The sequence below is a fragment of the Falco rusticolus genome, chromosome 6, assembly GCF_015220075.1.
Source record: "Falco rusticolus isolate bFalRus1 chromosome 6, bFalRus1.pri, whole genome shotgun sequence".
Classification (NCBI taxonomy): Eukaryota; Metazoa; Chordata; class Aves; order Falconiformes; family Falconidae; genus Falco; species Falco rusticolus.
In genome coordinates this window covers 84,209,957-84,354,135 of record NC_051192.1, presented here as the reverse complement: position 1 = coordinate 84,354,135, position 144,179 = coordinate 84,209,957, and the positions used below count along the sequence as shown (strand labels likewise).

General features: G+C 41.1%; 2 protein-coding genes across 15 annotated transcripts; one reads left to right on the top strand and one right to left on the bottom strand.

Moving 5' to 3' along the window:
- Positions 1 to 64,897: 64,897 nt before the first annotated feature.
- Positions 64,898 to 116,693, top strand: CEP162 (centrosomal protein 162). 10 transcript variants are annotated; one of them, XM_037391007.1, is made up of 30 exons: positions 64,898 to 65,440; positions 65,878 to 65,963; positions 66,800 to 66,903; positions 71,873 to 72,011; positions 75,562 to 75,672; positions 77,610 to 77,759; positions 80,456 to 80,608; positions 80,875 to 81,061; positions 81,959 to 82,011; positions 84,153 to 84,268; positions 85,185 to 85,215; positions 85,601 to 85,723; positions 86,452 to 86,643; positions 86,800 to 86,881; positions 87,744 to 88,002; positions 89,180 to 89,447; positions 91,153 to 91,292; positions 92,087 to 92,314; positions 92,977 to 93,114; positions 94,047 to 94,159; positions 94,917 to 95,022; positions 96,597 to 96,723; positions 97,574 to 97,737; positions 99,208 to 99,312; positions 100,350 to 100,574; positions 101,731 to 102,401; positions 103,034 to 103,175; positions 105,929 to 106,027; positions 108,979 to 109,113; positions 111,293 to 116,693. In XM_037391007.1, the coding sequence occupies exons 3-30, from the start codon at positions 66,844 to 66,846 to the stop codon at positions 111,509 to 111,511; spliced, it is 4,536 nt and encodes a 1,511-aa protein (XP_037246904.1). In that variant the 5' UTR covers positions 64,898 to 65,440; positions 65,878 to 65,963; positions 66,800 to 66,843; the 3' UTR covers positions 111,512 to 116,693. The 10 variants fall into 10 exon arrangements, with proteins under 10 accessions (XP_037246904.1, XP_037246902.1, XP_037246905.1 ...); XM_037391005.1 differs by having other exon boundaries at positions 91,150 to 91,292; XM_037391008.1 differs by lacking the exon at positions 77,610 to 77,759 and having other exon boundaries at positions 91,150 to 91,292.
- MRAP2 (melanocortin 2 receptor accessory protein 2) lies at positions 115,023 to 139,196 on the bottom strand. 5 transcript variants are annotated; one of them, XM_037391017.1, is made up of 6 exons: positions 133,299 to 133,412; positions 130,102 to 130,224; positions 129,067 to 129,170; positions 127,777 to 127,926; positions 123,038 to 123,137; positions 115,023 to 117,865 (listed from the first exon to the last, which is right to left on the bottom strand). In XM_037391017.1, exons 4-6 carry the CDS (start codon positions 127,901 to 127,903, stop codon positions 117,472 to 117,474), a joined length of 621 nt encoding a protein of 206 aa, XP_037246914.1. In that variant the 5' UTR covers positions 127,904 to 127,926; positions 129,067 to 129,170; positions 130,102 to 130,224; positions 133,299 to 133,412; the 3' UTR covers positions 115,023 to 117,471. The 5 variants fall into 5 exon arrangements, with proteins under 5 accessions (XP_037246914.1, XP_037246916.1, XP_037246913.1 ...); XM_037391019.1 differs by lacking the exons at positions 130,102 to 130,224; positions 133,299 to 133,412 and adding an exon at positions 138,993 to 139,196; XM_037391016.1 differs by lacking the exon at positions 133,299 to 133,412 and having other exon boundaries at positions 130,102 to 131,845.
- Positions 139,197 to 144,179: the final 4,983 nt, after the last annotated feature.

Genomic DNA, 144,179 nt, shown 5'->3' with positions numbered 1-144,179 from the left:
GAACATCCGCCTCCCCCCATCTCTCCACATGCGCATGCACGCATGCCCTTACCAGTGTAAAATGGATGCACTGGCCTCATAATTTACACCAGCACCTTCTTTGGCTCCTTCCAGATGCACATCGGCATTATGGAAATGTTGAAACTGAATGTGCCTAAGCTGTCATCTCAAACAGCCTTTGAAGGATGAGACAAGTATTTTGCTTTTTCTTTCCAACGAGTGCCTGATTACCATGGCTGCTGCTCTTAGCACACAGAAATAAGAGATATGAAGATGAGAGATCCGTTGGGACACCCCAGCTGTACAGAGCATCTCCAGCAAATTACTTTGCTCGCTGTCGTCTCTCATTCGAGTACTCTCCAGGCAGGAGCTCCTCCATTTTTTTTAAGACTACCTCTGTACGCTTCATAGTTGGGAAACTGCCCTTATTTTCCACCTCAAGGTTTCCCAGTCAAATTTGGGCTTCTTGTCCCACCTGCAGCCCTGTGGTGTACCCCCAGTTCTGTCATCATATTGTCACATCTTCCAAACCACCTCATCCAATCCCTTAATTCAGGTGTAAGCATGGGTGACCTACCCTCATGTCTCAATCTTACCTCAATCACTTCTGCTGCTCTCCTCTGATGCCTTTCAGTCTGCAGCACATCTGTTCGATGGGAGACCTAGAAATGCACACAACAGATCAGAGTGCAGTTCCAAGGAGAGTATGAGATCTCTCTGTATATAAAATATGACACTGGCTTTCACATGACCTGACTTTGCTACCTAACTGTGCGGGAAGTACCGCTTTAATTAGATCTTTCTCAAGTTTTTGTCAGCCAGCATGTGTCTGTCTTAGAAGCTAAGGCAGCCTTCACCACCACCTTTTCGGTTTCTCCTTTAGGACGACCTAGCACAGCACCCATGGTAGGGGTCTTGGAACTGGCTGTGTCCCTGGCAGCCCCCTTACCCGCACCATGGCTGCATCCAGCCCTCTGTAGTATTAACACTTTCCAGGTTTCTCCCTTTCCAGATGATGCTGTTTTAAAGCAACGCACTGTAAATATTTTTGAATTCTTTCATGAATATTTTGAAAGCTGTCTTTCCGATCTCAGGCAATTCTGAACTGATTTTGAGGCAAGGTTTTATAAAACCCTACATCAAATGCCTGAGTATTTATTATTTGTTATTTATTTTGCCAAATGTCTCAAATGCATCTATAGGCGACAGGCCAGTGCTCTGATGTATAAGCCAAATACCATAAAGCTGTCTCCATGCAATTTAGAGAACTCTTTGATTATGCATGCTTTGGCTATATTTTTTACTAAATAATGATAATTGCTCTAAAAGGTTCAGTATTTGTTGGTTTTAAGTACTTCAAGAGTCAATCCAGTAATTTTTCATGCTTACTTCTCCAGCCTGTGTGATCTGTAAGTGATGGCTACTGATTTCCTTCTCTTTCTCCTGTCCTCTGTCCCCCTCAAAGACTCTTTGTTGCCTTGATTTTGATAAAAACACACTTGTATAAATCCAAATGGAAGAGCTGGGAGCGCTAACAATTTTTTATATACTTGAAAGAATAGACTTCATGCCTTTCTACATCTGTATTTGTGCATATGTTGTATGTGTATACATACCTTTATGTATACTTCTGAACAGTAGTGCTCTAGTCCTGATTGAGGCCTCTGGGTCTCGTAACAAAACCGGTAAACCAATAATTTATAATAACTTATCAATAGTATGCCATGGACATCATCTATAATTCTGACAAATAATGCCTGATTTCAGTTTCTTTCACATTTTGACTGTCTTCTGTTGATTTTTTTCTAGCCCTTTTATGTGAGTTTAGAGTTTACAAAGGAATATGGGAGAATTTTTTTTAAATTAACTAAAAGCCTACATTTACTGTATATTAATTAAAGCACATTAATCACTGCATGGAAAACATTAATATAAATCTAAATTTTTTAGTTGGATTGACTTTCTTATGCACAGGGTCACCTTATTTCCCATAATATCTTATCAGCATGGGATGTGTTGTCATGTTACACGAAGTGTAAGCAGCAGCAGGACTGTCCCCACCTCAACGGCAGCTTCTCTACCAGCTGCAATAGCAGCTGGAGGATGAGGACAACATTGTTTAGCAACTTGTGAGCAACTTGTCCCTGTGACTAGCTCTGTTCAGTGTAGCACAGTTCTTGGTGAGTGTGATAAAATTTGAGGGAGGACTACAGTAAGGCAGTCCAGCAGGAGATGCAGATGTATCACACCCAAGGAGTCAGGCTGGGCCAGCTGCTGGTGCTGCACCAGGCAGACTTGACACCCCCTGCAAAAACACCTTTTGCCCAGGCAAGGTAACTGTCTCAGTCAAAACTGGCACCATATGGGTAGCTCTGAATAACTCTTTCCAACATTACTAGGGTATAATGGGTTATTTGGCCCCTATCACTCCTGATAAAGGAGCGTTACCTGTACTCATATGTGTTGTTGCTTGGGATTTTAGAGTTGTGGTTCCAATGTCTTCTTTACAGTCTATGTACTATTCCATGGAAATGTCAAAAATGCTACATAAGGATTTCAGGGTATATATTATGAAACTAATGTTTCATATATCTCTAAATCTTGCTGCATCTTACACAGATTTTTAAAAAAGGTAACTGCACTCTCATGTCTGGAAAATTATTTTTATATTGTAGTACTTGCATTTCTCAGATTTTGTTAAACATACTGTAATCATCTTGGAGCAAATTCTAGTCAAAAATGTGTAGGCAGCCACCAAAACCCCCTTCACTGCATGTGAACTTGGAACAACGCAAATACTTGACCCAATAGCAATGAACAGCTGAGATGAGGTTTTGACCAGGCTGGACTTGCTGTCCCGGTGCATGTTGCAGAGTCATTCTTTGCTGGACAGGATTTTTAGAAAGTTTTGAGAGTGGGTGACTAGCAAGGAGTTTAACGTTGGCAGGTGGATAGCAGATCCACACAAAGAGACACAGAAAGTACTTGAGTTTACAAATGCAAACAAAGCCCAGGAGGAGAAGCAGTAATGTTATTTGCCAGTATTGCTGGCCATGAAGGGTCAAGGTCTGGAAGGGCTTAAGTCTCTCTCTTGAAGAAAGCCCTAAGTTGCCTCCACCACCTTGTTAGAACTTTCATCAAGTCTTTTCTGTGGCGTGACATCCATTTTGTCACTCAGGCAGACAGGCAAAGCCTTCTGTGAAGCGGCTCTGTAAAATGCATTGTTCCATAGGCTCGCAAGCAAACTGCTCTTCTGACTGCATTACACCTTGGTGTAGTCTCATGATTACACAAGCTTTTTCTACATAACTCCTCCCAGAGGAGTTTACTGAGAAAATGAGATCTACCCCCGGGAATGCCAGGATAGAGCATGCTCTGCAGCATTTTGTTTTATGGCATTTTATGGCATATTGCCTGTGAAAAATACTCCATAGCATGTGAAGGAACTACACTTCCAGCCAGGGAGTTGACCTAGCTATGACATGAACACCATGGGATGGTGCCTCCTTGTCACATTAGTCCACTAAAGGTGCCCTCAGGTTTATTATCAGATACTACTGTGAAAGCAAGTCATGTAAAAAGGGGTGCACAGCTGCAGTTTTGGGTGAAAAAAAAATAAAGGAGGTGGCGGCTCAAAGGGGGAAGTCTGGGGACGGTTTCAGCCATGCTGAGGTAAGGCAATCTGGTCAATCTCATCTTCTTTCCAAAACCAGCGAGATCTCCCTTTTGAGCCTCTTTCTGCCCAGGACATGCTCATAAATGGCAGTGGAGGGGATGAACTCAGTAAAGCTCCTACTTCACATCCGTACAAAACTGCTACAACCCACAGAACAGACTGAATGCCAGCTGCTTCCTTGGGTATTTAATATTACTTACTAATAAAAGGATTAAGTTTAATAGATTAGGGGATAATTTAATGGTGGGATAATTACTGGCCTCTCCCAAGAACTGCCAGTCTAGCAGCCTCACGGGCTGTGCTGCTGCACTGGAAGTAGACCCTGGCTTGCAGGAAAGAGTTTTAATGTCTGTGCCCACAGTGACCTCCCATGAGACCTATAGCCATGGTCTGGGAGACCAGCTGAAGACCACCCATACCATCTTGGCTTTCCTGCTCATCTGGAGCAATATTTGTGCAACTGACTGAGAGTGCTTAAGGCAACACAAAGGCATTTGGATGCCACCCTCCTCCTGGGAACACATATGCAGCGTTGTCCCAGTGTGTCAGCGTGTGTCCCACCGGATAGCATCTATCCATATCTCCCCTCACTGTGACGTCAGTGCCTGTGTGCCCAGAGAGCTGCCCGATCTCACCCCACAGCCCAGCACACTGCTGGGGCACAGACCTCCTGCCAGGCAGCCAAACACCAGACTCTCACAGAAGAAATAATACGCAGCCACAGCCACAAAATATTTGAATGTAAGAATGTTATTACCTGCAGAAACTTCTTTGGCTTGTCTGATGCCATGTCATTTCATGGAACATATTCCCTCTTCTCTATTGACTTATGTAGGTAAACAAAAGTACCCATCTGCAGTGAAACAGACTTACCATCTTTTTAACATTTATTCTAAATTTTTTCAGAAGGCTAACATAACATTTTCTTGACCAGATCCATGTTCACTAGTTGGCCATCTGCATAGTTTTCTTTCCATCTCCAATGAGTTTGCAGTCTATGTGAGAGAACAAATATCATTAATTTTGATGGTTTTCGTTTTCTGTTCTAAGCAGTACTTTCTGAGCTGGGCACTTTTTTTTTTTTTTTTTTTTTTTTTTTTTAAATGTTATCCGCCACTCCTACTTAAATGTGGAACTGTGGGAAGTTCCTTGCACTCTTCAAGATAGCTGTTTGATTTTCCTGGCAAAGCCAAGAAACTATAATTGCTTTTTTTCCCCTGGGCTATTCATTCATGAGAATATGCCCCTTATTCTGCAGTTTTCAGCCAGAATTCTTTCATTTTCTTATAAATTTCCAATAAGCCTCTCTTTATTCCTTTTTTATTTTTGCCCATCTGTTATAGATGCCATTGCTACCCCCATGAGCTTTCACGGTCCTTTTGAATCAATGTTAAATGGTCTTCAATACATTTCCCTTCTGTACTTTCTACAGCACCTTCTCTTTTTTTCCTGCTACATTTCTTTATCATTCCACTTTTTTTTGCCCCTGTCCTCCTTGTTTCTGAGTCTCCTGCCATTTGCCTCCTTTGGCTTTCCTAGCGGTTTTGGTGGCATTTCAAAGCCTCCCAGTGTTACTTAAAAATGGAAAACATTTCTTTTTTTGTGTGCATATGGGGCCCTGGTAAAGTTCTTCCTGGGACAGGAGTGTCACACATGGCTTGTACCCCATTGACATGAGAAGTCGTTTTTTCCAGCAGGATAGCTCCTCACTTACTGGAAGTGTTTGGCCATGGGGATGTCTTAACAAGATCACAGCCTATTATTATTTCCTACTCCCTGCTCCCTGGGACCTGACCCATCCTCTTTGCTGACTGCACTGCAGCCCTAACAGACAGGGATGGACACGACCCAGGTTTCTAGAATGCAATCATTTATATGAACTTAATACTGACATTTGGAGAAGTGCCACAGCTGTTCTAAGGTAATCTTTGACTGTCTGAGACCTGACTGATCAGCGCCATGCAATTTCTGCAGTCCACTGGTTCTCCTGAGTCCCCTATGGTCTCTGATTTGGTCTATCATTTTTAAATTTCTCTGTTGCATGTAGTAAAGTTAAAAGACTTAATAAATCTTCTGACAGCTCCTAAAAACACCAAGTTAGGCTCTGAACATTGAGGTATTTCATTTAGTCGTAAGTTTTCTGGCTCCTTTTCCATGCTTTCTTCTACACCCTTGTTAAACCAAGTTCTTTTAAAATGCCTCAGCTAGAGAAATTCTTGCCTCTCCAGGCTCGTACACAGTTTTACATTGGTTGGGATAATTGGCAAGAGTTTTAACACATTCCTTATTTATAACTGCTAACAGTTTGTTAGGACAAATACCTAAAGCCTTTTAAAAAATCATTGATCTTTTAAATGCTTCTTTATAACGAATAATATCCCATGAACAGGACAGCATATTTCAGGCATATGAAATACTGCTGTGAGTATCATCTCCTCTTAGTAATTTTTTTGCTATACTGTGGTGGTTTTTTGAAGAACAGTATATACCATAACCAATAAAGGACTGCAAATATTTCTGCTGGTGGGGCTTCTCCATCTGCCTGTCCATCACTCCTCCAGTGGCTTTTGCATATGTGGGCCAGTTTGCAAATGGATAAGAGAAAAGACATGACTGCTTGGCTCCTCTCACCACTCTGGGCAAGGCAGGGACCCTGTGGCCCCATAGCCTAGCTCACGGTACAGCTTGAGGGTAAGGCAGAGAGGGTGCCCTGTGGGTGCTGGGGACACAAGGAGGAGCTCGGTCAGGGACATGGGGAAGAACTGGAAGCACTGCCAGGGGTAGGACCACGGGCACGTAGGGAAGATTCAACAGAGTTACGGGGGACACCTCGGGGTTATAGGGGACAGCTGAAAATATAGCAGTGGACACCAGCAAGCAAAATAGGAAGATGAGGGTAGCTGTTAAAACTACAGAAAGAGTATGTGGGCACATTAGTTACAACATATAGGAAAGCAGGCTTGGTTATTTCTGCTCTCACAGAACAATTTTTTAATCTAAACCAGAAAGTAACGCAATAATGGGGTTAGCAAAAGCGAAATCAATAAAAACATGGGTGACTACGGCCTTGGAATCACCAGCTACATCAGAGCATCATGACTTTCTCCAGAGTTTTTCCTTTATTTTTTTAAAGCTTTGCAAACCAGTCATGTCTTTTGAAAGCCTAATCAGTTCAATCTTGGTGCTGCCTGGGGGGCAAAGCTCACATCTGAATACAAGGCTCATACTTTTCTCAAATTAGTGGGTATTTGGATTCAGTCAAGACTGAGACTGAGCTCATCTCTAGAAAATACATCAAACAGCCTGTGGAAAAGACAGTTCACACACCTCATATATTTTAAATGCTCTATCATCTGAGACTGTTAGGTTTTTCCCCCGTTACACTCTTACACCGTGACACTAAGTAGCAGATGGACAGTGGGTGTTGGTCTCTTCTCCCAGATAACAAGTGATAGGACAAGAGGAAATGGCCTCAAGTTGCACCAGGGGGGGATTAGATTGTATATCGGGAAAAATTTCTTCCCCGAAAGGTTTGTCAAGCATTGGAGCTGGCTGCCCAGGGACATGGTGGAGTCGCCATCCCTGGAGGTATTTAAAAGACGTGTAGATGTAGCACTTAGGGACGTGGTTTAGTGGTGGACTCAGCAGTGCTAGGTTAACGGTTGGACTCGATGATCTTAAAGGTCTTTTCCAACCTAAATGATTCTACAATTCTCTATTAATGTTAACTAAAGCATGAACATAGCATTTCAGTTAGTTTTACATATTTATTAGAGTCTGGGAATCTTATTCATTAGGATTACGTCAAACCAGGAAGCAATTTGGTTTTAGTAGGTGAGATTTATCCTATCTAACATCAAAGGAGACTAATAACTCAGTCTAAAGCTGCTTGTGTAATCGGTATGGGAAGAAACAGACAGGTCTAGGGACAAAACAATCTTAGACCCCTGAGACCAAACACTTCTTGGAGCTCCCTCCTCTCTCAGCAGATAACAAAGGGAGCCTAAGTGAATACATCAAACATGATCTTTAAATATCTGAAGCTTGAAGAGATGAAGCTCATTTGTTTTAAGAAAATTTAGGAAACTATGAAATGAGATGACAGCTCATGATAAAGTTGATAAAGTTGCAAGTGAAGGAAACAATCGGGGAGAGTTAATGTATTTTTTAAAACAAGACACAAATTCATGGACCTCAAAGCACACAGACCCCTGGCTAGTACATGCAGCCATTTTGTCATGCCTATATATATATATATCTATATATATATATAAAATATGAAAAATTCATCAGAAGTTGAAAGGAAAAAGCAGTAAAGCTGTATGCATTTTCTAGGAATTATTGCATTCCTCTTTCTTCTTTCTCTTGTCCCTTCCCCTTTTTCTCCTTTTCTTTTTCTTCCGTTATTTTTTATTTTCTCTTTTACTTTTTCCCTTTTTCCTTGGCTCCTTTTTTCTTTTTCCCTTTTCCTTTTCTTCCTTTTGCCTTTTTTTTCTTTCTCATCTTTTCTTTTTTCTTTTTTCCTATTCTTTTTCCTTTTTCTTTTTTCCTTTTTCCTTTTCCCTTTTCTCTTTCTTTTTCCTTTTTTCTTTTTCTCCTTCCCTTTTCCCTTTTTCTTTTTTCTTTTAACAGAGCTGAAAGGAGCACCAAATGCACATTCCTCTTAGCATTTCAATGAATTCTGTGGGGGATGAATAGCAAGCATGTACATAACCACACACATATGTATGTATAAATTTACAAGCTACAATATCCAGACATCATGAAGCTCTGCTAATAATTTTCTCAACCTTGCCCAGACTGTAGCTACATTTATGATCTGGAGATTTATTGATTTTAGTTATTTTATCCCTCCCATAATAGGAAACTACCCTCTGGACCATTGACCTATTCTTGTTATAAATATACTTTAGCTTGCTCTCATCATAACACTATCCCAGGCATCTAAGGTGTTGTTATGAGGTGGTAGTGTTATAAGGAAGGTAAGCATAACAGAGTTTCAAAGTAAATCATTTAACTCTTTCAAATGAGTTTTCTTCTGCACCCATTAGCTATTGGCACAGATTTTGTTCTGCTGAGTGCATCAGGGCCCTGATCCATCACGAGGTTCGAGGCGGTTTGGTAGCACAAATAATGCATAACAATAACGGAAGCTGAAATTTATAGCAACAATACAAGCAGGACTAGCCTGAACTATGTGCACATGTGTGGTGCCAATCAGCAGCCTGTGTCTGAGAGGCTTTGCTAAGGCCGCATGCCCCTCGGACCTCCAGTTTCCAATGGCTTCCACAAACAAGGAATCCGGACCCCATCCTTCCCTCTGGCCAAATCGCTCCAGGGTCAGAGCCCCTGCAGGTGGGCAGTGCTCTCCCTCTTGGTTTGGTTAATAGCATAGCCATGAAGAGCACGTATCAGTTCTTTCCATCTCCGAACAGCAACACCTAAAATACTTGCTGTTTAGTATATGATAGTATACAACACCACAGGTTATTCTGTGACCTGTATGGCACTGAGTCGAATGACGAAGCTTAAACACCATCCTGCTCACAGACTTGACAGTGATGTCTCGGTGTCTGTCAGGAGCATGACAACTGTGGGTGGTCAAGAACAGAGAGAGTCCTGCAGTCTCTTAGACAGTTGTCCACATACAACGCTGAAGTTCAGTTTTGGAGCAACAGACAATTACAAATACCAAGTGATGCTCTGGCTAGCCTGTGTAAGGGGTGACTTTGGAAGTCTGTTATCTGCTGGCTGTGCTGAGAAGCTGACTGAAGCCGCATGTGATCAAAGTGGGAAAGTCAGCCTTTAGGCCAATTGCATTTGAGTAACTGGAGCTAAAGACCATGGCTAGGAGGGTCAGTGTGGCCAGGCCAACACCAGACATGCCTTGGAGTCCAGCACGGAGCGTCTGACACAGTTACAGCTGCTCGAGCATCAGCACCAGGGAGCTGCAGGCTACCCAAGAGAAAGTAATGAGCTAGGCACACATATTCTCGTTCTACACTGATGTTATGGCCACTGTTCGAAGTATTTTCCTCTTCCCATAACCTGCATGCCAGTTTTACACAAGTTTTGAGCAACAGCTTTTCAGCCCCGTTATGAGAGCAGTCACGGTTACACATTCACCATGCTAATGCTTTGTTGCTTCATCTTTCTAGATCTTTTATTTCCCGTAGCGAGTAACCCAGCCCCACTTACACTGTTGTGTTTACCCAGCCCCACTTACACTGTTGTGTTTGTAGTTTCACGGTAGTGCAACTACTTCTTCAGTGCAACAGCACTGCATGTCAGCAATGCATTATAACAGCCAACAAAGCCAACAATCCGCACCAAACAAGAATTTTGATTAAATTAGCAAACTTCTCTCCTTGGGAGAGTAGCAAAGGAGTTTCATTTCCATCTAACACTGTCTTTTCTGAAGGTGCACATCCCACAGCCATAAAGAATTCTTCATTCCTCCTCCTTCCCAACATGACCTGGCTTGATCAGGCTACATCAGTGTAACTGATTAACATTTTGTTGGCTGAGCCTGAGCAGGAATTTATCACCCATCACAAATTCACTGTGCCCCTGTCCTGTGGGTTAACGCACCTGAATTAACATCTGAAGATTAAAATTCTGTGCCGTCAGAGTCCAGACAAGAACAACATCCAGACAAAAGGTAAATTAGCCCTGGGAAACAGGAGGATGGGGCATTCCTGATTTTTCTTCTTTCCCCACCCCCACCCCCCCTTCAATGAAACAAGAATAAACAAGGTATTCCTAGCAGTCACAGTATGAACATGTAAATAGAGAAGAATATAAGGACTGTAAAGAAAACACCTGCCTGGTTTGGGGACAGAGTTTTAGAAGTATATTGACCCAGATTCCAGTCTTGGTTCTGAATGCAATATTGTAGTTGAAGGGTCAATTTGATCTCTGCCATTTGTAGCAGTGTGACAGTTAGAAGTGGAAAGAATCAAATCCTTTGAATTTACTGCGATTTCTGCTATGCCTTTGTTCTGTTCAGTGGCTTTTATATATTTTCAGAAGTAAATTTAAATCTACCCACGTCCTGCTGAGCACAAAGCATGGAAAGTCCGCTCATCCACCACCTACCAGACTCAAGCCCGGCCAAGTCACTGCACCACTGCTTCCAAGATGCTTATGAAAAAGCTGTGTAATCATCTAATTTATTTTAGGAGGTGTTAGAATAGCAAAGGTAAAACAAATATTATGCTTGGCAGCTACACAGAATAGGGCATTATCATCACCCATGGATAGTAATAATCTTCTATTGATTCAATATATTTGTGGTTTAAAAGTCTAATGAATAGGTCTAGGCTATATTACCTAGTGTAGTGATATTTGTAGGAAAGGGGGGGGAAAAAAGCTGTTTCAACAGAAGAGACCATCAATGAACTCAGAGAAGCATTAAAGCAGATTTTGTCATGTTCTTAACTGTAAAAAACTGGGGTTTAGATAAAAATCATGTTTTAGAATGTGTATGTGGAACTAGTGACTGCACTTCCTCCTTTTAAGGTTAGCTATAATAATATTTTGGAATTATTTTAGCTTGAAAATTTGAAGGTTTAGTGCAAAACGGAAGTTAAGAGAACAAATTACTTCATTAGTTCTTGCCTTAAAAATTTGTTTATACTTGGTGGTATTATTGTTACTTCCAAATTGAGACTTTTGGAATTTCTGTAATGTTATTAGAACACATCTGAATCTTGAAAGATTGACATTTCAGAATTATTTCATCATCCTTTGGGTCTTGTTTGTATTACTTAGGGAAATAACTTTTGATTGAGCCAATTACAGTATGCTGAATGGTTAAATATATTAAGAGCAGTAACTGAAATCTGACATTCCATTGTTTGCACTCTTCCAAAAATACATGAGCCATTTTTACTTGAAAAGTGCAAAAAGGGTTTGAGAACATGCTTTAAAAGAATACTGTCCGTTTACATCTGGCCTAAAACAAGCTTATACCAGACATAGTCTGAAAATAAATGTTTCTGTGGGGCTTAAAAGTTCCCTCCCTTCTTTCTAAGATATGAAAAAAAGGAAAAAAAGAAATCTGAAAATAGTTTAAAATAACATATGAGTCCCTTGAATAAAACTTGCCACTGAGTATGTGAAAAAATCTCCATAATGCACTAAGTAGGAGAGAAAAAATATACACTAAAAATTTAAACATGGATAGGGAATGGCTGGCATCTCCCGGTGGGTACATTGAGGAATGAAGATGCAGAGCTGTGGCAATTAGGTCTGCATTAAGCACAACGCAAGAGCATTAAGGGGTGTGCCTTGATATGGTGGCACCAGGGTGGGAGGGGGCTGAGGTCTTGGTAGTCATAGCATGGGGAACTTGGTGTGTTGCATGGTCTCTGCCAAGTGCTGCCTGCTCAGCTTCCCCCACCACACTTCCCAGCTGTGTGCGGGTCTACATTAAATGGAGGATGAGCCTTCCTATCCCTTCCCCAACCCTCATTTTAACAATCTTTTGGAAATCCTGCCCAAATTTAACCTTTTGGATGCCATACTGAAATACCTTGTTGCCTTGACAAAGGCAAAATCAACAGTGCCCAAGTTTCTGAAGATCCTCCGCAACATGTAGAAGCAATGGAGGAAAAACTATAAGGGCTTTTTTTTTTTTTTTCACCCCCTTTTATTCACCTTTCCACACCAGGCATTCTGGACCCAGCAGAATTGTACTTACTGGGTACAGAAATGCCAGCAGCCACCATGCTACCGTGAGCCTCCTAAGGGTGTCTGTGGAGCCCTTCATTATTCAAATATCAACTAGCTTTCTAAAAAAGCAAAGGTTCTAGCTCTTGTGGCTGCAAGGGAAAGCCTGAAAATAAGAATCCTTATTTTGGATGCGTGTGCAAAAGCTTCTTAGCTATTATCCCTTTCCAGCCCCATAATTTTTCTTAATCAAATGGTTTCGGGTATTTGATTGGAGGTTGGGTTTTTTTTCAAAACATTAGAGTTGGTAACATTATTTTCTATTTAAGTATACATTTATTGCCTCCCTATAGATGATACAAAGCACGTTATTCAGCCTAGAGTCTGCTGAATTTAGCAATTCATTTGAAATTCAGTGCCAAATCAGGGAAGCACTGAAAGATCATGCAATTACCTTGCAGAAGGTACCAACGTACCAGCTTTTCATGCAAGATTTCTGCCCTCCTGAGCCCATCTGATTGCATCTGAAAGCAGTTACTGTTTAGCTGAAGAGCCCCAAGGAAAACCAGAGGAAGCTGTACAGCTAGGATTCGGTTTGGCACACATCTCTGCTTTCACAGAGCATCTATTAACATTTGACTCTCATTGTAATAATGGACCACGAGTGGCTTTGGATTCAGATCTGAACAGCAGCTCGACGATACATGGCACCTATGTTATTTAATAAAAACCACTGCAAGGTAAAAGACAGAAAATAAATCATTAGCGCGTTTCTACTCCATTTTGTGCACTTTTCAAGCCAGGCTGTAGTTTTCACATCTGCTTTTGTTAGCCATGCAGTTTTCCTGCAGTTTTCCCTGCACTGGACCATCTTTTGCCATGATGCAATGCAGCTAAAACTCGAGTAGGTGAATAAACAAGTTGCAATTCCAAACTAGGTCACTAGGTGGTACATAACCGGAGAGGCAGTGACGTTAGGATAGGCAAGCGGTGATTAGCGCAATGTAATCATCTGCGCAAGGGCTCCGTTTCATTAAAGATGTGTTAGAGCACACATCCATGGCCATCTGTTTCTGTTTTGCCAGCCCACTTGATTGGCCATCACAAGCATTCCCATGTGTGCTGAAGCATTGTTGAGCACAACATCTGGCAACAACCAACACCGCCGTTAAAAAAACATGATAACAACAGAGGCATTAAAGCAAATATATGTACAATAATTTCATTGTTGAAACCTTTACCAAGGCAGGCCTGTCGTCCAACAAAGTGAACACTGAAAATGCTCCTTTCCTAAAGTTTTGCTTTACTGGGCAAACACTTCAGTAGGAAGACACTTCAGTGGAATAGCTTTTTTTTTTTTTTTTCTTGGTCCTGGCTTTTGACATTGCTCAGAAGGCAATCAAAAAAAAATTAAAGCATTTACAAGGGAATGAAAAGCATTAAAGCAAGACTGAACTTTTGACTAATTTTCCTGTATTAAATAGAACATATTTATGCCATATGTTGTCAGAACATAGAACAACTGCATTTTAGAAATGAAACTGAAAAATCAAAACATCTGAATCTTTATCTTGGCAAAATAAAGAATAAGTGTTGAAGGAACCTAATGATCTTTTGGGAGTGAGAAAAGTTGCTGTCACTGAAAATGGATGGAATGCCTCCAGATTTACGCTGATGTAGCTTCAAGAAAAATTTGACCAAAGTTTAGTCAGCAAGTAAATAAATGACTCTATTTACAGCTGCTTTTTGCCATAGATTTAAGTGTAGTGAATAAGCCACTGTTTTTCCCATTTACATTTCTGAGGATAACTTTTAATGAATTATGAAGCACCTCATGCTGAAAAAAACACACAGCTTAGAAAAAGCAGGATATCCTCAGGCCTCCTATCTTTCTTGATCCCTGAGTCTGTCTATTTTCTTTTCCTTCACATAATTTAAGCCCTTCCAGACTAGCCAGGCATCTACAAGAAGACAGACGAAAAGATGGACAAGAGATATATCTGTCCTTAGAAACTGAGCTATGCTTAACATCCTTAAGCAAACACAGCTGACACACTTGCAGTTTGTTTATGCGTTTAAGCATTCACTGCAGAAACCAAGCTAATATCATTGATCTCACTTCTTACATCGTAGTGTGTAACAAAAAGCTAAAAAGCAAGATGTGTGTGCGCAGGCCTGACATCTCCAAGCCCACAGAACAGGAGCAAAGTAAATAATGCCAAAAAAAGTCTTTCTCAGTGAGGCCACCAACAGTATCTTTCAACGAGTTACTTTTAAGTGGAAATGCTGAGGCTGCAGGGTGAAGGACCTGCCTCTGTATGCTGACCAGCTCCATTGGACTGTGATGTTTTACCAACAATTCCTGTTACATGGAACACAAGAAGAAAGAAATTTTCTGCTTCTGCATATTGCTGAAAAGAAGATAATGCAAGGTTTCTACCGTCTTTCTTCTGGACAATACAAGAATAGCTTGAGTACTGCCTTTTCCTGTCCTCAGCGCCTGAGGATGGTCCATTTAATTTGCTAACAGCAACGTAGTTTAGGCTGGCAGCCAGCTGTGAGGAGGGCTTAGGGGAAGGAGAAGGGAAAAGTACCAAGATGCTTCTGCTTATTAACTCTCAGTGCTGGAAGACAGGGAACAGAGTTGTCTTGTACTTGCTGCTGGGGACTGTTACATTAATCATATATGTGCACTGTTGCTGTTTCTCTCCTCCCCTAGCAAAATCCTTTCACAGAAATACAGAATGGTCAGGGTAGGAAGGGACCTCCAGAGATCATCTCGTCCAGCCCCCTGCTAAAGCAGCTTCACCTGGAGCAGGTTGCACAGAGTCACCTCCAGGCAGGTTTTGAATGTCTGCAGAGAAGGAGACCCCACAGCCTCTCTGGGCAGCCTGTCCCAGTGCTCTATCACCATCAAGGTAAAGAAGTTCTTCCTCATATTCAGGTGGAACCTCTTGTGTTGCAGTTTGTGCCCGTTGCCCCTTGTCCTGTCCTGGGCACCACTGCAAGGAGCCTGGCCCCGTCCTCTGGACACTCGCCCTTAAGGTATCTGTAGACATTGACCAGATCCCCTCCCAGTCTTCTCCTCTCCAGGCTACACAGCCCCGGCTCTCTCAGCCTTCCCTCAGCAGGGAGATGCTCCAGTCCCCTCACCATCTTCATAGCCCCCCGCTGGGCCCTCTCCAGCAGTTCCCTGTCTCTCTTGAACTGGGGAGCCCAGGACTGGACACAGCACCCCAGGTGTGGCCTCACCAGGGCAGAGCAGAGGGGGACGATAACCTCCCTCAAAACCTCCCTCGACCTGCTGGCCACGCTGCTCCTAATCCCCCCCAGGATGATCCCATTGCCCTTCTTGGCCACCAGGACACACAGCTGGCTCGTGGGCAGCTTGCTGTCCCCCAGAACCCCCAGGCAGTCTCCGCAGAGCTGCCTTCCAGCAGGTCAGCCCCCAGCCTGTTCATCCTACACCAGATCAGTAGCGAGGTCAGACTTTGCACAGGTGCCAGGCTAAGTTACTCTCTGTTCTCAGATAAGCGGGTTGACATGGTTGGCTGGTTTTCAGAGGATATGTCCAAGCTGGTTTAGGGATCCTTGCCAGATCTCCACTGGTATAGACTGGGTCACGTGCCTGCTGCCACTCTGGGGGGAGAGGACCTTGGCATGAGCCATCTTCTCGTCTGTGTTTTGGCTGCTTCTTGGAGGAGATGGTTTAGTTTGTTCCCATAGTTGAGCCTCAGAGCAAGCTACCAGTTATACAGAGGCCCTGAAGTTAAAACAGGGTAGGAATAAAGCTGGTGGAGCCATCACACCCACTTCAGACTACCCCAGCTGCTTGGACCCAGCCCCTGTTACTACTTTACAACCTCTGGCTGAAGGATTAGGCAGAGATGGTTTTACTGGCAAGAACAATATATGGTTGTAAAGGAACATTACTGATGCACAAGGAAGAATGGACGGCTGCACTAAAAATACAGTGGTCACAACGCAACTGTTAATAACCTCGGTGAATGTGACCACATTTGCCCTACAACTACCTCCGCTGCCTGAGCACCCAAATCGCTCATCCCTTCCCCTGGTGCTGGAGGCGCAAGTTGCTGGTATCAGCATCCCGCCTTTGCTGAGAACTGCGGTGCCCATGTCTGCCCAGCTGATTACAGGTTGGATCCACCCCTTGAGCAGACAGGAATATTTGCTTCAGAAACATTAATTTGCTGCTGGAATAAATGGTTTGCCAAGGTATTTATTCCCAGATCGGTTAGAAATGTTGGACTCTGACCTGTTGCCCTGACTGCAGTGTCCTTCAAGCTCCTCCAGAGGTAAACAGATGCCCTCCTTCTCCCCCTTTGGCTCCTCTGCGCGGCTGAGGTTCCCACATCATTTCTAGTATTGAGTTCCCACATCTTTTTTAGTGCTGAGTTTTGGATCAAGGCCCCTAGTCTTCCTGCAGCTGTAACAACAGCAGCAATTTAGTGGTAAATTCTGTCAGAAGGATTATGAAATTCATTGACAAATGTTCCTTTATAGTGTGTCAGATTTGAAGCATAACTGAATGGGAAAAATAGTCTTCCTCCAAAAAGAGTTTTTTAAAAAATATGCAGTATATTGCACAACTTTTTGCTCTTTTTTTTTGCCCAAGGAACCACTTTTGGTTATATTCACATTTCTTTTGTCACTGGCTTGTTGGGCTGGGTCTGGTGGTGGCTGATGGATCTGTTTTTATGACATTGCCAAGGGAGAACAGAGGTGTGAGGTAGGAGTTCTGGCACTGTGGTCTAATAAAAATGAGGGAAAATGCATTTAAAAAATGAATGTAGAAGGCCTAATATGAGTTTGAGAGATGCAATGGGGCTACTTTCTTTTTCTCTTCCCCCTAAGAAACTCCTGTTTATCATGGCCCTTGGGATGGCAAACAGCCCTAGCCACATGATTGTACCCTTTCTCTTTCGTAATTAAGATTTTGGTGTTTTGCTATATTTGTGATCGGCAATGGTTGATTAAAAAAAAAAAACAACAACAAACCAAAACACCACAAAACAACAAAAGAATTCACTCTTTAGTATGTGGAATCTGGCTGTGCCTGCCCCTGAAGTGGGAAGAAGCGATAGAGAGCGTTTCTCTGTATGAAGGCAGAAGAGTAGCTTTCCCAATATGCTGCCAGGGTAGAAGGACCTACAGACACTCTCAAGTTCCACAGCACATTCAAGAAACTGTTTATTTTTGCCTATCTGTTTTTAGGATTTTTTTTTAAGTGCTCAGATTTGGCTTAACTCTGATCCCACTGACTTCAAAAAGAACAGAAATAATCCACTGCTGAGTTCTTCTGCAAACCTCACTCTTAATTGTCATGCAAGAAGGAAAAATGCAGCCTAGGAGAGCAATGGGCCACATAAAGAAGTTGAAATGGAGGATCTCTAGAATCCTAGTTTTTCATTTAGAAAGTACTTAGATCCAACAGTGAGTCAAAGGCATTATAGCAGCAGAGCCTGGTATCATGTACACATTATCGATGCCAACTAATTTTCAGCCAGGGTAAACTGGGAATAGCTAAGATTTCTTATTTGGGAAAGAGAGATCAAGGACTCAGGAGCAGGTCATATTTCACAGAATGGAAATATGCACTTCTGGGAGCAGGCTGCTTTTTCTTTACTGCAGGCAGCTGAATAAAAAAGCTGAAAAAGAAACAGGAGTGGCCAACCTATGACTCTTGCAGCACGTGTAGCTCACAAGCAGTGCAGGGGTTTTTTCCTAAGCTGAGACTGGTGTGCTTGAGCAGCAGCAGCAATGTTTTGGTGGGTAACTATGCTCAGGGATAGGAAGAAGGGCTCCACCAGGCTACAGTAGCTGGTGGTCACCGAGTCTGCTGGGACCCTGTTTGCTTCCTTCCCAGCAGAATGGTTGGACACCTGCAAAGCATCTGCCATCTTGCAGTGTCCTTTCTCCCCTTGGCTTTTTGACTTACATGGTACATACCTATACAAAATTGGGCTTTCCAACTAGCTGAAGAGCTTGATATTCTTACTGGGTCATCAAGGAATGTAGGCAATTCCCATCTGATATAAATCCAACCACCTTGTGGGAACAGCAGGCATAGTAACACCCAGCTGGTCCCCCACTCACCCTACTGAAGACAGTAGCTCCTGCCCTACTTACTGCCCCCTAATACAGATGTCTCCTTGGTGGCGATGTTCATGGCAATACAGGATTCCTGCGCAGGGAGTATATCATGACAGACTAGCAGACTTAACCCCCGCAGGTATATATTCTCCAATGCTTAGAAGAGAGGTCTCCTACATTAGGATACCTCAGACAGAGAAACGTGTGAAAGTGCTTGGAAGAAGAGAAGTACAGGTCTTTCCCTATTCCATCATGCACATTAGACAAATTGACCATAACATACCGCCTCTCACCTCTGTTTGCTTTCTTCTCAGACAAGCATGATCCAGATGAATAAAGTTTGGAATGGGTATTTGGACCAATATGGAATGGCAGAGTCAAGCACACTGTCTCACTCCTTGATACATCACCATGTATTTTACATCTATAATGATCCTGAGATGTTTTTACCAAACCATGTAGTTGCTGTCAGTAAACTTATCAGGTGAAAATTGTGGGAATTTAGAAATAAAAGAATCAAAATCTCCTTCAGAAAGGTCTTCTTAGGGCTGTGTTAAATTACTTTGCCCTTGTGAACTGTCATTGAAATCAACGCGGTTTTGGGTGGGATGAAAAGGCATACACTACAAATTGTGCAAGCTGATCCAATACATCAGAAACAGAATTTGATTTGGTCCTCAGCATGCCAGCTGTATCTGGGGGCATTAGTCAGGATGTCCCCTGGCTCAGCTGCTTCCAAGTATTCCCTGCAGGTCTGGGAAGTCTTGCTGTTTGATCCCATTATTGTTCCCTTGTAGAAGGTGCATCAGAAGTGGTCTGAGATTCCATTACAAGTCACTTATCCATGAGTCCTTTGGATTGAACTCTATTACTATACTCTTCCTGTTTCACTTGTGAAGGCCCTGAAAGAGAAATCAGAAGCACTCTGTCACCTCCTCCAGCAGGCATATTCCCACCCCATTCCAGCAAGTTGCTCCTGGCTTCCACACCTACCCCCACGTACAATGGGTGCTTTTCATGAATGTTGTCCAAGTTGTCTTTTGATAGGTACAGCACTGCTTTGTGTACTGCGAATGCTTAAGTAAATATATTAACTTCAGATCTGTAACTTCACAAAGCCTCATTATAGTTTGTATACTTCACTGAAACCTTACCCTGTAGTACTTAACATCTGTGATTCAGGGTGTCAAAGTGTTAATTGGCTGGCATGATCAAGATTAAACGAGTAGATTATTTTTATATTCTTCAGTAATATATTAAAAGTGAAACATGATCCATTGGCCCTTGAGGTTCAAGTCTCAGCACATGCAATTATACAAGGAGTTCCCTGTGAAAGTGGTCTGGAGAGATGAAAAAAGTGAGCCCTTCCCAGATGTGGTCTTAGCAGTGGTCCATAATACATGACATCAATGAGTTAAACTAAGGAAACTAGTGAAGGCCAACATCTCGGTTTTACGTTTCAGATGAGGTTTTTGCTTATGCCCACCTCAGGAAATGAATATTGCATTCATAAATTGTTTTTCTTATCCAGGAGATGAACCTTAACATTTTCATTCAGCCCCAGAGTATTAGATTTCTTTAACACTTTGCCACATTAGAATATGTTTTCCATCTGAATCTGATGATGCAATATCTGAAGAAAAAGTTGGCTGAGTGGCATTCCATAACAAGCAATAAAAGTTTATGATGCACAGAGTATGATAATTGGCACAATATGAATTGAATGCTTCCTTACGGATAATATTTGATAAGATATAGCATGTGTAGCTATCATAACATTTCAATCAACCCACGATTGCTACTTTAAACTGTATTTATTTTATTGTCTCCATAATGGATTTTACAGTGCCAAAAATTGGTCTGACTTCACTAGAAAGATGAAAAGTCAGTGTGTTGTTTTCCCTGGTGCATTTATTTCCCACTGAAATCCTTTTCTCTTATTTTCTTCTCATTTTTTTCAACCCACCTCCTTGCCATGAGCTGTTGACATATGATTTGTTGAAAGTCGAAGCTAGTGGACACCAGTGTTTTATTCCCCCCACTCCCCACCCCCCATTGTGGCATTATTTTTGCATAGGGGCTTTTACAAGGTTAATTAAACCATAATGGGGAAATCATTCACGGACAATGTCCTTTCCCAGTTTCCAGATTTTATAAACCTCACACCTGTTTTACTTAGGTTTTTGTGCTACATCAGCCTATAAATCCTCCTGTATTTCCCAGCGTAGTTTCTTATGAAATAAAACTTTTTTCCCTCCATTTGCTCAACTGTTTTCAATACTTGCAGTCATGCCTGAAGTTGTCAATCAAGGAACAGCTTATCAGTCTGAGCTTTTCCTTTTCAAGCTTATGCTCAGTGACTTTTGAGACCTGTCAACACCCAGTTGATTTTAGCCTTAACAATAAAGTCACACTCTATCTCCCACCTAGTAGCTTTAGATTAAATTCTGATGTCATATACGTCATATTTACATAGTTAAAACTCATAACAAAGCAACCCACAGGCAATAGGATGTAATAACCATGCAACAGAGCCATTTCCTGTCCCCTTTTTTCTCTCACACTATGTTTCGTGTAGTTTATTGGATGTGAATGTTTTGAAAATGAAAATCGTCTGGGAGAAAACTGCTAGCCAGGCGTGAGGTTTAGAAGAATTCAACTAAAAGAATATATAGAGTTGTAAATGCTTGGCCACCTCTGGTATTGTAAAATAGAAACTCTTTCAATATTTCTTTCATTTCCACAAGAAGAATAGATGGGAGGCCACAATTATGTGCTCCAGCAGTCGATTTTTAATATCTTTAATTCTGCTCATATTAAAGGAAAACAATTAACTTGGAGTCAGAAAGCCTTAAACACCAAAAGTTTTACAGTTTTCATTTTAAAGCACAAAGGACCTACTTCAAATACAATGCAACGGGAACTTTAACCACGGGCTATGTTTAAAAGACAAATCCACCATGGTACTTTAAACAATCAATTAAGGCAAGTTTAACAATTTTTTTTCTGCCTCACAAAACAGCCCCATTAAAAATAAGAAAATAAAAACCGCTGTTGCTTCTCTCTCTCTCACACACACATGCACACACGGAGTAATCTTTAACCACAGTCATATCAAGAGATTGTGTTTTACCTAAAAATACAGAAAAGAGTGAGCCTTAACCAGTGAACTCGATGTAGAACTGTGCAGTACCTTCTGCAAACCATTTTTTCAAACTGAGGACAACTGAAATGCTCCCATTGATTTGGCTACTGCTAGCACTCTGAGTGAAAAATAAAATATCACTTCAAGCTATTTAATGGGGGTGGGGGGTGGGGGGGTGTTCTTTCACTAGTATTGATTTATTTTATAATTTGAACATAATGCCCAAACAAGAGAATACAAAGAGTGAAGAAAAAAGGCATCAGTTTCTGCTGGAAAGCCAAAGAGGACCCTTCTGGCATAAAGACTCTGTAATTCTTCCCTTCTACCCTAGGCATGCCCTTCTCTGTGATGTTCCAGCATGGATATAAATGGTCCTTTAGTGCTGAAGCGGGGGGCGCTCCAGGGGATGCTCCAACTGCTGAAAACTTACAGGTAGGCTGGGCTTAAACGCACATGTCTGTCTGCATAGAGCAGGGCTTGCGTCATGGGTTGTGTGCAGTGGGCTTGCCCAGATGTATGGCCGCCATCCAGTTCTTCCAAACCTCGCTGCTTCTGTTTGCCTTGCTGCTATGGCTGCTACTATTGTTCCAACAGTTTTCTTTGCTACAAAAGCCTGGCCAGCAGAGGTTAAATCAGACTGGACTTGGGGCCAGACAGCTCTTTAGACTTGGGAGAACAGTTTGTTTGTGCTGAGTTCTCCAGTTCTTGCTCAGTAAATAATGGTCCGTTTCAAAATGAACCAACCATGTGTCAAAGCACTGGCTTTCCAGTTTGTCCTGAGAGTCCTTTATTCGTCAGCAACTGGCAGCCTAACTCCCTCAGGAGGGACAGCTTGTTACACAGCAGGCCCCATGGAAACAGGACCCTAATGGTGACCCTGGCTTAGACATCAAATGTGAGCTATTGGTGCTGGGGACTGCAGCAAAAGTGGATGCTGGGGCTATAAACAGGAGCGACATTTGTGAGACATCCTTTGGCTCGCTTGGAGGACTGAGTCCTGAGTCTGGCCTTGGATGCGGCAGTTCAAAATGATGTGAAGGGAGAGACTCAGAGAAAGACAGTAAGAACAAGCAGAGACCAAGGAAACAAGGAGAGAGAAGGAAATTTTCCTGCTTCGCCTAGAAAAAAAAAAGAAAACTGAGATAAGATACGTAATAGGCTTTGAATGCTTTGAATGATAGCTGCCAAAGGGGAAGGACCTACTCTTCTCTTTTCATCTCCTTTTAGATGTGACAAGCAGTAACATGCTTAAATTGGAGCAGGGAAGAATGAGGTCAGGCATTAGGAAAATCTTCTAGCCATAACGATCCTTAAGCACTGGAAGGTGCTTCTGAGGGATGTTGTGCAATTTCTAGTGCTGGCAGTCATCAGATATGGTTTCAGCACAGAGAATCCTGTCTTGAATCAAGGAGATGGGGTAATGACCTCCCACAGCATCTCACACCCTTGTTATCTCTAAGTCTATGCTTGGCCTTTGTCTCTTTTCCTGACTAATTTCATATCAACACCTGTCCCTCCTCCTAAGCCATCCTGCTCAACCCCGCAGCCCCTCCTAAGCAAAGTTAACCATCAGCAGGCAGTAGCACTCACTGGAAATAGCGACCTCTATTCCCCCAGCTCCTGCTGGTGTTTCCTGACAGAAGCTTACCACTGCAGGGAGTGGATGACCAACAGCAGTAGCAGAACAGGAAAGTCACCCAAGGTCAAGCTACTGGTCAGCAGCTCAGCAGTCATCTTGGGCTTCCTGCACCCATAGACTTGTGTATCCAGTGGATCATGTTATGTCTGTCAGTCAACTGGCCTTCAGTACCAGGGTTTGGCTATCTCTACAGAAGGAAAAAATATATGGGTATAGTTAACATGTGTAACTCTAATGCATAACACATGTAGCCATGTATGTAGCCAGAAGGTGTTCATTGTGCTTGCTGGAGTGATGATTGCCTCAGCTTGCACCACATTTTTTGTGCCACTGCTGCATTTCCCCCATCAATTGCCTGTTTGGCCACAGAGCATGAGTGCTTTTTTCTTCTCACATACTGAAACAGCCGGTCACATGCCAGCATCAAACCCACTGTGGACCTCCCTGTACCGCAGGAGACTTCAGGATGTTGTGCAGCCAGTTTGACATTCAGTGTTCCTGAGCTCTTGCTGAGATTTTGCACCATGCACTGAAGTCAACAAGAACAACAGATGTTCAGCAACTTTGGAAATCAAGCCAAAAGCCTTTGCTGGGGTTGATCTGATGGCAAAAGGACCCAATTCTGTGTATGTGATATAAAGCCCAAACTGTAGACTACCTGCTCCTCAAATGGACATGCCATATACAGTGAAATTGCACTCTAAGTCTTCTGACTGCTTCGTTGCATAGCAAGGAGGTTCCTATGAAGCCTTCAGAGAAAATATGAAGCCTACATAATGGAAGACTTGATTAAGTGGACATAGACTGCTCAGGCCCATAGCTGGAAAATTTTTAAGGACATGAGGCAGTCTGCTTTCCTTTCCTAGAGATTATGTGTGCCCACAGAAACACATGAGATGCTGCTCATTAGCTACTGAGCAGCATCTGTATCCACTCCTCGCGGGCTGAGATTAGTGAAAGCAGGATGCAGGAGCTGGTGCCCTTCACAGACACCCCTTTTTATGATACTGTGCTTCCCATCTTCAGGCCTTGCACCAGCCCTGCTGCGTGTCAGCCACAACATTCTGAGTGCCAGCTTTGGCACTGGGGTGGAGGGTGTTGACCACCTGGCGTAAGTTACCTAGAGGTTACCACCCAGTTGCTTTAAGGACTCAGTGGGAGAGCTTTTCAGCTGACCTGAAGTAGCATACATGTATATGTGAGAAACAGCTACTGTCTTTCTCTGTTTTTGATCATTGTATAGGGCAATGAATCTGACAAAAGAGCTGAGTGAGACTCCATGTTAGTGTCTGTGTATTTCAGTCCGTAAAGGCAATCAGTCCCTTTCAGCTTTGTACACAGAATGATGATGCTGAGGGATGCGGTCTCTGCTGCCCTCACAGCTAACAGTGACCTCTCCAGCAGCTGAGGCACTGGCCATGGCTCTGCAGCCCTGACTTTCAGCTCTCAAAAGGCCCTTTTGCACTGCCTTCTCTTCTTACTAGCAAAGCTTTGTCATAATTTTTCAGAGAAAGTATATGTTTCTTATTCACTTTCCTTACCTTTTTGTTTATTTAATCAGAACATTTCGCCTTCTCATTTACCGAGATTTTCATTTGTCTAGGATAGAAGCACTTTCTTTCAACCTGTCACTCCTTTGTACAGTGGCTGACACAATATTGCTCTGAACCACTACTATTCTTTAAATAATAATAATAGTTGTGATGATAAGAATAATAAAACCTTAAAGGCTTTGTATCTCGGAAACATGAATTGGGAGCCCCATGCTTGCAGGAGATGTTGGGAAAAGGAAGCTAGACGTGACTTGTTTAGTAAATGTATCCACATATTTTCTTCTGCGAGTGTTGCATCATACATTAGGCTTTCTGATTCCTTGGTGAATGAAGTGTAATGTGTATAATATGGAAAGAAGACAATGCTCATGAGAAGTATATGATTACAAAGGTAGAAACCAGGGTGCAGTGTGAGTTTCCTTCAACTAGATTTCTACCAGACAATTTAACAGGGAGGAAATACAGGGCTAATAAAGCAAGTAAGAGAGAGGAGTAACTAAATTAGTTGGAGGAACAAAGCAGACTGACATTCAGCTTGCCCAGCTTGTCACTATTAGATGTGCAAGTGATAAATTAATCAGATGAACAGAATTGCCCTAGATACTGCAAACTGTTACACAAGTCAACTCTGTGTGTCACATTAATGAGTATTTATGAAAATTAATATGAAACAATGGAAAAGTTCAGTTGTTAAAATATGACCTGCCAACTGCTTCTACCATTGTTTTCACTGTACCCCATGAAACAAAGAACGTTTGGAGTCCAGGCCTCTGCTTCATTTTCAGCTTGTCCCTAGCTTGTGATTTGTTGTTGCAATTTTGTCAAGATGCAAGAAAACAGTGGCTGTTTCCACCACCAGCATCTTCCAGCGGGCTCTACAAGGCCTTTGCTATGCAGCAACTGCCACACTGAAGTGAACTGTCTCTTCTCAGAAGAGCACTGCATTCTCTTTTGTGGAGCTAAGGGCATTCTCCTGCCCTCAGTTATGCAGGACAAATCCTTGGGGTTTTCCACTGGGAGCTGGGCCCACAGGGCTGGAGCAGACACCCATGTTATGAAATGGCAGAGCAAACGGTTGCAAACCAAAATGAGAGCTCAAGTGCTGCCTCCCTACTGAAGCAAACCAAACCTAAGGACCTCACTCAGTTTCATCAGCACATCATCACAGATCTAGAATTCACACACGAGGATATCTGAGATTAATATGTTTCTTCTTTACACTTTGGCTAAAAGATATCTGTGGTCACAGTGAGGTAATGACTGGCAGACGCTGATTTTCCAGTGACCTGTAAGGATGCTTGCTCTTGATCTCAGTTCAGCACTCCTGCTGGTATGTTTTCTTACCCTTTTTTAACTTAGAGTCTTGGACTGGCTCCCACACATCCAGGCAGGCTTAGTTCTCTCAGGCTACATGTAGCAAATGCTGTCTTCTTTCTGCAAGAGCCTTTTTTCTAAATTACTTTCTGGTCTTCAACATGTTTTACTCTCTTTTTTGTTCACTTCCTTTCTCCCCTGCATAAATTGGCTTTCCCTGCTGAACTGACAGGTTTCAACTTTCCATTCAGCCTTCACTTCTACCTTGGGTTTTCTGCACTCGTTATGCTCTGCCACCCCTTGTCTTTGGCTGGAGAGATCCTCTTGCCTTTGCTGTGCCCTATTCAGGTCATGGAAGGCAACCTCTGAGCTGTGCCGATTCCTCCATACCAGCCCTTTTGCTGTTTTGGACCCCAACCCTCCTCCTTTCCAGAGCAAAGGATGGAAAAATAAAGTAATGAATCATTTTTGTGACTTGGGGGTTTACACATGGGTCCGTATTTGGTCCTGGCATCATCTTATCCATAGTTCCTCCTTATGCCATTTCGGAAGTGAAATAAAATATACAACATATAATGCTTCTTTCCCTTGCTTCCTGTTCTCATCGGCTTCCTTGCTTTTGGAACCCGAAGTGCCAGTGCTCTCTTTTAATCTCTGGATCTCATTTTTCTTGATGCCTCTCTTGGATTTAAAATTTTTGGATGTGCTGTCTCCTCTTTGCCTATTTGATGTAACTTGCAGACACCGCTTGCCCCTCTGAAGATAAACTCCTAGTACAAATACAGAACAAACAACTGAGACGAATACCTGGGCAACTGTGACCAAGTGAGAAAACTGATCATTTGAGAAAAATAATACCCAACACTTTTAAGAACATTTGGCAAAAAAAAATGCTTTGCTTTTTACATAGCTCTTCCTTGCAAAGACAGCTGCGAAGGACAGCTGCAAAGAGAGTGGGGTTATTTTTGTTTGTTTCCCTGGCTCAAATGGTAGATTCATGTGGTCACATGAAAAAAGTTCATCTTGGCTTTAGGTACATTCAGTTGTCCCTTACAGTTATTTCCAGAGATAAACCAGTAACGCAAGCACAGCTCTGAACACAGGTGGGGTCTGAACATAAATCAGACTGCCCAACAATCTCAACACCAGCTCTCCCCCATCTTGAGATCCCATTGGCATCCCCATCACAGGCAATGACTGGGGCTGAAACAAAACCAAGCAGGTTGGAGCCAGCCCTGGGTATTTCAAGAACCTGTTCATATTGCCTTGTCCAAGCTCACTGTCCTTCATAATTGCCATCATATGTTTCTACGTGCAACGTGACTGAAAGATAGCTTTATATCCGTTCCACTGTTTGCTTATGCTGCATCACAGTATATACAGCGGGAGTCTCTCACAGCTGTACAAAAGTCGGGACCAAAGTGTTCATAAACAAGCACAATCAGTAGCCTGGACTAATTTTCACTAATGTGTCTTGTGATGGAAAGTAGCTAAAATCAACTCTCTACTTCTACTGATATTAACTGAAGATACTATTTCCCCTGCTGTAATTGTGTCTCTTCCTTTAACTGTAGTTTGTTTAAAGCAAAAGCAGACTGTATTACATTTTAAAGTAACTTTTCTTTATTTTTGCTCAAATGTAGCAATAATATTAACTTAATATGGCAAAAATAATACATTATTTAATTCTTTAACAGTCTAGCATGAAATTTGATCTATGTACACAATTTGTCTCAAATTGTTTCACACTTTACTGCCAATACTGCTTTGCTTTTTTTTTCAAGTGTTTGTTCATTTTTTTTTTAACACTCCCTAACCCCAAAATTGCCACGAGGAAAATTTCACAATTCTGTGTACTCAAGGAAATTTGAAAATGTTACTTCACCAAAGACATTCCTATTTGGAAGCTAAAATGAAACAATTCTGTATGGATGGCAGGACTAAGTCATAAAATGAAAGACAGTGTTGCAAACCTCACAGCCCCATTATAAGTCAGGATTTTTCAATCTCTTAAGTCACAAGATCATCATGGTTCCCTATTTCCTCCACAAATTAAGAATATCCATGAAACTACAAATCTTTCCATTGAAAGGGAGGATTGTCTCCAGGCTCAGTAAATATATATCCAATTACAGAAATGCAGTAATATCAAGAAGATCCAGTGCATAGACAGAGATTAAAAGTATCCCACATTCTTTCATCATTTTACACAGTATCACCCAGACAAAAGAAAATCATCTGAAATCAAAGGACTTGAATTTAGATGGAATCATTTGGAGAAGAATAGTGCATTCAGCTGGGGGATTGGGGACTTGGGGTGCCACCAAAACATTCATAATGCCTATGACCACAAGCATGGCTAATTGTCACTAGCATGCTCCATTAGACAGAGATTTTCATGGGTTAAACAATTATTTTGTTTAACATGTCTACCCAGATCTCCATCTGCCTCTCTTGGTCACCACTTTCTAGATTTCAGCAGAATTGTGTTTTCTTTCTGCATCAAACCATCAAAGGAGGCCAAATACAGTCCAGGAATACATTATAAACCTCAAACCTTGGTCCAACCTGCTAAATATTTATTGAATTTGGAAAAAATGTGAGACAAATTTAGATTGAACTTGGGCTGATTTATTGTGTTTGGCAAAACATGGTTGTTTCGTATGATTATGACTCTCAAACCAGACAAAGCTAAGTGGTTTCATTTGAATGAAACTAAAGCTTAAATCAAAGCTGGAGAGACATTACTGGAACAAAAGTTGTTGGGGGTTTTGTCTTTTTTTTTTTTTTTTTGTTTTGTTTTGTTTTAACAGCAACAAAAGTTATTTTGGTTTGGTTCTTTATTCATCTTAAGCCAGACTCCATAAAATATTTTATCTGGGCCTTTAGTCTGCCTGCACATATACAAATGGAAAATCATGCTGATTTTCAGTACAAATTTTTTTCCTGATCATTAACTACCTATCTTTACCAGAACAAAGGAAGTCCTCACAGTTTTCTTGAAGCTGATTTCTTCACAACAAATACATTCTTCCAGAACAGAGAACTCTTTTTGCCTAAAACATGCAGAGACTTTCAACCAAAAAGAGAGAGAGAAACTAACGTTTTTACTGGAGAGTTTAAAACAAATAACTATTCCAAATATTAAATTACAGGGAATAGGCATGTGAAAGCAACAATAAAATAGCAACAGAAAGATGCAAAAAAGATGCTAATTTTGCTATTCTGAAATTCTCATGCATTGCAAAATTTATGGTACTTTCTTATATCATCATCATCATTATTTGGAATCATCAAGTGGAGTGTTGTTTTCCAGACAGACGTTTTTGACAATGTAAGTTGCAAACAGTTTTCTCATTGTTTCATTGATATTTTTACATAGACTTAATTTTTATCTACTGAAATAATTAATTTGAAAATAAAATATGTTCTTATCTTAAAGTTAGAGCAGATACATAGCAAACTCTTCACAAAAATGGATATTAAACAACAAAATCTAAAGAACTTGGGCAGGTAGCACTACGTTTTTTCCTCATATGCTTATACAAAATAATTTCCTTTCAGGTTTGAATTATAAATTCACTAAAGCAAACAAAATTTTTGCTTTGAATTGCAGATGTTTTCCTTGACAGAAGAATGCGTTTAATTTAATTTGCAATGCAGCTGATGCTGGAGTAAACATAGCAGCAGTTGGACTGCGATTCGTCTTAAGATAGAATTAAAATATATTTAATATTTTCATCACTGAAGGCTAAAGAAGAATATTTTGCTATCACCATGGCCACATAAAGCAGAACATGATGTAATTACAAGTTCATTTGCACAGATACTCTGGCAACTGAAGGTGGAATCAAGGCCTTTTGGGTGTCATTCAAGAAAATACAAAGGTGACAATTAAACCTGAGCAAAACGCAAAAGGACGGCACAGAGGCCTTCAGCACAGAAGATGAACAAAGGTGAGAAAATAAAGTTTAAAAATAAATAGTTTTTTTACGTAGATACCAAGACTACCTACTGTTGTGGTTTAACCCTGGATGGTAATGAAGCACCATGCAGCTGCTCACTCACTCCCCATCAGCCAGAGGGATGGGGAGGAGAATTGGAACGGGATGTAAAACTCAAGGGTTGAGGTAAGAACAGTTTAATAATTGAAATAGAATAAAAATGCAAGAACAATAATAACAATGATGACAATAACAGTTGTAATGAAAAGGGGGAGGGAATGAATGACATCCAGAGGAAAAGGCAGAAGGGAACACGCCGGCTGACTGATGCCCGGCCAGTCCCCAGCAACGACCCGCCTGCCCCGGCCAACCCCCCGGGTATATATACCTGGCATGGCGACCCATGGCACGGAATATCCCTTTGGATAGTTCGGGTCAGCTGTCCTGGCTGCGTCCCCTCCCAATCCCTTGTGCCCCTCCAGCCTTTTTGCTAGTGGGGCCTGAGGAACTGACAAGTCTCACATCAAAGCCAAAACACAGCACCGCACCAGCTCCTGAGAAGGTAATTAACTCCATCCCAGCTGAAACCAGGACACCTAGAAAGGCAATGGGTAATGCTTAGGAAAGAGGTAGTGAGAAGCATGCACCTCAGAGGTTCATCCTGGGATTGTTTATCCCTCCAACACCCCATGACCAGAGCATGCCCTTTGCAGAGCTGGACCCTTGCTCTTGGACACAAGCTGGCTGTGCTGCCCCCCCTCCCTGTCCTGCCCTCCAAGACAGATGAGGAGCACCGGCAAGGCACGGTGCTGGGGCAAGGGAAACAGCAGCTGCTCGGTACCAATAAATTAAAGACAACAGTGTGGTAGTAGGGCCGTGCAAAGACCAATGTATAGAAAAATCCTGCAGAGTTTCAGTACAGGAGATGCAGCAACTGCATCTGCTCTGCGGGCAGCTGCTGGCTAACAGCTAGCCCAGCCGGGGGTCTCCCCCTCGCCTTCCCCATTGCCTTGTGTGATGCCATGCTGCTCGGCCTGAGCAACGTTTCACAGCCTGGCCTTTCACAGAGTTGCCCCGAATTAACTGTTCACAGAATAACACAGCAGAAAGGTAAAGTGTGGCAATTTTATACAGCACAAGCACATCTAAAATAATACCCACTCCCACTGTGGTGTGAGAAAAAGGCTAGCTGCAATTAAGCTGCTGAAGTATAGCGCTTTCATTCATTAAAAACAATTCGTTGATTTAGCACACAACACAAAACACCCACAGACCACAGGAAATCTCTGGGCTAATTCTCCTGCCCTTTCACCTCTCACACATTCGAGCTTTCTGCTTTCTTCCTCCTGTCCATCTGCTTTAATCATTAGCAACAGCCTTGTGCAACAGCTCTAGCAAGTAAAGTCAGCTGTCATCAGAGCATATTTAAACTCTGACTGTTAGTTTCCACTAAATCAGCTCTATGCCCACAGGCCCCATTAAGCTCAGAGAAGGGCAGTGGTGCAGGTCCCAAAAAGCTCTAGGGGGAACCAGCATTTCCCAGATGAAATTGTGGTCCTCAGACCAGGTTTATTCTTTCCTGAATTTTCCAATAGCTTTCAAGTCGAAACATGACTGGTGCAGAAAACAGTCGCTGTGTGACCAGCGCAGTAGGGTAGGTCTAAGGATGGTGAGTTTGCATTGCAGTGTGCATTTGAGTGCCAAAATATACTATTGTTAAGAGGGAAAAATAAGCGCGGCTCTTGAGAGTGGTCTGACAGGACAAGTACAGGGAGGACTGCAGTACCAGAGCTGGGGAGGATTTGATTTTGCTTAGGAAATGAGCTTTCCCTTTCGTAACATGCTGGCTTCCCCACAGAGCCATGGCTGAAGGAAGAGAATGAGGGCAATGGCAGGGGAAGCTCTTGATGTCAGCAGCACCTTAAAAGCAGCAATGTCATTCAAAATTAATCCAATAAAATGAAGATGCAGTCTTGCTTTGTAAAATACATTTATCCATTTGGATTACCTCTGCTGGAGAACAGCGTAGGAAATTCGGAGGTGCAATTGAAAGTACCAAGTTAGGCCAATAAAAAATGGGCAACAGGTACTGAGGCAAGCTGAAGGGATACCAGGGCACTTTAGTTTCCATTGTCCTTAGAAGAAGCTTTGGGGTTTTTTTTTTGCTGTGCTCCTAACTGTACATACACTATCTGCTTTGTATGTATACTGTCCATTAGAGTGTTACATCAACCATTAGGTAGACCTAGAGACCAACACATCGCAGGAATAGATTCAACTAAAAAGTTGAGGCATTAGTCCTGAATATCCATGTTAAATGTATGGTTAAGTACCTGTCTTTGGACCACACCCTCAACTGGTGTGAATCTGTGTACTAGAATCAAAGAAAATACAAAGACAGACAACCAGGACAATCGCTCATAGAATCACAGAATGGTTTGGGTTGGAAGAGACCATCTAGTCCAGGGGTCCTCAGACTTTTTAAACAGGGGGCCAGCATGTGGATGAAGTGGCAGGAGGTCATCTGCGGCTGCTTGGTTTCCCCCCCCCAGCCCCCAGCAGGGTGTGTGTGTGTGTCTGTAAATACTGGGGGCTGGACTGAGGACCCTGGGGGGCTGTATCCGGCCCACGGGCCGTAGTTTGAGGACCCCTGATCTAGTCCAACCCTTCTGCAATGAGCAGGGACATTTTCAACTAGATCAGGTTGCCCAGAGACCCATCCAACCTGACCTTGAATGTTTCCAGGGATGGGACATCTACTGCCTCTCTGGGCAACCTGTTCCAGTGTTGTAACACCCTCATCATAAAAAATTTCTTTCTTGTACCCTCTTTTAGTTTAAAACCATTCCCCCTTGTCCTATCACTACAGGCCCTACTAAAAAGTCTGTTCCCATCTTTCTTATAAGCCTCCTTTAAGTATTGAAAAGCTGCAATAAGGTCTCCCCAGAGCCCTCTCTTCTCAAGACTAGACAACCCCAACTCTTTCAGCCTGCCCTCATAGGAGAGGTGTTCTACCCTTTTGACCATTTTTATACTCCTCCTCTGGACCTTCTCCAACGGGTCCGTGTCTTTCCCGTGCTAAGGGCTCCAGAGCTGGGTGCAGTACTGCAGGTGGGGTCTCACCAGAGTGGAGTAAAGGGGCAGAGTCACTCCCTCGACCTGCTGGCCATGCTCCTTTTGATGCAGCCCAAGATACAGTTGGCTTTCTGAGCACATTGTTGGCTCACGTCCAGCTTTTTATCCATCAGTCCTTCTCTGCAGGACTCTCTCAATCCCTTCCTGCCCCAGCCTGTATTGATACTGGTGGCTGCACCAACCCCAGTGCAGGACCTTGGTCTTGGCCATGTCAAACTTCATGAGGTCCACATGAGCCCACTTCTCGAGCTTGTCCAGGTGCCTCTGAATGGCATCCCATTCCTCACGCGTGTCAACCGCACCACTCAGCTTACACAGCACCTGCCATTCAAAGAATACTTAGGTTAGGTGTCCTTGGTTCAGAAAAGTGACAGCAGGAAAGTAACGTTACAGAGCAACCAACAGAATTGTAAGTGGCATGGCAAAGATAAGTAAGAAATCATTATTCACTGTTCAGAGGTAGCTGTACTGTCTTTGGACCTACCCTTTACCCTGTGCAACCTGTGAAATTTTTGGGTCCTTAAAATGCCTGTACAGAAGTAGTTTTTAACACTGCATGCACTTAAGTGATGGAAGCCAAAAAGAATCAGATTTATGGGAGGTAGGTCTGTCTAAGGTTATTAACCATAGTGGATATCACTAAGCCACTGATATCTAGAGGCTGGGAAGATGGGTGAAGCTCTGCATGCCTTGCGTTAGTATTCTGTCACTTCATGCCTGCTTGCAGTCACTGTTAGAAACAAGATACTGGGTTTGAGTGATATTCAGGTTTTCACAGTGACATGAATATGTCTGTTCTCCAGAAAGCTTAACAACTCATAGGACATCTTGCCAGGTATTGCATTCAAACATTAAAGTTACAGACTGAAACACTACAAAGCAAACAAATGAATAAGGAGTGAAAACTCACGTTGCCATTGCAGGATTTCCAAATTATCACCTAGTATCTTGAATAGTGGTTTTAATCTCCAGCATACTTTACTTATTAGCTGGTGGAAGGGTGACAAGTCTACAGAGGAAATTACCCTGAGCTTCAGAAAATAAGGTATGCTCTGCTTTAGGGCAGCAACAGATTCAGGTTACCCCAACCATACACTCTTTAAATGACTATATTTAATGAAGTAAGTTCAAATGTTTCAACAAAGCTGAATCACTAGCATTAATAGAAGCATAATTAAAGTTATATCAGCACCTTTGTTCTGAAATTGCATCTTATCTGGTCCGTTTCAAAAGTGTATTTTGGACAGAAGTTTCATCAGGTAAAAACCAAAAATCTGTGCTGAGGTTGGTCCTAGAAAGGCAGCTCCAGAGGGTGCCGCTACACTCGGAGCTCCTGACTTGGGGCTCCAGGGTCCTGCTCTCCACCTCCCTCCCTCCAGAGGATCCTGGAGCTCTCAGAGTGGTTAGAGAGGGAGGGAGTGCCTTGGACCAGCCTCCCACTAAGGCACCCTTCCACATGTCTGCTGAAATGCATCTGGCTGTTTTCCGCCTTCTTACACCTCTCTAAACGGCCACATTTTAAAATGCACACATCCACAGCGCACACGAGAACATTTCGCATTTGGTTTTTGCAATGTAATGGTTTTGCTTGCTTTGTTATGGTTTCTTGCACCAGATGTAGGAATGCTGAGACATATGGAAAAGAAAATCAGCTACAGCAAGGGCAAGCTACCAGTCGTTGTTGCAGGTTCCTCAGAGACAGGTGAATAGGATTAAAGACAATGTCAACCAACTGGCAGAACGACTTAGAAAACCACTAGCATTTCCTCTTTCCTTATCAACTCCCTCAGCCCAGAACTGTAATGCTGAGCTGTGCTTGTTCAGTTCTTCAAAGAAAGTAATTCTGGAAAAAATCCTATGATGATAGTCATTAAAGATCCTGTTGTAAATGTTGCAAGATGATAGCAATTAAAAGAAATTTAAGCCTCTTCACAGCCTGATTCAGGTCTCTTCACCAAACACTTAGGGAGGTTCAACTGACCTTTAATGAGCAGTCCAGCCTTAGAGATGTTACACAGGACAAAAATCACCAAAGTTTTAAGATCTCGACACTGAGGGAAAACTTGGACGTAGGATGGAAAGGCGAGTGAGGATCTGCTTACACCTAGTTTACAATCTAGCCCTCCACTCCACCACAGCCTTATAAAATGTCACGAGTTCTTCACCCCTGTCTGCCTGGGAGCCTCAACAGGGACAACATAGACACACTTGAACTGGCTGTAACCTCACCAGCCTGCTGGACCTGTGGCTGGGGACTGGCACTGCCACAGTAACGGCTGCAGAGAGCTGCATGGGGTGCAGAAAACACCCACAGCTCTGACCTCTGCCCTCCTCGGCTACTGCCGTCCCTGAAGCGACAACATGTGGGGCAATGCCTCTTGCTGAGACAGCTGGCCAGAGCCTTTATGCAGCACACCCCTGGTTCTCCTCCTCCTCTTCTTCCTCCGTGTAGCAGCAGTGCTGCGTTGTACTGCTGAGGAGCTTGGAGGCGGCACGACGTGCACGAGCGGCCGTGGTGGTGCAGAGCGTGAGGTGGCTGACTGCCCGTGGGCTTAGCCAGCCTCTCAGCTCGGTTTCACAGCCCCGGCTGCTGGCCACCTTCCAGTACCTTGTTTCCCAGTACCACCTTGGTTAAAACTAGCTGAAGTCTGTCTGCACTGCACCACGCTTCCAGCTGCACTCGTCCTCCCAACAGCGCCACAGGCAATCTTGGCTCTGGACATAACCCATTGCCTGCATGTCCACGCACAGAAAACCGGTTTTCAAAAGCATTGACTCAACTGTTCAAGCAGACATTAGGATCACTTACAGAAGCATACAGAATACTTTGTTTCAGCGCTCAATGGTCTGTTTGTGTGTTTACCAACTGGAGGGGGTTGTAACATGCAATTTTGCCAAGGCAAAAAGGTGTTCCAAGAAGAGCAGCAGCAGCTGTAAGCAGGCTCTGGGAATTAAATAATGGCATCTTATAAAACTTCACAAATTGAGCCAATAAGTGTGCAATAAGTCAGTTTTGAAATTACTGTCTTATATCAAGTTTCTCTAATAAAAGTCAAATTTGTGCTTAGAAAAGCTTAAAGCCCATATGTAGGAAAACTTTATAACTCTAATGGGAGCCATGATAGAGCAGCATGTTAGTAAATACATGTGTAAGCAGCACAGTACAAAGAGAAAAGTAGCAATATGTTAATTATCTCCCTCCTGTATTATTTTTGGTTGTCACTATGGATGCAACTGCAGCGAAACACATGCACATTCCTGACAGCTGCTCTGTTCCACAAGGAATAAAACGGCAGGAAGACTGGCAATGCGAAAGAGAGAAAACAGAGGCTTTTCTTCTATAAAAATTCATTATGTGTCCATTCAGAGATAGAAATAACCTTTTCCATGTTCTTGGTGACTGATTCAGAGGCAACATTTTTGAAGGAGATATATGGGTTGGAAAAGAAAGCTGTCTGTTGCTGGAGAACTAGTCCGTAGGGACAGGCTCCTTATTAACAGCCATAGGTTCTCACTTAGCTTGAAGTGTTGCAAACAGTCGTGCCAGCACTGACAGAGGGGTAGTCTCTCACATCCCAAAGGCCTGCATGGCCTCTGGCAGGCTCACCCAGTGAGCGCGGAGCCAGCCTGGAATCCAGTTCACCACCAGACAAGAGGTGAGCAAGGCTGTTGCTGCTTTGCGGGTGTGAGACTTGGACACTGTGCAGAAGACGTATCCCACTGCTGGAGAGGTTCCAGCCATGCCGTGCAGAGCACCGCGGAGTGACGGCAACACAACCAGTGGCTAACTGCATTTGCCAAATGGGCAAACATTCTATTGCCCTAAATAAAAGTGGACAAACTCTTTTCGCTTGCATTTTTCCTCAGCCACAGTACAAAGCAGCAACACTTTGTCCCATCCAAATGAGGTAACCATTGCTCTCTATAGATTGAGGTATAATAATAAAGGTTCAGCTGAAATGAACCGGGCAAAGGCTTCAAGAACAGATACTGGTCCTCTCACTTGAGCTTTTAGAGAAAAAAATCATCGAAGAGAGCGCCAAGATGAAGGACACTGTAGGCCTTTTTCACTGAAAGAGCATACCCTTAAACAGGAAGGGCAGAAAGACAAAGGATTGAGTAGTTTGACAAGGTGGTTGAGTTAATCCAGGAGATTCTGGGATAAAAAGAGTACATTAGACATGCAGTCACCCCAGCATCCTCCAAACCTCACTAATCTATCACCCACAGAATCAGCTTCTCACCTAGAAGACATTAACCATAATGGGGCAAATAAATAGAAACATTACCAGAGTTATCAAACACTATTTTGGCCAATCCACAAAGGTGTGGATAAGTAAACTGAAGATGTTGCGTGAAAAGGGTGACAGTGTACCTAACTCCAAAAGGACATTCAAGGCTACAAGTCTCAAGGAGTCCAGAGTTAATAATCTAATTCCACAGTAGGATGGGTCTTTAAGATACACCTTTCTCTTCATTTCTTTGTTTACATGACTGCAGTTCAACCTATTGGGTTTTGTAGTTTCCATTCTTAGGCACTTGGCCCATGCACTGCACAGCTTAAGCACCAATCCTAACATCTTTATTAGATAATGCCTAAAACTTTGGCATTACAATGCATTCTCCTTTTTATGGAGTTACACTTGGGCTTAATGTAACAGACCTGTTTACATTTACGTTTTTAATAATTTTGAGTTATTAGGCAATGCCACTTCAAAGATTTCCTTTGCCTTTTAGAACAAAAATGTAGCTTCTATAACCTTTCCTTATCACCAGGTCTCCTTGAGACCTACTGTTCTTCAGATTACTGCATGCTGTGCTTTTAGAAATAGACAAATTATATCCTCTTCCTGTGATATGGTGACTAAAACTGTATAAACAAGCATTTCAGATAGCAATGTGTAAACAACGCACCAGGTCATCCCAGTCTGCAAATATAACAGGAACACAAAATTTCCTGGGCAACAGTGAGGGTATGAGCAAAGTCACTCCCCAAATATGCAGGGGCTCTGGCCTCGGAAGCCAGAAAAATCGCTTTACCTGTTGTATTCCACATGACTTTGGTCATCACAAGAGTATGCAAGTATGGAAGCCTCTTTCCTTAGTATGGTATCTGTTATATACTGCTGGTTGTCTGGACAAGAGTTGTCTATATGGCAGTGGTTTGTTTTGCTTGGGCTTTTCCTTTTGTGTTTTGCTTTTTGGGTATACAGGGAGGTTGGGTGTTTTGGGGAGTAGGGGTCACGGATGCACACCCTGCTCATCAGTCAGGTGGTCCTCTTTTCTCATGATAGGTTATCCCATGGACATGGATGGTCCCTGTCTCTGCCATACTCTTCAAGGTGAAGGCAGGCAGCCATCCACAGTTTTCCCTCCCAGACTTCTTAGCCAGTCCTCTGGAAAACCTGAGCTCAGGTCCTGCCTCGTTTTGAAAAGCAGCATCAACACCTTGAACTTGATTCATAATTCAGGGAAAAAACAGTTTTCTTTTACATCCTTGAGAGAGAAGACCTGCTTAGGGCTCCTTGGTCCAGATTTTGGGCAGCCTAATTCCACACAAATCCCTGTGCTTAGGATTTCCTGTGGCTGGCTCTAGGCCTTCATGCATCCAAGGCAATATAAAAACACTAAAAAAGGGGTTTCAGAAGGAAAGTGAGGCTGGCTGAACCTAGGCCTACAGGTTTCCACTCTTGAAGGTAAAGTTTTTTTCCCATGTTTTATTCTACAGTATGACCAAGATGGGCAGAAAGTGTCTGGCTGAGAGCAAATTACACAACAACCTGCTGCAAACAGCCTGAGCTAAAACACTTCACGTTCAATAGGGCTTTCAACTCTAGCGCTCTGGATCCAGCTGCTGGTCTTCAATTTTGGCTGCAACACAGGGGCAGGAAGCTGCAGCCTCCGTTGAGTGCAACAACAGGAGCACCCAGAGATATGTTTGTCAGATGTTGTAAGAAGGGCTAAGGGAAATTAACAGAGTCCCAAAATCCAGTACTTGAAATAGCAACTCTCACCTGCACCTTCCCGGCATTTTATCTGGGATCTTGCAGATTTTTCACTCATCTTTTTGATTTTTTATGTGTTTGCCTGTATACAATGAAATGGATGAAAGTGCTGGAACAACTAGTAGTTTAGTTTCATATAATGATTCATGAAAATCCATAAAGCTGTAGTAGGATTTAACTTGCATTCTATTACATATAGATACAATATACACATATATAATAAATATATGTATATATTATATATATAAAAATAGACAGTGCCTTCAAAACTTGTATTTTCCCATGAAAAGAATACAGTCTAACCCTAGCTTTTGAAGCTCTTTTGCCTTTGAGATAAGAATGCACAAATGTGTAGCCATTTTTCCTAGAATGTCACAACATGCTCTGCTCCTAAATTGGAAAATATCACTGTCTCCATATTTCACTATATCTGGGGAATACAAAGTGAGCTCTTCTGTGGACTAGGGGACAGAGGGGCATTGGAACAGCATGTGCAGGAAGACACAGTGCAACCACTGGGGATACAGTGAGATGCAAAAACCTCACATTTCTACTTACAGTGATATCTGGGAAGCAATTTCACAATAATATAAGAAGATATATGGATAGCCTGACCTATTTTTTTGTAGAGACTCACTGCAGCTGAGTATTTCCTGTACTGACCTGGATCCAATATCATAGAACCTAATAAATCAGTTAATATTTCAGGTAACTAAAATATTAAAAGATGCCTTAAAGATTTAAAATTTTTCCACACATCATACTCCAGCTTAACAAAAAAGGTAATGTGAAACATGTAAAAATTCCCCTCCTTTATTAATTTTTCTTTTTTTCTTTTTTTTAACTTGAAAGCTTTCCAACTAAGCAAGGGGAAGCCATGACCTTAGAAAGCGCTTTTCTCTTTACCAGAGTGTTCAGAGACAATGTGTGTGGCACATTTAAGTGATACACAATCCCCAGTTCTTCCCCTCAGTCTCTAGGGAATAAAGACAGAATATCTTGTTGCAGTAAGAACTATTCCCCAGAATACAGATGTCATCTATTTGGTGCATCTAATGATGTTCAGTTATTAAACATCCTGTTTAGTTCTGATCTGTCCCCAAATATGGGATTTTCTTAGAATCACAGAATCATAGAATCATTTATGTTGGAAAGGACCTTTAAGATGATCAGGTCCAACCGTTAACCCAGGACTGCCAAATCTACCACTAAGCCATGTCCCTAAGCACCGCATCTATGCATCTTTTAAACAAGAACCCAAATTTTCATCTGTGACACATGGGCTCCATGGTGACCCCTCCTACGTATGGAGACTCCTTATAACCACACCAGAAATAAATATACTTGGAATAGACCCAACTCCTTTCACTTTGTTGGACTCTGCTGACCATGATGTAACTGCACAGGCATCATGCTGCTTAGCCCAGGAGAATCTGTCTATTAAAAATGAAAATGAAAAAAAAAAAAAAAAAAAAAAAAAAAAGGATTGTTTTTCTAAAACAAAAGGATCCCAGTTTCCTAAAGCCAAGGCTTTTGTATTAATCAGAGAACCTGTTGATCTTCGCCAGCCACTGCATTTCCTGGAAGTTCAAGGAGCTGAAACAGTTAATTCAACACAATCTCTTAGGAAGAGCCTAGTAGCAGAAAAGGGTTGGCTGAAAGCATTTTCCTGTACTCAGGGTTTTAGTTAATTTTATACACAACAACTAGCATGACACACTATTTTGGAAAAGGTCATAATTCATTCCAGTCCACTTGCAAACCAGGAATTCTAGGCTTTGTATAAGTCTTTTGTAAAATGGCCAATTTTATGTAGATCATGCAAACACTCAGAAGTGCAACTGTCAGGAGACAAAATTCACCAACAGCCGAATGGAATTAAACTCAAAAACATCTTGGTTATTGTCTTCTGTACTAAATAAGCACAAGTCAAAATCTAAAAAAAATATGGTTGACACCAAAATAATATTTTGTCACTGATCCATAGGTATGAAGTCAATCCAAAATCTACAAAACTCAAGGCTTCACATTTTTCATGAACCTCTGATGCAGGCTTCTATGCTTTTCAAGTTACTCTGTCTCTCCCAGCTCTGCAGAGAAACATGCAAACTAAAAGCCTTTGGTGTAGCCATAGCTAACAGCCTAGTTACTGGTTTTAGTTGATTTTTCTATTTGCAAATATTCTATGAACAGGTTTTAATTTGCTTATTTCTTTAATGTAAAGTAATTTCATTTTCAGGTTACAGACTGGGCACACAGTATCCGCTGCATATTTGAAGCAAAAACCATCTAAGATTTGAGCTAAGATATCTGGTAGGTCATCACTGATGAAGCAGTAGACAAAGATGTAACTTTGTGTTTCCATGCTGAAACCTAACTACATCATGTCATTATGTTTACACATATACCTAATGCTAGAAGTTAGATAGTTAATCTCTTAGCTGGATTAAGGGACTTGTCACAGGAGGAACGTCAAAATGCTCTTTGGCATTGCCTTTACTTTAGAATAAAATATAAAAGGGGGGGTTATTTCATTTAGTTAGTTGATTATTATTTTTGTTAATAAACATGGACCTGAAATGTCAGGTTTATGAATGCATAGTTTATGAGCACATTTTACTTCTAACAAATGTCTTATATAGTGGGAAATGTTAAAAAAAAAACCAACCCAAATGCTAACTGTTCATAGTGACATTTTCTAACAAATAATTTTATGTTTCCTAATTAAAATAGGAGATTTAATTTCAAAATATCCTTTCATTTTGTGTTTAAAAAACCCTTTTAAATAAAAGTCCTCAGACCTATAGGTGTCCCTAATGTTTTAGGATTTTAACTGTGTCATCCACCAAAAATCTCCGAATGTTCTAGGTTCGGGTTAACTTGATTTCCCCTCCCCGCTGATGTGCAAACAAATCAGCCATCCTGGAGGAGCTCAACAGAAAGACAAAACAGCCACAAACTTCAGTTTGAAATTGGCCCAAGTTTCAACCCCCCTCAGTGCCGTAAGCAGGGCAGGAGCTGCCCGCAGGCTGGTGGTGGTACCTTCGACTGGCCGCAGCACATGGCTGGGGGCAGGTACCCCTTCAGCCACCCAGTATTAGTCCATTGCCACATGTGAGTCAGAACCTGAAGACTCCCCAGGGCAGAACTGTCATTTCATAGCAACCTTTCTCAGTACGCTCTACATTTGGCCAAGTCAAGCAGCTGCAATCCTACCTTAGTCATTTAGCAGGCAGGTTGGTCCTGAAATTTGTCGAGCACACATAGCAGTCCTTTAATGTAGCCCATTAAACAAACCCTGATGCATGTCAGCAGTTCTCAAATTCAGTGGGAATGCTTCAGCAACTGAGACATTTTGGGTTTGAGGGTCCCATCCTGGCCAGTACGTGGGAATTTTGCCATTGAATTCCACTGGTGTGGGGGGATACTCCAGGACCAGGCCAACTCTAACAATACAGAGGAAAAAATGCTTTTAGGCATCATGTGTGGTTTTACCCAGCATTGTTCTGCTACAGAAAAGTTTTCTGCATGCAAAATCTGCATTTTCACTTTGTAATGTTACAATTAGAGTCTTTGCAAGTGTCTCCTTGGATCCACTATGAAAGTGGGAGTAAAACTGAAACTACTCAAATTAAAGCTGTTGTATGTTTGCAAAGGCTTAAAATGCCTTTTTTTTCCTAACTCCACACAACACACATCCTCCTGGCTAATCCCTTGAATCCAGGGAACAAAAAGCTGCTTCACACAGTCTGGCTCATCTAGATAATGAAATATCCAGAGGACTTAGGTCTGGGGAAATGCTCTGATTTGCAGTTGTTTAAAGGCAGGACAAGTTAATAGTGTCGCTGGTGAAGATAATCTAAGGAATTTCAACAATAAACAGGAGCTGAAATGTCCCTGGTTTAATGCACAGTTGATGTCACGACTTGGTTGCTTTAAAAAAAAAGAAAAAAAAAAGTCTGCACTTATACTGTCAACAGCAATGGATAAAGCGGACTTGAGCCTCTTCATATCCACCAGACAATCTTATTCTTACCTGACTATCATATATTCTTTGCCTTGCAGTTACTTTTCAATGTATGCTGCTACACATCAGTGCTGATGTACCTGAACTCCGGTGCATGTGGCTCTCGCTGTTCCCAGAGCACTGATAGCTGGCTGGAGGCTCCACTGCGGAGCAGAAGAAAAGGTCACTACTGAAACAGATTTCCAACTACAGGTCCTGTCTGCAGGGGCAGATGCATCTTCTCACACACACCCGGTATCTCCCTGCAGTCAAGGGGCTCCAGGAGGAGCGGACAGGTCTACCTGTATGGAGAAACAGCAAAAAAAAGCACAGATACACACCTGATAGGAGAAATGGGTCAAAAGAAGGGGAAATAAAAGCGCACTGGAATAAAGCCTTGCTCATTACAAGGGTCTGGAAACCAGTTTGGGTGATTTTTTAACTCTGACCTGTAAATGTCTCTTTGAAAAGAAGACATATAAACTGTTTAGTAAAAGTGTATTTTAAGGAAGTAGTTAAAAGAAAAGAATTTGAAGGCAGAACCAGCCAGTCACTCCAGGCAAAGGAGAATGTATTCACCAAACTTGTTTTAATAGCAGAAGAAAACATACCTATGTTGGTCAAGTGATTTTTTCCTGCTGAAGATGGCAAATATATTAATCGAACAACTTACTTGACAAAAAACTCTGGCTATTATTTAGTCAGCTGTAGTCACAGCCTAATTTATGTCTGTTGCTGTCCTCATTGTTATGAGTATCCCTCAGGAGCTAACAGTGTGAGATAGTACAAAACGTTTTTATTTTATTTTATTTTATTGCCTACACCCAAATGCTTGGTAATTGTACCAGGTTTTCTCAATGTGACAAGAGGAGGAAATGCTGAGTGAGAATTTTAATAGCAAAAATTATTTAAGAAACAAGAAGTCTTGTTTCCCTCAACTCCCAACCTCTTGGGCACCAGTAAATAACTGAGTAGGAAAATGTTACCCAGAAAGAAGTATTTGTGACCCAGCTGGTGCATTAGCTGGCTGTAAGGAGATGACAAAGTACCTTGAGTCCAGCTGTCTACAGCAAATCTTCCAGATCATCAAGGTGGGAGTACTTCCAAGTCATCAAAGTAGTCCAGAATCCATACAGCAAGCTCCGAGATCTCCATTGCAAAGAATCTCTACAACCTCCACTGTGCACGTACACGCAAGGCACACACATAGTTTTTAAAACACCCGGAAAAGCAATCACAGTATGAAACAAAAAAATGCAACAAAGCCAGCAGGTGTTTGAGGACACTGGCGTATTTCCTCCCTTTATTCTTTTGCTTTTTCCTTCTGCTTTTACCCTCCCTCTCCTGGCAGCAGCACTTTCTTTGCTCAGCCCTTAGCCGTGTTACCCCTCTGCTGCATCCCTCCTGTCCCCAGCATGTTCCCATACATCCCCATATGTCCTGCAGTGACCAGCAATGCCAACAAATACTCAGCGGCTGGCCATGGCCTGCCCACCCGAAAGGAGAGGGAGTGATTGAAAAATCCTGCAGGGTATCCCTTAAGCATCACCATCAGGAAACTGGCTGCTGACAAAGGCACGGTGCCGACCCCAGGAATCAAACACTGGCCTGAAGAGCAGGGGCTCTCGCTGTAGCCCAAACACAACTTAACTGTAATCCCTCGCTGCCTCCTGTGCTTATACAATACAGACCTTCTTGGGTTACAAGACACTTTGAAGATCTCACCTTCTCCCATTACTTGTCTTTTACATAAAATGTCCACAGATGTGAGTCTGCTAGCGTGTCGGAGGACTGCGGTTAATAATTTATAAACCAATACTTCCTATAGGGCGTATTGTTTAAGGCAGGGCTGTGTGGCAGAGGGAGGGGGCTGCCTTGCTGCAGGAGCACCCTCTGCTGACTCCCGTGTGGGCCGGCAGCCCTGAGGTGGGGTGACGGCCACCATGGGGACCTGCTGGGGGCCAGCCCCTGGCTGCAAGGGACACTGCGTCTCAGCTTCTCCAGGGTCATGGAGACCGTTAAACCCCTCGCTCTGCAACAAGTAGCAAGGCAAATAGCAAAGCACAAATGAAGTGGAAATCCGCTGATGCACAGTTCTTGGGAACCCCATGTGGTGCACCCCCAACTCGTGAAGCATCGCTTGCAGACAGCCCAGCACTCTTCCTGTGTGCCTGCTCCAGCAATCACACTGAAAGGGCTCCTCTTGAGCCAAAGCCACAAGGAAATGGTCCGTACAGCTACACCCGAAAATAGGCCCTTGTGTGTGATGGTGTTTGCCCTGTACTCCTAAATCAGCCCAGGTCTGAGTGGAGCACAGGAGAAGATGTGGGCAGATATATTTGCCAGGTCAAAAATGACTCTCTGCAGGTGGGACTGATGCTCTGGCCCAGCAGTTGCAGCCTGAGAAGAAGGGTCCTCCTGAGGAGTGTGCACTGGGTGGATCTTCAGCTCCTTATCCGCGGCAGCTCTGGAGCTGGAAATGGCAGTAACAGTGGTGAGAACAGTCAAATGGCATCTTCCTGCAGGGGTGTGTGGACCAGATCATCGTAAATAACCAACGTGGCATAAACAATGCCTGCTCAATAAAGAACCAGTGAGTAGCTCAAGAGCACCGCTGGCGAGTGCTTGCCCTTCTGACTTCTACCACGCCTATCTCTATCAACAGTAAGTCTATTTACTGTATCACTTTTGAAAAATATTTTTGGACGTTTCTAAACACTTTTAAAGTATTTTTTAATGAGTGAACTAATGGTTTTTCACATCATCAGGAATCCTTGAGGGATTTTAAACTGATGATTCCCAAAATGCAGTAAAGAAGTGGTTATAAATGTTTCAGAAAAGCTTTCCAGGGTACTGTGCAATTTCAGCTTGCTTGCAGTTTTGCTTATGTCTTAGGCCATTCTTTTACCAGAAAAGTGATTACAAAACCAAAACGTTCACGGCTCTCTAGGCATACCTTTACCAACCTGAGGAAGAGTTTGTCTGCTGTCTGCTGAAAGCTGGTCTGCTTTTTCAAACGAGTGTAATAAAAGATATTGCCTCCTCTTACAAATCTTGCCTTGTTGACTGATCAAAATGTTGCAAATGTTATTTCCAGCAGTGTTTTATTATTCAGTCTAGAAGGGCAGGTTTAAAAACTTATGGTAAAGGCATGTCCTCATTTAGCTAGAAACCAAACTGACATCCTCCTGCCTGAAACTTTTGGCTGCTTATCTCCGGCCTGTGGCACAGGAGCCCGTTTTTGCACCACTGGGAAACACAAATGGCTGTTGGCGGCTCTGTGCTGGACACTCTTCATGGTGGGATGGAGGCTGAGGCTTCAGTGTCATCTCACCATGCACCGAAGATCGCGCCTGGGCTATTCCACCCCTCACACCGGTGCCTGCAAGCCCCAGACTGCCCTTTTCTGCTGTCATCATGCCGGGATTGCTGTTGGTAGATGCATAGCAGGAGGCATCACCGGGCAGCCTGGACAAGTGGTGGGACACACGGAAGCTGCTGTGTTGATACTCACGCAGAGGACTGTCACAGACCCCTTCACATGCACAGCATGGGTCCTCACCTGAGATAAGGGCTATCTGTCTTCACATGCGGCTGCACCTCCAGGAACACCTGCAGGGACTGCTGCTACCAAATTTCATTACACTCTGCTTTCTCGGACAGAAATATGTAAATGCCTCTTTCTCATACGACCTGGAATTCGTCTTGGTGGTCTGCTGTTAACAGGGCAGGGATACAGGCAGAGGTGATGTGGTGGGGAAAGCTAAATTCTTTCCCATTCACTCACCCAGGGGGAACCAACACCTTCACAGAGGACAGACCTGAACTGTTGCAAGCACAGACAGTAAACCAAGAGCAACCTCTATCAGAAACACTGTGCGTGTTATACTGGCATGGAGGTGCAATGTATTGAGCTCTGTTTCTGCGTATCAAGACATTTTACATTTTTAAAGGAGGTGAAAAAAATACAGAGAGCCTCCTTCTGCAAAAATGTACCTGGGAAGCGACCCTGGGCTATATTTAATTGGAAAATTGTTCTGGTTGAACTGGCTTTTGGATTTTACTTCCAATTCTGTTAGAATTAGTGCATCAAAAGCACACATACCCTCTCTCTTTCCTCTTGGTGGCCTCCTTTTGTCTCTTTTCCTTGTCATATCTGTATTTTTCTCTTCTGTTCCATAGGGGGGAGGAGTTTCCTCCAAAGAGCCATTCATGACATGGACAGAAGCTTGGCTCTACAAAATACCAGCCTTAAGCAGGTGGCTGTAATGTCACTGGGTGGACCACGTTCCTATGAAAAGGCTCAGCATCAGACCCTCACTTCTGTCTGGCAGCAACAGATAAAAGATTGTCAGTAGCAATCTTGAGCATCTTGAATGTCACCCAGTTGCACATGTCTGCACACAGTGACTTTCAGACTGTTCTTTTACTTGGCTGCTCTTAACACAGCCTTGGGCCAAGGCAATCCTCTAGTAAAATCAGTGGGAGTTCATTTCACTGGAAACCAGGTATATCTTCCTGGGAGGTACCACATTTTTCCACTGCATATAGGGTTCAGTTTTGTCTTCTAGGTGCCTCCTACCTCACAGACTCATCTGTATTTTTACCAGGTTTTGGATCAGAAACAGTTTGTTGTTATGTGTGTGCTTGGTATTCATCCTCATTGTGGACAGTCACTTATCAGGTACAGATATAAAGCAGTTTTAACTACACGTTGTTTCAATAGTGTTTGTTACAAAGCAGCATCTAATAAACCCCTCGGTTTACTCAGCGCAGCATAAAAAGAATAAGGCATACGCTGTCTAACAGAGCAACCCCCTTGCAACAGCAATAAGAGGATTTGTTCTGAAGGTCTTTTATTTAGGAAGAGGAGCAAAATGTTAAGAAGTGCCAAGATTTTTCTTTTGTGTATAAATCCCCTCACTTTTTATTTCAGGGGTCATGCACTGCTGAGGTATGTGGTAAGGAAATAGCATCTTGAACTTGCCTTATACTGAAAAATGAAACAGATCTTCAATATTCCAAGGAGAAGAGGGTGTGCATCGTTTCTTGAGAATAAGCCCTTTGTGTCTCCATTATTTTTACAATGCACTTTAATGACCTGAAAGCATGTGTGTGCCTTCTTAAATCATCACATACAAAACTACATTTTGACTGTAAAATATATTAAGACTCTTATAGAGGAAGTTATGCCATGTGTGGGGTTTTTTTTCTGTTTTCAAAGATAGGATGAGTCTTGCCCTTATAACAAGGACAGGTCCAAGAATGAAAAAAATAAGGTGGGAAGGGGAAGGTTGTTTTTTTTTTAAAGAGTAAATCCTAGCTCTAGACATCAGTGTCAGAAAAGTCACCCTCACCAGATGGCTAATACAGACAAGGGAAAATAGCCAACTTGATTTCAAATGTGAGGGTGATTTTTAAAATGAATGATAGAAACTACTTCAGATTCATTATTTTAAGCAGGGAAACTCATGTGTTTAGCTTATGGGTCTGGTTTGAATAAAAGTTTGTCTTTCTTGAATAGAAATCATATGTGATTCCAGGCAGTGGCCTGGACCATTTGCTAATACTAATTGTTGCTGGTTGAAAGTAGGGTAGAAGATTGTTAAAGTCTTCCCTGGCAGTAACTTGATCTGTGGAAATGTACTTTACAGGAACTGTGATGAGGTTTACAGCTGGCAGAAGCTTGTGACAGGATGGCCACATGACTTTACATCTCCCTTTTAATAACAGAATAAAAGTTTGCATGACACAAGTTTGGTAGGTAAAGGATGGCAGGGGTTGTATAAACTGTAGCAGAGATATATATTTTTATAAACATGTCACATTTTGAAAGATACTTGATGAAGTGGCTATTTTGAAATAATATTATCACAATATGCTGAAGTAAAGCTGGCAAGTTAGAAAACCACCAACTGAGGACAGATGGGCTGTTGAAGCTCTCACATGAAGAATCAGTGGTGAAAAAAAAAAAAAAAGTGTCAGATTATAATCATGTCAGTTTGCCCTTGCCCAGTCTCAACAGAAACCTGGTCAGTTGGTAAATACTTCATTTGCTGATAAAGAAGAGCTCTAACCTTAGATAAATAGATAAAATGTGATTATTCTGCATAATTTACATGTTAGCATCAGTATCCTGGCAAATTTCATAGTGAAACCTTATCTTCCACTTCTGAAATGCCAGGGTTACACTATTTTCAACCTTCAGCCATAACCCATAGTACAGCATTGCTTTTCACGTTAACATCCAAGCTGGCTGCACCTTGCTGCTGCATGAAACACCCAGAGCACGATTCAGCCACCCAAAAATAGGTCTTAGTGCCCTTCAAATTGCCCTTACATGTCTGAGACACCCCCAGTGGGCTGGCAGATGTAGTGAACAACCCACTGCACGCCACGTCCCTGGCCACGTCCCTGCGTCCCTTCCCAGAGCGGCAGCCAGCTGCCTCGGGGAGACACCTTGCGCATTGCAAACAGCACCGAACCCCAAAGGCTGAAGCACTGAATCAGATCCCCTAGGCGTGTGGTGTAAACCTGCTAAACCACCTTGGGATCAGGCTGTACAGGGACTTGTAACAGAGCTGTGGCTAGGAAGCGTAAAGGAGCTGTGGGTATGATGCTCAGGTGGGATGCCACGGCTCCTTCCTGACAGGGAGCGTGCCGGAATTGTAAGAAAAGCTTGTCCCCAGCTGAAGGGATGAGTGACATTTTGTTGGTGTTCATACCGATGCCATGTCACTTGTGAGCTCATCCAGAAGAATTTCAGCCTGCAGTTCCAGTCAGAGAATCACACACTTGTTTTCATTGTACATCCAACCAGTATCAATGTGTTTTTTGAAGCTTTGTCATGCTCGGGTAGACAGAAAGTATTCTTTTCACTAATATTTGTATTGTTCCACATCTGGTTCATAATAATTCTCATGCTATTGTCAGTGGAATTGCTCTGCCATTTCCTTTCATGATGTGCTTGATGGCTGCTCTGGAAAACAGTTTATTTACAGGTTCAAGAAGATGCCGTTGGGTGTATTTTCCATTTGGCAAACTACAAAAGCAACATATACAGTTATAAACACCTGCATAGACTAACAGATATGTTATGTAATTTACTTCACAGAGAGGTGTACAGTGTAAATATCACGTAAACAGCTTTCCACAAGTCAAAATGAATGCAGAAAAACCCGAGACTCTTAGGGAAATAAAAAAATAGAGAAGTGCAATTTTTTTAAAACATTTTCACATTCCTTCCTTCCCAATCCCAGTCATAGTTACTTCACATTTTTCCAGTGACTCTCCTCTGGAAGTAGTGAATATTGTGTACTTGTTCTATATTCTATCGAAAAAATCAAAAACCTTCGCAAACATTGCTTATTTTTATTCATGATTTTACTTCTCTACCCGTTTGCAGAGTAGCAGCTGGCTGTGAAAATGCTCTGTATTGTGTCCTGTTCTGTGTGGTCCTATGAGAAGTTTCAGTAGGCTCCTGGGGCAAAGCTGAGCTCTTCGGTTGAGTCACATCCATGGCAAAGGCTGGCATTAAGTCCTTTCACCTTTTGCTGGCTCTGACCTGAGCATCCTCTGGCATTTTTAGGTAGCACAATGTTCTTGCCCTAAACGGAGCTAGTCAGTTTTCACACCCACTGCTCAGCTGCAGAGCAGATATATAAATCTTATAATTAATATTCTTGACATTAAAATGTGGACTTCAGTCATGCTGTTGTCTGGGCTAACTTCCTTGTCCTTGATGGTTTGTTTGGGGATTCTTGGCAACCTCTTGTGACGATGACGATAACCTTACAAGTATAGCTCTAAGAGCAGACTCTTCTAATGTTTTCACAGTTGTAAGGTGGAAATAAAGGATGTGGGGTAGGATGTAGAGGAAAGCCAGTATTTCCATTGTTCTGACATGTTTTGAGCAATATATTGCAGCATCGGGTGTGTCTTTCATGGACCAGCCTGCAACGCTGCCCATATAAATACTATGTTTGGGTATGTAATGGTCACTTGGGCATGAAGACTGCAGCTTCCCTGATTGTGGAGCTTCCAGAAGGTTGTAAAAAACTCACAGCTGCCCATGGCAAAAATACCTGGGAGACAATTCAGCTCTTACCCTCATAAACCTGATGCAACTGACTGAAACTCGCTTCTTATCTGCATCTCTCTCAAAAGGAATGGAGATGGCTGTAGGACAGACCTTCTCTGATTCAAAAACCAATGCAGCATCTCACTTACTTTCCTAGCCCTCATGTTCCTGAGGAAGCACACACTTTTTTCTCGATGCCCCTTCTATGTCCCTTAGTACGCTTTCAGCAGAGGACACGGGGGAATCAGGCACAAAAGGTGCAACAAAACTCATTTCGGTGCCTGTGGGTGGGTGGAGCCTCTCCTGCTGCTGCTCCTGCACACTTCAAGGAGGTGCAAAGCACCCCCAGGGGTGTGGGGAAACAGATGGAAGCACCAGCAGTTCACAGCTGTTCACTACGGGCAAGACCGCAGCACAGACCCCTGGGCAGGTTCTTGGAAAGGACTGATTTAACTTAGCTGGGCTTCCAGAACTGCCAAGATTATGCAGAGGAGCACTGAGGCCACCGAAAATGGAGAACAAGATGGACTGGAGCCACCAGAGACCCACACTTCCTAAGCCATGCCTCAGAGAGTTTCTGCACGTGTCAGCCTTTCACAAGCAGTTTGGTGCAAACACTGAGCAAATGTTGGCCTTTGCCGGGGACACGCTTCAGAGAACACCATGGGCAAAGGCTAAGAAAAAGGAAAAGCTTTCCCAAAAGGCACAGAAAACAGGAATTAATGGAATCCCTTCCCCAGCTGTAATTCACGTGTATTTTAAGTACTATTAACGCAGACAAAAACAAGTTCTCGGATAGTTCCTGTAATAGCAAAAGCAGTTGCTATTGTAACAGGTTATGAGTCAATGTTTCATTTTCTTTTATGCATTATAATCTACCTCCAGCCATCTTTTAGCTGACTCTTTCACCAAGTTCTGACTCCCTGTTAAGCCGCAATCTCTGGCACTCATAACTAAAGCAGCGAGACCAAGTCCTTAAACTTATCCACTAAATGTGTTGGCTCTGAGAGCGTTTTCCAGAATTATGTCAGCCCTCCACTTAGCACTTATCTTCCTACCTCCTGCAAGTGCCCCTATTCACAGCACTTTGTACGTAGCCTGGGACTTCCAGAGACCGTCATGCAACATATTAAAACCATTCTAATCTGCTGCTTCACACATAACCCCTCAATCACAGCTCATACTGATTCCAACCATCAGGCTCATAATCTTTGTAGCACATTATCCAAAAAAAAAAAAAAAAAAAAAAAAAGGGGAAAATCCATTTTCATTCTATCTTATCCACAACATGTGCAAATATTACCTCATCCATCCTTGAGCTGGCTCCAGAGATTAACCCAAAGCTGACATGATAGATGTCTAATTTAAAAAATAGTCTGTTTCCTGGCAGTTGATTTTATTGTCAGTTTTGTTTTAAACTTCAACTTTGGGTGTGACATTGCTACCAGAATTTCATATTTTTAAATACCATTTCACTTTCAAAGGCTGAAGCCAAGGATGATGTCATGTGCGCTAGTAGCTTAGCACATACCTGCAATGGGAGCTTGGAGATTAAAAAGAAAGTTTTCCTTGCAAAAACAAGAGCGGGACACATTGGAAAAAGATTTTTGTAGGAAAGCAATGTGACACTATTTAACCTTCTGATTAGGTAAAGCATTACATGAGCCTTTTTAATTGGGGGAATGTCACTGCAGCAGTTCCCCGGGCAGGAAGTGGCGGCTGATGCCTGTGGAAAGCAGGCTGCATGAGGTTTGAAGCAGCACCCTTTGAAGTGAATGGAAAGAGTTTTACTGAGCTCAGCGGAGGTACTCTGCATTTGTACTAATGCAATTCTGAGTACAATTTGACCCATGGGGATGAAGGGCACTGGCTAAATGAAAAAATAGCATGAATCCTTTGTTTATGTTACAGAAAAGCCCATATTGTATGCAATATTACTAAGAAATAAAATATCCTTTGCAGTGAAACAGTTTGTTCTTCCTAATCCAGTATTATTGTTACGCATGTGTTAAATCATAGGATACACATGGTTGTAAAAGCTGATTTATTAACTAACTAAAAATCAGAGGCATCCACCCAAGCGCCACCCAGCATCTGCTGGGACTAATGTCCCTCAAAAACGTCCCATATGTCAAAGGAGGGTATAGGCTCAGAAAAAACACTAATCCCAGCTGGTCAAAAGGAGCAAAAGAAAAACAGGTTTTGCTTTATAGACTACAGTATTTTGTTTGTTTTCATTAAACACTCTTACTGATTTTAAACATCTGTATTTGTTAACTTGTTTAGCTCTTTCAAACTTAAGAGTACAAACAGGGCCATATGTGCTTACTGCTGGCATTTCTGTTCCCCACGCTAACATTGGCCTCCAGAGCCAGGCTTATCTCTGACAACTCGGTAAACATGGCTCACGATGAAATCTGAACTATGCGAGGTAGTTTCTGCCTGCAGAAGGCAGAAGGGACACGTGGAAACCTCCCTCTTAAAACCGGCAGCACCCGCTGCGGCAATGCCGGCTGGGCTGAAGCAAGGCTGACATATGGGGGGCTGCATGGGGCCGGCTCCACTGTCTCTGGTCGTTAGGTTTCTCATCGTTTGCATTTGCTGGTTGGAGTCCGCGCAAGCAGGTGGAAGGGTAAACTCCAGTGACTTGCACATCCCGCTGTTACATTGTCGTAGAGGCTGGTCTGGAATAAAACGAGTAGCTTCCCGCGGCTGCATGAAGCAAGTCTGCTTGCCTCCAGTCACAGCTGGTCAAGAAGAAGATTAAGAAGTGGTTTGGCTTCAATGTATTAGTACTTTCACAGAGATGAAATAGAGTGCACTCCAGGGCTCTTTAATCTAGCAGAGGATGGTCTCACAAGTGGAAGGTTCAAGCCAAACACATTTAAGTGATGAATTAGATAGGTTTTTAACAAAAGGAGGAATCACCATTACAGACCGGAACCAGTTACTCAGGAAAGCGATGTCTTTATGGCTGCTTTCCTAGAGGGCAGGTCACAGTCGGATGAGTTACCAGCCCCAGTCCCACAATACCTCCGATGGACGGGAGATCGGACTACACAGCCTGTAGTCATCTTCACCCTGTATACTTTGGGAACCCATGGAGCTGTGGATGTGTCACTTGCACTCCCCAGAAGTGCAGGGAAATTACAGTCATGCTTCATCTTCCACTATGGGAGAAAAAAATTAATCCCTTATATTCTTCTAATTTTTGGCAATTGACAGCTATGCTTAGGAAAAAAAAAAAAAAAAAGACTCATTTAAGGCATATCCCAGAGAGTGCTCTCACTTTGAATATTCAGGTCACTTTTTGCAACTACTCATCTAATTTCAGGCCAATCCAGAATAACTTTCCCAGAATATTTTGACTTCGGCTTTTTCCTCCTATGATTGACCTGTCAAGTATAATTCCAGTTTCTAATATATGCCTTTGCAGTAGGTGTATAATCTTGGAACCTGGTCTGGAATTATCCAACCTAATTTTTGACACCCAAGTTGCCTGCTGAATTCTTAATACAAATGGGCCTCTCTTTAGCAACGATTCTTAGTTTCTTTTCCTCAGGTAGTTTGCCCCTTCACACAGACACCATAGATACTGTCATTAAACATTCATCTATATTTAGAATTACAGAAACATGTATCTCTTTTGTCCTCAAACCCTGTCCCCTTTGCCTTCAAGACCTATATTTCATGCTCGGTCCTTCTCTAAGGCTTTGCACCCAGCCCGTGCTCCATGCTATAGAGGTATGAGTCCATGCTCACTTCTCCTGGCTTATTCTCCATAAGCCAGGCATCCATTCAGTCCTTGAGACAGGGGCGCACCCACACACAAGAGCATGTGCACGCACATACGTGTGTTCACACACATACACTCATTTTTTAAATACATGCAGCAACTCTGCCTGCCCCTTTGCAGCAGATAACATGGGAAATACTGATACTATATGAAAGCTAGGGGAGCAGAAGCAGGGAGAGAAGGTGGTAGGTACATGTATGCATACATTTCTTCAAAGGAGAAGAGGAACGGTTAGTGGAATACATACATGTGTGTGTTTAAATGGGAAATGAGGGGGGAGAAGCAAAGGAATGGCAAAGCTTATTTGTCAAAGGCTACAGAAGGCAGAAGACAGACAAATTTGGTTTGTGGATACAGGAGAACTGAGGACAGTCTCTGCTGTTCATGTGCAAGTGTGTACACATGTTGGGGTGAGGGAGAATCATGCTGTGAACTGAGGAAAAGTTCTCCTGATCCTCTCTGGACACAGCCCATGTGAGCCTGACTGCAGCTGTATGAGACTACTAACAGAAGATAAGGGCAGGCAAGAGCTACGGTGGTCTTGGTTCATTGAACACTTCCAAAGGCAGGAATCCAGCATTAGGAGAGGTGCATTACAGTCCTGCAGAAGTCTCGTAAACAATCTGAGCCACTGAATGCCACCACTAGTCCTAGAGACTTTCGGAAGCCTCTCTCAACGTTTCACTAACAAAAGTGTGTAAAATTGTCTGTTCAGCCCTTGTATGCTTCCCTACAGGAGGCACCAGCAATATGAGCTGCTCAGAGAACACACAGGTTTCTGGACATGAAACTGATGATACCTTTTTACTTGTTCCTCTTTTCCCTGCAACATCCCTTTCACTCCATTCTTTAATATGTATCTTTTTTGATTATTAACATTGGCCCCCAGGACAGCTGACTCTTGTCACACCTGTAAGAATACACATGTTAATCTGACTAGACTCAAAGTCCCCTAAGAAGGCAAAAAAGCATCCGAGAGGGTTATCAAAAGCTTCTAGACAATGGAATATCTCAAGAAAACTGGCTTTACTCTCCTGGGTGTGGACTGTGGCTTGTACACATTTTTGAAATCAAGGGCAGGTGTCTGGGAATGCTACCGCAAAGAAAATACACAGGGGGGTCTAATTCATATGGCTTCACATCCCCTTCTAAATTTGCACATCTTTCCGTGTCCAACTATTGGGTGATTTTTATCTCTTACTACGTTTTGACCTCGACAACGTGAAGATCAAATAAGCAGCCCATCATCAATTAACTTTCCAAAGCAAATACTTCAATATTCACAACACATATGCATCACAGGCATAGATGCCGGGCTGTGTGCGCCTTGGTGGGTGTGTGTGCACACGCAGAAGGAGCCAGGGGAATGGGCTGCTCAGTTAACACACAAGTTTCGGAACATGTGGATTATACGCTCTCCTTGTACCTCTTCTCCCCACAACATCTCTTTCACTCCGAATGCAGGCAGATACACATACACACACATGCTCACCTTTGATATAAAATTGGGCCTGGCTCTTGCTGTGAATGTAATTTTCATCTGCTTAATGTCTCTCTTAACGCTCTTCTGTAAGTGGTCTGAGGGGGCCACCATGTCAGGAGAATTTTGGCCCACAATGTTTTAAACCTCATCACACATTAGGGCCAGAAACAGCAATAGCTTCTCATTGTAAATTGTGCCTGTTATTGTAATTTATCAGGATCAAACAGTTGCTGGCAGCCCTTTCCATAAGATCCGGTTGCAGTGTCTATATCAGCATCAAGCAAAATCAAACATGGCTTGCGAACAGAGGTTTAGCGATAAATAAATCACTCAGGGAGCTTTAGAGAAACAAGTCTTCACACACACCAATGTTATGGTACTTGTCTTTATTTCTCTTCCAGCTTTCCTTTCTTTTCTTTTCTTTTTTTTTTTTTTTTTTTTTTAATTTGATTCACAGTGTTCGGATGACATGTGTTTTGCCTTATTCAGCCATTTGGAGTACAGGTGCATGACTGTGTTTTTGATGGAGTGTTGCTATTCTGGAGTGCTCCATCCAAAACACAATCCCACACATGTAATCCAAACTGCCGAAGATGAGTCAACCATCTTCCCTTTGCCATGATAATTAGACACTTCTTTTCATTCAAAGTCTCATAGCCTTTATTATTAGTTGCAGATGCCATGCTTGAACAATATTGTTGAATCTTAAAAGGCTTTCACACCGGGCTATTTTATCCCTCAGAGTGGAGGAAATTAACAAAAAGCCCAGGCTTATCCAAACTTAAATTAAATCAAATCAAATATTATGACACTGCAAGAAAACAGTGACACCTAAATACCTTTAGCACACATGTAAAAATCATAGCTTAATATTCTAGTAAGTAAATATAGCAGCTTGCTGGCTTTGTCATAATTAGGGGATTCACGGAACAGCAGCTTCCAGCCTTACTAATCCAGGCAGGCCACACATTCAAGTGTCTTTTCCTTGAAAACGTTTCAGTTTCTTATCACATTAAGAAAATGACCACTTCCCAGAAGCCTGAAACAACAAAGAACCTCAGTAGGTTTAAAATCCTTAAGCTAGGTATTATTTTCCAGACAAATGCTTGCAAAAGGCAGTTTTCACAAGTCTTAATATATGCTGTCTGAACCTTGGGACTGCTGGTGTTTATTTCTGGTACCTTAGGAGCTAAGAGGCGATTAGTGGGGTAGATATGGAGAGAAAGAAGACATGGGAAAGCAGGTGACATAGTCCTTCAAGACTAAGCTTTAAGGACTATTTTAGTCCTCTGACAAGCCGATCTCTTGGTGGCATTTTTGGTACTAGGTGGGTGGCAGACAGACACCAAATGTTCAGCTGCTGGAAAACTAAGTAATGACAGGTTGTATCCCTACCTAAAGAACTGTTTATGGGGGGGGGAAAATATCTTCTGCCTGTCCACATTTGTGAGATTCAGAGAGGTGAGGTTTCCCTTTCCATAGTACCTGTCCAGCTGGCTTTTGTTTTCTGTACTTAAAACATCAGATTAGATTATCTTTATTTGCAGGTGTGAAAAAATAAACCAAAAAAGGAGGACACGTGCTGACACCAGAAAGCTTGCTTTACCTGATGGAGGATGAGACCTCCTTGTCAAGTGCTGCCAGCACAGGGCAACAAAGGCAGCGTGCTACAAATGTGCTGTAGGTGAGGGATCTGCACCGAGCTGAAATGGCCCAAGCAATGCTGGAGATGTGGCAGTAGAGGAGACCTCAGATTTCTCTGACTTCCCCACCCCCCGGCTCTGTACTAACAGCATCTGTACAAACAGCATGGGACCGGGCCCTGCATCTCCACGAGCAAGGATGACGAGTGAGACAGCTAAATTAAATCGACAAACACATGAACTTGCTTCACACAGAGAACAGACTTGTAGTAGTCACCCTGTTCCCCCATCGATACCAGTTAACACATCCCAGGGTTTTTGTTACTACATGTGAACCTGAATTCTGGGGGGTTTATTCCTTAACTGGCCAAAGACAAAAAAGGGTATCCATGTGCACTCATCTACTTTTTTTTTCACTTATTGGAGGAAAAGGGCTTCCTACACATTCACCTTGGCAGTCCGTGAATCAGCTGGCGGAGCAGAACTTGCACAGGCAACAATTCCTGGCAAGGATCTGATTTTGTCCCCCCAGCTTTTAAGACCTGATGCTCAGTTCCCTGTGCAGGAATGTAAGACTAAACCTCACAGCACGATTTCAAAGAAAATAAAATATGTGGAGCAGATTATCTTAGGATAAAATTATAATGAGAAAAAAAGCTTGAGGAAAAAGGTAACTGGAGTAAATTTTACACTCCAGCTCTCCTGTCCAAAGGTACACTGTCACTACCTTTAGCCTACTGAAAATGCCATAGGAATACCACTAACAAGCCGCTTGGTTCACAGCAATACTGTTTACAGCAGACATGAAGTCAGGAAAACGGTGCAATACATTATTGGTTGAAAAGTTAAATCAAACTCCTGGCAAATAAATGAATGCTCATTCCAAATTTTCTTTCTAAAAATGTAGGCTAGTAGACGGCAAAGTGAGTGATCCATTAACAAAGTAATGACCTTTCAAGCCAGAAGACGATCTTGCCCAGTAACTAACTGCTTAATGAAATTACTACCTCAGCAGCATAATTACACGTCCTTTGACAGAAGCCGCAGAAAGTCGAGTAGACCGTGCCCATCGAGCTTGAACTCCGGTGCTTACAGCTGCGCTGCTCCATTTCAGTGCAAGGAGCCACGCAAGCATGCTGAACGCCCTCAGCCCGGCACGGGGAGCTGAACCACCTGAGCAATCCAAACTGGAGTCGGAATACCATTAGTTATCACGTGTATGCACCTGCCACTACGCCCCACCTGTGTCCCAGGGCAGACAGACCTAGAGTTAGCAGAGGAATGCCAGCAGTTACACACAGGTGAAGAACAGGTTGGAGGGGCTGTTCTCATACACCTCCAGATGAAGAACAAGCACCACGCTGCCCGCCTGTAGCCATCACCGGTGGTGTGGGGCATACCTAGCGGGGGGCTTCAAACAGAGAAGGGTGCTGGCCTCTGACAGAGGCAAATCTCAGCAACATTTTGACTGATTTCCCTGAGAAGATGCACAAATCTTTCTACCTTTTCACTTCAGCAGAGACTCCAACCCAGAATAAGCATCCTGTGCTGAAAGCAGGGAAGCACGATCCTTGGCCAAGTGGGTGTTCCAGGTTCCCCCCACTCCAGTAACAGGTCATTTTTAAATCAATCCCCCCCAAAACCTGAAGACCTCCCAGTTGCACTAAGCACAACAGTTTGATAATTTTTCAGACAGTAGGATAAATGTGATATAATGACTAGCTGTATTTTAGGGAGAAATCTCCTCTGGCAATCCTAAAACTACCTTACTTTCAGAGGAAAATGCTGAAAATTGCAAATCTATCACTTAAGAGTTTACGCTGTTTCTGTACCAACAAATGTAATCGCACTTGCCATATGGTGCTTTCTCAGATACTTATCTGCAGAGAAATGATGTTCCCCTAAAGTAGCTTTTTAAGATAAACACACATCCATGTGCTGTTTATTGTACTTTAAAAATACACACACACACAAAAAAAAAAAAAAAAAAAAGGTTGAGCACAGAGAAATTTCTTCAAACTGCATTTGGAGAGTGACCCAAGATGTGGGAAAGTTGTCTATTGCTTATGTTATTTTTTCACCCACTTTTGAGTGCTTTGAGGCTACATTTCCCCTGAGTTATGACAGATATTGCCACCCACCTTAGTTCTTCCTGCCTCTGCCCTAACAGAACCTCTTTGTTGTTTTATCTAATCAGATTCAGAGGCCCTGCTAGAGTTGGCTCTTTCAGACTGTTCAAAGCGGTTATATTTCTTATTTCCCAGGCTTCAGAAGAACTAAAAATAACCAAGTGAAAATCTGAAATGCAAAGCTAATATTCTTGCCAGTGTTAGGCAGATATGTCGTCAGGACTAACGAGAGATTTTACAGATCTGAAAAATTTTAATAAATCAGGACACTTAGTTTTTGGAGTTTTCTGAGTTTAACCTTTCCAAAGCCACTAAGAATTTTTTGTAAAAATATTTACCTTTTTTTCTGAACAGAAGATATGCAGTGTGTCTTCATGCAAAGAGATAAACTTATAAAACTTCCTACATACAAAGAAGAATATTCATGGCAGATGACAGTTTACAGTTCAAATGACTTCGGGGTGAATGTAACCCAAGTTGTTTCTCAGTCCCTGTGTAGAGTAGGAGTCGTAGGTGTGTCGCCTGATGCCAAGTACTGAGAATTTTCACTGGCAAAGGAGCTGCAGCAGGCATAGGGCAGGGCAGTTAGGCTAGTTCAAAAGTGCTACAGTTGTTAAACCAGCCCTATCTTTGCCCAGTAATTTTTCCAGGATTTGTCAAAAGCGAAAGCTCCTAACAGGAGGGATCTTACTCCGCTGGCTGGATTATGTAGTAGAGGAATGCTTCCCAACAAGTTTATAGAGAATCAGCAAATGGAAGAAAAAGCAGCATTAATTGCTGGCAAATGCACTTCTTTTGAGAGAGTGAGAAGCAGCTATAATCATTGACTGCAAACATTCACCCTCTTAAAGGAACTTCTAACTGCTTACATTTCCTGGTGATAGTTTTCTCTATGATGGGGAAGGGTTTACTCCTGCAGCAGTAACTACAGCAACGTTGCGCTCCCCGTCTTCCAGAGGAACTGGAAAGTTGGCAGCACAGGGCACAACATCAAGGCAACTAAGCACTTACACAAATGAGCCAAAGGGAGGATCTGTTTTCCAAAGGTCTGAGAGCTGGTGCATGTTTGCTAACTTCCAGAAACTGGGAAATAGACAGCAATGTGACAGCCCAGCTTCCAAACCCCCAGCTCCGTCCAAGGGATGCAAGCTTCAAGCAGAAATAAAATCAGTGACTGGCCTAAGCCTCTGGAATAATTTGAAACACAACACAGAATTTTGTTCTCAGCCCATGCAGAAACTGCAAGAGGGAAAAGGTGGGTGAGATGCTAAGCTGAGCTCAGGCTAGCTACCGTAACACAGTCAACCATAAATCTGGCCCTTGAGATCTGAGGACTATGGTTAATCAGTGGCGAAACAAAATAAGACCTGCAGTGAAACAAAAGTGAAAGCATATAAAAAAAGTTTTTTTAAACTGAAATTATAGTTGAGTGAACTATTTTATAACTAATCCTAATTTAACAATGCCAGACTACTGTTTTCTCTTGCATAAAATACAGTTCCACCTCATTTTTCCATTTTCTATGCAACTTGTACTTTTATGGAAGGCTCTTCCTTTTTCTGATGCATATACTGGAAAGGGATTTTATTGCATAGTCATGTAAGGAAGCATTATCACAGTGGGCATGCCCAGAGAATGCAGTTTTAACTTCTTAATTCACCACTGTTTGTTTGCTTTTCATTCAGTATGAAACTGTTAACCTTTAAAAAAACAAAACCAAGAATATGGCTAAATATTTATTATCATAATCTCGTATTTCACATATTTGCAAGTTCAGTACTGAAATACTATCTAATGCAATGCCTCAGCCAAAGTGGATGTGGCAGACGTTTTGTTTCTTTTTTATTTGATGTCTTTCTCCCCATTGACATTTATGGATGATACGAATCTGAAATCAGATGTGCAAAAACAAAAGTATGGATATTTTATCCCTTTTAATATTACCATTAATTGTTTGAAATTATTATACTAATACGTGAAGCCTTATATTTTAGCAATTTTATCACGAAAAAAATATGTGTTAAGTGTACACGACACACATTTAAATGAGACGCCAATGACTACAGCGGCAAAATCTGGTTTCATAGAAGTCAGCAAAGGATTCCCACCCATGTCAGCAGAGACAGAATTTTACTTTATAATTTGGGGCTCTGTCCAGCAGGACCTATTTCAGAACTTGTGACCGCTCTTTTGCTTTATCAGTGCCGACACCCAAATTGCCATGTTTCTGGCTGAAATTCATGGCTAGCCCTGCTCTCCGTTTTTGAAGCTCCACTGTTAAGAGCTCTTGAGAAAACTGCTCCAACTGGTTGGCATTAAAAGGAAATGAAAATCTTTTAAGTGGCTATTGTGCATGTTATTTGAATGCACTGGATGACATTTCAACACCAGGCAATGCCTCCACCACCACAGTCATCAAGAGTGGTTTGGGTTTTTTTTCCTTCCCATATGGGCACTGAGGTTTCCAACAGCATTGATCCCTCTGCACATTTTTCTATACTTTGTACAAGCCTCTTTGAACATATTTCTGCAAACAGAAATGGGCAACAGTCTTTTAGCAGCTTGCAGGACTCAGCCCTTGATGTGATTATTTGATTATATATAAAGTAACTCTCGTGATCAATGAATGATGTCACAGCTATCACTTTGAAGTTAGCAGCAAAACTTGCATTGGCTTAAATCTGAGCGGGATCAAGGCACGCAGCATCAGACTGACACCCCTTAATTAATTTCCATATTTCTCTCTAAATGCTCATGCCTCACTCGACGCTTTTTCATGAGATGAGAGAAAAGAGCAAACGCTGGAAACTGATGTTTTCACCAGCAGCAAGCTGTCACGCTTAACAAATCGTTCTAGTGTATTAGTTTATGTGGGCATCCTGTCCTTGATCAGCTCCCACATTTCCCATAGGCAGCAGCAGAAGTTGTGCACAAGGACAAAAGAAATGACCCATGCTTTGCAAATGGAAAAATAATACTCCATCTGCAGACAAAAGGCCTGATTGAAAGAATTGCTGCAGCACCTTTAGCAAAGTAATTCCTATTGAATTGGGTGGAAAATAGAGAGCCCGTATTTCTTTGCTTCTTTGAATTTAACTGTAATTTATACTCGCATAAAAAAATCTGGGATACATAAAGGCCATATTGGAAGCATGGTCTTTATCTCTCAAGCTAACAGGAAATGAGAGCCCATAATAGGGTTTTAACTAGTTTCTCACTTGTGATGAGCATCCAACACTCGCCGAAGAAAACTTCCTTTCAAAATCTTTTCATTCCAAGTCAGCTCAACAGAGAATCAAAATGTGTGTGCGCATGTGTGTGTGTGAACAATGTTCATTTGTATTCTTAAGTGAGCTTGTTTTATTTTGCCATTTACTAAATGCTGGTGTAAAAATTCCTAAAGCAACGTGACTCTCACAACAAACACAACTGACAGACCCTAGCTGGAGAGCACATGCAAGCACAGACTGCAATTGTTCTGTGGTTATTTGAGAGACAGTGGTCAGGGAAACAGGGGTCATTAATTTCTCTGTGTATTTTAAACATTTCCAGAGATGTGCTAAAATGTATTAAAAGCACAGCAGCAGACATCTAAGGCTGAAACATTAGAAAAGCTTTAGAAGGGGATTTCTGCGCGAGAGCAGAAGGGATGGTTTGGGTTTGACCTTTGCATCAGGGAAGGCAACGCGCTTTAACCCTTCCCATCTTGCTTTTCCAGAGGATCAGCTGGGCGACTTCTGGAGGAGCGCATCCCTCAGGAACCTGAGGAAGAGCTCTTGGCTGCAGGTGGCAACAGCGCTGGCCCCACGGGCTGCGTGAACAGGGCCACAGGTGGTCCCCTGCACGGGCCCGGCGCCACCGAACGGGGACACGAGCTGCACTCGGCCAGCGCGCCCGCGCCTCGCCCGGGGCTCCCGCGCGGCGCAACAAGGCGGGCACGGGAGACCAGGGAGCCGCAAGCTCGGCACCGACGGCGGGGAGGATGCCACGGCCGCGGCCCTATCTCTGCCCCGCCGCCGCCAGCCCGGGGGCAGGCGGCCAGGGGGCCCCAAGCCCGTCCCCGTCCCTGCGGGGCCGGCACCCGCCTCCCCCCGCTCACAGCCCCCGCTCGCCGCAGGCAGGTGCGCCGGCAGGCCTCGGCCAGGGGCTGCCGCGTTATCCTGGCGTGACCCCTCACGGTGCGAGCGCCGAGCGGCGCGGCCCGGCCTGGCCGCGCTCACCCGCGCCCGTCTCCGCCGCTGCCGCCGCCCAGCAGGCGGCGCCGTTCCGCACGCCCGGCAAGCGACGCCGGGGTACGTCACCGCGCGGCGACTTCCGCCTCCAGCCGCGCGGGCCGCGCCGGGCCCAGGCGACTTCAGCCGCCGTAGCCATGGCGGCGGGCGCGCTGCTCGCCCGTCACGTGGCCTCCACGCGCGGCGGCGCGGGGCGGGGGCGGCGCCCAGCCGGCGGATGTGGCGGCTCCACGTGACGCGGCGCCCCGCGGGCAGTTTTGGCGGGCGCGGCGGCGGCTGCGGGGGTTGCCTGGGCAAGCGCGCCGCCTGCGGGGAGGGCCGCGGCCGGGGGGCGGCCCGGGTGCGCTCCCGGCGCGCTCCCGGCGCCCCGAGGCAGGGCAGCGGGCGGGCCGCCCGCCCTCAGCGCAGCGCTCGGCTCTCAGCCGCTTTCCGGAGCGCGCCCCCGGCCCGCGGAGCCCAGCCCTGCCCGCCGGCCCGGCCTGGCTGTGCCTCGTCGGGGGCGGCTCTCCTCCCGTCCGGCCGCTTGCCTCCGACCCCCGAGCTGCCGGGGGCCGTCGCGGCCTGTCGCCAGCGGTCGCTGGGCCCGGGGCGGGAGAGGAGGGGCTGGCGGTGGGGAGCACGGCCCCCCGGCCCGGGCCCTGCCTCTGCTTCAGGGGAAGCCGGAGGAGGAGGCGGCACAGGTCACGGCTGGGCCTAACGCCGGGATGATTAAAAGATTACGTGAAAGGTGTTAGGCTCTGTAAGCTTTCCTTCATCCCTGCAGTCTAGCCATACCTTCCCAAAACCTGCTTTCTGCGCTGTGTTGCAGCATCTATCCCAGCAAGTGACTGCTTTGGTTTATGTGCAGCCATTTGTGAGCCTCCAGTGCTAAAGGTATGGCTGTAAAGTATATTTGCTAAGGGTGATGTTTGTAATCTTCTGGTATGGAAATTGTCTGGCATATTTGTTGCCCTTTGGAAAAATAAAGTTTTATATTGTTTTATGAAAGCTGTAACTGGAAGCTGGAAGTACAGATAATGTCAGAAGAATAAGTTTGTTTTTTCTGGTAGAGGCTGGAATTATGTATTCTCCACTTGCTGAAGTGGTTGGCACAGCTCGTAAACCGTTAGAGCATCTAATGTTTAACATCTAGTGTTCTTTGATGTAAAAGTATAAAAGGATACTGGATTATGTGTGTCATGAGAGGTAACATTCTTAATCTTCTTACCATGTTTTTGGAGTTATTGTCCAAGAGCTTACATAAGGATATCTTACTCAACTCAGTCTGGGCAGTCTGCTATAATTTCTTTTTTTTTTTTTAACTTCCAAAGCCAAAGAGTCGGGTGGTCTATGGATGAATAAGGAGTGAAAGCAGGAAGCAGTTGTCACAACTTGCCTGTCAAAATCAATTTACTAGGTAGGTAACAGTCCTGTGTACTGAGAGGGCTTCATATTGGGAGAAGTTTTATTTAATGGTAAAAGCATTTCTGCAAATGTTTAGCCCTTTTATACATTACATACCAGTTCTCAGCCTGGAAGATGCTAGGGTAGTTTAATGCTGCTCTACATATGCAGTTTTGGAAGTAGCATATGTGTTGAGCAGTGTGATATACAAAGGCTTTGTTGCATTTTGAGTGTGGGGTATATTTTATACCTGAGAAGTTCACACACGCGTTAGGGAATGGGAGAGGGCAAGTGCCATTGGCTTTCTGTCTCAGGGCAGACCAAACCTAATGTCATCCTGTAATCTTAAAGACTTTCATGTATTTATTGTTTACTGAGTCCTAAGCACAGCAGAGGTGATGAAACAACTTGTAATGCCAGATGTCTCCCGTTTTGGGGAAGAAACACAGAAAGGAATAAAAGCTCTTAAAATGGCTGAGAAGTATTACTGCAGTGGATTCTTGTTTGATCATTGACAAAATGCTTAAGTATGGGTAACTGAGAGCTGTCTTTTGGAAAAAAAAATGAAGAGAATAATATTTTATTTATCCCTGAAAGTTTTTAAATGCTGAAACTGTTATTTTGGCAATGAGTATTTTGATGATAAGAAATCTGGGTAATGCAGGTATGTTTGCATGGATTGTCTTCATTCTGTAAGTAATTTAGATTAAAGGTGGGAGGAATGAAATCTGGCATCTCTCAAAGTTTGGATTATTTTTGCTTATAGCTCTCTATGAAAGCAGCAAATCGCTAGGTTACCTCTACTTTCAGAATGCCTTTAATTAACTTTATTTTTATTTTAAATCTTAGTCTTTAAACTCAGTTGTTTGGAAGGTAACACCCAGCTGGAGATTATGGCTCATCGATTTTCAAAAGAAGAGTTAGATGAGCAGTTTGAAGAGTTTCTGAAAGAGGTATGTTTCAGACCAAGGTCACATCCCTTTATTAAAATACAGGGGGGGAATTAAGCATGGAGGAACATGAAATGGAAGATGCAGCTGTGCTTTTATCACATTCACATAGCTGTCTTATGTGTGGGTCTTTGCAAGGTTTTAACTTCTTCGCTATACTTAATTCCTACTAATCTGCTCTATTGAAGTCAAGAGAACAATTTTGTGATCAAATATTTTGTCACTGCTAGCTTATATCTTCAGAAAGAGCACTTGCTTCTTGACTGTGTTTCAGTTTGTGTTATTTAGTAGCAAAAGCTTCAAATTGATATATAATTGAAAATGAGATTAAAATTTTTTCCTGTATGTAGACACAAGTTACATTATAAGAATTCCCTTATTTTTCTGTGTAATATCTAATTTGACTGAATTCTATTTAAAAATTCTTGTATTAATCCTAACAAAATGATGTATGTTGTAGTGATTACAAAATTTTTATTTGATTCCTTTTTATTCCTCGGGGTGCTTGATGATTTTGAGTACTGGCAAAATCATGCAAGTCTGTGGGTAACGACTTAAGCTAACAATTATTGGATGTGGTCAAAATGCCCTAACTTGGTATGTTTTTGTCACTGCATGTAGACCTGTAATTTCAAAATTTACCCTCTGGTCTGTCAGACACACAGTGTAGTAACCCTAAGATATAAATACTGCATACATAAGACCTTTAATAGGTTATATGACTGTATATAAGTGTAGCTAATGATGGCCGAGGATATTCTTGGGATCTGTTATATGTAATATATGCTTAAAGTTTTTTTTAATGTAGAGATTGTGCTACAGTTTACTTACAAAAAATGTAGGTGCTCAATTCTATAAAAATTGCCACTTGTACTATGTGGTAAAGATCTGTAGTAACCAGAGGCTTCTTTGTAAAGAAGATTTAGCTTCCCCAGGTGAGTCTGTTACACTGCCTCGACTGTGCAGCTTGTGTGTTATTTTTACAGATGGAGAATAAATGTAACTTCACAGAGCAATACTAAATTGAGAGTACAGAAAACTGAAATGCCATCTGAAAGTTAAGATTCACAGATAACTTAAAGGTAGATTTTGGCCTTTAATTTGGTGATGTACTTGAGTTAGCATTCTTGAATTACAGAAATTGTTCATGTTAGTAAAAATAGAAAATTGGGCTCTGCATTTCTGTCAAATTCTTTACTTTCTATTGTTATGAAGGGAGTTGCTCTGGGGAAGAAGAGGAAGAGGTTTATTATTTTATTTATTTTGTGAATCTTGTCAAAATTCCGCATATGGTTGCTTCTAGTATTTTGTTCCTCATTGGACATGCTGTTCTTACTCCTCAGCTATTGCCCATGTTGAGAATGTTTGAGTTAGGAGGAAAAAAAATAAGAAAATAGCTGTATTGAATTATTATAAGTGGTATTTGGCACGTTCCAGATAATGTAACTTCTAACAACTCATGTCTTTCATGTTTTTTATAATTTCAAACTGAAACTTTTGGAAAGTTTTAAGCTTTCTTAGACGCATATACTGCCAATCTAGTCATTAAAAATATGCGTTCTTTTATGTTTTGCTAGCTAGATACAGACCCAAGTAACAATGACGTTATATACTTTCTATTACTTTATATGTGTGCATCTTCTGTTATGTCCCTCCCTTTATTTTTGTTGTTCATTAAAGGTGTGTACCCTTATAATGTTTGAAAAATGAGAAACTGTTGTGCTCTGTTCTTTGAAATAACTGTGTAGGTGATGTTTGTGTTGAGAGTATAACAGTGGGGGTGGGTGGGGGAATAGCAAAAAATTCATTAGTTTGAGAAGACAATATTGCTTAAGAAAATCTTTCAAAGAAGAAATGGAACAGGATGGTTAAATAACTCAGTGAAACTGCCTTTGGGGCAGCGTATCTATGTTTGCAATTAAAACATACAAAGTTGAAAGATTGTATATACAGTTGGATGATGCAGGTCTAATATGAGGATTAAACCAAAGTATTTTGGCATATGTGCTAAACTTTAAAAGCTATCGGCAGAGGATTTTCTAGGCTTTTATCATACAGAAGGAAACACAAATGTGTAATAACAATTACTCCATGTAGGATAGGTCTTTTAATGATTCCCTCTGCCTGGTCAGGCTTATTCCCAATGCCTTGCCAGAACTGCCTGTTGTCATCCATGATTATTCTCTTCCTCCTCCATTGTCTTTGTGTCTGTGATCTTTCTGCTCCCCACCACCCGTATCTTGCTTTAGCATGCTTCCCTTATTGTCACTTTAATTTCCCTTAAGCGTCGTCTGTTATATTGGTATAGCTCCTAGGTTTTCAGAGTAGTGGCTGTAAAACTCCACTGCAGTGTGAGGAGCTCTTTCTAATACACAGTGCTTCAATTAGTTGTTTTTTTAAATGACACTTCAAGCAAAGCAAAGTTATGAAAAAGCCATTGTCTGCTTCTAGTCTTCTAGGTTGACTTTTATTCTACTTGTTCATGGACAGCTGAGAGGGAAGGCTTTCAAAAGGAAAGGCTATACCATATTTATTAGAAAATCTGTATAATGGTACCTGGAAGAATAACACTACACCTTAAACCACATTTGAAAAACTTTGTAAATTTTTATTGAAAGATAAAATGTATTAAAATACTATTTCGTACTGAAAATGTAATCTGGATTAGGCTTTACTTACTGAAAAATACTTGTTTCATGAAACAATTACAATGACTAGTCATGAAAGTCCTGAGTGTTTTAGATCCAATCCTCTATTACTTACCTACTTTAAGTTCTTTCATGTGTATAGGAGGTGGTAAGCTGATTATATGCCATGCAGTTGTCTCAGTTCTTAAAACTGACTTTTTTGACTTTTATTTAAGTTGAGATTAAATAACTGACGCTTTTTTTTTTTAATTATTATTTTGGTTTGGGGTTTTTTTGTGTCTTTTCCTGAGAGGCTGACAGGCTGTTTTGTAAAAGGAAGAAATCAGTGCTACTTCCTGGTACTAAAAAGCCATTGCAGGTCCAAAAAGTTGATAGATGTCTATTTACTTTTTTTCCAAAGGAATTAAAAACCTGTAAGTTTCACTTTTGAGACAACTGACATGTTGGGAAAAATGCACTAATATTTTTATGTCAGCATTTCTTTCCCAGCTGCTGCAACTTCACTGTCTGCAGTTGACAAGATGGCTGAACATAGAAGGTTTCCAGAACTCAAGAACAACCTGTGGGAGTTGCAGTTTCTTTAGTTACAATACTCTAAGGAGTATGAGCATCGCTGAAGTTCTGCTTGCAGAGTAGAGGATACTGTTAGTCATAAAAGAAACAGCAAGCGATAACAGAGCTTGCATCAAGCCTGTCAGTACTTCTAGCTAGCAGGAGGCAGCCCACCCTTCAGGGACAATGGCACTAGTACTTGTGTTGTAAGGAAGTTGTTATTTATAGGAAATTTATTATGAATGTGAAAGTTTTGTTCTGTGTCACTGAGCCAACTTAAAGAAATTGCGATACATCCTGTTGCCTAGCAGCTTCATAATTCATTAAAATTGTGTCTTACTGAAGTGCAAGGCACAGAGCACTTAAACATTCTTTTTGAGACTGTATGACAGGCATTTAGTTTTCTCAAGTGAAACTGTAAGCTCTAAAGTTGTTGGTCAGAGATACTTGTAAGAATATTATTTTTTTTTTTTAAATGGTCGTTTTGGATAATTGGCATTTGATTTATGGATGTTCTTGTTAGGCCTGTGTAAATTAAAGTGTTAGATATATAGTAAAGGTAAGCTTTTATGGTAGTGCTTTTTAAGCAATAGGAATCAGGTAGTAGACTGCAAAGGCTTGTTTTAATATAACATCCTCTTGTGTTTTACATATTAAATACCCACAGTCCTGTTGTCTCTAGTATTTTAATACTATCACATTTTCTTATTTGTGTCTATTATAAAAGTGAAGCTTTTGAAATTGTCCCATATGATGTGTTTTGTATGTGAATTCTTTGTTTCTTACGCTTTATGGTTTTTGCTAACTGTTCACTGTGTTCTTTGGGACACTTTGGGACAATTGGTTTCAACAGTTATGGCTAAAAGATAAAAATAAAAGTATGCCACTACCCTTAACCCAATGTTTACTGAGTTCAAGCACAAAGAATACGTAGTACATGAGGTTGCAGTGCACTAGCTTAATGAATATATTTCCTTGTTCAGTGTCTGGACAGCTAATTGTGGCTTTGAGCCTGCTGTAAGCCAGAAAGAGCTTTATTAAAGGAAAACAGCAGAGATTTGTTTGTTTTTTAAAAAAGCTGCATCACTTAAAAAAAAAAGTTGTTGTCTTATGAAGTATCTTTAGGTCTTTTCCTTCCTGTTACTCTTCAGTAACTTCAATTCATAGAATGTTCATATTCGTAGACTTTTTTTCCTCCATTGATTTAAGCCATCAGTCAAAATTGGCATGGATGACTAACACACACAGAAGCTTAATGCACAGAGTTGGGTAGGAATGGCTCTGACATTTCTACTAATTTCCATAAATGCAAAGTATAAAATTAATTTCTAAAGTCTGATTTCCTGGGAGCTAGAATGTTGCTTGTGAAGGTTTATTTTTAGAATTTTAATAATGTTGTTCATGTACAAAGCAAGGCCAAGGCTAAACTTTCTGCTGTACTTCATTATCTTCAGGGATGTAGTTGGGATTTTGGTTCTTACATTTTGTAGCTAATTGAAAAAGGATTGATTATGCTGTTCCTTTGTACATATACTCTAACAAGTAGTTAACTTTTAACATACCCAAATTCTGGCAGTGGGGTTATTATATTATGCCACATTAATATAGTTATTGTTTCTTAGTCAACTTTGACATGCATGTACAAAAAAGGCAGGCAGTGGGGAGTGAAGAGAGGCATCTGAACTCAGAAGTCTAGAACTCAGTGGCTGAAAGACAGTTGAACAATGCGAATATGTAAAAGCTGTCTTTAATGTTGTATGCAATTGACTCAGTCTCTTTCAGATGATTCACTTGGAAATTCGAAGAAAAAATCCAGCGTTCTTGAGACATTGGGACAGCCCAGGAAAAAAGAAACGAAGAAAAAGAATTCAGTGCCATGGTGGATCTCTGAGGAAGATTCAGACGATGGTGGTAAAATAATGCAGTTTTGCAATTTTTTGGCCACAGGGGGTCAGGCTAGTACTTTCTTAGACTTCATACAGGCCTGGTTTCAGGTTAAGTTGGTGCCACTCAAGTCTAGAAGATTACAGTGCGAGTTTGTAAAGCATTAAAACCCAAATGTAATTGTTGGGGTTGTTTTTTTTAAAGGATCATACTCAAGCTGTAAGCAAGCTTTCTGCTGCTTTTTCTGTAGCTTTCGAGTTATTAAAACTTGTGAAGAGTAAACACGTCATTAATAGGAAGATAATTAGAAAATCAAAACCATGAATTCTGCTGAAATATTTGTGGGTGTGTTTTGTTACCAGCATGTTCCTTACACTGACCTTTTATAGATTTCTTTTGTCAAAACTGGAGAGGAAAAAGACCCATTTGTGTAATCTTACGCAAATTAAGTATTTGTAATAGGTTAGGGAAATGCATAAAAAGTTTTCAACAGCAGCTGATTCAAAGATGTGTGTCTGTCAATATTCTCATCATTTCCCTTGGCAAGAACTCAAGGGGAAAAGGACTGTGATTACATGATTGCTAGGCCAGTATTGACTTAGTCACATAGTTCTGAAAGAAAATACATTATTGTTTGTAAGGTTTCCACCCCTAGTTTTCCATGTCTTCGTTGCTTTCTTATTGGGTAGTAAAGCCTATGAGTAGTTTCCACAGAGTGATTGCCTCTTGTGCTTATAGTAATTGGTGAAGTCTTATTTTCATGATTTGTATAATTTATAACTGAAGCTTAACAGAAGGTTCCAGAATCAGTTTTTCACTTGTCAGAGTTAAGATACTGCTGGTATTCTCCAGTTTTAAGCGTAGCTCTGTCCTGTCAATGTTGTCATAGTTAGGAGTCGAATCTTAGTCAGCATTTGTGCCATTTAGGCATAACCCTAACAGGTGTTGTCTGGACGGCTTATCTGTCTCTAACCTTTTAAGATGTTGTTGGAAAACTCAAATGGCTATGAGAGAGTTCCTATCATGTAGTTATGAGATACTACGATTTCCTTACAGCTTTTCAAAAACTGGAAAGACAGAGTGTTCTTGCTGGGCAAAGTGCGCGAATTAAGCTGTTAGCATGACCTCATTTTTCTACATAATATCAAAGTTTTCAGGTGTCTTCAGAAGTCAAGCATTCTTCCATGGTTTTTCTGAGATGCTTGAGGCAACCCATAAAGCACTTTAATGCTTCTCATGCTGCTTAAACCAGAACACACTGGAATAGGTACTTAGAAGACAGGGTGATTACAAATTTTAGAGGACAATGCTTGTGTGGGTTAAGTACAATGCAGAGCAGAATTAGAAGAAATAATGGGATTATATCAAGTTGTTCCAATTCTATCACTTTTATTTTTTCAATTAAAAATATCTTATCAGCTGTGTAATTTAACTAGAAGTAAAGCTATTAGGACTGAAACATACTTGATCTGCAGTTTATTGACGTATAAAATAAAAAGAGTTCTGGTAAACTTCTTAAGGTCTCAAAAAATGCTTCTCCTTTTAATAGGAAAACATTCCGAAGATGAGCCTACCCAGTTTTGCTGGTATGGAATACATTTACTTGGAAAAGAAGCTAACCTGTTCATATTCATATTCTAGATGAAGGGGCTGGATTTTTTGGAGGAAGTTGAAAGTAATCTGTGTGTAATGCTTTTTGAATCAAAGCAAAGGTCCAATGTGTCTTGGCAGTTGGACATAATAAAACTCAGAATACGAACGTGGGGCAGATATGCTAGATCTGTGTGCTGAATTCTTCCCCATGCACCATTTTTGCCAGTCAGATTGTTAGGATCTGTACCTCTGTTACCAGTTTCTGCATAGAATTCTGTGCTTGTGTGACATACACAGTAAGCCATATCCCACCACCCATATGCCACCTAGGAACAAGTATTGCCAAGCAGAGGGGCCTTAAAATTTTGCCAGAGGGCTTTCCAGGCTCTGTCTTGGCAAGAAGAGGACAGCTGGGTGGTGTGAAGCAGAGCTCCTGGTTGTATCATCCCATCAGGAAAGGGCTGTATTTGTCACACCGGACACTTGGAAACGGTAGCAGCTGTATTAACGTATACTGTGATAGATGAGGAGCTGCCTAGCACAGAAGCAATCTGTGTTATGATGAATGCCATTCTGCTAACTAGTTGTAGGGCAATTAACTTCCTGTCAGAAAACAGTCATTGGCAGAGGCCAGCTTGGCCACCTTCAGTATAAACTTGAGTTTTCCTCTGCGGTTGTGAAAGTACATAACTTTTATGTGGCTATAACTGAGAATGATGAATCCCACGCATAAAGGGTACACCCTACAAACTATGCTATGATTTTGATTCATGTAGATACACTTGCAATATTTTAAAATGACAGGTCAGGTGACCTTAAGGAGCTTGGTATGGATAGGCTTCTAGAACTGCTCGTTTTTTCCTCTCTGTGTGTCTGTTTGTATTTGACATAGTACTTGGAAGCATGCAAGACAATCTAATGTTTTCCAAGAGATGTATGTTGTGTAGTACGTTGTTCAGATGTATTAATAGTGGATAAAGGCACAGAAGCATTGCAATATTAGTTACTGCACAGGGTGACTAAGAAGATTATTTAGATTTGTAGCTTTGTAATGTTATTAAGTGTGCCCTAAATAGTAAAATAATTGTCCTGCAGGAAAAAAATAATATTGCTGTGATGATAATAAAGAAATCAGCTGAATTTAATTTCTGAGAAGTGTAATGCTGACATGCTTTGTAATTTTATGGAGATCCTTGTATATTCTTCTAGGCTTGAACCTTCATGTTGGTTGGAGTTAGGACTTCATTAACAGGCTGTCAGCTAATAAAATTATTATTTTTGAAGTGTTTTGTCATCATGGACCAAATTTATGTAAATGTGTAAGTCTTACCTCCACCCACAGTGAAGCACTGCGTTACAAATTTGTGTTCCGTATATATGAATTGATGTGTTTGGCACTGTATAGAGATATTGTTATATTAACAAAGTATGAAGTCTGGGTAATCAGCTTGAGTAATGCACCAAGCTGATAAATTGTTTCTGATTTGAGGTTTTCATTTTTAGTTACTTCATTATCTATCTATACCATGCTTTCTCGGAAAGGCACAAAGAGAGATGACTGGAAGACTAAATACACGCTATGCATTTTTTTGTTGTTGTTGTCTGATTGTTTTTTCCAAGGCATCTTGTTACAGAAGTGCCAGGAGAGATTTAAACCAATATCCGATTTTCACTTGGTTTTGTAGATTAATGGTAAGCAGCATAGACTATTTCTGTTTGTTGGGCTGAGAAGTATAAAGTATATTTTAAAATATCTCAGCTTGTTATTCTAGGCACGTTGGAACTCCTTGTGCTTCAGCTTTAAACTGAAATGTGCAAATATGATTCAAGATACTGTCTTCCATATTTGACAGGTTAAAGACCTACCTCTAACGTCCTTTCTATTTGCTTTTGTCATTTAAATGCTGAAAAGAAATTGGATAATAAGAATTCTTGTCTTGTCTTTCTTGCCTGTCTGTTTTTGCTGTTTGTCTTACTCTTCAAGATTTTCAAACAAGATTTGTTAAACTGGGAAAAGAGAAGACACTGATGGAAAGCCATGCTGAAATAGTGGAAAATAGTGAACAAAAGAGTCCCTATTCAGATTCACAGTCTGGTATTTGATTAAATATGTCTTGTTATATTTATTCAATATCAGCTTTGTATCACTAGTGCGTTTTCTATAGAAAATCCTTTGCAAATTGTCCATTTGACCATAGCGCTGTCACTGAAAGCAAGCTGCCACTTACTTCATTTGTCATTTCCAGAAGAAAATAACAACTGTGTGAGCTTCTGCTCAGTTGTCATTAATGTCATTAATCACTACATATCTGATGTGGGACAGACAGTATTGAATGTAAGCCGTGGGGGAGAATAACTCTGAAGATCTGAACAAGTCAGAATGTTTAGTAAACAGAAAATCTCTTACACTTTTCTATTTCATACTCAAGAAATATTAATATTCACTGTCCTACTTTTTTTTATTGATGTGATTCTTTTCCCTCTGCTGACCAGTAGGCTGTCTGGTACAGGCTGCTCCTGGAACAGAGAAAATATAGTTGGTGTAATAATGACAAACAAAGTTTAATCTACAAGATTATTTTAGTCAGTGTCACTTCAGATTCAACCTTTTATGTGAAGTCACTTTTTATGCTATCTGAAGAGATACTCTGGAGCTTAATTAAGAATTATAAACATAGATCATGAAATACTTTTGTGTACAGAACAATAGCAGTTACCTTGTATCTACTAGTTGAAATGTGGCTTTGGTGTTAAATTCAAGCAGATCAATAATATTTTGGAGAGCAATGACAAAGAAATATTTGGCACCTGGTCTTTAGGTCACGTTGGTTTCTGCTATGTAGCCTGTAGAGCATTTCTCTGTGTTAGCTTTCTAGAGCATATATGCTGCCCTGTTTTCATAAGCCTCCTTTGCATAGAAATAGCTATAAAGCATCTTGGTCTGGGAAATAAACACTAATACTGAATCTGTTTCTCGAATTAGGCTTAATATTTGAAATAGGAGCAATAGGAGGACTTCGGTAGTTATTTCAAATTACTGTTTTAAAAGGCATAACATTAGTTAGTTATTACTAGGCATTAGTTATAACAGAAGGCATGCTGTCAACAGTTTTAGTTTCCCAGTAAATGTGGAAGAATATAAATCCAGAGAAGTGATGTCTCACTAGTGGACTTGGATGTCAGTTGAGGGAATAAAGGACCCAGGTGTTGTATTGGAACGGATATCTCATCACATATCCTCATAGTCCTGTTTCTGGATAGCAGAAGTATTTGGCCCAATCCCCTAGATGACTCTTGCTCTCTCTTGTGTCAAGGTAAAGTCAGAAGACCTGTAACTAAGAGTTTTCTCTGAATTAGCCAGTTTAGAAGCACCTTCCACCCTGGACAATTTGAACAAGGAAAAGTCTTAACAAGTGCATCTGGGTAGCTTAAGGGGTGTAAAGTGTGCAGTGTGACTATCACGTAAGTACCATGAGAGAGCACAGTTTTCAGCATAGGTACTGTTATTTAAACTTAATTCTACTAATGTGAATGGAAGGTGTTTGGTTGTATTTGCTGCTAAGCGAGTCCTCACAAGGGTCTGAGCGAAGAACATGCAGTTCTTGTACCTGACAGTGATAAATTCACACTTACGTACCTATGTTTTTCTACTTTTCTTTGAACCAATCTAGATAATCTTTCAAAACTTGTAGTACAGAACTTCTCATATTGTTTAAGTAGTTTTACTAGTTTTCTTTGATTTCAGGTATTATATTGAGGCACTAGAGCCGTGTATTTGAATGCTAGGTACATGTAGAGTAAGAAGGAATTTGTCTTTTTTTAAAAAATAAGGGGGGGAAAGAGTTTTATTCTCAGAAGTTAATACTTGTAACTCTAGTTGTAGATTGAATTATCTATAATTTTCTAGCTATAAGAAACTGAACTGCATTACTTTTTTCAGAAGTGTCAGTCTGAATTCTCGCATCTTGTTTTCCTCTTTATTCCCTGTCTGTTTTGTGTAAAAACTTATAAATGTTTGTGTACACTTAAAAGTAGTTCCCCCTAAACCTTCTTCCAGTGCATCTTGCAGCAAGGCTTTATCTAAATTCAAAATGCTGGAAAAATTTCATAAGGACAAGAAAGATTCATATTTAAACAAAGAAGAAGGAAGCCTCACTTCTGACAGTCCAGGCAGTTCTGAGGGTAACAAATTTACTGTATTTTGTATGATGTTAGAAAGGTAAAATGGCTCAATTCTAACAGTCCTGGACAGATTAAGGAGAAAAGAAGTTACTTTTTTAAATAGATATTTATCGTTGTAGGTTTGAGTACTTTGTATTTATGTTTTTAAACTTTTTCCTGGAAGTGTGGTAGTTAGAAATGTTTTTCTAAGTGAAACTCAGGCTCTTACTTAAATTAATTTTGAGTGGCAGAACTTCAAAAAAGAATATTATATATCGTTAGCCTTACAAAATATTGCATATGAAGATATAGGAGTTCAAGAAGACTGCTACTTCAAGAAATTTGTATGAAAAGTAACACCACACCCCACTCCCCCATGCCCCCCAAATAAATCACTTCTGCAAGACCCACACAAATCAGTAGGACTGTTCAAACAACCAAAAAACACACTGAAAAGAGACTTTGAAGTCCATCCAAGTGGATATTTTTTCCAAGTTTGATAGGTTTCTCAGAGTTCAGATTGTGTAGGGTGAATAAAAAAGACATTCTTGCCTTCATTAGCAATGGTAGTATCCCCTGTAATTTGGGGTGTGTGGCTGGGAATTGGAGTGGCAGAATTGCAAAACTCAATGACTGAAAAACAGTATTTGACTTTCAGATTATTATGGGACATGCTTTTTAAAAAAAAGCTCTGGTCTGGTTTGACAAACTTAACAAAAACTTAGGAAATATTAGAAAGCTTGCATAAATCCCATGAAGCCTTCAAGATCAATGCAAGTCTGTTCAGAAAGTTCATTGAGCTTGAGATGATTTAAATAAAGCAACTCAGGAAAACATTTTTCTCGAAAATTTTGTTCTGTTAAATGTTCTAATTGTCTTTTTCCCATCTCCTTTGTTAAATATCTTACATAGGAGGGCAGTGACAGTTTATCTTTGATTATGATAGCATAGTGCCATTGAAAAATAGGGTGTGGGAGGTCTGGTGAGATTATGGCTAATCTAAAGCTTTGGGGGGAAAAAAAAATAAAATTGTGACCCAACTGCAAACAGAGTCCTGTTGGCTGTCTTGGTAACTAGGATAGGGTGCCATCTGGGTAAATTACTTTAAATTACTGCATTAAGTTACCAGAGAAATGGACTATTCATATTTGTTCACTCCTGTTTAGTGTTTTGAGCTTTCCATTTTATACTTTTCAATGCAGTAGCAAAATGTATTTATTCAGGTGTTAACTTTGTATACGTGTGGAGCTTGACCTTTAGTTGATGTCTCTGACATTTATTTCTCGCATATAAGGCAAGTCAGTCAGATCTCTGTATTGAGGATGGAGTTCAAGTTAGATACAGGAGCGTGGAAGTAATTTCCAAGATGTAGGGTGCTTAGCCTCCCGATAAAATGTGCAAGGGGACTTTTGCCCCACGTTACATTTGCCCCATGATGAACTTTAGGTTTGTATGTTCTACTTCTTAACAGGGAGTCTCTTATAATCAGAATGCACGTGCTAAGGGCTGCCTGTAGGGAAGGAGGAGGTGTTCAGGCCCTTACTTTCTGCACCCTGCCTCACCCTGGGTACATTTTCAGTACTGAAGGGAGAAGATTCTCCATTGTCATGATATAGGCAAGTATGGCTTTTCTTAGAAAGGGCTTGCTTGGACCTGTGTAGAGGACAGAGTAACAGCCCAGAGCTGAAGCACTTGCTCAGCACATGGAAGACTGGTTTAGTGTTCTTGGTCTGAAGGGTTGTTGATGTACGCATCTCCTGCAGTCTCCTGCCAGCAGGAAATGAGTGTTGTCGGTGCTTCACCCCTCCCGCTATGTGCGGTACAAGGGCACAGCTACAGTCTAAACATCATTTGGCCAGACAGAACAAAAAATTCTGCGTTTATTTTACCAACTGGAGATTCATGTTGGAAAAGACAGACATGGTTTCTGTTCCCTTCTGTGAGAACTGTTAAATCATTTCATATGTCATTGGATTAAATGCATTAGCAGCTTTTCTCCTAGCCCTTCTCCTAAGAGAACCTCTGAAGAATCTAAATATAAATGTGTGTGCTTTAGGGGCAAGAAGGGACTTGGCACTGCTTTTTAACTAGTAATGTCCTGCAATATTTGGGTTTTAGTTTTCCATAAGGAAGTTAATAAGGCAGCATTCTATCCAAGAGCAGAAGTCACACAGAAAGTTGGGTAAGGTGATGTTGAACCCTCACAACAATGAAATTACAGTAAGGAGAGCAGCTGCATGTTGTAGTTGCATAAACATACAGAATGAAAGAACTGGGTGTTCATCAATGGCATTTCAGTAACTTTGGTTACTGTTTTTTACCTTAAAGCATTTAATTTGCAACAAATGAAATGTAGCTGGCTAAACTGATGGCTACTATTTTCAAAAATTTGCCGTGCTTTCTCTGGGGCTGGTAGATCAAACAATACGAACAAACTTTTAACAAAGAAGTGTTCTGTATATGGTTTTGTCTGCGTGATTGTTTTCTGTGAGTAATGTGACAGTAAGTCAGTTTTTACAAGCCTATTTAACTAATTAAACAAGATCTACATACCTCATAATAGAAATGGAAGTTAAATGAATGTGATTTGTGAGACCGTATCTTTGCTGTTGCAATATGAGATTAAAATTGGTGGTTGTGGAAGATGACTGGAAGACTGAAATACCGTACAAACAGCTTTTAGATGATAGTCAAGCATATTGCAACTTTTTTCCTAGGAATGTTTGGAGCCAATGGAAGCTTTGTCAAGATACGGAACACTTCACAGCCTATGGGAGAAAGTAATGAGAATATGCATGTGGAAAAGATGCAGCTTCAGGAGAGTAATGGGGTTGCTGTATCCTTAAGTAGAGACAGCCTGGAGACAAATGGTGAGAACAGAGAGCACAACCTTTTCATTAATTTAGCTAGAGCTAAATAAATTACTATTACAAGCAGTTTACCTTAATTCATTGCAAATCGGGATTCTTCACTTCTGTCAGTTGCATCTCGTGAACTGAAAGCTCCTAGTACTAGTTTGTGATGATATGATACTATTAATACGTTATGAGTCTGTAGTTGTTGTTACTTATTATGACTATTCTACATGGACATACAGCACAGACACAGTTAGTTTAATCTTTGTTTTGAAATTTAGATTCAGTTTTAGCTTCTGGGCCTAATCACAGTATCATGGGAGTTGGATTGGATACCTTGGAAGAACAAAAAGAAAAAGAGATCTTCTTTGCCAAACTTGAACAAGAAGCTTCCTCTACTATTGATTATTCAAGATTAAATAAAGAGCTGGATTCCAGTGATTCTGTCATACTAGCACCATTTGTACGGTAATTTAGAGGGAAGAAAAGTTGTGGACTGTTAGTGGTAATGGGCACGTGATGGATGTATGATTTCAGTCAGGTTTCTGTTTGTTGTGGTTTGGGTTTTTATGAAGGCAAGGACAGAAACGAGCTTATTAAATGAAAGTAAGATGAGAACATGACTTTGTTTTAAGTGGACATAGCTACATAGTCTTGTGCATAGCTTAATAGTAACTAGGATTTAACATTCTTAATTGTAAGGTGGAACTAAATAAAGAGTTAACAACTGATATAGATCAGGAAAGGTTCCGTGTCCCCTTAGACATGGTGTTACAAATGAATCTAGAGGAGAGATACAAAATTTTCTTAGACTAGGGCAATCCATTTCTAATTAGTTATGTGAAAATAGGTTCAAACATGTATGAGAGAAATGGGTGAAGGGGGATTTCAGGCTGCTGCTGCTAAATATGCTGAGTGCAGAGGAAAATTCCAATATGAAAACAGTTGGAGGGTCAGAATTCTTGAGAGTTTTCTGTAAGGACAAAACTTTACAAGAAAAGGGGAAAGCAATTTGTTTGTGGTTTGGTTTTTTTTTTTTTGTTAACACAGAATGAGAAGGTCGGAAGACAAAGCAGACCTGATGATAAAAAGCTGTTCGAGAAACTAATGTAGATATTGGAGGGAATGCAGAAAGGGAGTGATTTAAGAGTTAGATTGAGACTTTTAACTATGAACAGTTGTAAACTTAAATCTTTAATAATTGCTAACATTTATCTGCCTTTCTTACCTATGATTTGATACGATGGATGGATTCAGGTTTTTAATTCTATTGCTAATTGTAAGAAGTATTGAAGTTTGGAGTTAGGAAAAAGTATGTTTGTTTGCTGTCCAAGAAGAGATTAAAATTTTCATTTTGTTTCTCAGAAATGAACAAACTGGAAAAGGAGCAGAGGAGCCCGCACATGAGGAGAAATCTGGTAATACCATCTTTCTAAATTGTTAATTTGAAAACTCTTACCTTTCTTGGCTTGTCGTGGTGGTTTTTTTTTTGTTTTTTAATTGCCGTATGTACACTAAGAAATGCAAGAACTTCATTAAGAAGATTAATAGAAATGGAAGTGTGGATTAGTGCTCCAGTTCAAATGCAGAGTCTTCAGAAGATGTCATAGCAGGGTGTCAAGAGGATGGCGCAGGATCTTCATGTTTGTAGTGGGATGTAATTTAAAGGTCTGGAAGTAGGAAACTGTACTACAGTCTCATAGTTTCTTCTAGACTATGTGTTGCCTTTGGAGCTAGTCAGAAGACTTGACTTTTTTTAAGTTTCAGATTCATAAGATGGTCCAGCATCCTCACTGAACCTTTTTGTTTTGAGTAATATGTAAACCAGTTGACTTCTGTTCCCTTATCACCACTGTTGTGGGTAAAGCTTTTTTTATCTGAAAAAAATATTTTATCTGTAGTTCTTACATCAAGCCTTTTAGGCTGCCTTTGCATTATGACTGTGCAGCTGTTATTCAAACAGAGGGCTTTGTTGTTTGCTTTTAGTTTTGTGCCCTTTTTTTAAAAAAGTGGATTTGTAATCTAGTGTGATATAAAAGACAAACAGGAAAAACAGAAAAACCTGAAACCCAACTATCAATCAAAAAATGAAGAAAAAATTACCCTAACAGTGAAATGTGTTAATGTTTGAGTTACTCCAGTGTCTTAACTATCATCTGTATTTTTGTACCATCTTTTCATGCCTGAGTTTAACCTCTGTAATCTGCAATATTACTCTTACTTGATTTTTTTCCCCAAAAATTTCCATGCTGCACTCCTTTCGTCTTCCTTTCACTTTGTCATTTCTCTTTATTTCACTCTTCATTGCTAGCATATGATAAAGAGTGTATTCCTGTAATTTAATCAACAGATTGTATTTTCAAATTTATATATTTAGCTGAACTTTAGAGCTGTCCTGTTGTCAGTCTGGAATTTCCCAGACATAAAGAGGCCGTTTTGTAAACCTTATCCCAGGAAATCTTTTCTCCTTTTTTCTCCTTGAAAGCTTGATTACTCTGTAGACTGCAACAGATCACAATAGTTGCAGCAGAGATGCTATAATTTTTTAGCTTTATTCCTAACTAAGGGGTTGAAAATGCCTAATTGTTATGGTCAGGTTTATGAAATTGACACTTCTAATTTTTAGTAAACCTGTTTCTGTGGAATAGCTGGAAATAACCAAGCTCTGTGTTGTGTGTGTTTTGGTTTCAAACTGCTATTTCATCAAATAGCAAATGAAATAACATCTAATACATGTTCAGGAATAGCATAAGCACTCTGTGTGTCTTAAGTCAGAATGAGAAAGCTATTTTCAGCTGATCTCACTTCTCATGGTCCAAACCCAAAGAGAATGCTGAAATAGTGACTTCTTTTCATAGAGTAGTTTTTACATATGAGTTAAACCGTGTGTCAGTTGTATTGGTGACAAAATACAGAGAGAACACTATATAAACCAGTATTTTGCAATTCTTCTACATTTAAGCGTTACAAGTGATGCAGACATTGAAGCCTCTCGCCACAGGAGCTGAGTGGGGGAGATGTGCAATAGGGCATCAGAACTTGTGGAAGGATCTAGGTAACTGAAGAAAAAACATACGGCTTGCTTGTAAAATTCATTCTTTTTGACACACTTGTGTTTTTAAATAATGCTTACTCTTGAAAGTAGCCGTTGGGCCCCCAGAGCAGGTCAGAGGAAGCAGAATTACAGGTTGTGAGCCTAAAAACTGCTGGAGCTGTCAAAGTGGATATGCAGAGTACTTTGCTTACTAGGGGGGAATTAACACCGTTTCACCCCTCAGTGACAGAAAATTATTTAATTCAAGTATGCCTGGAGGAGACAGAGGTAAAGTATAATTGATCGTAAGAAAAACTTCATTTGAATTTAGAGATAATAAGTGTGACTTTGACTGTGGTTTTATTACAACACCCAGTCTTGAAACCTTTCTGTTGCTTTTGTGAAAGGAGTAATAGTGGCAGTACCTGTTCTTAGACAATAGATTGGGGAAAAGGAAATGGCTTTCCCTTACTGCTTTGTCTTCCTTGAATATTCGTTGTATTTGATGTTTATTTTACTGTTCAGGCAGCTACAGTGAAGACTTTGAAGAAGAAACAGATGCTAATCCTGCCTTTAAAACTGAAGGAAGCCAGATGAATGAGAACATCATGTCAGGATTTGATTTAAGTCCCCAAGAACAGGTATACCTTACCAAATGTTTATATTACTTGCATGATTTGTAAAAACTCTGCAATATATAACTGCAGATATAGTAAAACTTTATATAATATGTACTATCTTAAAGAAAAGAATATAGTCATCCTGCGACTGGTTTGTTCTATTAAGGATACACGCTTTCCTATGATAAATCACTGAAAGGATTAAGTTCTTCACAGGGTTTCGTGTTTACTCCTCCTTCGAATTAAGAACTGTGGATGAGCTCAGGTTGGAGCCTCAGCTTCAGAATACCTACTGGTTAATATCTTTCATGGAGCTATTAAGGTGGTGTCTTCACCAGCAAGTGACACAGACTGAGGGAAGTAGTTCTGTGAAACAGTTTGGACAGAAGACCCAAAATCTACACTGTCTGAACTTTGAGGGTATTTACTGTCAACTAGCTTAGTCAGATTTTTTGATGTGGAGCACGTGTTCTGATTTGGTGTTTTATATGAAAGGATTCCGTAGAGCAACCCCGTGTTCATTGGTAATGGGTAACTGTGGGGTTTTTTTATTCTTTTTAAGTAAATTTATTAAAGTAATATTTCTAATAAATGTTTGAAAAAGACAAATAGAATGGAAGTGTAATGTGCTTACTGCTACATTATTTTCTTTTCTCAAATTATGATTTAAGAGAACCAGGAAGGTGCAAAAATATTATTCCATTTATGCGGAGTAGCATTTACTTCCTAGTCACTTGTGAGTGGAGAGTACAGAATGCTGAGGACTTTCTGGCATCCTAAGGAGAGTTTTAGAGAAGCGCATATTCTTGAAGCATGAAGAATTGTTAATTCTAACTTCCAAGAACTATTCTTAGGTTTTAGGCCAACTTTTAAAGTTCACCTAGATTTTTTTTCCTGTGAAATTCAAACAGTAATATTTTCTCTTTATTTTTGTTAGAAAGAAGCAAATGCTGGCATGCTGGCTAAAGGTAAAATATACTTTGATTAGTAGGAGAATATTAAATGTAACTCTGAAACTTGCTTACCTGATTTTTACTATTTTGATATTTTTGACCTGGTTTTATTATGTTCTGCTGAAAGTGTGGTGGACTGAAATGGTTAAAAGTTAATTTACATATTAGCACTTCAAAGTGATCATCAGTGTAATTCTTTATTTTACTACCTCTAGTCAGTACTCAGATTTTGATGCTTGCAATCAGAGTTTACAGTTTTTACCTTTAATGGTGTTAGAATATATAGCTTTTTTTGCATGTTTAGGACATCAAGATAAGCTTTGGTGTACTTCTAATTCTAGTGTACCCAGTATAAATAAGAGAATTGTGTTTTCTTTAATACATGTCTTCTTGGGTTTAGTTGTATTACTTGATTCACAAGATTCAACTACAGAAGTTCAAAAGGCTGTTGGAACATCAGGCGTAGCTCTAGTTGAACATCATCTGCCTGAAGAAGTCAATAGAATTGAAATGAATGAAGCAGGTAAGAGTTGGGTTTTTTAAAAAAAATAAACAAACCAAAAAGCAGCAGCAACAACAACAAAACCACAACAAAACACAACCCCCAGAATCTTTCTTTAGTAGATTTAGGTGGCTTTGATGTCTGTCTTCATTTGTTCGTAGGTTATCAGTGAATATGAAGGCCTTGGCTTTTAGTAACAGATTGTGAAAGGAGGAGGAAATATTTCAGAAAAAAGTCATGTTTCTGCTAAAAAGACACCTTTTTACGCTTGTTTTTTGTAAAGGTGCTTTTGATGTTGCAGTTTGATTTTTAAATACTATCTCCTTTTGTTACTCGTTGTAGCCAAAATTCTTCTGTGACAGCATTGAACACAGTTAAAACATACATTCTTTTATCAAACTTAGTACAACAGTGTATGCTACTTATATCTAGAGTATGGCTCTGATGGCATCTGTTAAAATAGTTATATATGCTGTTAGTGTTAGTACTGATAAAATAGTAAGGTGGGCAAGGGGGGTGGAGAGGCATGCAAACTGTAGATGAGACTGTTTAGTATGTACTAATGAACTTGGCAACTATTTATTTTTATTGTAAAATTGAGATTAAGTTGGTTTTTTTTTTTTCATAACTGAAATCACTGTTCTCAGCACATGACAGACCAAGCTAGTAACTGAAACACGGGCTCCATTGGGATGTTGCCCAAAATAGATAATCCTGTAGTGTCTCTTACGAGCTTGCATTTTTCACAGGCACTTCCTATGGACAAACCACCAGTGACATCGAAGCATTACACCAAGCATACCAACATATTGATCAGTCTTTGGGTGACACTGATGAGCAAAAACTGCACGATTCTGCAATGGCAATCTCAGAATGCTTAGTGCAAGGTGTTTCACAAAATAGTGACATCTGTTCAAAAAACATGTCAACTATTGAATCAGGTAAATACTAAAGGCAGGCATGTATTGTACAAGCATGTAAAATGAGTGAAGTAGTAATATGTTTAATACTTCATTTATGAAACATTTTAAAATGTTGTCCTTTTTAAAAATACTTTTTTTCTAAGGTTCTGTTTTGTTTTATTTTGCACTAATTAGATTTACCTACTGTCGAAGAATTGATGAAACCAATTAAAGGACATTCATGTAATGTCAGAGGGTTTGATGTGGAGCCTGAAAGGTACTTATTTCAGAATGCATTGTAAAAATTGCTCTAACTTAAGTCCAATAATTATTTGTGAGAAACAACTTACTAAATAACTCATCACTCTTTTTCCTTAATTAAATACTGAAATTTCTTTGTCTTGCACCAGCATTATGGCATTTGCAGCGAGTTTGTACAATGCAGGCATTTGTAAAATGAAGATACAGAGCTAATTGGTTTAGACCAAGGATTCCCAAACTTGGAGTGAGAAGCGTTGATGTTGATGTTTGTCAATCATTTGGAGCAGCGTTCCTCGCTCACAGCTACCGCAGGATCTCTTCTTTCCCAGTCTTCTGCTGTTTCCCTTCCCCCGTACATGGATTTCAGCCTACGTCTTATCCTAACTCTCCAGCCTCTGTAATCTAAGATCAAATCCTCTTATTCTGCTTACTCTTGTGATTTTTACTAACCTGCGCTCCATACCTCTTTCTGAGTTGCTCCAGCTGTCGTGTCTAGAGCAGAAAACATAGGCCCTGGAACTGTCAGAAATAGGTTATGATTAGCAAATGAGTTTTGGGAGCTTATCGTGTACCTACACTCAGCGGAAATTACCATTCGTTGTTTTATTAGCATTAATTGCATGCTGCAGATGTTCATCTTGTAGCTGAGTTCGGTACCTCCACAAAAACAGTCACTACTGGGAAATAGCTTTTTGTTCCGCAGTGTGGGCGTGAATCTGTTTACATCTGCAGGGTTGCTCTTAAAAGGGGCCTAGTGGCGCTTTCAAATTCAAGCAGTCTTTACAGCTGATACCTAAAGGAGTATCACTTTTCCAGAGCGACAGAAAAGCAAAGGGCAAAAGTCTTGTTATGTGTGATTTTATTCCTTTCTCTTGTAGTCCTGTGAAACTGTTAAGCAGCGCAGCAAATGACCTTGTCAGCCACATGCCCTTTGAAGAGCACCAGGATAATACAGTTTGGGAGACAAACTTACTTGAAAACAGAGAAGAGGGCATCTTTCTGCAGACAGGTGTGAATGGTGATAACTTTCAGAGGGTGGCTGAGAAAGAAATTCAGACCAGTGAAGTACGGCCTGATGTACTAAGAGAAAAAATAGTACGAGACTTTTTGCTTTCAGAAGGCAGCAAAACTAAACAAGTAAGTAATATCAATCAGATTTTTATTATATGGAAATATATTTAAAATGTGTATGTTTTTACACTGTCTTTCATTTGATTATGCTGTGACGTTTAGAAATTGAGGCTGTTTTTGTTTTTCTTGAAACTCTCACGTTACCATTGCTGCTGTTAAAGGTCAGGCAAATCCACTGGACTTTGGGACCAGTGGGATTCTTCCTATCCCAGCCCGGTATGTGCAAGACAGCTGCGGTTCCGTGTCCCCAGCTCGAGCTAGTAGTGGGTCTAGGCACATGTTCCTATTGAGGGAACACACATAGGCTCAGAACAGAGAGCATATCTACAGAGGACAGTCAGAAATACAGTTCAATAAGAATATAGGAGACACTGCAATGATCGGTGTTGGGCTTTGTCAGACAAATGTACTGACCAGCAACCCGGTCATGTCACCACCTTCTTTAATCTTATTTTCCCTCTTTATTTCCCAGACTTGTTCATACTTGATCCACCTTAATTTCTCCCTTTATCTAGTTTTTATCCTTTCAATAAACATCCTGTATGTTTTGCACATTCTCACAATCCTCTCAAACACTGCATAACACGATTTGCGCAATTCCAGATCTTCTCCCTGCATCCCCATATTCTCTTCTCCCCTGCATCCCTTAAATTAGCCCCACACTTCTTTAGGCAACCACCTCTTCTATCTGCAAGGCGTTGCAAGGAGAGAGAGTTGTTTGTCTGATTTCTCCTGGTGGATTTCCTACCAGGGCCAGAGCTCAGCTTTCTTGTTTGCTGGTCTGAGGAGTTGGGTGCTCTGTTTTTGATGATCGAGTTTGGCAGGGTTCCTCTGCCTGCCACTGTTCCTTTCTTCATCGCTGGGCTTCTGTGTGCACTGTGACTAGCCTTTAGTCACAAGCTGTGCTTTTGGTACGCTAAAGATCCTGTAATGTAGTAATAACTTCCCAGAACAATTAAACAGAACCAGTACAAAATACCTGCGTTTCATATATTTCTGAAGTAGTAAAATTCTGCAAAATTACATACTATTAATTCAGTTTAAAATAATGCTTCCCACTGCCCCAAGTCTTACAGCTGTGTAATTCTTGTAACTGCTTCTGTGTTCTTTTCAGTAATGGAAGCTACCTTCAGATTACACTAGAGCCTAACACTTGTTCTAAACGCGTGCGCTCTTGTCACAGGCTCTTCAGTCTGGTTCCTTGAAGAATGAAAGATCAGAGTCAATGACTACTAAACCAATGTTACACAAGAATATCAGAAGTCCAGCACCTTTACATAAAAAGAAATCTTCATATGGTCCACATGGAGTGGTTAGAAGTTCTGGGTATGGGAGACTCACTTCAGTCTCAAAACAGTCTTCTCCAGTTAATGAAAAGAAATCACCAAAAGAAACTTTCAAAAAGACGAGCATGAAAGCCAAAAGTCCTGCAGACAGAGCAAGATCTAAAGGTAATTCTGTTGCAAGAAGTATTGAGTTTTAAGAGCCAGAGAGCTTTGCTGTTCATTCTTCACATTAAAAAAAACAAAAACAAAAACCAAAATGTTGGAGAAAAAATCTAAACCCAAACACAATTAAGTACTGAGTTTTCTTCAATATCAGCACAAAGTTGCTGGAAGAGACTTTTAAATAAAGCTTTGCACTGTTGTCTTGTTTCATTTCTACTCCCGTATACCACCACTATGTTTGACACTTACCTATTGTTCACCAGTAGGACCAAAATAATAGAAGAAGCTGGTGTTCAAAGTATCTACAAATTACATTTTTCATTACAGTAAATGCAGGGATTTGCTGACACACTAACTTCTGTGTGTGATGCCGAATTTCTATTCTCAGCTGCTTTTTTTTTATCTTTCCTAGACTACAAAGAAAGCACTAAAAAGAAAATCTTATTTTCTGTTCATGTCTCTTGTAATGCTAAGGAAGGGAGAATAATAGCATTGTAGTCCTGTGGAAGCTGAGTTGCAAGTGAAGGACTGAACGTACTTATTTTGGGGTGAAGCCTGAAGAGTTTCATGAGATAGTTCAGCATCTTTCCAGATGATGTTTGCTGTCTCTCAGGGAAGCAAAAATAACTACAGATGCCCAGGTTTTAGCACACTTCTAGCATGTAATGCTTTAAAAAAACATACAAGTAGTGTTGGGAAAAGCAATTTAGGATTATGTTGCCCGTCTTGGGGAGATGCTTTAGTGGCAGCTGTCAGACTAAGGGAGCTCAGTTCCTCAGCGCGTTGCTGTGGCACTCCCTGGAGAAGAGGAGGGTGTACAGCCAGATGGAGGTGAAGTGAGTGAGAGTCCTGAGAGTCCACTAGCCTCATTCAAACATGTTCTTCCTTCTCTAGCTGTAACCATTCTCCGTAGCAATTTCAGATGACTTCAGAAGTTAATCCACCAGGATGCATTCTGCAGGGACCTCTAGCTACAAAGAGAATGGCATTGAATCAAGCAATGCCCTAGTCGTCAGTGCTAAGGGAGTACCTTTGTGGGGGGATAGTTTTGAGAAATGTAAAAAGTATTAAATTCAGAAAATTATCATTGCCTGCTTGATTTCCGGTATAAGATTCTGAAGCAGGAGCTCCCAGCTTAAACTGCTGTAGGCAGAAGGGAAATGTCAGTTGTAGTTACTGTCTGTTTTCCAGAAGACTAAGATGTGAATAGTTCCATGTATGTTAGTTACTTTCGAGGGGGAGCTTCCCTGATTTTTAGTTTCCAGTCATGTTGCTATTTGATGCAATAAGTAAATGTGTGTCTTTATGTGCTGTCTGTACTCCAAAGTCCATCTTGAAAATTGCGGTCGCTTGGCTTCACCATAGCTTGAAATACATTGTATTTCTGTATACTTGGGTAACCGGTCACAAGTCAAGTAGAGACCTGAGGTTAACCTTATTTCATGAAGGGTTTATTATCCACCTACTTGTTTCAGTTGTTCCCTTGGGTTTTGTTTTATTTTGTCATCAGTTCCTTACTTAAAAAAAAATACATTTTCTGTAATGTTTCATTGCTCTTAAGTTTTTGTATTTAATTCAAAATTCAGGTTGTAGAATACTTAATTTATCTGCCTAAGAGGTAAATCACGTGAATAGATTATTTTTTTTAAAGGACATTACATTCTGAATTTAATTTTGTTCTATTTTACTTTCTGCCTAAACGAAGTAGCCTTATTTGCTACTAGGATAATAAGATCTGCAACAAATGAACCAACTTTGGAGGGAAGTGTTAACAGAGTTACATCTGGCCACTCAGTTGTTAACAATCTTGGACACCGGGCTGTGGACTATGGCAGACAATATCAGCATGTAAGTAATAATCACTGATGCTCCTAAGTATAGTATGTACAACTTGGTTTGCAAGCTTATTTTGACAAGCTTTTTAATAATTTTATTATTAAAATTAATTAAAATCACAAGATTGGCAAATGCTGAAACATTGAATAGACTTTCCTGTACTGAAATACTAGGTTTTGCTCTTAAAATATACAGGTATAATTATATTGCTTTTCAGTTGCTTGGATAATTCTGTTGCTGGGTGGTTCTGTGTACTTTAAAGTTGGAATGCTTAATTGATTTCTGAAAATTACTACTTTGTGATAGAAGAGGGGAAAATCTAAAATAAAATTATTCTGTTATGTTTAGTGCTACTACTGGTTGGGATTTATTTTTTTCTACTTGTATTGCATTATATATTTAATAGTATTTTCTGATTTCTCCAATATGACTGAATTTGCAGTACTATGATGGATTTCCCTTCTTCCTTATCAACTGTATAAAAAATTTATTCATTCAACACCTAAATTACTACTGCTCTTCAAAAAGTAAGAAGCATAATAGAATAATTCTGGTGGCTGTTATATGAGAGGTGTTTGTTTCTTGTTGGTTTTGGGCTTTTTTTCCTCCCACATACTTCAGAAATGAGAAAGTAGCTCATTAAAGTAAATGCAGGATGTTTTGCTGTGAGAATGGTGGGGTTTTTTTCTTGTCAAGTGCCTTATGTGGTTGCTGAGAGCCAGACAAGCCAGTTAAAATTGATGAGTGGAATTTTTTGTAAACAGTCAGCTCAGTGTAATGTTTCCCTGAATTCTTCTCTTCACTAGGATTTGTCATTGTCTCCTATCAGAAGTTGTGATAGAGAACTGTATTTGCTGAAACGAGTACAAGTTGCAGAGGAGGACCTGAATGCAGCTCGTGATTTGATTCAACAGCTGACAAGCACAGTTTCACAAAAAGAGAAAGAAATAGAGACAAAGATGGGAGAATTGAAAACACAGCATGAAAAAGAGCTTTCTCGGCTGGGTCAGGAAAACTATGTTCTTCAGAGTAAGGTACTTTATCATCTTGTATCCCATTACTATAGAATAGGAAAAACATTGCTTCTGAAAATTAAATTAATGCTGTTTTACATGAGTTGTTAATGAAATCCAGATTTACACACACTGCTAGTTTGTAAAAGCATACCTGCTGTTACATTTATTGCCCATAAGCCATGATCTTTTTTTTCTACAGAGATAAACTGTTACCCTCATTTCCATTAGTCTATTTTGAGACTTCTGCATCATTTTACAAAAATTTAACTTGCTCTTATGTTAAAAAAAAAAAAAAAGCGTAAGAGATTAACAGATACGCTTGTTAGAGATAATTACTTAGCTGTTGAGATATTGCTTATTTTTTTGATGCATTGAAAAATGTAGTGTTTTGTCTGTATGGCATATTTCCAGGGTTATTCCACTACGCCCTCCTGTCTAGATACATAAGAACAGAACAGGGAGGGTAAAACTCTGTTAACTTTTCCCAAACTTTTTTATACTTTGTTCCCATTTTGTGATGCTTCTGTAAAACTCCAATAACCAGATTGGCTCATTGGTCTGCTTTCATATCATAATGAAATGTTGATCTATTTACATTGTAAAAGTGTAGTGTTGTAGAGAATTCCATGTTGCTAACAAAACTTTCTTATTAGTTTTGTGTCTTTTTTTCTTTCTGAAAGTTAAGAAGTATGGAAGAACTGACTCAAGAGAAGGGATGGACCCATCATACAGCAATAGCTCCTGTCACCGAAGAAAAACTGGCACAAATACAAAAAGAAATTGAAGATCAAGAAGTCATTATTCAAGGTTATCAACAGGTATACCACGCAGCATATTGAGCTGTGTTCTAGCCAGTTTCAGAAACAAAATTTTTTAATGGTTTCTGCTTTTCTGTTGAAAACTGCTTTCTTGCTATCTAAAAAGTGGATGAAATTTAGATGTGAAGGGCAAACATGTATTGCACGTTTTAGAAGTACTTCACACACCTAGTTTGGGTTGTTTGTCCATGATTCCTTGTAACTGTTCTAAATTGTCTGACAGTGACTTGTCAGTTGAGAACTGGGAAAATACTTTATGGCCAATAAAGAACCACAGACTTTTTGCCCCAAATCCAAAAGAAAACTAGTATTTTTAAGCATTGTTAGAAATCTGGGGGGTTCTATCTTGCAGATGTTTTTCACAGGATCTAAGCAGCTGAGTTCAAGGAAACCTTATTAGTGTGCCTGATTTTTATTACTTAGTCAAACGTAGAAACAGATAATGCAAGCTCAATAATCCTTTTGAATGCTTGCAGCTATAAAACCAAATGGGTTAGTTTAGCCAGCTTCCAGCTGGTGCTCAGTGGCCTTTCTTGGTATGGGCGCACTGTCTTGCCGGAATGGCTGTGAGCATCTCAGATTAGTGATGATTTGTGTCCACAGTATTGGAGCATGGGCAGGCTGAGCTCTGATCTGTCGGCACCCATCCACATATGCAGTTTTAGAATATAGTTGGGGTAGCTTTGCAGAGGAACTGGCCTAGGATTTCCAGAGTGAGCAGGCACTTGGGCAAGATTGTAGAAGTCACTGTAAACTACTCTAGCATAAAGATAATGAAAGTATATATCTATTTTAGAACCTTAGTAATAAAACAGCTAATGTTTTCTTCCACTGTTGCAGTATGCAAACCATGCAAGGCGTAGACAATTGTTTTTGAACTGGACAAAACAGAAATTTATGAACATTCTTTAACTTTGTGTGTCTCAACTTAGGAAAATGAGAGGTTGTACAAACAAATGAAAGAGCTACAAATCCAAAACAAAAAAAATGAGGAACGGATGTTTAAGGAAAATCAGTGTTTAATGTCTGAATTAGTAGCCCTAAGGTAGGCTCATTTAAACATCTGACCTAAAATCTCTGGAATTTTCAGCTGTGTGTATTATTTTATTTGTGAAGAATCACTGCAGAGTCTTATCAGGTGCATGTTTTCCAGTGCTTCTTGGGTTTGTGGTTTTGTTTTTTCTTTTGAGAATTGATTTTTGTTGGTGGAAACTTAATTTAGTCGTCTTGCTGATGTTGCAGACCTGTGGGAAGACTGGAGCCTTCCATTTGGGGAATAGTCCAATGCTAAAATTCAAATATTTTTATTCATATCAGAATGTGATGTATACTACATTGTATACTACACTTGTTCTGGTATTACGGCTCTGCTCATGGGTCAGAATGTTTTGATACTGTTGTAAGATACACAGTGGATCAGGAGCCACAAGAGATCCTGGTAGTGGTGGAACCATTAGATTCACTGCAGTGTACGTATCCTTTGCTACTAATGAGGAAAAAACCTAGCAATTGCATGTACTCCTATTTTACAAATCTTTGCTTGGGAGAGACCTGTACGTGAGTTCCACTGCTGCAGAGTAGGTTTTGTTTCACTCCCTTTTGTAGTCCCAACAAACAAGTTTGTGCAAGGTGAGAAGATTTTGCCTTACAGGTGGAATTTTTTGGTGTAAAGATGTACTGCATAGTTGCTTCTTTCTTTATTTTGAGACTGCACGGATTGACTTCATGGTACTGGGTGGGGGCTTTTTTTTCAGTATGCCAGGTCACCACATTGCATAACTGGTTTTGCTGTTGTCATTTAGAGAAAAGATAGAGAAGATTAATACCCAATCACAAATCGTGCAGGATTCTGAACCAGCCAGAAATCAGAGTTTCACAGAATTGATTTCAGAGCTTCGAGCAGCACAGGTAGGTATATACCAACCCTTTTTCATGTGTTCTTACAAAAAACACATAACCATCCATATTGTAGACTAATAATGTAAATCTAGTGGATCATGCTTATTTGCCACACTTTCATATCACAAATGTCTCATCAAATGAACTTTCAGAAGTAATCCCCTGAGACATGCGCTGAAAGAAGTGCAACATTGCCCTGTTTACTGGCAATTCTGAAATGTCTTGTGAGAGCTTGCAGGAAGTAGTGATACCTCTATCACTTTCCTGCATAAGACAAATCCAGAAGGAAGTTTATCCCTGCTCTTACAGAGTAGGTTCTAGAAAAGAATGCCAGAGTGAGAAGAATCTTCTGTTGACTCATGTAACTTTTTTTGTGTTCCTGCAAATGCTTGTGGTTTTGAGGGTGGATGTTTAGTAAGCTTCATGTTAAAATTAAAGGTTTTCAGGTACTTCCATTGCTCTGCTTATTGCAAGTAGGTTGACTGTTCTGGTACATACTTCCTCTGATAGCTAGACCAGAAATTAAAAGATGCTTCTTCTGGTTTAGTTTTTGTGGTGGTGGTGGTGTGTGTGTTTCTTTGTTTTTTTAAAAAAAAAGACAACAACTGGTTAGTAGGTCATAAGGAAGATCTGGATCCAGGGAGCTTCAGGACCAGCGGAGGTGTTCCTGGTATTCCTGGTCTGATAGTGCTGACTTAGAGCTCATAAGACTCCAGGGCCATCCTTAGTTGCAGCCTCATAGGTGCTGTTGCTACACTTCCCAGCCCTTGGGACCAGCCAAGTAATGAGACTGGACACAAGATCCAAGGATGGAGAGGGACACACACACCACACTAACATGGTCAGGCACACAGATAGCACGGAGAGTAGCGCCTTTGCTCGCGCCGCAGAAATGCAAGCAATACTGTTGGAAACACAAGAAGCTTCTGTGGCCTGATGCTGTTCAGCAGATCAGGACAGGAGTTTGCTAGCAGTAACACACATCTGTGTGCATGCTGGCCCTAGGTACTTGGCCTGTTTACTGGCTGGCCCCAAAATCTCGGTCCCCCAGTTGTGCTTCCTGTTGTGTCCCTAGGACAAGGGCCTCCATCTCCAGAGGTGGCACTGGCACTGAGACCTTTCATCCTACTTAGACTTGAAGTGTGCTACTGATGATATATAAACAAACAAAACAGAGAGTGCATGCAGAAAATGGTGAGAAATAGAATTTAGTAAGATGAACTGTTGGACAATATATCTGTCCATTTAAGCTACAGTCTTGAGTCTTAGAAATAAGTAAAGCTATTTTCTTTATTGACCCTTTCAAAAGGCAGATGTTTTCTACTTCGAAGACAGTTATGTAAGACTTACTAAAAAAAGTAATTTTCTAATGTTAAGCTAAGTTTTCCCATGCTGTGCTATAGCAAGGCCTGGAAATAATAGCAACATTAGGAAACCTCATTGCTGGTGTGGTCTGACGCAACTGTTGTGATTTAATCATTTCATGGTGAAAGAGCCTATTCATTTCTTTTGCATGACAATGTCTGTTCAGTTTTACTAAACAGTTTAGTTTTAGTTGTCTTACTGTTTTCTCTAAAACTCAGAAGGAAGAAACTAAATTACAAGAAGAGATAAGACTTCTCAAACAAGATAAGCAAGCTCTTGAGGTAGACTTGGGACAAGCAAAGAAGGAGAGAGATCTAGCAAAAGTCCAGATTGCATCTACATTAGGTAAAGCACCTTCATTTTGTTGAATAATTTTGCCTACTCTCTGCTTCGCTAAATAAATAACTAAAACTTGTTTCTTATTAGAGTATTACTTAAGTCAAATGCATCTAGACCATTTCCAAACATTGTCTAAACCTCTCATAAAAGCATACAGTGAAGGACATGCTGCAGTACCTTTGGCACTCTATTAGAACGCCTTTTCTTGTACCTAGCCAAACTCACTGTTGCCTGTTAAGTTTGATTTCTTGCCCGTCTTCCACTGGACATGGAAAACAGATGCTTCCATTTATATGGCAACTCTGTTCATAAGAAGAGTTTTACTATGTTGCATTTTGGTCTCCTATTTAGATCTTGCCCATTTTTTACCTATAACTTTTGCCTTGCGACTTTTTTCAACATTCTTATCAGAACTCTTTCCAGTTTCACTTCAGCTTTCTTAATGAGAAAGGGCCAGAAACTGGACTCTCACTTCCAGCATGTCTCTTCTCAAAATGCCCTATCCCTCAATGACAGGAGTATGATCGATCTATATCGAAGCATGTATTTTGTATTGTAATCCACGTTGAAAATTTGTTTACTAGAATTGTGATCAAGAATAGATCCCCCTGGGATTCTGTTTTAAAAATGTTCTGTGGTAAACTGTAAATTGTTGAGTACTTCCATGTAGGAGAGAAGAAAGTTTGTTTTTTCAAATACTCTTGCATTTGAAGTCCTAATTAGGGTCTAGTTTTAAAACTTTACTGCGGTAACAGGATTGTGAAAAGAGTAAATGTATGAAATGTGCTGAGGATAGTGTTGGCTAATTCTTCAATACGTAATTACTAATAATACTAAGGATGTTATATTTTTGTAGGTGAGAAGTCTTATGAATTTAAAGTTATGGAAGAATCGTACAAACAGGAGATTACTCATTTAAAAAGAAGACTTCAGTGGTATGCAGAAAACCAAGACCTTCTAGATAAAGATGCAGCTCGTCTTAAAGATGCAAGAGAAGAAATTGAGAGACTAAAACTAGAGGTGATAATATCTAGCTTTATCTTTAGAAGTCGGAACTTTAAAATTATTTCTTAGTGATGAGTATAAGGTAATCCTGTTCATAATAATCCCATTTTTTTCAAGAAAAAACATGTAAATCTTCATAACCTTTGAATCAAATGTGGATTCTACAAAATTGATATTACTACTTATGCAGTGAGAGTTGCAAGTGCAGAATGCTTAAAACCTGGTTTTGCTTCTACTGAAATCTTGACGATGCTTCTGGAAACAAAAGTAATGTGTTTCCTTAAAACCTGAAAAGTTATTGACTAAGAAAAGGAAGTACATTGTCACATTAACAACTTGGAACAGCCCTCTTGTCATTCTCTTTTCCTTTTTACTCCATGGTATCATAGGCAACACTTATTTATTCTCTTAAGTACCGTTTCCAATACAAATTATCTGGTTGCTGTAGTAAGGAAGAAAAAGCCAAAACGCTCAAATTATAAAGCAAGCAAAACTAATATATGAACGGACTGGAAATAGTCCTGAGATTTGCACTGCCTACTTATCAGATTTGATTTAGGATTCATAGAAATAAAGAATTTTACCAATGATAAAATATAACTGATCTTGGAATTTTTTCATAGCATTTTATTAGAGAGCTCACAGATTAAAGGGGTGCTTCTGAACAGCAGCAAGGCAAGGAAGTCCCTTAAATGCCACCATATCCAACTTTGATCAACATACCATCGCTGTGAAAGAAAATATTTTTATTTGCGTTTTCTTTAGGATGGATTGGTGTTTAAAAACAATGATCAGATTAGTCAAACTATGCTGGCGTAAAAGCATTACTTATGCTAACATTGCCAATATGAGCAAGAAATCAAGATAGCAATACTTCCAACTATAAAAGGTGTAATAACCCTGTACAGTGATAATAGTGGCTGATAAAGGTAGGAAATTCAATTTTAGATTAAAACTTTGAGTCTTTGTGGCCAGGCTTTACGGGAGTGCAGGAGCGTTAGCTATACAGTTCCTTCCCCTGATCCTGGGAGTTAGCATTTATTTGGGCGCAACACAACATTGCTTTTTGGCTGTTTCTGTTTCTCATCACAGAGCATAGCTTTGCAAATCACAGTCTATTTCCTTAACTCACCCTGAATTCGTGTAACGTGCTGTAGGACTTTATATTACAGCTTATTAACCAAGCCTGTATACTGGAAGTATGGAGAAAGAGGCAGATTTACTGGTCTGAAGACAAGAATGTGCCAGAGCTGAAGTTCTCTTCTCAATTTCCATAGCTAGTTTCAGCTCCTTTGTTCTTAAGTGGCTTAAAGAAGCTGTAACTTAGTTTAAGAACCTGAAGAATCAGTTAGTACAGAAGTTACCATTACCAGTTTTTAAGTTGCAGAATAATTCCACTATATTGTGTGTGTTTGAAATATTTCTGTACTACAGGACAATATCTGTGAATATATGTTTCGATTTATTTTCTCATAAATTGGATAGGTTGAGAAGCTCAGAGCTGAAGCTGGAGATCAGTGTGTGCAACAGAAGAAACGTTTGCGAGACAGAGCAGCAGACGCTAAAAGAATTCAGGATCTTGAGCGACAAGTATGCAATAATAGAACTGTGTTTCGTTTAACCTTTATTTCAGATAAGGTCTCTTAAAATACTTACCAGCCCTTTCATAAGGATAAAGCATTAATTGAAGCACTATGATAAAGTAACTTTTGCTATGGAATACTCTTAACACAAAAAGATGCAATTACTAACTTCCAAAGAGCTCTTCTGCTACTATGTTCTAACAAGCTATTTACTGATACGCCTTTTAGAATCCCTTAACATTAAAATAGTGTTTAGAGTTGCTTGGAAAGAGGCAAGAGGGCAAAGGCACACACAAGCTTGCTGTTTTATCTTTTGAGGCTGTTTCGGTCTGTTTCAGTAATCCCTTAACGTTATGATCAGTTTCAACCAAGCTGATTCAAGGGTAGGGGTTTATGTTTTACTGGTTTCCTACAAGAATCATGAAAACTGGGGAGCAGAGACCTTGAAATCTGTTTCTACTGAGGAAAACTCGGATGGAAGTGGGCCTTTCTGAATTTTAGGAGATGGCAGCTGCATTTACTAGGGATGTGGGGCAAAAGGAATGAGCCTCTGCAGTATTCTGATGTGAAGAATATGTTATCCATAGATAAGAGAGGCTTGTTATTAGCCTTGCATGCAAGGTGTTAGTTTTATGTTATTGCAGACTCCAAAATAAAAGCCATATAGTCTGTTATTGGGAGAATAATTTCAATACTGTTATGAAATATCTCCCTACCAGTTGGAAAAGTAGAACGTGAATGTAAGTCCAGGAAAAAGGCAGATTAACAGCATTAAGAGGTGTACAGCTTAAGTGCTAAGAAAATAAATAAAAGGTCCATTTGATGTAAGACAGTCTGAAGACCAGAGCAATATTTTAAGATGATGTATAAGTCAATCAGTAGTAAAAGTAAAAAGTTAAAAAAGAAATTCTTAACATACGCTTCTCTAGATTTCATTCTTTACCCAGCTTAAGCGGATTTTGCTAACATTTTGTCACTATTTCTGTTCGCTTTTCATTAGTACTTTATTCTTTTTGACTTCTGACTGAATTTTCTTTTTGATAGATCAGAGAAATGGAAGGAATTCTAAAAAGAAGGTATCCAAATTCTTTGCCTGCTTTGATTTATGCTGCTGCTGCTGCTGAGAAAACTACTGATCTTTCAGCTAAAACAAACACGGTTGATTTTTTGGAGAGAAGAATAAAAAAGTTAGAAACAGAACTTGAAGGTAAAGATGATGAAGCTAAGAAAAGTCTCCGTGCCATGGAACAACAATTTCAAAAAATAAAGGTAAAAGTTGGCGGCTTGTTGAGTAGTCTTCTCTGCAAGTAACAGCCACAAGGTTGCTGAGGTCTAACACAGAGTAGTGGTGAAAACTAATGGCAAAGACCGCATTCAAGGGAACAAAATACTCAAAGAATTTATAACCAAAACTTCAGTAGCTTCAGGACCCAAGATAAAAAGAGGATTAAAATTGTTACAGTATTGAAACTGGGAGGGCAAATTCTTGAGGCATAATAATTTAATTCTTACAACTAAGATAAGTGGGTTTCATTCTGTGGGTCAGAGGCTACTCTAAGGCTACTTACCTGATTCCTTGCTGTACCCAAGGCTGTGGCTGCAAAGGTCTGCTGACTTTAGCGTTTCTGCAGAGAATGTCTGGGAACACTAAACATTCTATCCCAAAATTAGGTGATAGCGAGTGTGAAGACTTTTGTTAGGAAGCACGGAAGTCTGGCATTTTATTTCAAGGAAGAGGTGAACTGCACAAGTGCTTTATGATCAGGAAAGGAAAGCTTTGGCCAGTTGTTCCTCCTTTTCTCCGTGTGAATAACTCACCGTGCTTTCCTCAGAGGCTACCCAGGCTATTAAGAAGAGTTAGGTTTTCCGTAGCTTATTAGGAAGAAAGAATCTGTGTCTCTGAATTCATACTTATTATAATAAGATCTACCCTGTAAAAGAATTTGTTTAAAAATGTGAAGTACAGTTTTGAGCATGTGACATTAATGTTTGAAAACTTACACATGACAAATACATAATGACAGATTTTTAAAAAATTAAATACTGCTTGCTATACTTAAATAAGATGTTACTTTGTCTGAGTTGGTAACACCTGAAGAGAACTCAATTATATAAAAGTGAAAGTTTCTTGTCAATTTAATTTTCTTTCCTATAGTTACTGTATTTATTGTGAGTGGAGGATTACTTTGTAGTAAATGTTTTGAGTAATTCTGTTTTGCATCAGGCTTAAGTTTGCTTCACGTATTTTATTTTTTTTTACTTGTTAATTTCAGAACTGATTGTCGGTAATACTGATGCATATCCTGTCTTGTGAAATCTTGCTTCAGATGTGCAGTAACTTTAAATAATAATAGAAAGAGCTAATAATAAAAGTACACTTGAGGAAACTGCTTTTTCTTCCCCTCCTCCCACTCCTCTCCCTTAGATACAATATGAGCAAAGACTTGTAGAGCTTGAGCAACTACTTGCCTACAAATTTATGAGTGAATCACCAAAACTGAATGGCGATAAAGCCAGTTCTACAGAACTTGAACAGGAGCTTCTGAATCTAAAGACGACCCATCAGATCACCGTTAAAAACCTCCAGGCAGAAATTGAAAACCTTAAAAGTCAAAATTCCCAATTACAACTCAGAAGTAAGAAGGATTATAAAGACTTCGAGTCTACCGGCTCACAAATGAAACAAGGTAACACAAAAGACAGACTGCTAAAACTAAATGAAGAACTGGTCGCCAAAAATAGAGAAATAGAAGACCTTACAAAAACTGTGGAGACTCTTCAAAAAGAAAGGATGGTGATGTTGTCGGATAATAATTTAAGAAATAAAACCAATAATAAGGGAAACTCTGCAGACATCTTGAAAAAGAATACCTCAGTAACAGATAAAAGGATTTCCAGCAACAGTGAACCCTTCCTAAGCATTTTCAACGATGACAAAATATACCAACCACACACCTTTTCTGATCCTAATCTCTCAGAAGTTCTGCAAGAAAATGCACACCTGAAAGAGGAGCTAGAAAGATTATCGCTAGAAATGAACCAGCAGAGGGTGAAGTCTCAGGCAACACTGGCTTATTCTGAAAATAACATACGAAGGTAAATTCTCAATGTGTTCCTCTAAAAACCTTGTTAAAATGTTGGCTGATACAGGATTGAAGTGACATATTAACATGTCGCCCATGTATGAAGCTAGGTTATACTTGGCCAATGCCCTCCATAAATTTTTATTGTATAGCGTTAATATTTGGTACACATAAACTGGGGTATGCATTCAGTGGGATTTACTTGACCAACCGTAGAAACTTTACACTTCGCCTCATTTCCCTTAGATCCCTTCACAGTCAAAGTAGAGGAAACTGGCATATTTGATTGCAACACATCCTGTTCTAAAATAGGTACCTGAAACAGGACAGCTGCGTTCTGATTTAAAAGCACCTATTTTCGCTCCTTATTTTTCATAAGAGGAGCCAAAAAAAGATTGTGTGAGTTTTCTGTATTCTAGCTGCCTCTAATTAAATGAGGCAAATAGCCAACATTGTAAGCTTCCCACCCTGATGTCCCTCCAGAGCAGCAGAAGTAATGGTGGTGCTATCTTGCAATATATGAAATTTCAAAGGTGTGCCACCTTTAGCACTTTCGATATGTTATGTGTTCAAGTGAGAAAATTTGCCACGTTTTTGAACTGTAACTGCTTTACTAAATCTTTTTTTTTCCTTCACTCTGTTCAGGATACAGGAAGACACAGCAGAATACATTGCATCTCTGAAAGCTTCCCATCAGAGGGAACTGGAGAAGATGATTTGCCAGCATGCAAAGGAGCATTCTACTTCTAAAGTAGCTGAACTAAACAGCAGAATTTCAACACAAGAGGTAAGATACAGTAGATACACTCATTACGTATAGATAATCTATTAAAGTTTTTTCTTTCTATATTACTATAAACTTTAGCTTTCTTTGAAGTAGAATGTTGTTTTAAAAAAGGGCCTGTGATACAGTATTCACAGAATCACAGAATGGCTGAGTTTGGAATGGACCTATGGAAGTCATCCTGTCCAACTCTCCTGCTTAAGCAGGGTCATCTAGAGCCAGGTGCTCAGGACCAGGTCCAGATGGCTTTTGAGTATCTCCAAGAAGGGAGATTGCACAGTCTTTCTGGGCTTAGAAATCCAAACAAGCGCTTGGTCACCCTCACAGTGAAGAAGTTTTCTCTGTGGTCAGGCAGAACCTCCTGTATTTCAGTTTACACCCTTTGCTGTTTCTTCCGTTGCTGGATACCAACTGGAAAGAGCCTGGCTCTGTTGGCTTTGAACCTTTTTCAGGTATTTGTGAACACTGATGAAAACCCCCAGAGCCGCCTTTTTCTCCAGGCTAAACAGTCCCAGTGCTCTCAGCCTTTCCTCATGTGAGAGGTGCTCCAGTTCCCTTCATTGTCTCAGTGACCCTTTACAGACTCTCTCCAGTAGCTCCATGCACAGTACTCCAGGTGTGGCCTCACCAGAGCCGAGTAGAGGGGAAGGAACACCTTTGTCCACCAGCTAGCAGCATTCATGCAGCCCAGGATACCATTAGCCTTTTGTTCGAATGGGTGGCCAGCAGGACACCCAGGTCCTCTTCTGCAAAGCTGCTTTCTAGCTGGGTGGCCCCAGCATATACTGGTGTCTGAGGTTGTTCCTCTCCAGGAGCGGGAGTTTGCACTTCCCTTTTGTTGAAGTTCATGAGGTTCCTGTCAGCCCATTTCTCCAGTCTGTCGAGGAGCCTCTGGATGGCAGCACAGTCCTTTGGTGTATTCAGCTTCCTTCATTTTTACGTGATCAGCAAACGTGCTGAGGGTACGCTTTGCCCCATCATCCAGATCATTAATGCGGATGTTGAACAGGATTGGACGCAGAGTTGACAGTTCTACACATCACATCCCCTGAGTTACTGGCCTCCAGCTAGACGTCATCATGCGCATTGCCACCCGCTGGCCCAGCCATTTCAGTCAGTTTGCGATCCAGCTCGCTGTCCGCTTACCCAGCTCGTACTTCACCAGCTCCTCTGCAAGGGTCTTACAGGACACGGTGTTGAAAGCCTGACTGCTGAAGTCCAGCTACGCGATGCCCACTGCTCTGCCCTCATCGGCCAGGCCAGTTGTGTCATCGTAGAGGGTGGTCAGGTTGGTCACGCGTGACTTCTTCCCCTTTAAGAATCCATGCTTACTGCTCCTGATCACCACCTTGTCCTTCGTGGGCCTGCTAGGTTTGCAGGGTTAGTTGCTCCATCACCTTCCCAGGGACTGAAGCAAGGCTGACTACCCTGTAGTTCCCTGTGTCCTCCTTCTTGCCCGTTTTCACAGTTGCTGGCAGCACACATCGTTGCATCCCGTCATGGCCGTGGGCTTGCCTATGTGCAGTTTGCATAAATATTCCCTGACCAGGTCCTCTTCCCCTAAGAGTGTATCTTTCTCATTCCAGACTTGCCCCTTAGTCCCTGGGGCGCTGGATTCCCAAAGGCCAGTCTTGCTGGTAAAGACGAGTGAAGGCGGCGTTCAGTACCTCAGCCTTTCCCATGGTCTGGGTCACCAGGGCCCCTGCCCCGTTCATCAGCAGGCCCACGTTTTCCCTAGTCTCCTGTTTGCCACCTGGGTACTTAGAGATGCCCTTCTTGTTGCCTTTGCCAGTCTGGCCAGGTTCAGTTCTAGGTGGGGTTGGGCTCTCCTCACCACATCTCTGCATGCTCAGTGTCTCTGTATTCCTCCCAGGTGACCCGTCCTTGTTCCCACGCTCTGTATGCTCCTTTTTTGTGTTTGAGTTTTGCCAGGAGTTACTTGTTTGTCCACGCAGGCCTCCTGGTGGTTTTGCCTGACTTTCTGCTTGTTGGGGTGGACGTCCCCTGAGCTTGGAGGAGGTGATCCTTGAATGTCAACCAGCCTTTTTTGGGCCCCTCTTCCCCCCAGATCCCCATCCCATGGGACTCTTTCCAGCAGGTCTTTGAAGAGGCTGAAGTCAGCTCTCCTGCAGTCTGTGATCGTGCTTTTTGGCCTGCTTCCTCCTCTCAGGACCCTGAAGTCCACCATCTCATGGTCACTGCAGCCAAGGTTGTCTTTGATGTTCACATCCCCCACAAAACCCTTCTGTGCTTGCGCGTTCAAGGCCCAGCAGAGTACCCCTCCTCACTGGCTCCTCTCTCGCTTGGGTCAGGAAGCTGTCACGCTTATGCCTTCCTCTGTCGTTCCTTCAGGAGGTATCAGGGTGGTTGAAGACCCCATGAGGACCTGGGCCTGTAATTATATTCGTGCATGAAAATTTTGGGACAAGTTTTACACGCATCGTATGACGGTAGAAAGAGCTATTGCATTCAGATTATTTCAGAACTTTTTTTAACTGAGGAAAGTAAACTTGAAGATTGAGACTTGTTTTCATACACTATATATGTATGGGTGTGCTCTTTAACAGTCCACACAGAGGGTCGTTAAACAGTGTGCATGCATACATGTTAGAGGTATTGCTAATACATGCATCGCTTATACCTCTGGTACGACAATACTGATTGTGCTTTTGGTGTATTTTTCCTTTTTGCACAGGTTTTCACATGTTGTCATGGGTATTTATGTTCATGACAAACTATTTTTAATCTTTTTGTAGATACTAATAAAACATCTCCAAGAACAAATCGGCGAACAGCAGAGACATCAGGAAGCCCTTTTAGTTTCACAGATGCGAGAGGAACTCCTACAAAAAGAGGTACATTTGAATTTGGATTGGGTGTACCTTGCTGTAACAAAAGACTTGTCGCTTTCATCCTTGTAGAGCCTCAAATAATTAGTAAAATAAGTCTTAGAAACAGTATCTTGGTTGCTTCTACATCAGTTATGTTTGGGAATGCAATGTATTTTTCTAATGCAAACAAGAGAACAAAACAGAACAGAAGGTGGAACTTTGACCTCTGATTTTTTTTTATTATTTTTATTTTTAATTAGTTAGACATGTCTGACATCTGTATGAAGACTGATCAGCAGGTTAATCCAAGCATTCATAGCCTCTGAGAGTTGTGATGGGTAGTAAATAGACCGCAGGACTTCATTAAGAGGATATTTCATTATTGCTTTCAAATTCTTTGTTCAGATAAAGCCTTCCTTGTTTCATCGTTAATTGCCATGAAAGTGACTTAGGCAATTATATTCTTGGTTTTCTCCTTCAACATCTATGAAACTTAAGGTCTTCCTAAGAAGAGGTTAGTTGTAATAGCTCTTCTGAAATTCACTGGTATTTGAGAGAGGTATTTAGGTTTTCCCTAATCTTCTATTAATAGCATATAATCTAAAAATTATACTTGTTTGTGTTTTCATTTTTGTCTTAATATTGTGTAAAATTGCTGTCTGTGTTTTAGCTCAAGCTTTTTGAACCTATCGGCTATACTTCTGTTGTTCTTCAAGTGCTGCCAATTTTTATTTATTTTTTTTTTATCACCTCCTGTTCAGGCAGAGGATATAGCTTCTCTTAGCATTGTGCCTACAATTAATTCGCTATCTCCTTGATGTATGAAAATGGCTAATTTTAACTTCATTTTAATAATACACTAATTAATGTGCAAGAGTTATTAAAAAGAATTCTCCTATTCAGTAGGGGACTGAGAACTCTAGACACTTAATCTTGTTTGCTGCCCTTATTTAGAAGAAATGAGAGAAGCATCAGTATGTGTTTAGTACGTACTTAATTAATCTTAATCTCACTAGACTCGTTCAGTATTTATCTTACCCATGCAAAATTCCATGTCTGTTGTTAAATATTTATGGCAAAGTGAGGGTTTGTAAGGAGAGAAAAAAAATCTATTAAACAAGCTCTTTATTTGCAGAATAAAGGCTGAGGCTTTGGGTTCATATTATGATAGCTGCTGCTTTTCCATACAAAGCTTGTTTTGCTCCAGTGAGCCCAGTATATATAATAGTTTCTCCTGGGAAAACAGGGCAAGAGTACAATGAGACAAATGTTATTAGTTTGTTTCTTCTGTGACTGCTTTGCAGATTATTAATGACAGTGATGGTAAAGAGAATGATCATCCTATCTGATCCATACATTACAGGCTGAGTTCAAGGTGCTGGCGTTTCAGAAAATGTAATGGAGTGCCTTTGTTACAGAAATCATTGCAGAACTGTAGAGAGAAATGTCAAAGTAAAGCCTTGCTTTTCCCCTCTAGCACGATTGCTGTGCTGCTTATAAAATACATTTTAAGCATGAAGTGGTTAAATAAGTTGAGCTGAAAAAAAGAAGGTAACTAAACCTGCAAACAGAATTAGTCACGGTAGGGAAAAGCACTACTATTTGTAATAGGACTGAGTTCTCTGTCTAAAATGGTGGTACCTCAAAAAAGACAAACATTTTTTCTGAGGCTTTCTGGAAGATTGTTACTTGAATACTGACTTCGGGAATGCTGTTCATGGATGTTTTCCATTAACTATACACTTCTTTGCATAACAACTTGCATGTAGCACACAGCTTTGTATTTAACACGGTTCTGTTGCTGGCAAAATATATGGAACCTATTTTCTCCTGGGGCTTTTTTCCCCTCGTAACGTCTTTCCTGCATGAATTTTTCTTGTATTTAATTATGTACTTGAGATCACACATCAGCAGCACTTCCCGTCAGTGGGGCAACTTAGCAGCCACACAGCAGACACGACATTTCACAGACCTTACGAAACAAGAACTTCTGAAGCTTGTCTGACAAATGTGGCTGAAACTGCCCCGCAGGTTCAAAGCTGCTGGAGTAATGCACAGGCAAAAATGTAGTAACATAGGCCTTGCTATTTTAGAAAACCACGTTAAAAAATGGGAATAGTAAGCCGTCTGGGAGTCACTTCCCAGGAAGAGTTGACATCTTACGAAGACCCAATGCTTCCAGCTACCTGAATCGGCAGCAGAGAGCCAAGGATGGCTGCGTGCTTCAACAGGGTTAGAAGTTCTCAAATATACTGGGTACGGGAAGCTAAGGGTTATAAAAAAGGATAAACATCTCAAAGCTTTCACTTTCGTTTACTTATACACATTAAGGAAGTGACCAAAGATGACTTAGGATGTTAAATGAAGAATTATCGAGTTACTTAAAATAGGCAAAGAATGAGAATAAAACAGCAGGGCTTTATAAGAAAGCTTACCTGAATTTATTGAGGATCAGGAAATCAGTTGTAAGTCACTGGTAGAGTTGGTTTGATCTGGCAGTTGTTAGACCAAGTGGGGTTTGTAATCATGTCTGACAGCAGCATGCCTGTTCTTAATTTATTCCTTAGAAATACACTGGTACATTTTAGATTCAGTCTTTATCCAGGGTGTGAGAAGGGATTGTGTAAGAACATCTAGTCATAATACTCTCAATTAATTTTTTCGTATGTTTAGAACGTAAAAATTGACTGTGAATAAGCACTTCATAATTCATTATGAACAGGATTGGATTTATCACATAGGAGTAGATTTTCGTATCCTCAGGCCACTTATGAATGAAAGATCATAATCAAAATCCCTGAGCCCCTATTTAAGCTTTCTCTTTTTATTTTTTTTTAAGATTTCTCTTTTATGTCTTCCTTTATGCAGCTTTTGAATGGAATGATTAAACAATGCAAATATACTTTGAAAGGAATCTGTTTTATACACTGCTTAACACAATGGTAACAATTTTCATCGATTCTCTCAAACTGTAGGTGACAAAATTGTTGGAAGAGCTGAGAGAAGCTAAGGAGAACCAGAGTCCTGAAATGAAACATTTTTTGTGCCTGGAAAAGAAAATCAAGCATATAGAGACCAGACATGCAGAAAGAGAGCAAGAAATTCAAAAGGTACACCAGAGTCTCTCTGCATTTACTTCTCAAGAGCAGTTTATCGGTTTAACTGTAATTTTACGGTATTTGCACAGGCTGGTTTAGCTCATGCTGCAGGGGGGCAAGTACTTTGTGATAGAGCCATGGGTTTGTCTTCGGTGCCTGCTGATACAAGTGAATGTAAATGCATCCTAGTCAGCGCGGCCTTGCTGTGGCAATTAAGATTACTTGTGCATGACTGGCGTACCAGGTGCGTAACTTCCTCGCAACCTGATCTAAAGAGGCTTTGCTTTTGCAGAGGGTTGGACCGCATGACCTCTGGAAGTCCCTTATACCATTAAGTTATTTCATATTTCAATTACGCAGTAGAAACTAGCTGTTGAAAAAACGTTGTAATATGTGAGAGTTTGTAATGCAGAGTTTGTGAAGCTTGATATACTACGCCCCAACTAAACTGTAATTTTATTTTCTAGTCCTAGAAATTCCATTCAGAAAAACTGCATTAAAAGTGTAGAAACATCCTGTAGCAGTCTACCACATACTGGTTTTAATACCCCAAACAATAAGAACAAAAAAAAGGCTTTATCCTCCACAGACTAAAAATCTGGATTTCGAAGGTTGGATCTTTGTGATACAGGTTCTTGGATCTGACGTTTGTATCCCTTGAATAGGAAAAACAATTTTGCATTGATCCTCCCCCCATCTTATGTCATGGCCTCCATCCTGATTTTTCATTTACTGGGGAGGCTGCTATCATCTGGAAAGTTTTCTAGTTCATATAGATATTTTTTTTCCTTAAAACTTCTATCACTTAAATATATGACTGTCTTTTGTTAGTGTTTTAACTTTGACTTCATATATTTAAGTAAAACCTAAGAAGGGCAGTTGGACTAGAAGATCATCAGCCTGTAGAAGTTCTTAGTTTGTGGAGTGAGTTCTACAGGTCTGAAGCCAGATCTCAAGGAATACACTTTTTACGTACAGAATTGTTTACGGTAGAAGGTTTTATTCTCATGTATTTCTACATCAAGCATTTTAATTTTCTTTCCAAAGAGCTGTGCATAAATCACTGGATTAAGAACAAACCCAGCTGCCCCTGATGCTGTGACTTTGTTCACATTCTGTCCTGTTGAAGGCAGCTGTAATAGTTATTTTTTTATACTATTCATTTGCTTCTGTATGTGAGAATTTCTTTACAATTTCTGCAAAGTGCTTGCTGCTGCCTAGTCTGTGATCTATCTCCACTAATCCATATACCTGACACAGTATTTACTAAGATGTTTTGTAATGTATATTTTAAAAAAAATAGAAGTAATAATATACCCAATAATTACTACTAAGTGATTTCATCTTTCCTGGGGCTACTAGCCTTGTTACGTATTAAGCTTTGGGTTTTGTTTGTCCTAGTTTTGTACCTTTAATGATCTGCAGTGGGGCACCAGACAGTTCCCCAAACGAATGATAATGAAATGAACAACGTAGAAAAACTAATTGCTGAACAAGGAAATAGCACATTATCCTTCGTATCAAACCACAAATATAATAATTATGGCCTTTAAGCAATAGAGATTTTTCTTAAAAGAATCTCTTACAATTAATAGTGTTGTGGAGATTTTGATACCTTGTGATGCTTTTTATTTTGGGTAATTTAATAGGATTAAGCCATGGATTCATGTCAAAATGAATTCAAACTTCTATCTGCAGCAGCTTCAGATCTTTGTGACTAAAAGTTATTTTCCAGTAATTCATAGAACTTGTGGTTTTTAAAAAAGTACAGCAGTAGCCCAAAACGTGTCATTTAGATTTGGTTTGTTTCTCTTGCAGAGCATTCTTTTGAATTGCCGTTTAAATGTGTTAATTAAAAGGTTCATTTTGATTACAGATGGGTTTATGTTATGCTCAGCTTTGTCTTAAGTATTCAAGCTTTTAAATTGCTGCTTTGGAGAGGACAAGTTAAATTCTCCTGAGGATCATTAGTCAATAACGGATCCTACCCTTCTGTCGTTAATGCAACTATTTAAAGGAATAAATAAACGATTTCTTGTAATATTCAGAACAAATTGTAAGTACTTAACATGAGCACTGGGCTTTCAGGCCAAGCAGCAAATACAACGAAGTGGCATATTTTGGCGAAGCGGGGGTGGTGGCCGAGTATTGGATTAGGAAGTTACAGCACCGACTTGCTTGTACTTTGCAGGCGGCCCGACTAACGCACCATATTACTGAAGCAAGGCAAAGCCAGGAGGTGGAGAAGTGGCGAAGACTGGCACAGCGGAAGAATCAAGAACTGGAGAAATTTCGAGTGGAATTGGATTCAATATTAGATGTTTTACGTGAACTGCAGAAACAAGGAGTTGTTATTCCTGCACCTACTTCCAGTGCATTCAGCATGACAGACAGCTGTTGGAAGACCTGATTAGATAGGAGTTGATTAAAGCAGAAATTTGAATATTCAAAGTTATGTATAGAAAATATTACTGAAAATCGTTAGTGTAACACTTGTAAATTGAAGTACATTCTGATCTTATCTGGAATCTTGCCTGTCCAAAGGTAGATTTGCATTTAGCAACACCCCAGTCATAGTGTGGTTTACATTTTGTTAGTAATAAAGTTACATGCAATTTTTAAAAAATATTAGGAATATTGAGGTTATTCCATAAATTCAGTTACCATTGAAAAGCTCCATGATGCATTTTCAGATACTGTAGAATATGCCTGAATATTTTTAACTTGTCGTTCTAACTTGTCTTACAATTACTCCTTTGTGAACAATTTGAGTAATATGCTGCTTGGCTTGTATTTTTAAGTGTATAGAGTTACTTATTTTTCATTTGACAGGGCATGAAAATCTTTTTCCAACACTTTGCTGCTCTTCCTCCAATTCATAAAACATTTCTTCCCTTATTTTTTAAGACCCCATTTGACTCAGAGTGAGTGGAGAGCTGGAGCAGAGCAGGCATTCTCTGGTGACGCTCACATTCAAACTATTCATTGCTTGCTTTTCAGATACTTCCAACTGTGCTGGTAAGAATGATGGCAGAGTGGTCTAGCTGAATTGTTACGGGGCAGATAAAAAAAAAAAAAGTCTGTAAAATACAGTGTGAAGTAATTAAACCATATAGGCACAGACAGTAATTAAGTGCAAGAACTTTGTTTTGTTTTGTGTGTACACACACACGAATATAAAGTGAGAGAGCATGTGTACACATATAGATATAAAAAAAAAATGGTCACCTGGCCAATTAAAGTAGTAATCTTGGTTGTTTCACATTTGGATATTTTCAGTATGGGTATTTTGTCCCTCAATAATGAAGTATTAGTCTGTATTCATAAAATGTGTAAATATAGTAATGCTTTGTATATAAAATAGCAGCTATGTGTAAATATGCTCTATTTTCTTGACTTGGGACTGGTTTGCAAATGAAGAGGATAAAATCAAATAATTTCAACTTACCATTTATTTCCTGAACAATTTGCTACACGGGTAATGCTGTATTATAGTGTGTGACCTGAAGTGCCTTTTTTTGAAATTGCAGCCCCCGTTCTGTTCCCAGAGAGGCCGGGTCCTGGCTGGTCGGTGTGCTAGGGCACTGCCTAGGGGAAGCAGTTCTGGTTGCTGGCAGCTCACGCTCTCAAATGTATAATGCTCGGGTCATCAGGAGGCAGGTGCCTTAGTGTTCATGCAGTTCATTCAGACACCTTTTCAAATTCTTATATTCAGTTCTCAGCAAATGCTGGTATCTTGCATAGTTTGAATTAAATTGCAATTAAATTCTCTCTCTGAGTCTCTTTTACTGAGCAGGGACACTGTTACTGTAAGCTGTAGTACGGTTTATATGGTGTTCCCACATGTATTTATGTATTCCTGCAAACACTGAAGTATAATCTTTATAGTTTGTAGGTATTTTCTGTGAAGTGGGCATTCTACACAGTAAAGAGACTGTCTTTGGTCTTGAATGGCTGTAGTAATGGTGTTCGCTTTGGAGAACCAAGGTCCAAGTTTTAACTTCTCTGCTAAGGTTGTTTGTTTTTGACTCTCCAGCAACATTAACAGTACAGAAGGGGGAAAACGCCCTAAATGGCCCAGAGGCCGACACAACAGGTCACTAGCTTTTACTGTATTCCACTGAGGATTGGAGTGGGGACTTTCAGAGAGTTAACAACGATGTATGCCTCTTGTATGGTTTTCTTCTTGTGCCATACTATTTCATCACACATTTCCAGGAGAAACTATAATGGGATGAATTAAAAGAATGAATCTTAAATCCAATTTCTTTGAATCGCTAGCTTAAGTTTAGCTGGAATTCATTTGTTTACAGCAAAGCAGCTGGAGCATAATAATTTGAATTTGCCAGCTTTGAAGCTTTTAGGAAATCAACTGAGCAGCTGGCTGGGTGACTCAGTGACCTGGACTAGAGAGAAGACATTTTGGTCAAGAGAGGAAAACAGGGTGTGCAGAAGTGTCAGAGCTCATCGTGACACTTGTGGCAGAGACATAACATGAACTAGGGCACACTGCTTCTCCAAAATACATGTCAAAATTCTTCATGTAACAAATTAAATATGTTATAATGGATAAAGATTTTAAATTCTGACACTATCCGGTATTTAAGCTATTCTGAAAAAAAACCCAACCCAGATCTGTATGCTAGCACTAGGTGTGCAAATCCAGCTCTGCAGGGAAGGGGGGCCATGCATCATTTGAACAGAAAGTCCGCCAGTAACTTCGTATCATGATGTTTAGCCATACAAAAGGCTACCTACGTACCTCTTGACCAAAAATAAGCAAGCAGGGGCCTCCAGCTCTTGTTGGAGAACCCGCGGTAAAAGGCTCTGGGTCAGTGCTGTCCTTGCTACCTGTCAGTACCTGAGGCTACTGTGTAAGTTCAGTCCCGTTCTCCAGTATCTCGAGCTGACTTGTCATCTTTCACCGCCAGCAGGATAAGGCGGAGTAGAAGGGGAAAAAGCACACTTGAATTCCTCCTTTGCTAAGGCTCAGGGAGGGGTTTGTGGGTTCTTTTTATCACGGAGCGGCAAAAGGAGTCATTACTATAGTACTCGAAACCTACAGCTCAGGTGCATACAAACTCAACTGCATGACAAAACCACATCATTTACTTCACCTTTTAGCCTCGGACTGGTGTATCACTGGATTGTGGTAGAGAAGTTCATGGGTTCAATTCTGCCTTTCCTCTATAAGCAGGCGTTTACATTACCTTTTTTAAAAAACTAACAGCCACCAACTGCACACAAAATTTGTTTGCACAGAAATATTCACCTTTGAAAACTGGAATAAATACCTTGACCTAGTAAGTTCTTACAGAATACAATACATGTTTATGTTACCTTAGGGAATTCTCTGTGAAGTTAAATCTATCACAGGTGATGTGTTGATAGTGAGTTTTGAACAGAGGCTCTGAAACAGAGAGCCCAACCATTAAGAAAACTTGCAACAGCTCCATTTTCAAACACCATTAAATTCCAAGTACTCCTTTTGAAGGGTTTTACCCTGGTCAAAACTTTTCTGTTCACAGTGAACTGACTCATGTTGATTTTCTGGGAAGAGATTAATTTTTTAAACATATTACATAAAGTCAGTTATTATATCAATCTCCCTTGAGGTAAAACATTGTGTCTATTAGTTCTTAAAAAGGAGAAAGAAAGAACAGCTTTAAAATAACTGCTTTTGAAGGCTGGAGAAAGCTTCTGCATTTGCCTTCGACGCTGCTGTAATGCAGAGGCAGAGCAAAACCCTGAATCAGACTGTGCTGCTGGCACGCTGCTTCTGAAGCCACGGGGGAGCTGTGCAGTGGGGACTGCCGGGTTATTTTTCTGTGAAAAAGCAGCATGAAGGACTTCAGCGATAGAGGGGAGATAAGGTGAAAAAGGAAGAACCATCAGGGAAAAACTGAAGCAGGAACCAAACACAGGATTAATAACATTCTTCAGAAGGACACTAGGAATACAATTCAAATGCACTCTAAGTTAAGTTGGCATTACCTCTTGCTCACTTTATTAAATACCTTTCATCTAGGCATTAAGTGTCACCAGTATTCTTACACATGAACACTTCTTTCTCCCTAACGTAGCAGTTCAAAAGCCAAAAAGATTTAAGGTAGCAGAAGGAAAACTTAGGTTAGCCCACGGGTAATAGCAAGCTTTTATTTTTCTAAAACCAGACCTGCATTATTTTGAAATGCAGTTTTAAATGCTTTAAAAATAAACTTCATTTTTTAATTGCAGAGGAAATGGGTTCTACACTGATTTCCCCTCATTTCAGCAGCTCTTCTGTTTTCAAGCATGGCAAAGGAAAAACAGATGAAAAGAACAGATCAAACATCACTGAAGGCAGCTCGCTCACCCTGACACAGGCTATAAAAGCCACATTTAGTAGAAGTCCCAGAGCTTGTTAGCAAGAACAATCAGACAAAGCTTAACCATCAGATAGTTAACAATTGTTTGAGGTGCCTCAGCGGGAAGCAGTTGCCACATTCAGATTTTTCAAATTTCTTAATTTGGGAAGAGAAAAGGGAAGCCCACAGCTAACAGCCTTCATACTTGTGGTTAAGTACTTAGAAGCAGCGTACTGGAGACCTCCACTGCAACCCGTGCAGCTAAGCTCATTTGTAACGGGGTTCACATCCGTCTTCTCTTGGGAACTATTTTCCAACAGTAATCTGCTAGCTTTAAACAGGCTCTGCTTTAAGTAGAATCCCATTACTTTAAACACTAGGAAGTAGTGCAAAAGTTACATTTGACAACAGGAAATTCAGGTATAAATGGTTTATAAGGTTGTAAGAGATAAAAACAAAAGTTTTCCCCCACTCTGTATTCTCTAACTGCATAACCCGTTCACTACTTTTTCTATTTGTCAGGTGAAAGAACAATGAGTGCATCAGCATTTAAGTGTCTGAAAAATGTATCAGCAGGCCATTGCTGCATTTTCACTCTGACTCAAACACCTATAACAAAGCAGGTTAGTTTCAAGAAAACCCAGTCAGGCACGGTATGTTGAATCCACTCGTTTCATTTCAGTTAAGAGCTTCCTGCAGAGCACTCTCACTGGAAGTCCAGCAGAGGGTTTGAACCTGGTTCCTCTGCATCCTCTGTGCTTGCTCTAAAACCATTTGGCCATTAGTTACCATCTTCTGAAGAAAGCTGAAACATGATTTCAGTACTGGCTAAGGTTCAGAACCTCACTCCTCTCTAAGAAATAAATTTAAAGGTTGAAATTTCACCAATTCCTTAACAAACCTTTCCCTGGGAGAACAGCTGTGGTGGCAGCACCATCGCAACTGACTACAAAAAGATGGAGGAAGTGCAGCTCAGCTATGCTTTTGGAGTTGGTCCTCTCAGCAGCTCAAAGCCTGCCAGCCCTTCACTGAGCCCACTAGTCAATAAACAGCCATTTATAGAGCCAAAAAACTATAGGAAGGTTCAACCTACGCATCTTCAACCTCAAAACATAACACCAGCTTAGCATACGACCACCATTTGCATATAATAACTGCTGGCAAAAGATAACAGTTTCCATCTGATTTCAGCTACTGAATCCTGCACTTACCGAACTGGAAGTTTGCATCACCAATCAAGAAAAACCAAAAAAAACCAAAAAAACAAGCCACCCCAAAACAAACCAGAAAACCACAAAGTGTCAAATTACTCTGTGTGTGTGTGTAGAATACTAATTCCAGGTCATCACTGGGCACCTATCAGAATGTCACTGTGAAGTAATGTAATTACAGGCACCAGTTTGCTTTTACCCAGCAGCAGGTGGTGGTATCATTTCGTAAACTTTGTAACCAGTTTAAAATGCAAGGTACTCCCTCTGGAAGCTTTGTAAATTGGGTTTAACCTGCACTGGAAAGCAGTGAGGAATCAGAAACTGGTGTTAATGCCAAGCAGATATGCATTGTGCTGAGTTTCAGGTGTCCCTTTTCGGGAGCGGCAGAAGCTGTAGAACCTCCCCAGGGGCTGCCTGTTGATTCCTTGCTCCAGTCTTAATTTGAGGTTTACACTTTTCTTGGCCAAGGAGTTTTCGTACACCTCGAATGCCAGGCTCCAGCCTTCACAGTCCCCATAATATTATTATGGTACCCTTCAAAAGCTGGACACAAGCAGTCATTTAAAAAACACAGAACAAAAAAAGAAATTTAAAAAGTATCAAGAAGCAAAAATAATGCTGAGCAAAAGGTTTAGACCACAGAAGGCACCAGAATAAAGCAGTGTTTTACTTCTTGTCTAAACAGAGTTCTGTCAGCGGAGCCAGTCTTGCACACAATACAAAGCACAGGCCTGAAATGAAAATAACAGAAGGCCAAGAAAGGCTTCACACTGGACAATAACAGGAACATTTACCTTAAAGTAAAAGACTTTTCAGTCAAGGATCTGATGGGAAGATTGAATGACCGATTTGCTTTCTAAAATGATTGGTGGCTCTGAGATGAGGAGATCATCCTCACCTAGTGAAGAATTCTGCTCAGTGTTCACAAAGTTAGGTATGTTAAATTTTGTAAGACAATGCAGGTCCTCCTCAAACATTCCACTGCTCCTGGGAACTTCCTGGAAGTGGGTATTACTCTCCAGACCTGGACCCTTCTGACTTTGTTTTGCTTTACCCAAATGTTCCACTTCATTAATACAGAAATGGAAAAGTGACTGGGATTCTTCAGTTATTTGACGAGAAAAGACCCTCTCCGACTCCAGAGGTCTTCCAAAATCTGCCACAAAGCTGTTCATACAAAATCTTTTTTCAGAAGGTTCTGCATTGCTAGGGAGGAAAAAGAAAAATACAGTAAGCACAGGAGTAAAGCTATTTGAGATCTTAACAGCAACTAAGGTTTCAGCAACCATTATGATCAGGAAGAAAGAAAACCCTACACTTTGACTACAACAGACTTCAAAAGCCAGCATTGTTTATTATTTTCTGATGAAGGTATTTTAGTTGTGATAATTTTCCATGAGCATGTTATCGATGCCAGCACTCCTAAATGGCACTCCGAGTAATCAATATACCGTAATAATCTACTCACTGAACGCACTTAGAAATACTCTTCAGTATTTCCTCTCAATATCAAGTAATAACAAGTTTTTTAAGATGGCTTGCAGAACATTTTGAGAAAAATCTTTCCAAGGCCTAGACAGCATTGCTGTCACTAAAGACATGATTTGAGTGCCTGGCTGTCCAGACCTCACACCATCCTTTCCACTGACTTCAGTCAATGACATTCAGATTGCCAAATTAGGACAGCTGGAGCTAAAGACTATCAGGTAGGCACAGTCTTAACCACTCGGACACGCAGCCCGGGAAGGACATCTGAACATCCTTCTTTGAGTTTTCTAGGAGCATTCACTCAAACTAGCTCCAATCTGCACGGACTTGTGCAGGAGCCAGGAACAGCTGGGCATGAGAAAAGCTCAAGCCAGACAAAGATTTTTGGATAGTAATACATTCTTTGCAAGGCTGAATCGATATGCTGTCATCACAAAATGCAAGTTATTTGCATCTGAAAGGCAGTAGAGGTATTCAGAGGATGAGCAGGGAGAAATCTAAACATATTCTCAGAATGTAAGTTTTGTTAAGTAAGAATTAATAAATCTTACCATTTACATATGAACATGTAGCCAATGACACTGGAGCCAGACAGCTGGACACCTAAAGGTGCACACAGCACTTAAAATTACAGTGTTTCTCTGAAAAATCTCTTAATTCTTTCAAGGCTGCGGTAGGAGGCGAGTGCCTAACATGCTTTTGAAAGCCTTAGATGGCACCTTCAGAAATCTACCCCTAAAACCTTCAAGGTCACAGGATACCTACCATTAGTCTTTTGTTCATAGTTAAAGATCCCTGCTTCTAAAATGCTGATTCACTTCCATTACATGACACAAGAATGCTATCCTAACAACATCAGTTACACCAGCCTTCAAATCAAAGTACTCCTCTAGTTTGTCAGAACTGTATTGGCTCATTCTGCATTTCAAAGCGAAGCACGTGGAAGCATAACGTTTAAATTGATGCAAGACAAACCAGTAACTAAGTAATAGTCTGCTGTATACACAGCAGGAGACAAACACACTGGAGTAATAGTGCAGTAGCCTTCAGAACTGATGACTAACATGTAAGTATTTCTAGTACAACAGAAAGCACCACTGAATGTATGCTGCATGTATAGTTTCGCGAATCTGGCACCAAGAGTTTTATGTAGCATGGTGGCACAGACAGTGGAGGTGGCAAGTAAGCACAGAAAGGACAAGCACCGTAAGCCTTGGAAGAAGTGACTTTGGAAATAATCTTGAAATGCATCCACTAGAAAAGTAAAACTAGTTTATAGGTGTGGAAAGTGCTTTATAATCTAGTGTGCTGTGAAGGAGCAAAAGCTGACTGTAACACAAGACTGGAATGGCAACCTGATCTAAATGGAAGAACAGAAGATGCAGAGAAATCTCCTAACAACCCACAAGCTTGAGGGTAGGTGACAGAGAACAATCCTGTGCTCAGCATGAGTAAGGAACACATGATCTAATACACAGTGATGGTTTTGGATTCTGAAATTCACAAATACTACCTGTATTTTGGGGAGGAATTTTTTTTTTTTTTTTTTAAACTAGAAACTCACACAGTCTTGCTCATTACAGTATGCAACTACACCTCAGCGTCTTAACTTTTCAGAACACTCAAAATATGAAAAGTAGCCCTAGTTTTGCTGTGAAAGGGGAGCACTGCTACCTGGGGGATGAAATCCATTGTGCTATACTTGGGCCAACAGGACCTTCTGAGCCCCAGAAGCTGCCAACAAAGACAGCAAGAAGGTGAATGCCAGACACCTTGAGCCGCATACACACCGAAAGCCACTCAAAACAAGCAGCTGCCAATGAACTAACCCAGGCTCCCTTTTCTGGGAACCTTCCAGCCTACCATGCTCAGTTCTGGTCCACTGGATTCAGTATTAAGCTCTGGACTCTGCCCGCTGGACTTGAGTGCACTGTCAGGGTACAGACCACTTTGCCCAATATACCCTTCCAGCAGGAGCATAGTGGTTTGGAACTGACGTTTGAGATCCCCATCTTAAACACCTCTTCTCTCAACACTCCCTGAAGTGACCTGGGGTACTTGGCAAACCATGGAAAGCGGTAACTAGCCAATCCTCCACAATAACAGGAGTTGGCATCCCAAAAGGAACTCAGGGAGATCTAAACAGATCCTTCGCACCAGTCCAGAAGTGCTACCCTGAACCTGAGGAACCTTCCTGATTAACATCGGCAAACATACACATATATCTGTAGAAGTTTTTTGTTTCAGTGGATCTGCGTTTCTCTGAGTGGATTTCACTCCAGAATCCTTAACCAAAACCAAATGATTTCTTAAAATTATCAGTCAATTCACCTTTACTGCAACTAGTTGTACAACCTGCCTCAATAGCTGCATGAAACTTTGAGATGACATCAGCCAGTATTCCGTACAGATAGCTTACATGAACACATGCATTTGTTGCACAAATGCATTAGGATGTTATAAACACAGAAGCAAACAGTGTAATATCTTCTCCCAGGTGATGAATGAGAGCACTCTTCAAGCAGAAATTCAGAAATCTTGTCAACAATTTTTTTTTTTGTTGCATAAGCTAATGTTCTACAGATACTAATATGTAAGCAAACAAAAGCACAACAGACATCATTTCCATAACTAATGAAATTTCTACCTCTCCCCATCATATTCTGACCATTTTCTTCTGGTCTGAGAATGTACTCAGTTCTGAACATCTTGTACAATTTTGAAAAGTACATGCTATCATACTTTATATTGAGCCAAGAAAAGCATAGCGCTAGAAAAATCAGAGTATTGTACTTTGGATCCATCCATCTGAACACAGTTACACTTCTCTCTCACATTAATGGTACTTCAAAGAACAGCTGAATTGACTTACTGAAGTCAGAGACACGTCCATCAATCAGGCTGGCTTTCTCACAAGACCTAGGAATCCCATTAACATCCGTTTCTAAAGGAGGACTGCAAGACAGCCCACTAGTGAAACGGTGAGTCATGAAGAATCCAGTCAGGTATCAAGACAGAAGATTCAAGCAAACTAACAGCCACGCCTGCACTGGTTTTACAGGTAAGCATTTACGTTCTCCAGTTTTTCACTACATGTATCAAAAATAAGAGGAAAAAAACAGTATTCGGTGCCCTTAGCCATATCCTGGATGATCTATTTCCAGTACCATACACATCTGGTTATCAGATCTCAAAAAAAAAAAAAAAGCTCAACTTTGTTCAAGGTGCCAACTCAGCATACATAGTACATGGGCAAGCATCCAAACACACAGCTCCCAAAGCACCATAGAAGTTTAAGGCAGATAGAGAACAGAGTCACTGGGCTCACTTCAGCAACTGAAGGAAAATGATATTAAGATATAGGTGGGAAGGGGACTTCTGGATGTCTCTAGCCTAACGCCCTGATGAAGGCAAGGCCAACTCTGAATCAGTTCGCATTACCTGGATGTAGAAGTGACCAAAGATGGGGGTTTCACAAACTCTCTAGGCAACGTGTTCTGAGAAAATTGATAGACTAAGGCAGAAAACCAGTGGTGATGTCAAGCAGGCTCTGCTACCTGCAAAGTGCATTTTTTACAAGTGTACAAGACTCTTGAAAAATATCCATATTAAATTCCCCTTCGTTTATATTTGACCTTATCACTTCTTTCCCTCTCAAATATTCACGTGGGATCAGACTCAGATGCTACCTAAAAACAAGCTCTCCAGGGAAAAGAGGCAGCCCACGACACTGAAAGGACTTCAAACATACTGAGCGCAAGGTCTGGCTACTTTATGACAGTCTGACAGGCAGGCAAAAATACCAGTCTCTCTCTCTTTCTCACCAAAGCAAAAATTCAGGAGCACAGAAGAGGCTCACTATATACGTATTTCCTCTCTAAAGTGGCCCTGTCTCTAGAGATGTGCTATTACACGAAATTTCAGAGCCACTCTACATATGACGACTAAATAGCAAAGGGCCTTCAGCAGGCCCAGATAGACAGGCTGCTTTAGGAAATGACAAGCACTACCAATTGCCTTTCACAATCAGCTTCTCATCATTGCTACCTGCCTGCAAGCGATCTCACTCTCCAGAGAGGCTTTTTACTTCTACTTTACGGCACACAAGCCAGAGAGGAGATGTGGGTTCAGACTTTCTCAGAGGAAGGGACACTGACAGCCTGCATGCTGTGCAAATGCAGATAAATGGTTGAGGCGAGGCATGGTCTGCACATACTTAACAGCCAGAAAGAACAAGAAAAAATGTTGGTTTGTGACTTTCAGGGACTCTGGTGTTAAAGGTGGAGCCAATCTGTACTTCAGCATCTACTAGAATTTCTCAGCAGAAACTAAGACACTCAGACTAGGGGAGGCTACAGAGTTAGGGAAGATTTTGTAAATACTACTGACATCTGCCTTTTGGACTTGAACACTCACGCATGTAGAAACTCACCAGACCTTCAACTCCTTAGTTTAACATGTGCACTGCATTTATTTGTATATCTGTCAATATTCACATTTCCTCTGTTCCACACCGTACATAAGCCTACCTAGAATGACCTCATTTTATTTGCAGAACAGTACTCTGACACCCACCTGTTTTGGCAGCCTACCCACAGAACTTCCTTTGAGCATAAAAATGCATACATGCAGCTATTCCCTTCTCTACGTGCCTACTGACTGTGTGCTAAACAGGGAACGGGTTAATAACAATTCTCCAGAACTAGCGTCCTAGAAGTGCTTGGAACAAGACCTTCTGAACAAAGACTGCACCTTTTCATAAGAAGGACTAGAACAAGACATCGCTGAGCCAGTGCAATGTCAGCACTGTCACTGCTTGTTTGGGGGCCTGCAATAGAACAGAGCTGCCACTTCGCAAGCGGTATTTGTTATCCCAGTTTTCAGACTCACTCTTGATGTGGTGCCCCCGTCTTTGTCAGCAGGGTCAGGACAAAAAACATGAAGATGACAAAAACTGCAAGACCAACCCAAAATCCAATCACAATGGAATCTGGTGAAAAAGAGAAAACAAGATGATTAGTATTTAACCTGCACTTGCAGAAAGGTTTCCTTCCATATGCAGCATGACTGCAAATCCCAAATACTTTATTCCCAACTGGCAAAGAAGAAGGATGATCAGATTTGTCGTTACCTATTTTTAAACAGAAAGCTGCCACTGAAGCTCTTGTTTCGAGTCCAAATTTTACTGATGTCTGGACAAACCAGAAACAAGGTGAAAGAGGAGAGACATTGAAATCTCTTGATTAGTAAAATAAGATCAGCTCCCTTTGTGATTCCTGGCCCATTTCCAAGTATTGCTTTGGAGACAACTTCAGTACTAGAACTCAGAAGAGAGGATTATTTGATTTTCAGAAAAAAAAACCCACCTGTCCTTGTAGAATTGAGCCCCTGATATTTTAAATTATTTCTGCCCCAGACCATTAGGTTTCTAGGTATCGATAGATCTCTTTGCCATAATAGGTTTAGGAAGATCTAGCTTTCTTTCAGTGGTAAGATAGAGGGTTCTCAAATAAACAGAACCACAGATAAAATGATTTGCTACCTCAACAAGTACCAATAACCAATATACAACACATTTTTTGAATAATTTTTAATTTGTGTTTCCAACTTGCATACAGAAAACTGCAATAAAAAAAAAAAGTCAGAGGAGCCAAATGCATTTGAACAACAAAAAGTCAAACCACCAGTTAAGGAAAACACCAATGCAAATATAGAAGCAATTGGGAAAAGCATGGCTTTTTGGCTGTGTGCATAAAATGTACCTACTGTTCTCATTTATAGCCAGTAGACCCACGGACAAATCACTAGTCCTACTAAAAACAAATTTATGTCCCCTTATGACTACAAAGTTGGTCCACAGTTGCTCCTGAAGGGATCCCAAAGCTTCCAGGAACTTCATTAAGAAGGGTCCAAGTAGGACAAATATTTCCAGACATCAGTTGATAAGCATGGTCCAAAGTTACAGAGCATCAACTCAAAATATGACCTGGTCCAGGACCCACAGTATACAGGCACTTTTTCACCTGTCATTTCAGTTGGTTGGTTGGGGTTTTTTTAATGCAAATATTCAAAATGTCCACTATAAGAGTTCAAAAAACCTTAACATACAAACATGCAAGAGGAAAGTCTTGGTCAGGACAGGTATTCTACCTACCCTTAACCTCTCATGACACAGCTACTACTGAACCTCAAAGATACTCACTGGCTGTAAAGCTACGTAACAATTTGTCTGACCCAGTACAGCAGGCACAGCACAGAACTTCTGCCAGCCCTTTGGATCTCCTACAGGACTTATCTAAAGACACCAGAAAACAAGGAATCAGCTATCCTGCCTGTTTCTTGACCCCAATGGTTAATCACACTCCCACTGTGAAATACCTTCCATGCTAAAAGCCAGATCTGGGACCTGGAAATCAATTCAAACCATTTTCTCTTTCTCCGTGAAGTCAAATTGCCTGCTGCACTTGAGATTTTCTCCCTGTGAAAATACTTCATCACAATCAAGTTGCTCCTTAATCCATTTTCTGGTAAGCTAACGAGGTTAAGTTTCAAGTCTCCTGCTGCAATGTTTACTTCACCTCTCCTCTGCCACATCTCCCCCTCTCAACACCCTTTGTAAAATAACTACAGGGTGGTTCAAGTATAGGTCTCCATGATGCGTGTGTAAGTTTGCAATACTCCGTTTTGTTTAAAGCATATTGATACAAGTTTATTTCTGTAATACCATGCATTATGAGCCCTAAATTATTTTCAGAATCATTCTGTAAGTATAGCCTGTATGCAGTGGTTCAAGATGCATCTTTGTGTTTGGCCTTACTAATACACAACAATAGCTCATTATTATCTACCACACTACAGGACTTTGTAGTACCTGAAAAGAAACACTCCCATTAAAAAATTTACCACTTAACCATTCACAGCTACTAGTACCTACCAATTAGTTAGACGTGCTTCAATCATATGCAACTGCATTGATAAACAGAATGTAAAGTCTGATCAAATAAGATGTCTAAAAAAACATGCATAGATTATATTATTAAAGCTGCAAAACTGAACTCATCAGCTATAGAAAAAACATAAAAGCGAAACATGTTAAAAAAAAATAATCAAGATTCTGATAAGCTCTACTACTCCCCACAAAAGTCACACCACCAGCACTGCATGCTGAATAACAAGTGTCTTGTGGTTTGTTTGGTGTTCACCCCCAGCAGAATTCCAAAGTATACTGAGCTTAAAGCTGCATTTTCCTTGCTTTGTTGTGGCTCCTGACACAAATCCAGCCCTCTGCTGCATCTATTACATTCTTTGGCTTTGTTTAAAATTAAAGCAGGCGGCCCAAGTTCTCTTCAATATTTCATTTAGGTCTCACTCATTTAAGTGCAAATTACCCAAACCTACTAACTTCTAAACATTTATTAAAAATAAATTGTATATAACAAAATTTATTCAAAAAATATGGTATATATGACCATATTTATAACGCTGCCCCAAGTTACAAATAGATTGGGAAAATATCCCACGACTTTCTCAAGTTGCAGTATCAACCTTCCTTTCCTTTGTCGCACAGACTCGTAACATCCTGGCAGCAGTTCTGGCTCCCTGATCATTCCTACGTATTTTTCCTCCCTCTAAAGTTACTGAGGTTTCTTCTGTTCCAAAGGCACAAAAAAGGACTGTTCTTATCTCTGCCAGTCACAGATATCTCCTGGCTATCTTTATCTACTTACTTTTTAAAGCTTTAATTTACAAAACATCTGGTGCCTACTCTTCTGGATTTTCTCATTTCTAATTCCCGTCTTGGCTACTCCTCAGGCAGAACACACTTTTTGCTTGTAAAACAGTTGGGTTTATTTCAGTCATATATTTTGACAAGTCACTGTGGCATCTGAACATCTCATCTTCTCTCCACCTCCCCCCCCCCCCCCCCGAAGTGTATTTTTGTGTGTTACATTGTTATGTGAACATTTTTCTTCACAGGTCACTTTGCATTAATTTTTTTTCCTCCGCTTTCAGAAAACAGGCTTCTGAATTACTTTGTATATACATTAAATTTTTAGAAACCTCCCCAGACCTACCACTAGTACATCAAGCTCCAGCTGGAAAGGAGTTGTGACTTCTGTCCATTCTCTAGGAGGAGCTGCCCAGAACCCTCCTGCTCTACAAACAGCAGCCAGGCAGCAAAGCTGAGCTGCCACACTTAGCACAGCGATCACTTCAATGGCAAGCCAAGATTTTTCTGTTTTGCATCTTTTACAATCCAGAGAATTACCTTTTTTTTTTTTTCTTCACATCACACTCTTTGGTACACTGAGCTAAAAAGAAGGCATGTACATAACACTGCAGCTAATCTTTGTAATCAGTAATCTTTGTAATCCCATTTGGTCTCTGATTAAGTGGAAGAATGGCATTTAAATTAGAAACATGATAAAAGCTAACCTGCATTTTTCAAGTGCCTAACATTTGTAAAAATACAGACAGTAATAAGCAGGCTTTTGGGGGAGGTGGGGGAAGGTAAAGTACGATACAGGCTAAAAAGCAAATTCTGCTCTAGTTTTTTAAAAGCATTAATAACTTCAACCAGTTTCTTCTGTCCCTTACAGAGCCTCCCCAAAACCTCCTGACTGTGCAGAGCCAAGGGAGATCAGCCTTTCTGGGCTGCTGTTCGCCACTGCAGGCAATTCTCTTTCCTAGTCTGAATCCCTACCACGACAAATGATGCAGAAATTACGCATCCCACACTGGACCAGTGCTCCAGCACTGGATGGAGACCCTTCCCCAGTACTCTGGTGTTCAAAACCTCTCACAGCGTATCCAGCTCAGAAATAAAGAAACAAGATGGTTTGGTTCTCTTTAGCAAAGCACTTGCAAAACACTTCCAATTCTGAGTTAGTCTGTTACTTTTGTTTGTTTGTCTTCTACTCACAACCATCTCCTCCTAAAAAAAATAATTTTCATAAAAATCAAAGCCATTGTCCAGATTTTATATAAATGTTGGTCCAGCTGTACTAGCTTGTCCTAGGTAAATTCCTCTCAATTCCTATCCGTATTTTTCATCTCTGTCATCCCTGTCCTCCACTTGTTACTTCTGCGGTAAAACAGCTCCAGTATTAACAGAACACTGAATTTAGCAAATTCCTCCTACAAAGAAAGTCCAATGATAAAACTTTCTTCAGAAGGAGAAACTTCTTTCATTTAAAATCTTATAAAAGCCTTAAATTTATTTTCTATGAATGAAAACAAGAGCAGTAAGGCTGCCCACCACTGCCTTTTTAGCATTAACAGGAACAAGAACAAAGCAATGCTGATCATGCCAAGTCGTTACCAGAAGCAGAAGCATCTGTATTTCCTGTTATAAACTGTTCCTGATAGCTGGGTATTCCTCAGTATTGACAAATTTCTACTACAGCCAAGAAATCCACGGTTTTCTCATGCACAAGAAAAGCAGTCAACAAAAAGACACAGAATAATAAAAAATTACAGTAACCTAATGAATAAAGTAATGCTTCTAATTGCCGAGAATCCAAAAAATTAGGAGATTATTTTTGTACAATAAACCATTACAAACGAAGAGCAGGAACCTTAAGGTGGGGAAGCTCAGCTGCAATAATATATGTCTCTACTAAACTTACATTTATGAGCCTTCAGGCCTTCAAACGACACCGGTCCATACTCATAGTACTCATACTCCCAGGTGTAATCAGAGTTAGACAAGGCTTGCTGGGAGGTTCTGTTAGAAATCAGCCTCAGGGCAGACATCTTGCACCTCAATAAATATATACCTGTGGGTACAAAATGCATTACTAGATATTACATACTTCTGACACACTATTTGATTTAATTGAGAATCCTTCCCTATTTATGGGATCTCTTCCTCATCACTGTTCCCAAGTGCAGACACTCATGCTTACAAAGGTGCTCTCTCAACTGTTCCTTTAAAATCCAGTATCCCTGCCTCATCAGACAAGGCTATCGCATCCCCTCCTGTTCCTTCCCCAGCCTTGGCTGGCCAACCGCCAGTCAACACTGAGCTTCTTGTCAATGGAAAGAGAACCTACATTCACTCCACAGAGATGCCTGTAACTATACAAAACCAGGCTCTTCCAACGGAATAAAGCTTTTACAGCTCAAAAACAGTAAATACCAAAGACCGCCAGCCTCAGCAGCTTAGGATGAATGCTGCCGTGAAAGTCTGGGTGAAGAACTGGCCAGACTACCAGGCTCAAAGGGTTACATTACCCATACAAAGTCTTGTTGGCAGCTGGTTATCAGTGGAGCGCACTCATAGCAAGTTCACAGATTACGTGAGGGATAGTCAAGAGGCTGGAGGGCAGAATGCTACTCAGAGGGACCAGGACAAGCTGGAGAAAGGGAGTGACAGGAACCTCATGAGGACCACCAGTGCAAAAGTAAAGTCCTGCATCTGGGAGGGAATAACCCCATGCAGCAGTACAGGCTGCTGGGGAGCAGCTCTGCAGAGAAGGCCCTGTGATGAACAAGCTGAATGTCAGTCAGCAACATGCCTTGTGTACTGGGCTGAATTAACAAGACTCTAGCCAGCAGGTCAAGAGAAGTGTTTACTCTTCTCTACTCACCACTGGTAACACTATATCTGGGGTACTGTATCCGGTTTTGGTATCCAAAATAACAGAAAGATATGGACCCACTGGTGCCAGTCCAGTGGAAGGCCACCAAGATGGTCAGGGAGCTGAAATACAGGATGCATGAGAGCCTAAGGGAACTGGGTTTGTTCAACCTGAAGAAGAGAAGGCTCCACGGAGACCTTCATGGTGTCTGCAGTAACAGAGTGCACAGAGATTCCAGAGCCAGACTCTGCTCAGAGGTGCAGAGTGAAAGGACAAGCAGCAACGAACACAAATCAGGAAACAGGAAATTTAAATTAGATACAAGGAAAACTTTACCTGATTTAGTTGAACATGCTTTGAGCAGGAGGTTGGACCATGCGACCACCAGAGGTCCCTTCCAACCTAAATTTCTCTGTGCTAGTAACAGCTTCAATATGGCACTAGGGAAGGAAGATAAAACAGGAGTGATTTTCTCCACAGATTAACAAAAACTGCAACGCAACATTAAACATCATTGAATTGTCTTGATAGATATTGCTGTCATTACCACAACACTGCACTAGGGATTTAGGTTTTGCAGATTAGGGTGGGTTTTTTTTCAGAATACTAGACAGTTTTATGCACACCAAAAGAGAGCACATCTCTACACAACACATCTGCTGCAGCAGCTGGAGTCAGGACATTCAACTTGAAACATATTACAAAATACTTTTTGTAAAAGCAAATCGAGCTTTGGGTAATTTTGCATTCAATTAAAACCCAGCAGAGTGAAGACTTCATGCGGTTCATAGAACTATTGCAATCAGTTGTTCTGTGGACAATGAAACTTCTCAGAACACAAACTCAAATCCAGATAAAATTTCTTGAAAAGAAGGGCCCTAAATAGTCACGTCACTCAAAATACCTGAAACTTCAGTCAGCCCTAAGATTAATTAAATTGACTAAGGCTGTGCAAGGAAGGCATGTTGTTCAAGTGCTAGGAGGGCCATACCTAAAGAACAAGAATCCGGCACAAAACGAAGAACATAAATGCACCCAGGCAATACGAACAGCATTTCAGATATGTAAAAAAGTTATTTCTGCAACTATTTTGCCATGAGCAAATGGTGGCAGAAATGCCTCAAAACAATTTTAAATAAATAGTGAAGTACACCTGAAGTAAGCTTCATACCCAGTTACAACATTCAGAACATTAAACACATACCAAAACCTGACTAGCAAGTGACAAATCATTTAAAACAAGAAGCGGGTCTATTTTTCAACTTAAATTGGCTTAGTTTATACAATAAGCAACTTGCTAACAGGGGCAGGGAGGAGGTGGTGACCAACCCCATTCTTGGGTCAGGATAAGGAGCTTCAGATTACCCTCACCTTCCCTCCTTTAGCCACTCAGAAAGCTCCCAGTGAGAACAAGCAGCCTGAAGCACAGAGGAGGAAGAAAAAAAGATGGCTGTAATGGACAACCCAGTTCATGGCTGAGGATGTTTCCCAACCCTTTAAGAACATGACAGAAAGAGGTAAGTAACTTTAAGTGCCTGTGTTAACAGTGAAGTTCCTCCTTTGCTTTCCCAGTGTCAAGAAAACCTTCTTATTTCCTGGAGTCAAAGAAAGAACGTCTAATTAAGCTTTAGACAGAGTTTTTCTTGTTTTAAATCAACCAAAGTGACTAATGCCTCTGGGAGAAGCAAACAGCACAGAGGAAAATCCAAGATTCCTGTCCTAGTTTGCTCCCATCTCAGCTCTGTCAGATGCCTCTTACAAGATTTTGTGTTTCATTTTGTGAGTGGGCCCGAGGAGACTACATGGTACAGAAGGTTCCCACCATCTTTTCCCCCCGGCTTCCTCTTGATGTTTTGTTGATGATGCATCTCTTGACAAATTTTATTAGCACATTCCTGTTTAATTGTATACTCTTCCAGAGGAGTCTTTCATTTAAATATTTCTTACATGGCATCACCAATGTTCACTGTCACCTCCTCACTTTCAGCATTATAAAAAGAGCTGAACAGGAATCCACAGAACTAAAACTACAGAGTAAGGTATATGAACAATCCAAAAAATGTTTCTTCCTGCACTTCAAGTGCAGGTAGATGGGATTAGCTGGCGCACACGCAGATCTTTCTCCTGATCTAGTCACTAGTGTCCATTTATGATTTATGGGGACAACAGCCACTTCTAGGACACAAAGAATCTGTTTGGGTTTAGTCTTCAGTTAGGACTAGAATCTCCAGTGTTTCACCACTGACTACAAGCATTTCTAGACTTCCTTTCACCATAGACAAGCCACTATCAGAGGGAGAGGTGCTTACTGAAACCTGGGTCACCAGCTCGCAGGTTAAGCTGTGCCTCAGGCTTTGCAGGACATACAAAATACACCTCTAAACCATTCAGTAGAGCTAAGCATAAGCATTGTCCCAAACTAGCTTACAGCTCACTTTGGACGAATGTCTCCAAAACCTCAGCCTGAAAAACGTTAAAACAAACCTTTTATTCTACTTGAAAAGCCAGCCTAGTGTGGTGGAAGAAGGACCAGCACAGCTAAAGCAGTGAACATTAAGACCTTGCATCTCCTGAGGAAGGGCAAAGCAGGGTGAGCTGGCATGCTAGCAGCCTGCCAGGTGCATTTGCCAGGCTGCACCAGGTCACGGGAGGACTGTGGGGGCCAGATAAGGGCACTTCCCTTCAGGGAAGGAATTCTCCCAGGAGATGCACTCAAGCGCTCTTTCTGCCAGGAATGGACAGCAGTGATTCATCCCACAGCTCTGAGGCATGACAGAAAGCCCCTCTAATTGACCTTGATGGAGGGGTTTTTTGAGACCCACAGGAACTGGTTAAGGCAAATGCAAAAGCCCCTCTGTTGACTTTGATGTGTATGAATGCAGACAGCCTTTCCTCATTCTGGATCTTTTCTTTCGAGAGCAAGTATGGGAGCAACAAAAAGCTTCACTTTGATCACTCAAGAAACCCCAGAGCAGGGCTATGTTCAGCGCTGCCAACCAGGAGATTCAGGCAGGTCACTCCTGGAAACCACAAAGGGCAAGTGTTCACAGCTGCCTTCTGGCACATTGGGTTGCTCTCGGGCAATAATGTCAACAGTGTCCTGGTTTCAGCTGGGACAGAGTTAATTTTCTTCTTAGCAGCTGGTGCAGCGCTGGGTTTGGATTTGGTGCAAGTACAATGCTGACAGCACACTGATGGTTTTGGCTGTTGCCAGGTAGCGTTTATACTAAGTCAAGTACCTTTCAGTTCCTTGGGCCCCACCAGCGAGAGGGCCGGAGGGGCAAGGGAAACAGGGAGGGGACACAGCCAGGACAGGTGACCCAAACTAGCCAAGGGGATATTCCATACCAAAGTGTCATGCTGAGTATATAAGCTGGGGAAATAGAAGGAGGGGGGAGACATTCAGCATTATGGTGTCTGTCTTCCCAAGTAACCATTATGTGTGATGGAGCCCTGCTGTCCTGGAGAAGGCTGAACACCTGCCTGCCGATGGAAAGTAGCGAATGAATTCCTGGTTCTGCTTTGCTTGCGCGTGCAGCTTTTGCTTTGCCTACTAAACTGTCTTTATCTCAGCCCACGAGTTTTCACGCTTTTCCAATCCTCTCCCCCATCCCACTATGGGGGGAGTAAGCGAGCAGCTTGGTTGCTTGACAGGGTTAAACCCACAAACAGGTACCCAGACACCCCCCATGGAGACCCAGCTGCAACTCCTGAAGTTAAATTATACCTTCATTAGAACTCGCTTGTAACCTGTGAGAGTTTGTAAGGTCACAGCTCACACCACCACTGGGGCCACAAAGCCAAGTCTGGTTTTATGTACAGCTAAAACTGACCTTGTAATGTAACCAGCAACAACTACCTCCAAGCCTGACCTGACGCACAAAAATAAATTCATGTGGACTGGTCAATGTACCTACTGTTCATTTCTGGAGCAAAAGAAACTACCAATATGGTAGACACAAGCAACCTGGTAAATTTTCAATCAAAACCTACATTTATTTTCCACATACTTCCATTCTGCTTACTGCCACAGAGTCTAAGCACTTTACAGTCTTCATCGACTAGATGAACAAACCGTTGGCCCTGTTCAAACTGTGAAGACCCCAAAAGCTAGGCAGGGAAAAAAAAAAAAAAAAAAAAAAAAGTAGCAGCATTTCAAACTGTGGGAAGCACTAGCCTGAGAAACCTTAGCACTATGCACTGACACATCAGCTCCATCAGCCAGGCAGTACAATTAACCCAGAAGTTGTTGGCTACGAGAAATTAACAACTCAGGCTGTTCCCATATCCCCTAAGTCCCCATACCAGCAACATTATTCTGCATGGCAGGAAGAGAGAACCAGCCACCACCACATTCCTTTTTACTTCATCCCAAAGATTAAGAGATTAAGTCAGAGGAAAAGTAGTCAATGTAAAAAACAAGCACAAACTTATTCACTCTGCACTGCATCAGCTGAAAGGTAATACAGACCCCATCTTTATACAACCCTACCATGTGTCTATTGCTTTGAACAAGCCGTGCTACTCCCAAGCACCAGCAAGAAGCAAGTCTGCAGGAAATACTTAACCAAATGGCCCTTGCTTCTTGCTAATTCTCAAGATCTTAGATAGGCAGGAATTGAGATCAAGTCTGTGGTCTTTTCAGGGGAATACCCAATCTTCCCACCTGCAATAAAAGAGAGGAAAGCATACTATACAAACCAAGTGAAATTTAGCAAGAAAAATAGAAAGATATCTGAAAACTGACTGTACAATTAAAAATCAATCATATAGGCCAACACCAACTGTGTGATACCTGGGACTTTTCTTGGAGAGAAAAGAAAGTACCAATGTTAACAGTGGTTATGTTTGATTGATGCTCACAAAGAGCATCATCTGCATGAGCTGTTGTACTAAAATAACAAGAATGATGTTAAATTCATCACAAAAGGACTTTATAACAATGCTAAGGAAAACTGTTGATTTAGTCACTGCTTTATCCTGGGAATTAAGAATGAGAAAGGATGAAGTTCCAGACTCATACTACTGTATTACACATCATATAACATACCTTTTTATCCTTATAACTATACAATGTAAACTAGACCCCAACAGTAAACTTCTTATACTCCACACAAATTCTCATGAAAGTGTCTTATTTTCCATGTACTAATGCTTAATATCTTGCGCTGCAATGCAGTGTAAAAGGAGGTCTCCATACCATTGTATACAATTTGGATGCTAATAGAGTAGCTACTGTTTGTACTTAGTTTAAAAGCAATGACACTACGACTTTAAAGTAAAATTTAACAAATAGAAGACCAAAACAGTTTGCCAAGTATTTTCCTAGAGATAATAATGATATAAGTAAACACTAATGCCCACTTAGTACTTCACCTCAGTAGGGGCCACCTAGAAGTTAGGCAGAAACTAATATGAAATCATACCTTACAGTGAGTTCACAGACAACTACATGGATTTGAAAATAGACAGAGCAAATACTATATGAGCTCACTCATAAACCTTGTCTGAGAAGACTGCTGAATTATACTTAACGTAGCATCACAGAAGCTTTGTATTTCTTTTGCTCTCAAAAAGTTTCAGTCCAGCACTGACAGTAAAGGAACATGAACAGTTAGTACAAAGCTACGGGGACTTGCTCCCAAAACACACTGAAGCAAATAGATTAGCCTAAAAAAGCCTTAAAAATCACAGACAGAACATAGAGTCTTGAGACAGTATTATCTACAAATAATAAATGGAATTATGGCTAACATATCTTCATTTCCTGCAGCTAGGGCAGAATTACACAATCAATTCATCATCTGGCTTCAATGTACAAAGGTGAGCTTCAGTTGAGCTCAGAAAACATTTCATTTTGACATTCAGGATGACAAAAACTGATACGTTACAAGAATTCACCCTTCCACCCAAATAATACATCTCTATGCAGGAAAGCCTCCACAAGTTGATAGTTGTTACAGTCACAGTAGAAAACGAGACTAAACCTTTCTTCTAAGTAAAGAAAAGCCTATTTTTTAAGGAGAAAATAAGTTCTAAGTTTCTGAGCATTTTTTAAAGCGGGAAGATTATATTTTCAATAGCCTTCTCCCAGACATGCCCCAGCTGAACCTTTGCTGAACCTAGTTCTGAACATGGCTCGGGAACACTGTTACAGACGCAGCAAGGCTGTGGTCAGAAGAGTGCTCTGGGTATTGCTGAGCCCATTATCCTCTCCCATCTAAAAGTCTACCTCCTCTTTGTTGTGCAGGTATGGCAGCTTCAAAAGCCAAGTTCTCTCAAGACCAACCAGACTAGAAGAAGCCCCATCACTTTTCAGTCCTATAAGGTTACAAATGCTGAGATCAATGATACAATGTAAGTACAGTCAACACTTTCCAAAAGAAAGGCTGCCTTTCCCTCAGGTGTTTGTAATACTGCCAATTCTAACCTTTCACATAGAAATTCTTAACCTTTACCCTTTCAGTAAATACCACAGACAGAGGTCCCAGGCTGATTTGTTACAGAAAACGGGAACTGGAAGAGCTCTGGCATATCTGGCTAATGACATAAGAGTAAACCACAAAGCAAGTTTGCAATTGGCCTGCCCCAAACGCATCTGCTTTTGGGCTGCACTATTTCCCTGAAATTTCCTTGCTTGGCAAAGTAGTCACCTTCTTTCTATTTTATTAAACGTCTCTTTTTATTAGTTTTATTTCCACAGAAATCTCAGTGCCGAGATTCCTTGCTAATCCTAAAGTCTGTCAATCCAATGCCTTATTCTGAATAGAAAGAAAGGAAGCTTCCACATCTCCACAGTCTTGATCAATGATCAGCCCATTGCAGGTCAACTGGAATGGCAACATCAGAAGACGAGTTAGCTGCAAGAGCTGTTTATAAAGTACCTTTTATCTATTATCATGTTAGATACCTATTATCATGTTAGAACCTATGGAAAAAAAACAAACAGCCTCCATAACAGGGACAGAACAAACTTTATTTTTTTTTATAACTAAAAGATGGCATTACATTTGAAAGCAAAAAAAATCTCACTGTGAAGAGAATTTATGTCAATGCATGTTACCCTATGCATAGGGTTACTAGACTAGATTTACTCAAATAAGCTAGTCTGCCAGTCATGAAGAAACACTGGAAGCATAGTACTTGGTGTAGCCAAAAGAACAACTGAATCCAAGAACAGAGGCAGCTGGAAGCATTTCAAATAACCACACCTAAACCAACCATTTATAACAAGGGCAAGGCTGAAAGAAGGAATTACTCCTTCTGGGAAATTCAGCACTGATTAACAGCCAGAATTATCTGGGTTCCCTTCATGTCAGTTACCTGGGCCTGAAGACACCCTGGGCCACGCAGCGGAGGTGCTGCTGCTGCACAGGCCACCCACACCAAGCTTGCGCGGTGCCCCATCGCAACGTGCTGGCCCCCGGGTTCAAATGCAGAGCAGCTCTTCATAGGGTTGCACAGCCCAGAAAACGGATGAGTGGGTTCAGGCCTTATTTCATAGATCTGTTTTGGCTTTGCATCAGTGAAAAAACCACCAAAGCACTGGGGCTGACAAGCAGAGTAGAAGCTGAGTACATTTCCCCTCTCCCATTACAAAGCATGACCCTAATCTTCATGTAATGTCCATCTGGTCTAAGTACAGACCACAGCATGCCCCCATAGCACCTCTTCACTTCTCAGTGATTCTCCCCACAAAACAGTTTTGTTCCTAATCTGCGCTAAAGCCGGCAGAAGATAAACCTGCAGAGATGAAAAAAACCATCCCAGATACAATAGACCGTTTGTTCAGAGCAACTCCCACACTTGGATATCTCACAGCCCCGGTTTGACTGTGCTACGGTGGAAATATCTTTATTTTCTGCTCTCACCCACACAGGGTTTGTAAAGCCACGATCTCTCAGATGCAAAGTTAACGCTCAAGCTTTTCAGTTTGAAAAGTCAGTTATGTATTATATTTCCTCAAGAGCTAACAAAATAAAATGTAAAAATACAGCTTTTCTTGAACACTTCCACACTTGAATGACCAACGTTTTCTGAACTTCTGTAGTTAGCCTACAATTTGATGCAGAAATTTTGCCTTAATTGGTTCAGTGAGAATTTCAGTTGCTGAAATGGTGCTGTTTATTAAAAGTCAAACTGGTCTGGGATTTTTCCAAACCAGAACCGTTTTTTTTTTTTTTCCTGTCTTTAGATCTAATTATTCCCTCCAGTGCTGCTGAAGCAGCAAACAATTTATTGTAGCACCTCAAATACAGATTTTATTTCAGGTAAATCAGACACACATCAGGTAAATCAGCAGCACACATCACAATTTTCCCATTCTTAATCCCTGCCACACATCTGTGTTACATCAGGCTACAAACAAGCAACTAGAGACCAAGGAAACATCATTAGAACAGTACAACCAAGGCCCAATGCACTGAGTATTCAGAATATCACCTTCATTTATTTGTACTAAAATTTGTACTACAATTTTGCCAGTAGTACTTTGTATCATTCATTCAAAGACTGGAATTTTGATCTAAACAGTTGAATGAGCTGCAAGAGCACCACCTGTGCTTCACCTTAAAAACCTCTTCTACCACACAGCGTACACTGACAGCCAGCAAAAGAATAGGCAGTAAATTACTTTGTCCAGCTCTAAATATTGTGAATTATACTTTTTTTTTAAAAAAGGGGGAAAAAAAGATTATCTTTTTGGTTGTGATTGATACACCCAGAATGTCTCATTATCTTCAGCAAGAATGGAGCCAGTCAGTGGAGAGCTGCCATTCCCCTGGCATCTTTCCAGGTATTACTCCTGTGTTAAAAAATTATCTTGACTCTCTGATTAGGAACCTCAATAGGAAACCACAAATGGACCAGAGAAAACCAGCAGTATTTGAGACTATTACCTGATTATCTCCAAGCAGAAACCAAAACATCTATTTATTTCCACAGCAGTTATGTAAATCTGCATCCCTTGTATATAGTCTCTGGGGGGCTCAAACAAGAGTAACAGACAGGAGCAGAGGCAGAGGCTCCCAAACACAGCAGTAGGCTAGGAGACACCTGGAAATACAAGTGCCTCAACGTTCTCACAAACAAACCCCAGCCAGCCTCGCCAAGGTAGTTTGAGACAGCATTGCTACTGCTGTCCCATTGCTCTACCAGCTACACCTGTCACAGGAGAAGTGGCAAACTAATGGCATGCCTACGCTTAAAGTCACCATCCAGCATTAAGCACTGGACAAGGTTAACATGCCAGGACGAGCAAGGCAAATGTCAGGGAACAGAGACTGTCCAGAGGGATCGGGGTCACTGGGGTAATCATTGCCAGCAAATGGAAAGGCAGAGGGCTCAGAAGGGACCTCAACTGCCTACTACACCAGTCACTGTCAACAGAGGCTGCTCACCAGAGGATGAGGCTACTAAGTAGGCTGTTAAAAAAGAGACTTTTAAGGGAGAAGGAAGAAATGGGAGGAAGAAAAAAGGAAAAGATAAAAAGAAGTATGAGAATCAGCAGAAGACTAGGGAAAAACACATGGGGGAGGATAGGAAGAGGGCAAGACTGTATAGGAGAAGCAATCTCAGGCTGAATGGAGGACAGATGTTCATCCCTTCAGTCTGAAAGCACAAAGAGAGATATTATCTGGAGAAAAGAAAAAAAAAGAAAAAAAAAAAGAGAGAAACCCCACCACAACAAACGCACCATAAATTTACCTTGTTGGTTGACGGGGGGGGGGAGGGAAGGTTACAAACATTTTAGGTTAAATTTTTAAGTTCATTCAAATGCTCGGCATTCGGTGCAAGACACAACAGAGTCTGGGGGGACTGAAAAGAATATCTACGTATTCCAAGCAGCACGGGCTTTCCAGCTGTTTTGATTTTGAACGCAGGCTTCCTAACACGGGAAACAATCACCCCGCTACGAATTCAGGAACGTGACACAAGCTCCTGCAGGGGGCATTTTCCAGACCGCCCGCACGCACAGTGCCACCTCAAGCGTTTTTTAAATAAAATAAGAATTAGAGGAGTACTTCGGACTTCAAGGCTTGCCAAAAAAGTCGGCAGCTCTCGGTTTCGAACCACCCAGCCGTCTGGTAAGGCAGGCTGGGCTACCGCAGCCTGAGGGTGCAGCACCCGCCCCCCCCCCTCCGCGGGCCGCACCGCAGGTCCCACCGCGGGGCAGGCAGGGCCCGGCCGGGCCGCCCCGCTCCCGCCCCCCGCTCGCCCCCCGCCCCCGCCCGGCCTCAGCGCCGTCCCCTCACCGCACTTACCCGCACCGGGCCGGGCCGGGCGCGCCACCAGCCCCCTGAGCGCCGCGGCGCCCCGAGGCGAGCGCGGCCCCCCTGGAACGCCCCGGGACGAGGCGGCGCTGAGGGGCCGCCGGGCGGGATGAAGCCGCCGGGCGGTGACGCGCGCTCCCGCCCTCCTACCTGGCCGGGCGGCGGCACCGCCCGCGCCCCCCGACGCCGCACGCGCGCCGCGCCGCGCCGAGCCGAGCCGAGCCGAGCCGGACCGCGCCTCGCCACAGCCAATGAATCAGCAGCAGCCGCGGCGCGCGGCCCGCCCGGGCGGCATGGCACGGCCACGTGACGCGCGCGGGCCAATGAGCAGCGCGGGCGGGAGCGGCGCCGCGGGCGGCGGCGGGCGGCGGGGCCGGGGTCCGCGGGCGTCGAGCGGAGCGGAGCGGAGCTGGGAGCTGCACGGCTTCTGCAGGGGTGTAGCACCAGCTGGGAGTAACCCCGCTGTGTCAGTTGCCTCGCAGGTGCCAAGGGGGAGCGTTAGTTGTGGGGGCAGAGGCGAGCCGAGAGGGGTGGCTTGCCCGCGCTGGGAGGGGAGGGCCTGGCACCTTTGCACAAGGGTAGGCCCAAGGTCCCCGTGGGGCAACGTTGCAGGTGGGGCAGCCAGGCCCGCTGGCACCAGGCGGGAAGGCTGTGCAAGGCCCTGCCTCCGCTGCCAGGAGGTGAAGGGTGATGCCATAAACCTACAGGAATTGTACAGCCTCTTGCACCGTTTCCATCCCTGTCATCTGCCGCTGCTTAAAACAAAGAGACCTTTAAGAGTATGTGAAATCGGTACCTCACTCTGCTGCTTGCAATTGTTAAAGCACAGGAGACAACAGAATCTTTGAGCATTGGTAGGACATCTGGAGATCATCTAGGCCTGCTGAAACGGGGTCACCTAGAGCATCTTGCTCAGGACATGAGTTGTGTCTTCAGTATATTCAAGGATGGAGGCTACAACCTCTCTGGGCAACCTGTCCTGGTGTTTGATCACACTCACTACAAAAAGACATTTTTCTCATGTTTAATGGAAGTTCCTGTTACTTCAGTTTGTGCCCATTGCCTCTTGTCCTGTCCATGAACACTGCTGGGAAGAATCTCACTCCACTTTCTTTGCTACTGCCATCAGTTATTTATACATATCGGTAAGAGCACCCTGAGCCTTCTCTAGGCTAAGCAATCACAGCTCTCTTAGTCTCTTCTCATATGTCACACACTCCAGTCACTTCACCATCATTGTGGCTTTTTGATCAGCTTCGTAGCAATCAAGCACTGTAATGCATGACATGACTTAATTTTTCAATCCAGCACTAGGAAACAAGTCTTACACCCCTATCCAATGAAGCCACCAGCTTGCTGCAATACCTGCCTTCAAATGTTATAGAAGTTCCTTGCTAATGCTCCGGCACTTGTCAACATCAGCCTCTCTATGTGGTTGATATTAATTTGTCTTCTTGCATCAAATGCAGGTCATGTGCAAGTTAGGACATCTGTGAAACCACTGGTTTTCACCTGTTTCTTTCCAGGTGAGACAGTGATCTTGGACAGTGTTGTCTCTCTCCAGCAACGGTTATAAAAACTATCAATATAGTCATCTTCACCTTCAAAAACATAGAACTGATGCTTATGCATTGTTGTGGTTATGATCAGAAAACTGAATAAGCACAATGGCAAGTCAGGAACCTCCTATCTCCTGCTAATTCCATTGCTGTTGAAAAGGCAGCATGATTCAGGCTTTTGTTCATTTTTCTTAGCCTTAAAAAAAAAAAAAGCACTCAAATTCCCTCCAAAAGAAAGAAGCCTCATGTAGCATGACCACTTCCACCATATCTCTTGTGCTTTGTCCTTTAAGGAAAGATTTTAGAGCTTTTATACCAAATGCAGAAGCCAAACAAAAACAAACCACAGCTAGACTAATGAAACAGAATTGAGGCATTTTCTCAAGATTATTTATTTCATTTCTAACACTTCCTAGTGAAAACGCAGAATTAATGACTATTCAGTAATAGCAACATGGCTGAGATTGCAGCAGCAGAAATGCAGTGTTCTTTCCTGACGAGATGTGGAACTGCAGGTGCACAAACACCAAGTGTAGACAAGGGTGATGCACAATCTTTTTTCCATTCCTCCTGTCATTTCATTTTCTGTCTCTTCATGCACATCATTAGTGTCTCGTCCTCCTAATAGAGACAGCAGTGAGAATTTTCAAAAGGCAAAGGAGTTCAGCAGAGGGAAGAAGAGAGGCAGAGCAGGCATTCACATTGCGGCTGACCAGAATGAGGAAGGAGCTTCATCTGCAGCAGCTGCCCTCTTACAGCTCAGCAGCTGCGGCAACAGCCCAGGGTTTAGTGACACACAGCTAGAGACTGCATTTACAATTAAAGCACAATTTTTGCAGAAATTCATTCTAACAGTCCTTCTCACTTGCCAAATCTTTAGATTCATGTGTAGTTAGTAGCTGCCTGGGGTTTAGCAGCCATCTAAAAACCAATAGCAAAGAAAAAAAAAAAACCAAACCCACAACCTCTTCACTGTAGCTTGGTTAGAATTGACCAAAAAAAAAAACCAGTCTTGAAAAGAAGCATAGTTACAGAGTTAAGAGCTTTGCAGTTCTCCCAAATGTGTGGTGCTTTAAATGGAAGGCAAAGAGGGTTTTTTTCTGCACCACTTATGACAAGTAGGACTATGTTACAAGAGTGAAGCTGTTTGGTGGTTTCATTTGTATGTTAATAAAAATAGTATAAAGAAACAAACCAGCATATTTTCCATTTTTCAGTATTACACTCTCAAAAAAATCTTCTCAGGGTTGCAGATCCTTGAACAGGATGCCCTAGTCAGTTTCCCAGTGCTGCTGATGGACAAACATACTTACAAATTAAGGGTTCAAAGTTGCCAAAAGTTGATTTTTATTTTCTCTCAAATTCTGTTGAGTTCCTCTGTTTGTCATGTTTTGAAAGAAATCATATCATAGGAGAAAGCACATTTTATATACCATACAACATGAAACTAAATTAAAAGCTTAAACTAAAACATACCTGAATGGACAGTGAAGTTTTAATAGAAGCCATCCATGCAGGTTAGACACAAATCTGCAGATACACGTAACAGTAACAAAAGTGGGTAAGTAATGAACTTTGTTCATATCTTATGGCTATATCACTTTCACAAATGATAATTTAAAAAGTGAAATTAATATTAAGTAGAGGTTGCAGAAAAACTATGAGGGAACTCCATGTTGTGCAAGTGGAGTAGCTTCTGAGAGACCCTCCTTGCCCACAGTAGGGAATCCACCTTCCACCATTGGATCAACTTTCACTGCTCTTACACTCGACTGCTGAAAATGCTGTCTTGTTTCCAATTGGAGTTTGAAGCTCTTAGTACCGTTTTTGTGTTAAAAAGCAAGTTGTTTCCTGGTATATTCTTATGGTAGTTGTGTAATTATAATTAACATTCTTTGGATAAAGTTCATGTCATCATAGAATGGTTTGGGTTGGAAGGGACCTTAAGGATCACCCAGTTCCAACCCCCTGCCATGGGCAGGGACACCTTCCACCTTCCACCAGACCAGGTTGCTCCAAGCCCCATCCAGCCTGGCCCTGAGCACTCCCAGGGATGGGGCAGCCACAGCTTCTCTGGGCAGCCTGGGCCAGCATCTCACCACCCTCGTAGTGAAGAATTCCCTCCTTCTATCTAATCTAAACCTACCCTCTTCCAGTTTAAAGCCATTCCCCCTTGTCTTATCACTACACACCCTTGTAAAAAGTCCCTCTCCAGCTTTCTTACAAGCCCCCTTTAGGTACTGGAAGGCTGCTTTCAGGTCCCCCCACAGCCTTCTCTCTGAACACAGTGCAGATGTTAAATGTAACTTGCAGTTATTTTTATGAGCCAAACTTGTGATCTAATTTAAAAATTTCTTTATAATTATTACATAGACCCTAATTCCCTTAAAAATACTAAGTGATACTTCGGCTTTGATTAAACCCATGCCTGTTTTTACTGTCAGTGGTTAAACAATCAGCTCGCTCTGATAGCCAGCAAATATCAGTAATCAGATTCTTGGACAATTATCCCACCCCCCAACACTTGCAGTTACCTCTCAGTCAATTTTAACTTCTGAAAAGAAAGAATATATTGCCTACGATATTTTTAATGTGTGCTTTAATTTATTAGATTAATTCTGTGCCAGTCTTCATGCTCTTTTGCCCACCTGTGGCAAACTATCTAGGCTGTGCCTATGCAGATCCTCTCATCTAAGTCCTTTTGCTGATGTGTTAGCACAACATCCCTTTTTCTTGGTATTTTGATCACAGAATAAAGTCTTTTCAGCTATCAGGTTTCACCCTAATTTGTAGAGCATCTTTCCTTGTTCCTGTAACAGCTCCTGTTTCAGGGAGTAGAGGGGGGAAAAAAACCCTTAAAGGTTTCCAGTTCATTCTTGTATGCAGAGCAAGGAGACAGGGACAGGCAGACTTCATTCCAACAAATTCCAGGTATTGTTTTCTAATTACTATGTTTGATATGAAGCAGCTTTATTCCAACAAAACTACTCATGAGTCACAGACACTACATCCTAGTTTGTATCTTACAGATTACAATTCTGTCATACTTTAGCAAAATAATCTGCAGTGGCCGTCAAGCTCAGCATTAGTAAGTAACAACACAGAAATGTGCTCCTGAAATTTTATAAGCTACAGCATGTAGTTCAAAGCCTTATCAGAAAGCCATGTTTACCATCCGTATTTGATAAGCCATGGCAACTGGTGGAAATCATAAGTATGCCTAACTGGCCTAAGCAATAGCTTTTCAGGTTACATCTACTTTATTTTACAGACTGAGAAACAGGTAAACCTAATTTGCTTTTACTGCACAACTGAGCAGTTCCGCAGCGGAAGCTGAGGCTGTTTCGTCTTTCCAGGGACTGAACTGAAAGGGAAGGAGGGACCCTAGGTTCAGTTCTGCCTTCAGACGTCGGGCTCACAAGGGCTCACAGACCCTTGCACTGAGGTTCAGGTCCCTGAAGTTGTCTGTAAGGAACTGGCTGCTCTGAGGCTGGAGGAAAGGGAATCTCCACTGGAATTAGCCCCAGACTTCCGAGCAAGGGCAGATCTCTCTGCAGCTCTTCTGTTCTCTTTTCACAGATTCATTTTCTTCCCCAGGCAGGGAATATGCCTAGCATAT

Bases quoted from the DNA above. Each gene is read 5' to 3' on its own strand.
- CEP162 (XM_037391005.1), top strand. From the start codon at position 66,844: ATGGCTCATCGATTTTCAAAAGAAGAGTTAGATGAGCAGTTTGAAGAG. The intron at 66,904-71,872 runs GTATGTTTCAGA...CAATTGACTCAG, and splicing joins TTGAAGAGTTTCTGAAAGAG to TCTCTTTCAGATGATTCACT. The intron at 84,269-85,184 runs GTATACCTTACC...TATTTTTGTTAG, and splicing joins ATTTAAGTCCCCAAGAACAG to AAAGAAGCAAATGCTGGCAT.
- MRAP2 (XM_037391019.1), bottom strand. From the start codon at position 127,903: ATGTCTGCCCTGAGGCTGATTTCTAACAGAACCTCCCAGCAAGCCTTG. The intron at 123,138-127,776 runs GTAAGTTTAGTA...CTTTTTCACCAG, and splicing joins AGGCCTGAAGGCTCATAAAT to ATTCCATTGTGATTGGATTT. The intron at 117,866-123,037 runs GTGAGTCTGAAA...TTTCCTCCCTAG, and splicing joins ACGGGGGCACCACATCAAGA to CAATGCAGAACCTTCTGAAA.